Source organism: Leiobunum rupestre, chromosome 6 (assembly GCF_980474605.1).
Source record: "Leiobunum rupestre chromosome 6, qqLeiRupe1.1.hap1, whole genome shotgun sequence".
Taxonomy (NCBI): Eukaryota; Metazoa; Arthropoda; class Arachnida; order Opiliones; family Sclerosomatidae; genus Leiobunum; species Leiobunum rupestre.
Genome location: NC_143389.1, coordinates 8,549,685 through 8,693,863, shown reverse-complemented (window position 1 = coordinate 8,693,863; position 144,179 = coordinate 8,549,685). Strand labels below are relative to the sequence as shown.

Below are 144,179 nucleotides of genomic sequence, written 5' to 3'. Positions count from 1 at the left end.
ATGGAACTTATACATGAGTATTGATTTTAAATCCTAAAAGTTAACTAATTTTACCCAATGACTTAGATGAACACTTATCTCTATTTCAATTAGGAACTTATACATGAGTATTGATTTTAAATCCTAAAAGTTAATTAATTTTACCCAATGACTTAGATGAACACTTCTCTCTATTTCAATTAGGAACTTATACATGAGTATTGATTTTAAATCCTAAAAGTTAATTTATTTTACCCAATGACTTAGATGAACACTTCTCTCTATTTCAATTAGGAACTTATACATGAGTATTGATTTTAAATCCTAAAAGTTAATTAATTTTACCCAATGACTTAGATGAACACTTATCTCTATTTCAATTAGGAACTTATACATGAGTATTGATTTTAAATCCTAAAAATTAACTAATTTTACCCAATGACTTAGATGAACACTTATCTCTATTTCAATTAGGAACTTATACATGAGTATTGATTTTAAATCCTAAAAGTTAATTAATTTTACCCAATGACTTAGATGAACACTTCTCTCTATTTCAATTAGGAACTTATACATGAGTATTGATTTTAAATCCTAAAAGTTAATTAATTTTACCCAATGACTTAGATGAACACTTATCTCTATTTCAATTAGGAACTTATACATGAGTATTGATTTTAAATCCTAAAAATTAATTAATTTTACCCAATGAATTCTTATCTCGTATAATATATTATCCACGTCTGGTATTAAACCTAGGAAGCTCACAACCCTTAATTTATAAAATTAGAAACTCCATAACAATTATTTTTTTAACTTGAGTTGGTAGCTCATTTTATATCACAATCTGGTTACGATTCTGGAATTTAGAATACGTGATTAAATTAAGATCTAGAAAATATCAGTTCCCGTTCTAGCTTCCAACTTTAAAAAATATATTTTTCTTATACGAAGTATATTTAATCACAGTATTTTTGCAAAATTGTTCGAAATAAAATAGTATCAACTTTGGCAGTATGGTATTCAAAAACAAATCACTATGAAAGTCAATTCTTTCACAAAAAATACCTAGCTCTCCGATAACTTGATAATAATAGTTACGCTTGAGAGAAATAATACCAAATTTTTCCATTTTCAAACAGGTATTCAAATCTTTTTTTTTAAGGCTTCAACTACGGTAAATTTTAAATCCTCAGCTTTAGAGAAAGTTTTCACTTCCAACAACCCATACTCATTTTTATCCTCATCATATACGAGACTATTTGGTAAACATCCACTTACTGGGCAACCAGGGTAAATCACAAGGCCTACTTTGAACATGTGTACTTAACCTTTCAATAAAGACTTATATTTCTTTACAGCTTCAGGTTCGTTTCTAAACGCCTCTTGAACGTACTTTAAGTTACTTCTACCTTTGCTACAAATCCCTTTAACAAACTGATCAGTTACTTTTTTTCCCCTTTTAACAATGCACCCAAAGTTTGAGGCTGTAAGTCGAGTCTTCCGTTCTGCCTTCCATAAATCCGACTGATGTTGGTCACGAGTATTTTCTTCGATTAATATTGCGTCTTCCAATGATACTACTAGAGGTTCTGGGTACTCGAGTTGTTCTTCAACTTTAATTAATTTTGCTATTAAATTTAGTCTTTCAAACAGACTAGCTCTGTCTTCTACAATCTTAAGAAATTGGAACGTATTTTAATGGAATAAATTGACTCTCTTCTAAAACTGCTTGCCACATACTTCACTTATTTAGAGCTTTTAACGCATTAGTAAAATCTTTCACTTCACCTGAAACATCTTCTTTAGAATATAAATCTTGAGAAATTGAAGAATACTTTTGAACGCACATCTTCCTTGATTTTCGTGTTGTTATTTTCCCAGGGTTGTGTTTGATGAAATTCAATCAGCAAAATCTTGAAGTTGATAGTTTTCTTGTTTTAGTGTTACATTTTTCCCACTTTTGTGCAACCTCGGTGCAGGTTAAATCATTATCCCCACTTTTGTGCAACCTCGGTGCAGGTTAAATCATTTTCCCCACTTTTGTGCAACCTCGGTGCAGGTTAAATCATTTTCCCCACTTTTGTGCAACCTCGGTGCAGTTTAAATCATTTTCCCCACTTTTGTGCAACCTCGGTGCAGGTTAAATCATTCCGAATAAAGTATAGTCCCTCAAGTTGGCAATCAAGTATAAACCACAATGTTGCAGCAACATGGCAACAAACACCGCCCATTATTGACTTACAATTACAATTTCTTGTCTTTACATTACCACTATCTGACTTAAGAACAATATGTACTGAATACACCTTTCCTAGTTTGTATGAGGCGTTAACTTTTGATTTAAAATGAGTTTCTGATTTTTCCTTTTCAAACGATGTAAATACGTTTCTGACACGTTTAGATTGAAACATACGGTAACCTTTTGTTTTATGTTTTCGGCTATTCTTTGATGAATGATGTTGATTTATTTTTTGTTCACAAAAACCAGACGGAATGAACTTCAACTGTTTTGACCATTTACCTTTAGGTAAATGTATCACATTGGCTAACGTTTCCCTGTAAATAACAATATCAATTAGCTTAATTAAATAGCATTCTTCACCTGTTTTTTTCAATGGCAAAGTTGTAAACAAACTGGGAGAACCGGATAAACCAGAATGCGTTTCGATTTTGGTCGAAAAACGGTCTTTTCGCATACTAAGATTTCAACCAATCACAAGTTCCCTCCCACGCAGGAGGAGTGGTTCCGAGTTTTCTACATGTCTTATAGTGTGAGAACTGTTACATTTTTTATAAAACCCACCCAATATATTGCTGGAGCGAAAATTGCTCGACATTCTGTTATCCTTTACAAAATAACATAATTATTGTGGTTATGTTAAAATGAAAATAAAATATTGTTTCTAAATCTATTGCTTAATTGTCTGACAACATATTTTTGTAAATAAAGTGATTTCTTTCAATAAGCATAAGCTTATACAGGGTCTTTTTTTTTGCTCGGAAAAGTGTTTTTTTTCAAAAACTATTTATAGTACCGATTTCAAATTTGGAAGGTCAATTCTCTATACCGGGGGACATCAGTTTGAGAAATTTGAGCGTTTTCGGTAATGTTTTTCACCAATTTTGAAAAATTATTTTTCGACCACTAGGTGCGAGATAAAAAATTTCTATTATAAAGTTGTAGGCCGTCATCGAAAACCCTTAAAAATTGTTCACTCGACGAAAAACAATTTATTTATCAGTGAAAATTTGAGCTTGAAAAATTTACAAGTTGGTGAAGCCAAATTACGATTGTTTGAAACGATAATTGAAACCGAATTACCTAATCCAGTTGAAACTTTGGTTAAAAAAACGACCGGATTTAAAAAACACGAGGCTATAGGTCAATCCTAAACATGCATTGGGTATTTAAAGGAAAACTTTGGGAGATTATTATCAGTGTTTGATAATATTTCGAACAATGCCTCGTTATTCAGTAGCTGAGCGTACCGAGATAGTTGCCATTTACTATTTAGAAGCAGCGCAAAACCTTAGAAGAGTGACTGAAATCTTCGCAGAAAGACATCCAAATGGAGCACCATCTGTAAATACAGTAAGACGAGCAATTCACGATTTCAATCAATTTGGTCACTTGCAACCTAGGTTTCGCGGATTGGGTCAACCGGATTTAGACTTCGAGAACAATGTACTCGCGTACTTTGTGGCATATCCTCGTCACAGTTGCGCTAACGCCGCTGCTGATTTGGGTTGTTCTGCAAATCGTGTGTGGAAAATTCTTCGTAAGAATCGCTATCACCCATACAGAGCTACGCTCCACCAAGGACTAATTGACGGAGACCATCAAAGACGTTATGAATTTAGAAACTGGTTACTAAATGCTGTCCAAGAAGATAGACAATTTTTGCGCCATGTTTTGTTCTCCGACGAAGCGTCATTTTCTAGAGATGGGCCCTTTAATCATCAAAACAGCCATCTTTGGTCTGACATCAACCCACATTGGGGTTTTGAATATCATCACCAGGTTCAATTTGAACGGGTCAATGTTTGGGTTGGACTTGTTGGAAACCGTTTGATTGGTCCCTTTTTCCTGCCGACGAACCTCAACGGCCAAAGGTATTTACATTTTCTACAGAACGAACTGAGTGACGCAATCGACGACCTTCCATTGGCTGAAAGACGTCAGTTGTGGTTTCAGCAAGATGGCGCCCCTCCGCATTTTTCCCGGCAAGTAACTGAGCACCTCAACAACGAGTTTCCTGAAAGGTGGATAGGGAGAAATGGTCCAGTGCATTGGCCAGCAAGGTCACCTGACCTAACACCGCTGGATTATTTTATCTGGGGATTCGTTAAAGCAAAGGTATACGCCACGCCCATTGAAACTAGGGAGGAACTCATTAGACGAATAATCAGTGCTTGCCGAGACGTCACACCAGAAATGGTAGAGAAAGCGTTTGAGAACTTAATTGTCCGCGCACAAACCTGTGTTGCAGCCAATGGTGATATTATTGAAAATGTTTTGTAAAAATTTATGTGAATAAAATATCTGCATTTAAAAACCAAACGTGTACATTTTTTCAAGTGTGAAACTCTACTACGTTTGTATTAGACTTGTTCCCTTTTCAATTGTCGTTTCAAACAATCGTAATTTGGCTTCACCAACTTGTAAATTTTTCAAGCTCGAATTTTCACTGATAAATAAGTTGTTTTTCGTCGAGTGAACAATTTTTAAGGGTTTTCGATGACGGCCTACAACTTTATAATAGAAATTTTTTATCTCGCACCTAGTGGTCGAAAAATAATTTTTCAAAATTGGTGAAAAACATTACCGAAAACGCTCAAATTTCTCAAACTGATGTCCCCCGGTATAGAGAATTGACCTTCCAAATTTGAAATCGGTACTATAAATAGTTTTTGAAAAAAAACACTTTTCCGAGCAAAAAAAAAGACCCTGTATAAGATTTACGATTGCAGGACAAAAAGTTTGATAAAATTGCTGCAGAAATTTGAATGTCGAAACTTGACTATTCGTTAATATTTAAATGGAAATATTACAATTATCTTTACACAAATTTTTCTACTGCTATGCATTTTCTGATTACCAGAGATTCGGCTATTGAAAGCGAACCGTAAATCAGATGAAATCTCGTATTTTGACAAGAAATTATTGAAGGGGGGGAGTATGGAATAAGACAATTTAGCTTTCAGATATGTCTTAAAGCAAGTGAACACTATAATTTCTTAAAAGGGGAATGATTAGAAAATTTCAACAGCATATTTTCAAGTAAGCCAATACAGATCACCATTAAATTTTGTTCACAGCAGACCAGTTGACCAGGTCCAAAAGTTGATGTCAGAGGCATGTTTATTCGTGGCCTCGGTAGTCCAATGGTAATGGCGTTGGGACATTAATTCCAAAGTCGTAGGTTTTATTCCTCCCCGAGGTGATATTATTTTCTGACTCACTTTGCAAAAGCTCGATTTTTTGGCCAAAATTCTAGAGAGTACCTATCATAAATAGTTCAACATATTTAGTTTATTCAGAATACCTGGATTTGCCAAATGTACAATTTTTTTTCATGCGACCCCTAGCGGCCAAGTTAGCTTCCTATTGCGTTTTTGACAATTTTGACCTTTACATTGGATAGATTAAGCTATTAATATCATGTAGTATTTTTGGATAGCGATGTCTCGTATATAAATAAAGATACGAAACGAAAACCATCTCAAAATGCACAAAATCAGTCATCTTTGACTGGCTCTAACTCCAAACGATGCTAGCCAATTTCGTAGATCTTTTCACTATTGGTAGACAAGAAGTCATATAATGTAATTACGGTGAAAAATCGTTGCGATGTCTGTTAGTTCGGCAACCATTGACGTTTATCTATGTGAAAACAATTTCTTTAATATAGCCCAAAGCTAGCCAAGATTTGGGCGGTTTTTGGGCTGGAAAAATTAAATGTTTTAAAAAAAATCCGAAACTTGAATTTGCTCACAAAATGGGTTTGTTTTGTATTTTAAGAATAGCAACCTATGTAAGAGACAACCTTGGACTTTGTACGCCAACTTTATAAACGTCTTTATTTTGGAATAATATTTTTAGTCTATATTATTGAAATTTTGATTCTGTTTTCACTTTTGCATTGTTTTCAGTTAGGAATAAATTGTAGTTGATGGTCCACTAGGTCAACTCAGACACGGAAACTTACTAATATGTCTGAATGCACTATTGAAAATAAACAGGTGCAGCTGGAATAGATTATCTCCAAGAAGTCCGATTTAGTCGATATATTTAAATCCGAAAAAGATATCAACGTGTTCGCCCAGAAAACACTGCTAGGAGACAAAATAAAAGGTAATTGTTCAACTGATGACTTTGAAATACTTAAAATATCTTTGTGAAAGGAAAAGTGTCGCTTTGATAAGTGGTGGAAAGACGTTTCGAGATGTATGAAAAACGTCAAGATAGCTCACGCTTCTTGGCTGGATTCGAACTATACCATTCCTAAAGAGATACTGAAGGCACCAAGAAATCAACCAATATGTGATGTACCAGGAACCTCTTCGAATGTAGAATCTGCAAATGCTGGGATGCCACAAATAGACTACGCCTCGACGTCGTCTAGAACGAAAAGGCGAAGAGTTAGTGATCTAGCGACAGCGGTAGCGGGAAACTCAACAGAAGAAATTGTAAAATCCACGGAACTCGTTTTAAAATATCAAGGTGAAAACCAGTTGTCCCACGTCTTGAAAGAATTATTAAAAAGTCCAAATAGGTTTAAAAGAATTCGGCAGCTTACTAAAAATCTAAATCAGAGCCCAACAACTTGTACTGCTGAAGAAGCTTTAGCCCTAATTATTGATGGAAATTTATCTGTTTCAACTTATAAAACGTTACGCCAAACAGCCACATCCCACGGATCTATTTTATTTCCTCCTTATTATAAAGTCGTCGAAGCGAAGTCACTTTGTAGACCAAAACCGATCGTGGTGTCAGAAGCTACCGCGTCAGTTTTATTACAAGATCTTTTGGATCACACTACTCTACGAATTCTGAAGCTTCAAAATGAAGTTTTACAAAGCTACGCCGAAACTTTATATATTAAAAACCTAGATCTTACTATGTTCGCGTCGTGGGGTTTCGATGGAAGCACCGCCCAATCTATGTACAAGCAGAAATTCGACAGTTTAGAAGATTTATCAGACGCGGCCTTATTTGTGACAACAGTGATTCCTTTACGAATTTGTTCAAGCGTGGGACATACCATTTGGAATAATCCATCTCCACAGTCTATTAGATATTGCAGGCCTCTGAGAATTCAATTTTTAAAAGAATGCAAAGACTCCATTTTTAGAGAAAAGGTTTGGGTTGAACAACAGATTGAAGATATTCAGTCGCCTAATTCAACAATTTCAAACAATCTAAATGTATCGATCAAATATAGTCTCTATTTGACGGTAATTGAAGGAAAGGTTTTAGGTATCATTTCTGGAGCAAAATCTCAGCAAACCTGTTCGATATGCGGTGCCACCCCAACACAATTTAATCGAATAAGCCTCAAAACAAGACATCATGTAAACGATAGCCAATTTAATTACGGAATTAGTCCACTATACGCCTGGGTTAGATTTTTTGAATTTTTCCTTCATCTGGGCTATCGTAACGTTGAAGGTTTAAAAACATGGCGAATTAAAGGTGGTGTAAACAATCCGGTCTTCATCCAAAGAAAACAAAGAATCCAAACTTTAATGTGGGAAAAACTATCGCTTAGAGTTGATAATCCGAATCCGCCGGGACAAGTAATGATGGGAATACCGCTAGAAGAGCCTTTTCGCCAAGATAATCAGGAAGTTGTCTCGGATATACTCGGAATAGAAAAATGGTTAATTCAAAATTTACACGTCATTCTTTGCGTCATTTCGTCGGCGCTTCCCGTAGACGCAACCAACTTTGGACAATACTGTCGGTGTCTTGCTGAAAGATATGTTGAGGTGTACAAATGGCTCTATATGCCTGTTACTCTTCACAAGCTTCACGTTCATGGAGAAGCTATGATAAAAACATCAGCATTACCGGTAGGAATGTTGAGTGAGCAAGCTGGTGGATCCAGGAACAAGATATACCGTCGCGATAGGGAAATGCACGCTCGAAAGGACAATCTAAGCGATTGTTTGGTCGAGCTATTGATTCCTCAGATCCAATCATGTCAAACTACTCTCTAAGTAAAAGATACGACAGGCGTTATCGTCTAACCTTTCCGAAAGTAGAAATTGATTTACTGTAAGAACCGAAAGTTCCAAATATAAATCGTTCATTTAATTCATCGTGCGGCGATGAGGAATCTGAGGACGAACAGTCATTTACAGAATGGCAAAACGTAAATTTGTGCAATTAATTAACAATGTTAAATGTGTAATTAAATCATATAATTCGCAAAAACGCCGATTTAAATTGTTTCGAATAGGTGTGAACTCAGCCTTTCTTTATCTTGCATAGGTTGCTATTCTTAAAAAACAAAACAAAACCATTTTGTGAGCAAATTTAAGTATCGGATTTTTTTAAAAACATTTAATTTTTCCATCCCAAAAACCGCCCAAATCTTGGGTAGCTTTGGGCTATATTAAAGAAATTGTTTTAACATAGATAAACGTCAATGGTTGCCGAACTAATAGAGATCGCAACGATTTTTCACAGTAATTACATTATATGACTTCTTGTCTACCCATAGGGAAAAGATCTACGAAATTGGCTAGCATTGTTTAGAGTTAGAGCCAGTCAAAGATGACTGATTTTGTGCATTTTGAGATGGTTTTCGTTTCGTATCTTTATTTATATACGAGACATCGCTATCCAAAAAAATCTATATGATATTAATAGCTTAATCTGTCCAATGTAAATTTCAAAATTGTCACAAACGCAATAGGAAGTAGTGCTCCGCAGATCCGGCTCCGACCTCGGATCTGGAGCCGGCTCCGGCTCCGGAACCGAAAGCGGCTCCAAAACCGTCTGGAGCTGGAACCGGATCTAAATTTCGGTTCCTACTATTACCTGGAGCCGGATCTGGATCTGGATCTGAATCCACGGATCCGGATCTGGATCCAAGAGCCGGCTCCGGAGCCGGTTCCGGAACCGGCTCCTCCTTTATCGTAATGTTTATATAGAAAACAATTAAATGTACAATTGGTCGCAAAAAAGTCTAAGGGTGAGTTTGTTTGCCTGCGTCCGTCGGGGGTCCGTTGATACATGGTTTTAGGAAAGTATTATGTATGGACGTTTTCCGCGCGTTTTACTTTTTTCCTATAACCATGTAACTATGTATCGACAGACCACCGACGGACGCAGTCAAGCAAACTAACCCTGGGACTTTTTTTGCGACCAACTATACTAAAACGGAATTAAACAAATTAACAAACGTATTAATTCAGTTATAATGCAAACTTAATTATTAATTACATTAAAACTTAATTAAATGAAAGGTTATTAATTGTATTAAAACTTAATTAAATGAAAGGTTATTAATTACATTAAAACTTAATTAAATGAAAGGTTATTAATTGTATTAAAACTTAATTCAATGAAAGGTTATTAATTGTATTAAAACTTAATTAAATGAAAGGTTATTAAATGTATTAAAACTTAATTAATTGATAGGTTATTAAATGTATTAAAACTTAATTAAATGAAAGGTTATTAATTGTATTAAAACTGAAATAAATTAAAAGGTTATTAATTGTATTAAAAGTGAAATAAATTAAAAGGTTATTAATTGTATTAAAACTTAATTAAAAGTTTATTAATTGTATTAAAACTTAATTAAAAGGTTCTTCATTGTATTAAAACCTAATTAAATTAAAAGGTTATTAATTGTATTAAAACTTAAATAAATAAAAGGTTATTAATTGTATTAAAACTGAAATAAATTAAAAGGTTATTAATTGTATTAAAACTGAAATAAATTAAAAGGTTATTAATTGTATTAAAACTTAATTAAAAGGTTATTAATTGTATTAAAACCGAATTAAATTAAAATGTTATTCATTGTATTAAAACCTAATTAAATTAAAAGGTTATTAATTATATTAAAACATAAATAAATAAAAGGTTATTAATTGTATTTAAACTGAAATAAATTAAAAGGTTATTAATTGTATTAAAACTTAATTAAATGAAAAGGTTATTCATTGTGTTAAAACTTAACTGATGACTTAATTATTAATTAATATAAATTGTAATTATTAAAAAAATTGAAGATGAAAAATAACATAAACGTTAAAAATCGCCGTCTGTTGTATTACATTAACTAAATTTAAGAAAAACCACGGGTTTTAAATTATTGCTACGAATTTAGATTTATTTTAAATCAAAGATTTTACCAAGTGCTTTACTGTCTTCTCAATCTATATCGACCGAGATATTGAAGCAGAATATCAGAAATTCGAGTAAAGTTACGGCAGTCTGCTGATATTTTATCACTATTTAAAGGAAAACGAGTAAAATTAAACGTTTCTAGAGTTAGGGTTTATTGTAATATTTAAATAAAGTAGGTCGGAACCTGTTTAAGATCATATTAAGAGCAACATTCTTTTAAACTTCATGTAGTTCAAAGTAGTCGGCCCAACTACTGTTGTCGGATCGGGTCGTAGGTTAGGTTCACCGACACTACTTTTTCAGTTGGGATCTCCTACCACAAAAGCAGTTGGCCATGCTTCATTTAGCTTTTCATAGAGAAGGGCGGTTTTGTGACGCATTCAGAGAACAACATTTCCCAAGATTAAAGAACGAGCGCTCGAGCGAGGTGGAAAACGACGGTTGGAGGGGGTTTCGAAAGAAGGAGTTTTAGGTTTAAGCCCGGAGAAAGAAGGAGGAGGTTCAACCGCCGAAATCGCCGCAAAGCAGCGTTGCCAGATTCCGAAAGCCCGATTATCGTACAGAGCTACGATATGGATCGTATTTTAAAAATTGGGATCGTACGGCTCCTCAACCCCCCTCTATTAATGAAATGTAACACTATTAATGTTTTGTAGTATTTTTACTGATATTAGTAATTTTAAATCGATAAAAAGTTTAAAACATTAAAAACCCTTGAAAAGTAATTTATGTTTAATTTTTTTATTTTTCCGATTTGCGGAAAATTTTCTGGAAATTTTTCCGCATTTTATTTTTCCGGAAAATTAACAATCCTAGTTTTATTAAACCCAAATTATATTGTACGAGTAAACGTTTTTCTTTAATTACATCTCGTGAAAATGAAATATGGGCATCACTGATAGATTTGATTAAGTTTCAATTGCTTCAATTTTATTGGGTTACGCTTATCATTAAAGGTTAAAGTTACTAAACTAAAGATGGACAATTAATTTTAACAAAATTTAATAGATCATACTGGAAGACGTGTTATTAATTTAAAAATGTATATAAAACAAACCATTAGTTGAACACTGTTAAATCGCAAATATAAAATATAGTGACTTGGTGATTGGCCATCTTTCCCGAAATGGAGATCAATTTGGTAACGTACCTAGAGACGCGTTCACTGTGTGATGATTGTAATTGTTTCAAGCGTCAAAGATACGACATGCGTACACACATGGCGATAGACGGTTTAAGAAAACCAATGTTAGAGAATATGGTTTAAGAAAGGTTAAGTGTATTTAATCTTGAATGTACAGTATTTTAAACATAATTTTGAAATTTAAATGTTGTCATCTGAAGATCTTTACAACAATACGGCTAACTGTACAGATATGCAATTTGTAAAACTTTAAAATTAGTTGAAACGACACAATAATCAAGGTTAGATGTTATAGTATATGTAACAACAAGTTGGCAAGAGTTTTTAATTTTCAGTGTAGCATAACTGCATTCTTGGTTCTGCGGTAGAACGCTCACCTGTCGTTCAAGAGGGCTCGGGTTCGAATCCCGACCGATTAAAAAATTATACTACACCCAATGGCAAAAAGAGGGCGCTTTTGGAAAAACTTTTTCCCTGATTCTAAGAAACTGGGTACGCAGTGATTACGCTTTGCCCCGAAAATGCGAACGCGTTCGCAGACCTGACAGACAGAACCTCAGACAGACAGACAGACCCACAGACAGACACGGTGATTGTAATACCCCTCCAGGGTACAAAGTACCCTCGGAGAGGTAATAAAAGATCTCAAAGCTAAGCTCCCATAGGCGGTTGAAAATGCATAAATGAGAACCACCTGCCGAAGCCTGTCGGTAGATTATTGAAAATTCCCATTGACGAAGGTCTTCTACCAGAAAAACCGGCAAGCGCTTCTAAGGGTATCGAAAAGCCAATTTCTTAGCTAAAACTAAAGTATGCTCTTCTTTTCTATAATTATGACATATTTATTTAGAGGAAATATTTGATATCGTTAAGCGACTTTAGTACGTAATGAAAATTTCGCAAACACAGTTTTCAATGAGATTGAGAGTTTTAAAGGGATAATGAAAGCGCAAATAACCGATTCGTAATCCAAAAATAAGTCCAAAAAATGTACCTAAATTACCAAAAAAATTAAACTCGATTTTTAATTAAATTAAAATTTCGATGCATCCAGATTGTATTCCGCGCTTTTCCCGATACCGCACTGGCAGCCAATATAATCGCGTTTTAGTTCCAATCTCAAGATCCAATAACGGCTCGCATGTCATTATCGATTTCAGAAGTAAGTAAGTAAGTTCTGATTGTATTTAATTTTATATTTTCAAAGTTTAATATTGAGCATGTATTGCTTTCCAATGTTGTAAGATACATATCACTGCTCACGACATTGATCTTGAAAAATCCCGTTTTAGTAATCGGTGATTAGATACTCTCCAAGGGTAGTATTCAAATCACTTGTGTTTGTTGCGAAATGGAGTTTGCGAAAAACGTCGTAGTCATTAAAGGTTAGTTTATTCACTCTTAGCTTATCTATATAAGTAGTAATTCACCCTTTCCCTGCACATGTGGGCCAGCGCATAGGTATACATTGTCTTACAGATTTATTTAATGTATCAAAAACTAACTTTCGGCTATGCTTACAATCTAATATTACAAACATCTAATAAAACATGGTTTCTTGAAATCGAACATGTTTCGTATTAAATATTTGAGCTGAAAGTTGGGAATTTCTTCGCGGAAGGCAAAGTGACGAAGGGTGACCTGATCGGCGACTTTGTCTTTTTTTTTTTAAATTAAGAATTTAAAATTTTCTCTTCAGCTTTCCTAAACACTGTACGTTATAAAACTATTGTCTTTCGTGTTAATAGAATTTCTATGCTATAATGTTAAATATTACAAATAAAACATTGTGACTTTAATAATTACTTCTGATGGACTTTTAGAATCAATTTTCTTATCATACGGTTTTATTCCCGCCAATACTTTAAGGACATTGTACAGTGGCGGCGCTACGGGGTAGGCCAGGTAGGCCACTGCCTACCTTAAGATTTTGATGGGTCCCAAAATCATCCTGTTAGGGGCCCCAAATTAATCTAGAAAAGGTCTCAAAATTGTCCCAAGAGATAAAATTATTTATAAATAACAATTGCCGATAATGTATTTAAAATAAAATTGTATTGAAATTGAAATTGAATTGAAAGTTTTTGAGGTATCTCGTAGTAAATAAAACCATTTCTGTTATATTTGGACTCGTTTTACTGTTGTTAGAACTTTTTTGTTCTTCATGTACATCACTACTTTATTTTATTGAAGCATTTCGTTGAGAAAAGGGTGGTCCCGGGTCGGGGGCCCATATATTTGGTTTGCCTACCCTCGCGAAAATTCCTGGTGCCGCCACTGACATTGTAAATCATTCGCGAACCAGGGTAAAGTATTGCTGTGTGGAACCAAACTTTGAAGGTATTGAACTAACATACCACATGTTAAAAATATTTGAATATATATCTAAAACAGACGTTAGAAATTAGCTACATTGAAAACTGGATCGAATAACGTTTATTCGCGTTTTTAAACTAGGATGGACCAGTTATGCTTATTAGTTTTGGCAGAACGAATTATAGTTCTGTTGACGACAGTCGAATAATGAGCGATAAAAAAAATAGAGAACAGTGCTAAAAAGTATTGGATGATGAACTGTTGGTACTACAACGTAAAAATATACAATTGAAAAAAAAAACAAAAACTATTTTAAATTTTCTCTCACATTTTTCCAGTTTTAACCATTTTGGATCATTTTCACCCATTTTGTACAAATTGATCAACCGTTGATAAAGTTTGATTTTTTTTCGTCAATTTTCTCTATTTTGTCTGTTTTTGGCATTTTTAAAATTTTGAAATTTTGTGAAATTTTCACATGGGGGGGGGCCTAGGAATCGGACAGAATGCCATGTTATTTTCAATGGGAAAGTTTAAATTTTTGTTGTCAAAAGAGTTGCCCATTGAATAAATTCCCTTTAGTATTTTTCAAGTTACATGAAGGTCTACCAATCCCCAGAGTTTGAACCAAATCGGAGGGTTACATTTCCGGATGTCTACTTGTCAGTGATATGCATCTTAAATCATTGGAAAACGATACCTGTTCCATAATGAACTTGAACATCCTAAATCACATGTAATCAAATCTTATCAAAACTAACAAGTAGTGATATGAAATTATCTCATCTCAAGTAGTGATATGAAATTATCTCATCTCAAGTAGTGATATGAAATTATCTCATCTCAAGTAGTGATATGAAATTATCTCATCTCAAGTAGTGATATGAAATTATCTCATCTCAAGTAGTGATATGAAATTATCTCATCTCAAGTAGTGATATGAAATTATCTCATCTCAAGTAGTGATATGAAATTATCTCATCTCAAGTAGTGATATGAAATTATCTCATCTCAAGTAGTGATATGAAATTTTCTCATCTCAAGTAGTGATATGAAATTATCTCATCTCAAGTAGTGATATGAAATTATCTCATCTCAAGTAGTGATATGAAATTATCTCATCTCAAGTAGTGATATGAAATTATCTCATCTCAAGTAGTGATATGAAACTATCTCATATCAAGTAGTGATATGAAATTTTGTCATATCAAGTAGTGATATGAAACTATCTCATCTCAAGTAGTGATATGAAATCATCACCAGTCTTAAAACAAGATGGGCAGGTGCTATCAGATATGTTTAACTTCAACACTCGAACATACCCAATGGAAATGCTGTTCTAGAAGACGCAAACCTATATTCGAAAGTCTACGGGAGAAGTACTGGCTGTTGCCGACCGAGTGTAAGAAGCCCAAGTAGGAGGCTAAAATTGCTCAACCGAGAAGCGGTCTGGAGAATTAACAATTCCACTTGGGCCATTTGAACGATAGAAGTTTAAAAGACATGGCAAGAAAATACCTGGTATTTGGTCTTGGCATTGAAAATACGGAAGCCTTTAGAATCTGTATCAAAGGAAACAGTCAAAAACCCCGTTTCAAGTTTTGGAAGGCAAACGTTCCTCACAAGACCAGGAAATCGTCCAATCCGACCTGTGCGGACCAATTCCGGTGAACTCACTAAGTGGATCACGTTATATCCTGGTTTTCACTGATGATTATTTCCGATGGAGCAAAGTCTGTTTCCCGAGGCACAAGAATGAAGCTTTGGAAGCTTTGAAGGCGTTCAAGAGATGAGTCGAGTTACAAACCAGACGGGAGATTAAAACACATCAGACGAATAAGGGCACTAAGTATCGCAACTGCGATTTCGATCATTTCCTGAGATAAACAATGTGCTTCCGGAAACAGCTTCCTGTGCTATATGAAGGGTGCTCTTAATCATGGCTTAGAATTCAGGAAAACTGGATTTAAAATCGAAGGATTCGTTGACGCAGACTGGGGTGGTTGTATCAAAGATCGAAAATCATATACTGGCCTAGTCGAGAAGCCCGCTCTACGGGCGGTCTCTCAGCTAGTTGTGTGTTTCGAGACGCATTAATAAATCATACAAAGTTATTTGTGGTATCATTCTTCAGAAAAGTAGGTTAATGTTAAAATTAAATAAACTCAATAAGAATTAACCCCAAGATATTACGCGGTAAAAAACTCATCTCTTTCTCTCACAATCAAAATTATTTAAAAAAATATTCCATGGTTTAAAAACTCGTATTTTTCTGGTCCCAAAGACATACAGCCGAAAATTACCAGCAAGCCCAGTAACTAAATTAGATTAACGCCCATGATACATAATTTCATCTTATTGTGATATATTTCGCGTTTCAATCCAGATCTGATTACGCAAGTCTTGGTTTAAAGCGATCGGTATGGCTTTCTGTTGCCTAATAATTCTTAGTAATCAATAATAAGAGCAAGAAACTTTGCATATATAAATAATCAATAATTAGAGTAAAAACTTTAGCAGTTGGCCTGTTTTTCCCCTTGGGTTCATCAGAACTGTGATGAGACAACTTGCAACGTTAACAATAAAATACAATACCTAGTTTGTAGTACATATTTATTTGTAATTAAATCAGAACTACAGCCTAATCATTCGCAATATTCGTAATGATAACTAGCATATTCTTTTCCAAAGTGAAATTCCACTTATGTAAAATTTCAATTTGACTTTTAAATTATAAGCAAAACCTCATTAGGTAAAATTTTATAATTTCAGATTAGGAAGTTTTAACTTGCTTAACGTAGTGCGGTGTGCCTTGGTGTTCGGCATGAGCGTTCACTGCCATCTTCAAAATGGCCAACAAAACCAACTGATTTATTTAATTTCGCTCATTAATTTACAAAACCATTTTTTATTAAGGGTTGGTTTTTTTTTATAATGTTAAGAGCGACAGGTTTAATTACTTGAATGTTGCAAATTTCGAAGTATTCCAAAGGTTTTTTCGAAGATTAAATTTGGCGGTTTTTGATAACCAGCTTTTAAATTTATTTCCAGGAGTTTCATGGATAAGCACAAATGTATATTGTTTTAAGAATAAATAAATAAAAACATTCCCAAAAATTACTCGCGATTTTTTTGTTATTAAGGGGGTTTTCCCACTAGGTTTCCCTTTTTTCTAAAAACTTGTAGATTTTAATAATACTATAAGTGTGGAAGCAGGTATTGTAGCACTGGCAAATTTAACGGCATTTATTAAAAAATTAATTATTTATTTTACAGTTTAACGCAACGTTTTATAAGACACCTTTAGTAAGTTTTTTCGGTGCTTTAGAGTCATAAAACATTACCAAAAACATAAATTTTATACTATCATATGCATTCAAAAGGATTTACTTAGTTTCTTAATAAACATGTTTTACAGCAAAAATTGGACAATTTAAAAATCTTTTAGGCTATGATAACCTAGGCGTCAGACATTCACGCAATTAAGTTGAATACCATACTTTTAAATTATGGGCTAATTTTTTGAATTTAAAGAAAACATACATCTGTAATTATTTTAGGAAACGTATAATTGAAACGTACAGTTTTTTTAAGAAATAGTAAACGATTCATTTTAAAAATGTAAAAGTAATTTTAAAAAACAAACTGTTAAAAATGTTTTAAATGTGAATGCCCTTTAGCTTGATTTGATTAATTGGCATTGACAATTTTAGTCAGACTTTGGTTTTATTGATTAACCAGTCTTTTTAAATAGAAGGTCGAAATAAACAAGGATTTAGACAAGTTTTAACGATGATGAAGCCGAGGAGCTAACCACTTCCTTAAATTATGTACATCGATTACAGCGAGTACAGCCTTTGCTAGTGCTAAATTAGTAATCGATTACGTCATCACTTTAGTACAGTCAAAGCTACGGCCTTGTTCTCCGATTACGGATAGTGGTCAGCTGCTCGACTTAAATATTAAAAAAAGGTATTACTTAATCAGTATCTTTAATTTAACAAACCAGTTTTTATTTATTGCGTATTTAAACCAGCTTTTTGGAATAAAAGTGACTATAAATTCAAAAGATTCTTAATAATAAATAGTAAAACTTGTGAAGATAAAATATTTTGAGGAAATATTTGAATCAATAAATAAAAATGGAATATTTTCCATCTCCACTTCATTAACATTCAAAAATAAACCAATTTTTTAAATTAACTTTCCTGAAAATGTGTATTAAAACTTTTAAAAAACTATGGCGAAACAAACGTTAATATTTAATTTCTTTTACAGGAAAGACTATGTTACACAAAACTTTCAAAAATGTACACTGGATTTAACGGGCATTGAAATTTACGCGTTTCGTGGTAAAAGATTTGTACGGTGGAATTATTGACGTTAATAAAGAAAACAGAATAGATTCTTGATTTTATTTTATAAAACGGAGAAATGAACGACTGGTGGGACATACTTTAACTTCTTTATACCAAATCTTCTATTTAATAAAGTCATAACTTTTCGTTGAAGATTACCAAAAGCGCCTTAAGTCCCAAATCCAATTGATCTTCTTTCTAGTTTTAGGGCCAACTTAGAAGATTGAACTTGATTCATTGAAATCAAATAAATTGTACCCTTACCAAACTAAACTGCTTCAAGAGTTGAATGAAGACGTCAGACGATATTAACCGACGAAACGAATATTGTAAATATGTTTATATTTAACTTAAAAATAATCGTTTTTCACGTTTCTAGCGGAAAATTGTTCTGAGAAAGATAAAAATTACCAGCGCTCAGAAATGAAAGGAAAAATGAAGCGTGAAAATAGCAAGTCGGGTGCTGATCCACAGTTGGTGTTGTTTTAGTATCGGGCTACGCCTCTTCATGGGCTACCCTCCTCGGTGGGAAAGCTAATGGGTCGCTGTCTACGCACCCCAAATACCAAAGATGCGTCGAATCTATTCAACGGCATACTCTCAACGACGGCTTCGAAACAACCAAAGCAATATAAAGAAAGATTTCGACCGATGCGCTTTTAACCATGGCTATTCCCAATAAGCGTTGGGTGATAACGTTCGATACTTTGCTGGTTACCACATGTGGCTTCCAGCAACATTTATCGGATTTGCCAAGGAACCTAACTTTAACTACATACGAACGTCTACAGGCCAAGCACTTCGTCGTACTCGTAAGCATTTGAAGAGTCAGCTCCGTGCCCCTGCACTGCCTTTACCTTCGCCAGTAAGCGCACCGCCACCTTCACATTATCCAGTTTATTATCCGCCCCATGTGACTACTATTCGCGTGCCGCCTTCACATCTAACAGTTCCAACGTACTCACCTTCTTCCGTCCCAGATAGTGCTCACTCAACTTCCCCTCTGCTGGCTCGTGCACCTGTCACAAGCCCATTGGCCGATTGAATGGCACTCCCATCGGCTCAGCCAAATAACGGGCTTCCACCTTCCCCGTCCCCTACTTTGAGCCGCGTTCTCGTCGCCTTATTCCGTCACTGGTCATGGTCATCATCACCTTACTTCGTGACTGGTCGTGGTCTTCTCACGCGACCTCCAGAGCGCTCCCCCAAAATAACACTAATCTCATTTCTTTAATTGTTGTTAAAAAGCAACATTTTGAATATATGTTTTATGTATAATGTAAGAGGGAGCCATGCTCCAGGTTGCTGCGCCACAACCTCGAGTCATCCACCTGCTTGCAACGGCACGCCTCGCGAAGTGGCGGGAAGACGCGGTGGATGAGGCGTTTATATACAAGCTAATCATTTAGTGTATAAACTACTAGAATCTTTATTACCTTCTAAACATTGTCAATATCTACAAGGCCATGAACTTCATTACATACTATTATAGACCGCTAATTTTTGAATTAAAACCTAAGCAGTAGTTATGCCTTTAAGGGCCCGGATAAATATATATTTGAAATAAAAATAAATTGTGATTTTTCCGAGGAGCCTTCTTTATTATTCGATTTCCTTCCCTATGATGTTCGTTATATTTTGAGGAAAATAAGCACTTATTGGAACATTAGTTGAACTAGCGAAATCTCGTGATTAATTTCGGTTACCTAGGAGGATATTTTAATGGTAAAATCTATATTACAAACCTGCAGTTTAAGCTGTTGCATATGCTACCCATTTTTAAAATGAAGAACCACTTTCTTAAATTAATTTGAAGTTAGAGTTAAGATTCCGGTTAATCTGAAATTTAAAGTTAGGATGAAAGTCATGGTTTGGTAAATGATATGGTAAGAATTAGGATTAAAGTTAAGATTGGTGTTACGATTTAGTAAAGAAGACAGTGTTAGGTTTGATTGGCTTAGGTAAGTTTAAGTTCTATTTGGTCAGCTTCAGTTAGGTTACAGTGGGATAAATTACATTCGGTTAGATAAAATTAAGTAAGAATGGGAAGGATTTGGTTAAGTTGAGTTAATAAATGTAACGTTACCTTTTGGCCGCTCTGATATGCTTTATCGCTTTCAAAAAATTTCCACCAAAATATTAAAGAGATTAATAAAAGCGCACTAGAAATTTTAACAACAACTTCGCGAGTACCTCGACGTTCAGGCTCAGGCAAACATTATTTTAAATCTGTGCAACGTGCTATAAACCATGCATTTGCCATTGGGGATCGCATCCTCGTTAAAACAAGAACGCAAAGAAAGCTTACCCCGACATTCGCACCAGATCCACTGTTATATCGAAGACAAACTGTTCCATGATTACTGCTTCTAACAACCTTCGCACTATCACTATAGATATCAAAGTTTCTCCAAGCATTTAACTGGAAACTCCCCCTACGATGGCAATCAAGACGATACTATCGACGATTTTGCACCCCAGCAACTTCCACCAAATCGTATTCCGGTTGGACAGTAAATCCGACCAGCTGACAACCACCCTGGACAAGGAAGAGCAGAAACACCTCCTGGTGAACCAGATCGCCGTTACCCAATACGACCAAACCGGCATCCACCACGTTTTTTTATAGACGAAATGTAACAACGTTCGTCACTAAACGCTCAATATTAATGCTATTTCCTTTAAACGTATATCATGTACCCCCAATTAAATGTATAAGTCTTCATAGTTTTTTTAAACGGGAAAAATGTAATAACCAAATATTAAAATATCGCGCGGTTCCATAAGAATAGAGCGCCAGCTGTATTTTAACATAACATGTCGTCACGTGATCTAGAGCAGGAAGAAGGCTCAAGAAGGAAAGCACCTGCCGGTGTAAGACTGATGCTTTGTACCCTCCATTGTAATAAAATATTTAGTTCTTATTAGGAATCAAATGTCTCTTAATTTAACGCAAGAACATTACAGTTGGGATTTGTCCACCAGAACTAAAGGCCCTTTCTTCGGCAGCAGACGCCGGCAATAATGTATTGTCGCTGACGAAAATCTTCTTTACTGTTCGATATTGATGTTAAATGTTCTCTTCTTTGGTTTTATAAGTACGATAGGTTTTTCATGCAGGCTTGGAAATAATGTTTTTTTTTTTTAAAAACTGGTCCTTGGGACCAGTGAACCCTTACTCCTCAAATTATTCAAGTGGTCCATATGGGACCAGTGACCCCTGCCCCATTTATTTTTCAACTGGTCCAGTAGCATTTTGGCCTCTGTTGTATGGCTGTCTGTCATTCGCCCTCTGATTATAATTTATTTATTATTAATTTATTATAACTAGTTTAATTCTCACCTAAGTTGACCTAACACTATTACCAAGGCTAACAGATTGTTCAGAAACTAATAGAAAAGTTGAAAGACTCTCCTCGATCCTCTTACCTTGTTTAAAGTAGCGTTTAGAGCGAAATTTTGTTTTATCTAGAATTAGTAAGCTAGGAGTGTATAACCAAATGTTAAAGGATCTAAAATTGTTTGAAAGCCTGAATTATTAACCTGGTCCCTCCTCAATTTTTGAAAAAAATTCGGATTAATAAACTAGTCCCAGGGACCAGTGAACCCAAAATTTTTGAATAAATAAACTAGTCCAAGAATTAATAAACTGGTTTTTGACTAGTGGACCACCGTAATTTTCAAGCCTGCTTACATGGTAATCTGTTATTAATTGAATTATTTAAGAAAGAAAAGAATGTATCTACATCAGTATTCAATTGATTTGTAGTGGCTTCGCTCGTGGTAAAAGTATATTGTTCAGTTGCAGTTGGCAAAACGTCGAACAAGGTTAATACATATAGTTTAACCTTTTGTAAAGACACGGTAGATTATATATAAGGTTTACTCTCAAGCTGCTTCAATGTTAGTATGTGTTCAATGATGACTTTGATCCAAGCGGAACATATTCCTACTTTGTTCAGAGTAGCCAAAGATAGTTGAATTTAATACGATGTAGGAAGCTCTAAACCTATGTAACTCTGTCCCTCCCCTTGAAGTAAGTCTGAGGTAGTAGCAACCGGCCGCGGCCGCATGATGGAAAGGTACTCCATATTAAAATCCAAATCACCCGCTTGTAATTGAGGTTGACCAAGAATAGCGGGGAAAAAGTAAATCTAAGCAGTTATCCGAAAACATGCTGTACTTGATTTTGAAACGTTTGGTTTTTAATTTCTTAGAATAAAATTAAGCTATTTACAGAATGTTGATATGAACAAATTTTAAACACTTGGTAACAAAATAAACTCAAATAAATCTTTCTTGACATGACAGGTTTTATTTTGACGTTTCGAACAGAACTGTTTATTGCAGTCTACCCTAAGACCTGATTCTTATTTATTATAGTTCCATCCTTAAATTAGACTTCTATTTTCGTAAGATCTAAGATGTATTTAAAAACTATAATCAAAACATTTAAATTTTATTTGTTTAAAAATCCAGACAAAATTTTATTAAAACACATTTTAGGCTCCAAATTAAAACCTGCTTTAGAAACTTTTCAAAACTTACATCAAAAGGAGATAAGCATCCATATTTTATATGTTACGAGGCGATACGTACATAAACATTTATAAAATTCTGAAAACTTATTATCAAAAACCGCGGTTTTAATCCAAATTGAATAACACCCTATCTATGGTTTTTCACTTTCACGATAAAGAAACTATAACTATTTAGTAGTCTCTCCAGATGGCATCAATAAACCACCAATTATCTGTGTACGAAGTTTGTGTTTTGTGAAACAATGCTGCGACAACGACCATTATTAAGATAACCTAACAAATGGACGTGTATTGCAATAACCTTTTGCTACATTAGTATTGCTGGAGATGGACAGCTGTTCCCTTTTCAAACGTTTTGGAGTCCGCAAACGACTGGGTAAATTTGACAGAAAAAGGCTTAAAAACAATCTTAAAAGCTAGTCATGATCGAGGAGACAAATTATACGAGGAACTTGGTAAACAACCTGATACTAAAAAAGTGCATAAGTTCGCCAAACGTTCATCACCACTCACAACGTCTTTTATCACGTGTTTTTATTGGTTAATATACGTTTATTTTTCGAATTTGTGAGGCACTTATAAAGTTATAGTAGCATTGATTTCACTAATGAATGCGGTGTTAATGTATACCGTATTAATTGCGTGTATTTAGGACTAAAGAGTTATTTTTCGTGTATTTAGCGGGTAATTTTCGTGAATTCAGATATTAAAGAATTTGAAATCTAGTTTTGACGGCCCTTTTAATTTGGCGCTATGGGTATCTTATTTTTTTGCGACGCGACGGCATTGTCATTTATTCAGGCTTAAATGTTTATTTGTAAAACCTTCATATGTGATTAGGTTAAATAAAATTTTTCATTTTAAATTTCGTTTAAAATTTTATACCCACATTACCGAAAGACAACATTTTCAAGGTGGATTTTATGTTAAACTGCTAATTGATGTTAATAATAGTGTTTTTTCAGTGGCGAAGCTTGGGTTAGTAGCGCCCCCACGCCACGTAATATTTTGCGCCCCTTTCTATATATCTATATATATATCTATATATCTATATATATATCTATATATATATATATATATATATATATATATATATATATATATATATATATATATATATATATATATATATATATATATATATATATATATATATATATATATATATATATATATATATATATATATATATATATATATATATATATATATATATATATATATATATATATATATATATATATATATATATATATATATATATATATTAGGGATGCAACGGTTCCATGTTTTCGGACTATCAGGGTTCCGGTTCTGGTTCCTAGCATTTTTCATTGTTCAACAAAAATGATGTAGGGTACGTGACGGTACTTAGACAAAAGTACATCGAATATCCAGTGGCGGCGCCAGGGGTAGGCTATACAGGCTACGCAGGCTACAGCCTACTTTTATTTCGCTTGTAGGGGTCCCAAATCTAGATGAAGGGGCCCCGAACAGCCCCCTAAAATGATTTGCGAAACTAGAAATATCAAAATCCGAATTAAAAGCCAGCTGTTTTAAGTTGCGAACACTGAACAGTGATTTTTAATATTTTTCGAACGCAGCCTTGATTCGTTGTAGCTGCTAAACTAGCTACTTCAAAAAAAGTTGCATCGTTAGACAGATGATAAATTGCGCGGTTTTCCGACTCTCCGAGTCCCAATTTCCAAAATAAAGATAAAATAAAGCGTTGCAACAATTGTAAGTGAAAATAGAGAATGCTTTTTTTTTTCTTGACATCCACACATCGGAGTCGACCCAAGGCCTTAGACACCAGCACACAATAACTGATTAATCAGGGCGAGATATGTGTAACGGCCACGCCAACGGGGGGATACGGGGGGACAGGGGTGGGGACACCCGTGGCGGAAGTATTCCGATCACCCGTTGTGGGATTGGTCGTCGTCCTCACACGGCCATCCACAAACTCTGCCTCCCGGACGCCTGGGATTACAGGAGTGAGCCACTACTCCCGGCAAAATAGAGAATGCTGTTGGAGGATGTTGCCCATATGTGCATTGTTACGCTCATCGACTAAAAAAAAATAACTTCCGAGTACATTTAAACAGTCAGGTACATTTCTTTTGTAAATTATTAAAAATAAACCGGTTTTGTCACAGTTTTGTTTAGTTAGTGTATGTAAAGGGGGGGGGGGGCAAATTAAAGTATTAAGTAGCCTACCCATAGTAATATCCTGGCGCCGCCACTGCGAATATCACATTATATGTTACTTTTAAATTTAAACAACCCGTCTCCTTATTAAGCTCTCCAACGTAGAAATGTAACATAGAGTAAAAACGTGTCCATCGTGTATCCTGCTTTATGAGCTAATTCTAAGCAGTAAAACTTAAAGTAGAGTAGAGTAAATCTCGTAACGCGACTAGATAATCTTAAAAGTCTCCGGCGTGTACCCTGCGTTATGAACTAATTCTTCGAAGAGTAAGTTAAAAAGAAGTAGCGTAAAACTCGTAACGCATTTAAATAAACTACTCGTGTTTAAAGACTGAAATACATCAAATTTAAACCAGTCTTTACCTACTTTTGGCGCCAACTATAAAACTTACTCACTTTATAGTCCTCGAAAAAATTCGCCCCCAAACCTCTTGCGCCCCCACGCAGTTGCGTACCCTGCGTACCCTATATCGTCGCCCCTGTGTTTTTTAAATATTCGTATAAAGTTTCGCAGTTCAAAATTTATGCATTATGAGTTTTTCCCCGAGCTGCTTAATATAATTAATTTAGGTTTTGCATGTTTCCGTGGCCAACTGAGCACAGTGCGATAAACTTACTTAAAATTTAGTGTTAGGTAATGAAATTTCTTTTGGAAAGTAGAGAGGTACCATATTAGGATTTTGTCTTCTGTGATAACTATCGAAGTTTTTCCCCATTATGATAATTACTAAAAAGCCCTGTAAATATTATTCGTTGTGAAAGTTAAAAGCGAAACAAGCTTACCCTAAAGATAAATGTTATTGATATTTGTTGAGGTTAATTGATAATTAAATAGAAATTGTTTTAATATAAAAATGAAAGACATTTTATTGATTAGCACATGGTAACCTTCTACAATCCGACCCGACTTCGGAAGATATTCCTTTTTCTCCGCCCTCCAAACTGGTGATTCATTATGCTGGTCGCGCCATCTAGTGGTGAATGGTGAAGTTATTTATACATGTGTATATTATCATTATTATCATTATCCTAACATTACTTTTCCCTTGTTTTTTGAGAGGGTGAAACAAATCGGGGCGAGTAAAAATTTTGCGGTTAAACATAACTTCAGCTGGAGATTTTTCATTTTTAATAGGAGTACGACGATAATTTAACAGGATTCTAGCAATATTCTGTTGAAGTGTGCCCTCTTTGAATTTCTCAAAACCTACGTTTATCATCTCAGTAGTTGGTGAAGTTTCTCCATTTAATTTTTGTAAGGTTGTCTTCACGGTGCGAACGGATCGTTCAGCTTGTCCATTGCTGGCAGGGTGATAAGGAGGACTTGTCATATACCAGTTTTTCTTATAAATTTCTGAAATTCGTCACTGGAAAAGCATGTATCATTGTCAGTAACAAGTGTTGGCATGATTCCTAACCGTGCCACATGTGTGCGAAGGCAATTTATGACTGTTGACGAAGATGTACATGTAGGTGATGTTATGTCGATTTCCAGCCATTTGGAATATGAGTCCACAGTAATTAATAAATTGTGATTTTCAACAGGCCCTTTAAAATCCATATGGACACGCTTCCAGCGTGAATCTTCTTTTTGCCAGCTAGATAATTGTTTTGGTGGCATAGGGGCATTTTTTTCTGCATATAGCGCATGATTTCGATAGTTGTTTAATTTTTTCATTAATACCTGGCCACCATACCTTCGATCTAGCTAATTCTTTAATAGATCTTGTGCCCTGGTGTGTACTGTGCAATTCTGTTAAAATAGCTTGCCGCAAAGAGTTTTGTACAATCACCTTGTTGGATATAATTAAAATGTCCTCAGCTACTGTTATGTCAGTCAGGTGGTTGTAATATTTTTGAAGTGGAACTGAAAACTTAATGCAATCATGGTAAAGTTGAGAACCTGTGAAAGTAATTCATCATCTTTAGTAGCTTGGGCCATCATTTTAATATTAATTGGACAGTCTGAGGTTGTACTGAGTAAACGTATCAGTTCTGAAGGAGCTGGCGTATTTGTTGGCGCAGTCGTCAAGGGTAAACGGCTTAGTGCATCAGCATTTTCATGTTCAGCACCTTTCTTGTAAACAATATGATACGAATAACCGGACAAAGTCAAAGCCCACCGCTGTAAATGGGATGCAGTGGTTGCTGGTAACGGTTTACTACTTCCAAATATCACAACCAACGGTTTATAGTCGGTGACCAAAGTGAATTTTTTACCCAGAAAATAATACCTAAGTCTAATAACACGAAAAATGATCGATAAGGCTTCTTTTTCAAAGTGAGGGTATTTCTGTTTTGCACTGGACAATGTTCTGGACGCAAAGGCGATAGGGTTTTTAATGCCATCGACTACGTGGGAAATGACGGTGCCTACACCAACAGGAGAGGCATTACAGGCAAGAAGTTCATCTTAGAAGTACGTTAGAACCCTGTATGGCATTCTTGGCTTGCTCAAATTGTTCCTAATGAAATATTGTCCAAGTTAATTTTACATTCTTATGAAGAAGCTGATTAAATGGTGCTAGGAGTGTTGGGTCATTTGGAATGAATCGTGCATAGTAAATGCTTAATCCAATATAAGATCGAATATATTCCACTGATTTAGGAGTGGGTACTTCATGAATTGCTTTAAGTTTAGATTCAAGTGGGTGAATTCCATTTTTATCAACTCTGTATCCCAAAAATTCTATCGAAGTCTTCAAAAATTGACATAGATCACGATTTAGCTTTACATTTTTGACAGTTAACATTTCCAAAAGCCTGTTCAACTTGATTAAATGTCATCATTGTCTTTGCCACCAACAAGGATATCATCCTGAAATGAAATAGAAGTGTCGTGACCTTGAAGTAGTATTTCGATAAATTTCTTAAAAATAGCAGAAGCGGATGCAATTCCAAAGGGTAATGTGTTACTCTCAAAAAGACCTCTTGATGTATTTATTATAACCTGTTTACGGGATTCTTCATCCAGAGTGAGTTGGTTATAAATTTGTTACTTGGTGTAAATGGTATATCCTCACAGCCTCGCTTTACACAACAGCCTAATTCAACCTTTCCTCATCAGGCTTTTGCACGGCCGAGTGGTCAACCTCGTCCACAAGCATACCGCTTTCGGCAGGATCGTTTTTCCTCAACACAACAAACTGCCCAGTCACCCGCAGCAGCTTACCGTCCAGCTAGTTCATGAAGCAATTGCGGTGGAGCCATCCACCCATGCAATGCTTGTCCGGCTCGTAATGCACAGTGCTATAATTGCTCTCGGCCGGGTCATTTCGCTTCGTTTTGCCGCTCAGTCCAGCCAGTACACTCCTTGGTCACATCAGCGACGCATCAATATTTCAGTCCGACTGACCAACCCCTGCAGCAAGAACAGTACTGGACGGTATCAGGTCAGGCTACTCCTTATGCATGGCATGGATGAAACATACGATCTACACCCACGGGATGAGTTGTCCTTATTTGCACATTCACTATTTTGCAACGAAACTAATCAAGCAATTACAGGACCTGGATGAATGGCTCGATAAAATGTTTATGGAAAATTTTCCGATTACGATGAAAATCGACACGGGATCTCAGGTCAACATTATCCATAAGGATATCTATGACATGTTAGTAACAAAACCACAGCTTTGTCCTGCTCCGTACACAGTCAAGGCGTATTCCGGGCATGGGATTTCCATCTTGGGCGTCATTTATATTACTTGCGCTTAAGCAGCTGCAACGTCTCGCCAATGTTTTTATGTCACGCCATCGGTGGAATTGAAACTGGTCTCTCGACATAAATGGCCACTACGAGGGTCTCTAGATTCAGTGTAATCGGTGTACAGAGCTGTACCTTTGACTGTACTAATGGGATAACTCGTAATCTATGAAGTCCCTGCCTTTGGCTGTGCTAATCTAAGCGTAATCCGGCGTAATCGGTGTACAAAATTTAAAGAAGTGGTTAGCCACTCGAGATTCAACCAACAAGTCTAATCGGCAGCATGCACAAACAAATAAAGGAGTGCATTCAATTAACATGGTTTCAGAGAGGCCTCACCCAGTCCCAGCATTGTCACTGGACGATATAAAACAGCTGTCACCGCAAGACATTGTATCACGTTACCAGGATTGTTTCGACTGATTCAGTTGCACACCAATGTGAGCCCATCAATCAATGCTGCCTTACCGGTGCCCAAGACGTTACAGCCCGCAGTTCAAAAGGAGCTTGCATATTTGCAGGTACATGGTATTATTGCACCAATTTCAGAGGATGTTAATAATATTAAAGCCGAATTCATGGATCCTTCTTGATCGTGTTGGATCCTCGAGAGTTGACACTTTTACAGTTTAAGATGCCCAAAGTGCCTTCTGGCAGGTGGAATTGGATGAACCGAGCTCAAAATTATGCACATTCGCCACTCCAAGGGGATGGTTTTGTTTTCTGCGACTTGCGTTGGGAGTATGTACCTCATCGTCAATTTTTCTACGAATAATGCATTAGATTTACCCTCCGGTACAGTTCCCTACCACGCACATATCAACGGACAATTTTATAATTGGTAGAAAAGGTGTACCGGCACATAATCAATTATTGGTCACCATTGTAGACAGATCCCGTCAAAAGGGATTAACCTTCAGCACAAACAAGATGCAGCTGGCACATAAACAAATACATTATCTAGGACATGTTATCAGTCCGGATGCCCTAGAGATCGACCCTGCGAAAGTCAAGTCCATAAGAGTTGCCTCGTCCTTCTGATAGAGCCTAACTGAAACGTTTCCTTTGTATGGCAAATTCTGTGGCCAAATTTTTGCCTCACTATTCGACGTTGTCAGCGCCGTTGCGCGCTTTACTGAAGAAATACGCTACTTTTTCCTGGGATGCCAACCATGGCCAGCTATTCCAGCAAATTAAAGATTTGTTGAGTCGTACACCGGTTCTTACTCTGATTAACCCACAGTTACATTGTACAATTTCAGTTGACAGTAGTCAAAAAGGCGTTGGGGCTGTCCTTCTGCAAGAGGGGCGCCCGATTGAATACGCCTCTACGTCGTTCACGGACACCCAAAAGAACTTTGCACCAATTGAGAGAGAACTGTTGGGAATGGTCTACACGTGCGATCGCTTTCATTACTATATAACAGGCTCCAAGTTCACTGTCGAAACGGACCCTCGTTTAAGTCTCAATTATAAACAAACCAATGTACCTACAATCCTATAGACTCCCACGAATGGTGTTGCGACTGCTGCGATATCGACATATGTACCCGAAGCCAAAATGTATGTGGCAGATACTGTTTCGAGAGCTCCGTTAGAAGACATGGCTATTAGCATGCCGGAACTGGAAGGGCCCAACGTTGCCGTCCCTGCTATCTCAGTGTTGGCAGACCACAAAATTACAGAAATGAAGGAAGCATTAAGTAAAGATCCAGTCAGTCAATTAGCGCTACGTTTCATTAAGGAAGGCTGTCCCAAATCATATTACAGCTGTCACGAAGAGATTAGAATACTCTGAATCGATTATTCAGTAAAACAGAATATACAACCAGAGTATACAATGCATAAGCACATTATTCAAGATAAGAAGGGCAAGCAGGATCAACCACCAATCAGAAATATCATATAAGATTTTCCTCCAGAAACGTACATTGTCAGACAAGAAAGGAAAAGACTGCCTGGTATTGATGAAACTGGATGTCAAGCAAGGCTGCTTATAATTGATGAAACCGGATGTCAAGATCACCATTAAGAAGCCAATGAGAGGAAGGGAAGAGAGTCAAAAGGTACTGAGCCGCAGGAAAAAATGGAGTATCCACTATCTTTGAGGAGAACGGGAGACTTAATTTACCCACCATCACCGCTGCGAGAAAAAATAGCAGTCAAGTCATCACATATCTCCTCGGTACGACATTCTCAGGAAGATCACTGTAGGATGTACGAACGGGTACAGCCTGGGACAAGTTCAACAAAATCTCCTTCAGCACGTTTATCAATGCCAGATGATATCACAAAAGGGAACTCCCCAATGCCTCGACAAGGACCTCGTCAACAAGAGGTACAGTCAGCACGCTTGGGGCACGGACTGAAATCAAGCAGATCCAGAACAAACATTCATCCGCCAAAGCGATTTGGAGAAGATTAAAAAAAAGAAAGAGTATGTTATATATATATATGTTTTAGTTTATTAAATATCTTTTTGATTAGTCTGAAGCACCGATATATAAATTTCGGACCACATGTAAAACAAAGCATTCTAAAAATTCACTTTTACAGCAGAACTCCACCAATAAGTTGGCTGTACTCTTTGCATTTTCCGCCTGTAAGATTTCCCCAAACATTTTACACGGAGCTCAGTTTTAATTTATTTTTGATCCTAATTAAATGAATTATTCTTGCAATACTTATATAAACTCTGTGAAAGTTTTGTTAATTCTTAGATATTTATTAGCTAGTATTTTATGATAAAGAACAATCTTTACCCGAAACAATACTGCGACTGTCAATGAAATATTAAGCCTTAGGTCACAAGGCTATAAAATGTAAGCATTATCAAAACCGTACAAAATTTTTCGTTTTTTTAAATATTTAAATCCTCTTCTCTTATGATTAGTTAAGTAAACTAAATTATTTTATACTTTAAACACTTGCTATAACAAATTAATTAATTTCACTTGGATTAATTTTAATCCGCCGTGTTTTGTAAATACTTACACTCGGTAGCAGACGACATACCGAGCTCAAGAATCGAGCGAGGGTAAAAACAAGGAGTAATATATTTAACGTTGATCTAAATCATCCTTGCGAAAACAGTTTTCCGTCCCCCTCTTACTGAACATTTTATGGAAAGATCTATTCAAATAGGTGAATATGTGAGAAAGGTGAAATATCTTTCCGTTGGGTGGGTTAGAATTCTTTTTGAGTTGAGTTCTAGGTTTTTATTTTATTAGTTGCTTCTCTTTATTAAGAAGACTGTAATGACTGTTAAATAATATTACAGATGTTAGTTAACACCAAAAAATCTCAACAATTCCGAAATACACCAAAAGTCAGTAACGATTTATTTCACAATTAATCGTAGTTATTATACGGAAATCCGGATAACTACTAGGCGTTTACTAACTCTTGTTACTAATTAGCAATAAAAATTATCATTCTACGGGATGCTTTTGGTACATTGCATAAATCTTTAGTTAAATAATAAGCTTTTCTACAAAAGGTTGACCTATTCGAAAGGTCTCTTATTGACGACCCTAAACGTGTATTTGGACTAATGCCTTCCGATGATAAAATACGGAGAATATGAATTTTTCTGATATTTTGTAGGCGTTGAAGTTGTGATATAGCCTAGTCGTCTTGCTTGTTTGAATGTTTTCCAGAATGCAATGTTGGTTCAGAAAACGGAATATTTATTATTTTTCATTTGACTTATTAACAATGGCGATAAATAAAAGGGAAGCTGGAGATGAAAGTGAGCAAAGGCGTAAGAAATGCAGTGGTATGGAAATAGGAGCTCTTGTAGCAGGACTAGAGGCAACGTAACGAAAGCTTGTGAGGAAATTGCGAAGGAAGTTTCAGCAGTCGGAATGGGTGTGATGAGAACAGGCCCTCAACTAAGAACCAAATGGTACGACTTCAAAAGTGTAGTGAAGAGAGAAAGCTCAAGACAATATTAGGTATAAAAAAGCCACTGGAGTGTTAAATTAATTGGCGAAAAGGCAATTAGAGGGATAGCTGGTGGTGATAGCCGCATATAGACACTGCGGCTATTTATTTCCGAATATGTAAAGCAATACACAATTCATATATATATATATATATATATATATAATGTTTTTTTGCAGGTGTAATGTTTTACTTGTTACTGTATATATATATATATATATATATATATATATATATATATATACAATAACAAGTAAAACATTACACGTGCAGAAAAAAAAACATTATCAGTCACTGCCCACAATGTTTCCTACGCTCCACCATCAAAACCGAATACAAGTGCATTTACTAGGACCCCAAATGCCGGAGTTTTTCACATAAGCCCGATGGATACACCACCAAGTGTTGGCAGTGGTGATGCTAGGCATTGCTCGTTGAAAGGCCCCAGTATAATAGGATTAAAAATTGAATACGGATTCCATGAATTATTTGAAATATTTTTTAGCTTCACCAATTCGTAACCCAATAACATCAAAAAGATAACGGCGATCGAGTTAACTGCACAGATGAGTATCAATTTAAATGGTCTATTTTTAGATTAGCAACTGCCTTCCCTTAGATACATTTTCATAATCGAAGAAAGTTTAGTGGAAAATCCATTTTCACATAATAACGTTCCGGAAAAGTCAACTCAACCAGGAGCCCATCTTCTGTCGCCATAGTCTTATCCAAGTAGCGGGACTGAAACTTTAGATAAGGCAGCGCAATCTGTTGTGAACAATCAGGAGAGGATAAACAAAATTTTATCATCAATCCTTAATGAAATGGTCAATCAACGAGAGTAGATGGGTCAAATTTTTACAGAATTCTCAAATAATGTATACAACACTAACCTGATTCTAATTGGTATTCATAATGCGTTAGTGCCTGATGCATCCAAAATAACGTTAAAACCCCATTTTAATCCTCGCTCGTAGACATAGAATTAATAAACCATTCAAAATAACATTAATTACCTTTCTCCCTTGTATTTTTATGTCCCATTTCATTCTACCGATTTTACTAAATTCATTGTTCAAATACTAAGCTTGTCTAGACCTCACTATCGGCAGTTGTACGTTTCTTCTCGATATTTCTGTCAGCTGATGTTTTCTTTCATGAAAAAAACTGTCTCCATCTATTATTTTCCTGAAGTCAATTTCGCGGTAAATTTGAATTCTTATAATACTTTTTATTATATTTTATCCCTTTACAATAATTTTTTAGGAATATTTATTAATTGAGCCAAGGAAATATAGTTTTAAGTGATACATTATATGTATATGTAACATTATCGTTAAAAAATTAGACGGATAATAACAAAATGGCAGTTTAATAGAGTTTAAAAGCGAAGCAAATGCAAAAAGTAAAGGTTTAATACAAGTAATAACCAGATTTTACAATAAGAAAAAATGTATCGTGTGAAAATAACAATTTTTGGCACAAAAAGGTTTGGAAATTGCAGGTAGTTGACTTAAGATCACCAAACGCTAAACCCCTGACTATCCTCGTTATAAAGTGGATGGGGGCAATTTTAAAAATAAGAAAAGCTATGTTCAAGGGAAATCAAGTTAAGTTAAATTTAAGTTTAATAAGAACACTTGCAAAGGCATGCAAATTCCATTTTAATCCAAATGGTCTACTTATTCCTGCGATGTTCTCGGTTTTCGACCAATTTGCGAGGGTAGCCACTGTCTCCAATGAAGCATTTCCCTCTGTATTCATTAGGGAAAGACGGGTCCTGAGATCGAAATTCGCCCATATGCTTGAATCGTGAGTACTCTGAGGCCAGTACGCAATATCTTCACGGGTTGATGGGAAACTGACGCAATGATGCACGCGACTGTTGATAGCCGCTGTCCCACGATGAATGATGCAGCTCCACACTCAAATTGACAGTTCTGCGTCGATAGTCTTTCGCCGTGGCCCTCTAAAATACATCAAAACGAAAATAATACAGTTTGATCGTTCTTCTTTTCGTTTTATATCATATAAATAATTAAATAATAAAAAAAAGATCGAATATTTCCCTCGTTGAGCTTAACTTTTTGTCTCGTAAATTTTTTTTCGTCTCTGGAACAGGCCCTGAAACTACGAAAAATAATCCATATTATAATTATCTACTTATTGGAAAGAACGAGCAAGAGCAGAAGAACAAAAACACAAAAACGGGATACATCGCTATCAATTAAACTTTTTACTAGATCTACCATATTTAACCGTGTATGCAAATTCATTGCGATTGGTCAAGGATTTCAAGTGTTCACAATTACCCCACCCCTCACCCGTATCACACTTGCCCCGCATTTTGGGGGTAAGAGTGATCAGTAACAGAGTTAAATTAAATAATTAATATTTATTCCACTATTTAAATAATATTACATTTGATTCCGTGGTTGTGTAGGATAAAGTGGCCGTATTAATGCTACCAATTCTTAAGAGGGGGCTATTTTTAGTTTAAGAGTAATTTCAATTAAACTACCAAAAACATATTTTGATCACACTTACCTCCATTGTCCCTATGCTTAGTTAGTTTTCAAAACAACACTAATTGTTACTCAACTAACCAGACCGTATTTTATTCACGTTCATCTTAATAGGTATTTACCAAAATTAGCTTAATTTTACTCAATTTAACTTACCTTAATAAACTGGTATACACATTTATTTTAGCTTAATGTAACGGCTATTATTTTTACCTCTCCGAGGGGACAAAGTTTATTCTTTGATCGTATATTTTTATCTTTGGTTTTTTGAGATTAATTTGTTTCCACGAAAACGTCCAGTTTTGGAGGAGACTTTATAGTGTGTAGGTCGTGTTGTTTAGCTTATCCGGTTTCATGATAATAACGTCGAAAATTCCTGTTTGTTAATGGTAAGGTGTCTCACTTACTATTCCGTCTATGGTCATTTATTGATATAGGAGCTGTGGTTTAGTCAAGTGGCTTCCTGTGCTTTGTGATGGTAAGTTTTTCGCTTCTTGTTAATACATTTTTTATTGGTGTGGATACTTGGACATCTACGATTCCTAATGCAGTCATTGATTTCATGGGTGTGCGAGTCATTATATGATATTGGAAATTGGACGGCTTTGGTCTTTTTCATGCGGTATGTGTCACAACGTCAACAGGAAGTCTACGAGTCGTCCACTAGCAGATGTCGAATATATTGCTATTCTACGGTATCTTCATCAAGGGCGAGTGTTGAAATAAAATGAGCTTTAAAGATGCGGCAAGTATTTCGTAAGCGAGAAAAATACAAATATCCTCTGTAGATATTTCTTTGATTAAAATTGGCTTCGTATTATATTTAACTGATAAACTTGTACTGTAAATAGGGTTAAATTCAATTGTGCATTGTTTTAGTGCGTCTAACTCGCTGTTGTTACTACTTAATTTAGATTATTCTGAATAAATTAAACTCTGTTGTTTGGTCTCAATTATTTTAATTAAAATTAAAAAAATTTACCGGGTGGGATCGAACCGGGATTACGTTTTTAGTAAATAACTCTGAATTGCGGAGATATATCTTTAAGGGTCATATCGAGAAATTAATACCACTAGGGACAATTCTTCCGAGGAGAGGAATATTTTGGCTTGCCAACTTGTTTAAATTGTATTCTGCTGTATACACTAGCTATTCATATTTGTAATAACTTAATGGAAAATTGTTTTTTATAGAGGGCTTACAAGTCACCAGCTGACTTAGCCCTCTAATCGCATTGTAGATTTTTATTTGCGCAATAAATTAAATTGATATTTAAATATAAAATAACTTTAAAAACTTATATAAAAAGTTATAATTGTTTAATGACATCTAGTGTAACTAGATAAGAGCGGGACAAGGAGACGGAACACCAGCAGCTGGGCTTATCAAATCGGCCGCCTACAGTGGATAATAATATATTTACAAAATTCTGAAGGATCGAAAACAAATTGATTGATTGCACCATTTGTGTTTTCTTTGGAGTATACGAATGTTTCGCGTCTTGTACAAGGTAAGGGAAGGTCTCGCAAGTTTTGTTCCTTTAATGGATTTCATAAAATATAATAAGAAAAAATGAAAGGCAGTTCATTAGGTTGGGGTCGAGTTGAGAAGTATGTCGGTTTTTTCCCGTTTCCTACTTTGAGTTAAAAGAGCGCCAGAAAGCTTCAAAGCGTAGTAGTTTGCCCATGTCCTACTTACCCCTGGAAGTAGGCTAAAACAAGCGCAAAACCAATCAGCAGCGACTATAAATACTGTTTAAGTTAACCTTTTTACGCTAATTACCTCGATTTGTTTTTTACCTATCACACGAACACAAATCCTCAGTTGCAGCTTACTTCCAGGGGCTAGTAGGCCACACTTTGAAGCTCGCTGGCTCTCTTTAACTCATCTTGGGAAAATGGGGAAAAAACTTTAAAAACTGAAAATTGACCAAAAACGGAACGAGAATACGAAGAAAATTTAACACAGGGAAACCGTCCTGAACGGACAATGGAAACGATGGCGTCAGGAAAACATTAGAGGGTTCAGATCCGCCCTCCACTCCTTGCCTCCCAAAAAAGTGATGACCTTTAAAGTCGGAGTTGTACTACTAATATTAAGGAAAAAATTCCTCGCCACAAGTGGAAAATGGGCTCAGTTAGTGAAGTGTTGTTAGGATGCGATAAGAAAAATTGGGCCTGTATCGTAAAAACCCAAATGATAATCATATAAAAAAGATCTGTGCCACATTTATGTAATTTTGAAATAACGAATATTAATAAAATAAAAATTAACAATTCGAAAATAAACAAAACCTTTTAAATCAAATGTAACTTCTTAGTAATACGTTTTCGGGGAAGTGTTAAGAAACTAATTGTTATCAGTTTTATTTCTTTGTATACATTATTTCAATGAGATAATTTAAATACTGTAAAATTGTTAAAAATGAATCGTATAGTTCTGTAAACTGTGTAAAATTTAAATGAAGTGTATAATTTTGTAAACTGCGTTAATTTAAATGTAAGGTATAATTTTGTAAACTGTGTAAAATTTAAATATAGTCTATAGATTCAAATATCTGTATTTTCTTAGAAAAAAACTGATATGTGTGGGTAGACTGGTAACCCTTCGACAATAGCTCTTTCCTGGGGTCTGCCCCAAAATTTTCGAGTTGCGTTTTTCCCGCCGCTCGGTCAGAAAACGAGCTATGTTTCGTCGATACTCAAGGGGGCCAAAATACCTCAAAATTAATTCGTTCAGTCTTGAAAACAGACGCTTCAAATATTATCGGACTCCAAATATGTAATTTAGATGTTAGATTAAATGTTTTTAAATTATTCTGCAATCACCCCCAACCAAAAATTAGCCTAATTATTTTAGTCCAGTTAGGCAAAATAAAAGCTCTTCCACAACTTACGAACCAGTCCCAGCGAAAAACACCTATTACCTTGGGTTGAACTATAATTATTTGTATAATTGGAATATTCTTTCAATGGGGCGGTGAACAACGATACAATCCACAAGCATGATCTATTTTCAAAGTCCTGTTGAAAAACGTAGATGTTTTATTTCGAAATAAAGAGGTAGTTGACTCGAGATAACATCATCTTTTAAAACCTGCTGATTAAACAAGGCCCTGTTTTTAAATGATCGCTTCTGCGTTTTTTTACTAAACCCGCAGAATCCAAATAGCAAAGGCTAGAAATATAAGAGAATCAGATATTTTTGTACTGTTGTTCAAAATGATAAAGTTTACTGTATTTATGTGTTCTTTTATTTTAACGTACTATGTAAAAGGAAATTCTGATAAGTACACATGCAGCTCTGAATGGGTAAAAGATTACATATGTTCAGATACAAGTACGTACATTACTATTTATGAACAAATGAAGAATATGGCCATTTAATAACAAATCTATTTTCATAAATGATTTGATAAAAATAAGCGGTCGTGTTCTTTGCTTGAAACTAAACTCAAAATGTCTTAAGGCCAACCGTTTTAGAGATTTGGAACTTGAAAACGTGCCGTACTTGTAGAAGAACCGTTTTGAATAATTCCTAATGGATAAAAAATCACCTAATTTTTAAAGAAAAAAAAACAATTCTTTGGGAAATTGAAACATTTTGATTAGGGTTGGGGGTCAGCACTGGCACTTGCTGAAAAGTTTCTTAAATTACTAAAAGGGCTTGAAACACCGAATCCAAAATTATGAATCAGATAATTTTTATAACTCGCTCGGTATTAAATTGAGACATTGTTTAAAATATTTTGAAATTAAGGACATTATCAATGCACGTTGATTGGCAAAAGTTGGAAACTGAGACTCGCTTTTTGTGTAATTTGTTATTTAGTAGTTACCTTTTTGAGAGCCATGCAAATCTTTAAATGTAAATTTTTCTAAGACATTTCGTTATAAAAAGCCAGAATCGAGCTATTTAAAGGAAATAACACAATTTTATTCGTGTTAATTATCCATTTCGAGAAAACATTTCGATCAAAGGATATTGACATACCAACAATTCTATCCAGCTTGAATAACACATTAAATCTGTGATATTTTTGCATTTTTATAAGGTTAATGTTAAATGTTTGTTTATTTTCCAATTTGGCAAACGAAAGAGTTGAGTAACTTTTCGTTGTTAATAAGCCTTGACCTATTTTGAACTGATATCCCCCCTCGTTTACGGGCCGGTATTGGTTGGAAAGCCATTTTTAAATCGACGACCAACTCAAAAAAATGACTTAACATATGTTTCGATAAACATGGCGAATATATTCGAACCTTCGTTTCTCTGACTATTTCAAGCCGGTTTGCTGAACTTTAATTTAAGCATTTCTTGGCTTTTTAAAGACCTTTTATTCTTAAGGCAATAGAATATGCTCGATGACTTGGCCCGAGAGTGATGCCTTGGGTATTAGCTAACCTGATTAAAGTATATATAAGAAATGAACCTAATGTTTTGAACTCAAGGTTTTAATAAGAAAAAAACACCAAAAAGGAAAAAGGATGGTCGGCTAATTCTGTCAATTTAACTTTTTATTTATTTGCCAATAAATATCCGGTATTTTTTCCTCACCTGCAATTACACAGCTCTAAAAATACACATTTCAGTAAAATTATTTTAAAAAATGAGACATTGTTGATACATTTTGCCTGTTATGTACTTTGTTTTCAGGGAAGTCAATGGCTCAGCGGTAAAACATCCGCTAAGCAACACTACGACCCGTGTTCGATTTCTGATCACGATCGTATTTTGCATTTAAATTATTAATAAATTATAAATTTAATATAAATATAATTCATAAATATTTGAAATGTTATAGAATAAATTGTCGATAATAACTTTATAACAGCGTAAAGGACTTTCGCCAAAGCAGTTTGTGAAAAACATCGCAACTATACAAGCGTCGATAGCTCGGTGTTAGAGCACCCGTCTGTCATGCAGGTGACTCGGTTTCGAATCCCGTTCGGCGCCGATAACGAGACATAAACCGTGAACATTTGGTGGAAACCCTGCCACCTGGATGCTAAGACATTTAACGTAACTCTTAGCACTCGGTCCGTCACAAACACTTCAAGTCACGCACAATTACGATACGCAGAAGAGTAAAATAATATACTACACGCAACGACGAAAAAAGGGGTTTTGGAAAAACCTTTTCCCTAATATTAAACAACTGCGGACGCAGTGATTACACTTTGCACTGAAAATGCGAAAGCGTTCGCAGACCAGACAGACACATACACCCACACCCCCACAGACACCCAGACATACACAGTGATTTTAAAATCCCTAGTAGGTTAATTTTAGAAATGATTTATCCATTGATATTTATAAAACGTATAGTGCCATCTCGAAACGTCTGTTAATCATTTCCGAGCGAATTTTAAAAATTTTGCGCGTTCTCAGCTGTTTTGTATGCGCTTCACATTTTGATAAAAAAAATTCAGTTAATTTCGTGAAAAATCAGTATACAATAGTAAACACAGCTAAATATATTGTTAAAGTTAGGGTTCAAATAACTAATTACTTTTGAATTCAAAATAGCTCCTTTAAAAGAAAGTGGGAGCTTTCTAATCTGCTATCGCGGATTAAATACATATTATTATAACTTTTCTGTCCAAGCGTGAAAATGATGTTTACAGCCCAATCGCAAATGTTGTAAAATTTAAAAATTACCTTAAACATTCTGGTTCTTTTGATAAAACAAATCAAAATATTGGGCTTAATTTAAATAATTTCTTATACTAAAATTTTATTATTTTTTAGAGATATTTGAAAATTATCAGCAGAAGTCCTTACTCTTTTATAAAAACTTTACAGAAATCTTACCTGTGTGTTATACCGTAAGTGAAATAGATTTAGTATTACCCTTAATTAAATTTACGGCTAAAACTCAAAATTGAAAACTCTAAACGATGCCTCGAAATTGGTTAATGTTTCAGTTCAATATTTATTGTAAAGAGACTGATTGCTGTCAGATATTGCTGAATTTCATATCATTTTAAATGCACGCTAACTTAATAGGCTATTGATTACCCTCATAGAGTTAAAAATATAACATGGGATTTTACAGGGTGCTAAAAAACTTTTTGAAGAAGAGAGAAATATGAGGAAGAAGATATGTGTAGGTACCAAATTAAAATTTTTTCTAGAAAATAATAATTAACTTTTGTAGAACACAGATACACACATTTATAAGTTATTTTAAATTATCTTAACTGAAAATATAAATTATTATGTGAAAAACAAATTAAGTAGTAATTTTCGTGTCTTAAACCTAAGTCGTTCTTTGTAGTATTAATATCGGATTTATATTAATTTTAAATAAAACGATTCCCAAAGTTTCTTCCTTCGAATAGATCAATAATTATTCCTTGAATAAAAATGATTTTAATTGACTTAACTCTTAACTTGATTCTTTTGCAATCGCTGTTAGTTCAAAGAAGTGGAAGAAGATAAAGTAAGTTTTTTTTTAATTTAAGACATTTATGATCTTAAAAACCAAATTATTTTATTTCCAGATGTGCAATTTTCTAAAACTGGTGAGAAATATTTTGCTTTTTAAATAAGCAGCGATTAAACCTTTTTGTGTTTCTGCAGGAATGGAAAGTCTGGTATGATACGGTAAGTAAAAAACATTCTTATTGCCAAAGCGATATTTTAAAATACATTAAATTTCACCTTAATATAAGTTATTAAAACTGGAGTCAACAGTGATTTTAATGCGAAGGTCGTTGATTGTGACGAAACGTAATGCTGGTCTAGAAAATCTAACTTCCCATGTAATTTTTGTCAAAAAGTCTCTAAAACGAGTAAATGACCAAAAGCTTCAGATAGGCTGCGATAGGCTTTCATATGTGTACAATTTAAAAGGGCATTCAAATATTAAAAAAATGTGTTCTCAAAAACACAAAAAATAAACTTAAAATAATCGAAAAAGTGCCACAAAATTCTGAAATATATTTGAATTTAATTTTAAAGAGTCTTCATAAAGAACAGCATTTTACCTAAATTATTGTTCTTCAAAGACCTAAAAATATCCAAAAATAGGCTGAAAATATTCTAGAACTAGAGTACATATTTCTAAAATTATTTTCATTTGAATGTATTTCTAAGCAACCATTTATTATACTTAAGAAAATGTTCAATTTTCTAGCTCTCGTGCGGGAAAATGGAAACGTGGTACTGTGTAACGTGACAAAATCTAACCTATTAGCTTAAATTTTAAGTTTCTATTATGCACCTTTAAGTCATTTTAATTATTCGTTTGTTACCAAAGAGGAACTAGTCTTGAAATTATTTAAAAATTTTAATTTAAGCTCAATATCGATGTAAAATTTTAATTCTGAAAATTTTCTGCATGATAATTTTGATAACAATAACGAATTTCATAATCTTCCAAACTTCATTTAAATCTTAAAAATATCATTCTTAGTTTCGTAACGCAACCCCAAATAGTTTGCTAGTTTTCTTAAGGATGCCATTCAAAACGGTAAACCAAATAGTCAAATCTAAACAGTTTCACAAAGTTAAGATCTATATATGCGATTTAAATAGAGTTGTTAATTTCTGGTCAAATTAAATGAGGAAAAATATTTCAAAATTTGCCAGAAAAAATTTTTATTGCAGAAAGTTTTCCTTAAGTCGGAAAACTAAAAATTGAAACATTGATTTATTTTTAAGCGTTTTTGTTCTAGACTAGTCTACAGGTTTAGTTTTACTTTACTTTTCGAAAAAAATGGGGATTAATTTAAATTGTTGAACAATATTAGGTTTAAACAATAACGGAATTCAGAATAAATTATTAACATCTTTTCCCAAAACTCTTAGGATCAGACCCTTTAAAAAAATTATACTTAGATATTTAAAACTTTTCTATAGGCGGAACTTATGCAAGACTGCACAAAGGAGGTACTTGTGGAAATTAAAAGTGAAAATTGTACGAGAGAAAACGTTGATGGGAAATGTTACGATATAACAAAGACTCCTGGTGCGTTTTCTAATTTGTATATCTTTGATTTTTACTTGTTGGTAAAATATAGTTAATTTTTTAAGTATTTGAAAAGCTTAAGTTAAATTAGCGAAGGCAGGGCTATTGGTTGATTCTACAACCTTTGACTGTTTTATTAAAGGATGGTGCGAAAATCGTCACCTTTACAAAACCTCGTGTGTAAACAAAAACTCGGGCATGCGCAGTTGCTGTAAAATGGTCTCACCCGCTAGGTTTTTCTCATCCGAACTATAAAATTGGTTTGAATTGAAGCAGAAAATGGAAATCTTAATATGTTTACGCTGTTCATTTTTCAAACCGAATTGGATAAATGTTTTTTTAATGTTATGCTTAACTATTTTTAAGTATCTTGTTAAACATTCTATGCGCATTATGGCAAAAAAAGTGTGGCGAACGCTGAACATTCCGTGTAATCGATTTAAAATCTAGAAGTTTCGACTGTTAAAAAGAGATTTCCCAAGGAAATAGGTATTTAATATTATTGAAGGCTAGCATGTGGTCAGAAATTTATATCCCGGTGCTCCAAGCAATCAAACAGCCTACTTCACCGGTGGTCTCATCAGAACGCCCTACGCCAGCGTCCACAAGCCCGGACAGGTGACAAAACCAGCATGGGTAGAAGAACCCTACTACTGGTGGTCGCACCCTCGACGCAAGCCGCTCATCTTTCCCGAAATTCAAACCCTGGAAGGTTTTAATACTAACCTTTATAAAACCTAATGGTTTATTTTTAAACTCAGGTAATTTTCGAATAGCTAGATGGGAGTTTAATTGGTTTATCAATAAACTATTAATATATCAATATGGAACCATTTGTACGCTGCCAAAGTTTGAAATAATGGTTTGAAGTTAGACCATTTCCACACATTTATATTAAGCTAATAGTACCATATCGTTTTAAAGGTACACAATTAGTTAACGACCATTACTGATCTTTTAAAAATGCATTCTCTGTTTGGAGGTATATTAATAATGCACTGATTGAACAACATTACCGTTCTTTTTAAGTTGCATCAGTGGTTTGATCGTAAACTATTTAGGTATTAATTGAAAACCATAGCTGATTTCCTAAAAATACCATAATGGTTCGATGGTAAACTATTTATGTGCTAATTCGAAATCATTATCGACCTCCTAAAAGTAGCATAATGATTCGATGTAAAAACGATTATCGTTTTAAATGGAAACCGATATTGTTCTCCTAAAAGTAATGTAATGGTTTGATAGAAAAATATTAATATAGAAATTCGACACCATTGTTGGTCTCCTATAAGTAATGGTTGGATGTAAAAACGATTACTGTTCCAAACCCGTATTGTTCTCCTAAAGGTACCACAATGCTTTGAAGAAAACCTATTATTGTAGATATTGAACACCGTTATCGATCTCCTAAAAGTAACATAAGGGTTCGGTGTAAAGACTATTATTGTTCTAACGGGAAACAGTTATTGTTCATCTAAAAGAAGCATAATAGTTTGATAGTAAAATATTCATGTAGAAATGTAACACTATTATTGGTCAGCTACAAGTAGCATAATGGGTCTGTGTAAAAACGATTATTGTTCTCCTAAAAGTACCATAACGGTTTGAAAATAACCTATTAATGTACAAATTGAACACCATTTTTGGTCTCCAAAAAGTAACATAATGGTTTAAAAGTAGTCTTATTATGCTTCTGCAAATAAATATGGTTTTCGTTTAAGCCCTTTGTCTTCCAAAAAGGCAGCTTCTTCAAAAAAGGGTTTGTGATAAAAACCGACAGTGGTTTAATGTTTGCTACATAATGGTTTAGAACGTTTTTTATCAACTATATTAATAAACTTTATTTAGTGCTTGCAATACATTTTTTAGTCAAAGATTTGACTTGAGCAGTGAGTTTCGTGGTGTACAAATTCAAAAAGCACGACTCTATAAAGCTAAAAGTTTTGGCCAAATGACCGGGATAATTTATATCGAAGATCCAGAACGATGAGAAAAATTCACTCAATCGTATTCGCAGTCCGAAAACATCGATTTCCCGGTGTATACTAAAACCGGAGATTTCGCCATTGTTTTAGAATCGTCAGATATCTTGCAAACAAAATGCAAATAATTATCTTTGAAAATCCCGGGGATTAGCATGGCAGTATATGCTTCTTTAGCACCTAAATTTAAATTAAAATAAAAAAGGTTTTGAATCGAAACTATTTTCGGAAGTCTAAAACGATAAAATTTATGTTTTGTGAGAAAGGATAATTAATGCTTAATTAATGATACTTACTAGTCTGAGACTGCATGTCTGGCAATTCAGTGACACAGCTCATCAACTGCGCTCTTAAATTCACCGAATCTTTTTGACTCAGATTCCAAATTATGTGTGCATATTTTCTGAGAGATTCTTGGAGTTTCCCCTCAACATCTATTTTGGTTAACCTTAGAAATTCAAGATTAATCTGCAAAATAATCAAAAACCTAGTTGTACAAGAATGAAGGCTTAATAGGAATAAAATCTACAATAATTGATATTACCTGCCTAATATCTCGTAAAGCGGTATACGTATCCACGACAGCTTCTAGAGACTTTGTCTCTACAATTTTTCTCCTGTGTACGAACGTTCTTTTCATTTTTAGGTCAATCACCAACCAATCTTTTTCCACCCTGAGCATTTGTTGTTGCATATATTGTATATGGTCATCAATTGATTGGTCTTTCGGATCATCCATAGACTTGTTTATAGAATCCGTCTCCGACGACGTGTTGTTCGGTGTAGACTCCAAAGACAACGTGTTTTTCGATGTAGACTCCTCCACCGACGTAGTTATAGACACTGTTTCCGACGGCGTGGTTATCTTGGTAGTCTCCTCCGCCGCCGTGGCTAAGAATCGGCCTCCGACGACGTTTCTTTCGTAAAAGTACACATCGTAATTTTGTATAGTACATGTACCTATATTCGTTTTCAAATGTTTATATAGCGCACGCGCGCGTGAAAGTGAGTTTTTGGTTGCTGTTAAAAAAGGTGTTATTTTGCGCGTGTAAAAATAAATTAACGGCCAGTTCTGTTTTGAAATAAGAGGAAAAAGGTTTACCGGTTTTTATGTCGGAAAAGTTCGCGTCTTTTATTTCGCTGTTCACGACATTTTTTGGTCCGTCGAGCCGGATACATTCGTCAACTTGATTATGTTCCTCAACTAATCATCGAATCGGCTATCTTTCCGTGAGAGACAGTGAAAATTAGCGTGGATTCTCCGTTGGAAACCGTTTAAACCATCGATCATATCCCGATCGTAAACGAATCAACATAAGTCATCATGGATGTTCTGGTGAGAAGAAGAGCAGCTATCAAGGGACAGATCACCAGGATTGAAAATGCGGTGGGTCAAACAGCAACGAATCTATCTGACATCGCCTTGAAGCTGTATGTAGACAAGGTGGAAAAACTATCGAAAGACTTGGATGAGGTTCACGATGCCGTAGTTGCAAATATCGATCCCGACGACGACGACTTCGCGGATCACGAAGATGAATACAACCCTCTAGTCGCTCGACTCGAAGATCTGACAATCCTACTCGTCACTGAATCAAATGAAAGAGCAGCAAACATACCAGTGAGACAAGTCAGACCAGCTAGTAATGTACGTTTACCTAAGCTGGAACTTCCATCATTCAGCGGTGGTTACGTCGATTGGCTTCCATTTCATGATCTCTTCACGGCCACCGTACACAACAACGAATCGCTCACCGGAGCTCAGAAGTTTCAGTATTTGAAGTCATCATTACGAAACGAAGCAGCGCTCCTAGTTCAATCTATTCCGGTAACTGACGCTAATAATCTGGAAGCTTGGGATATCTTAAACAATCGGTTCAACAATACCCGGGAAATCATCGATGCACACGTAAAACGTCTCTTCAGTCAAACTAACGTCATCCAAAAATCTTCATCCGCTTTACGAACGCTCATCGATACCACCGCCGAATGCATAAGGGCGCTCAAGGTTCTCAAAGAACCAGTACAACATTGGGACTCCATACTACTTCATCTTGTAAAGGAAAAACTGGATTCAGAATCTCGCCGACAATGGGAACTTTCCCTGAGGGGGACCGAAAGACCAACTTTCGAGGATCTCGTTACATTTCTTGAACAACGGGCCAGAGCCTTAGCAGCAGCTCCGCCTACAACTACTGCAATCAAGTCGAAACCTCCATTACATCAGAGACCGAGTACAAAGGCTCATCATGGTGCTCTGAGCGAGACGTGTCACTTTTGCAACGAAACACACTCTGTATACAAATGTACCAATTTTCTGAATGCATCTTCGGACGAGCGTTGGAACATGGTCAAGAGGAGTGCCATGTGTTTCAATTGCTTACGAACCGGTCATCAAAGCAATGACTGCAAATCTGGTCATTGTAGGAAATGCAACGCACGACATAACACACTTCTACATCAAGAAAAGGAATTAACGAAGACGAAGGCAACCTCCGGTGTAGTTTCATGCCCATCTCGTGAAATAATTGGATCAACCCAAGTTATCTTGGCAACCGCAATGGTCCAAGTCAAGGGACTTGACGAGCAACTTTATCCAGCCCGAGCTCTTCTGGACTCGGGTTCTCAAGCCAGTTTCATCACGGAACAATTCACGAGGAAACTAAGATTGAAGCGAACACGTTTCAACGTCTCGGTTGACGGAATTGGAGCAACCGGAATGAACACCTCTCAAGGCAGTGTCATGGTGAATATTCAGTCAAATATCATTAACACGTCGGAGGTCATCGTCGAGGCAATCGTCCTGAAAAAGGTCACGGATTATTTACCTAACAGTCCGTTCGATCCTGGAAATTGTCTACACTTGAAAGGCTTAACACTTGCTGATCCAACTTTTCATAGCCCTGGACAAGTGGATATTTTACTAGGTGCTGACGTGTATCTAGAGCTCTTACAAGATGGCATTTGCAAGGGGAAAGAAGGTCTTCCAGGTGCCTTTAATACTCTTTTCGGGTGGGCAGTTTCCGGTCCATTGCTGATGGCCGGAAGAAGTTCGAAAATAAAGGTCCACCATTGTACATTGGAAGCAGATTTGAAACATCTTTGGGAGCTAGAAGACATCCAGCCTCGAAGAATACTATCTCCAACAGAAATTCAATGTGAAAACAACTTTGAAGAATCACATACACGTGACTCTACAGGAAGATTCACTGTACGATTACCAAAGATAAACGATGCACCAAAACTTGGAGATTCTAAACAAATGGCAATCCGTCGATTCTCTCACTTAGAACGACGTCTACGTGTTAACCCGAATCTCTATGAGGAGTACCGCAAGTTCATGGGGGAATACATTGCCCTTGGACATATGGAACTCATTCCCTCGAATGAAATAAAAATCGAAACCAATCCATCTTACTACGTGCCTCATCATGCGGTATTCAAAGAAGACAGTACCACCACGAGAGTTCGTGTGGTGTTCGACGCCTCTGCCAAATCTACAACTGGAGTTTCCCTAAACGATCATCTGCTAGTGGGGCCAAAACTTCAAGATGATTTGGTCAACCTCCTTATTCGCTTTCGTCAACATCGCATTGTAATGAAAGCAGACCTTGCCAAAATGTTTCGTCAAATTAGAGTACATCCAGACGACTCCGATCTTCAAAGAATTGTTTGGCGAAACAACTCACACGAACCCTTGCTCGAATACCGTTTGCTAACGGTTAAATATGGAACCGCATCAGCGCCATACCTAGCAACTAAAGTCTTGAAGCAACTCGGCCATGACGTGAAAGAGACACTTCCGTTGGCATCTTCGGCTTTACAAAATGACTTCTACATGGACGATCTAATGACAGGAGACGAAACGATTGAGAACGTTTTAAGACTTCAGTCAGAAATCATTCAAGCTACATCTCAAGCAGGATTTGAAATAAGGAAATGGGCGTCGAATGAAGCTGCATTATTGGATACACTACCAGCCAACATGAAGGATTTACAAAAGCCACTATGCATCGAGAACGACGAATCAGTCAAGACTCTCGGCCTATATTGGACTCCTTCGGCTGATAATTTCTCGTTTATGGTTACTTCTCCAGCGTCAAGAAGTTCAATCACTAAACGTACGATTCTTTCGGATACAGCAAGGATATTCGATCCTCTGGGACTGTTGGCACCAGTAACCGTTCGAGCGAAACTGATGTTACAGGAAATGTGGCAGCTAAAATTGAATTGGGATGAGCAACTTCCCCAACCACTTGAAGCTAAATGGAGGTCGTTTCGAACCAATTTACCAGAAATTGAAAACATTACGGTTCAACGGCACATTTCGCAAGCTAATGCTACAGACATTAGCCTGCATGGATTTTGTGACGCATCGGAGAAAGCGTACGCAGCTGCCGTATACCTGAAGACGGTGAATAACAACGGACAAATCAAAATACAACTGATCGCTGCGAAAACAAGAGTCGCTCCGCTCAAACAAATCACACTTCCGAGACTGGAATTATCTGGTGCATTACTTTTGGCTTCTCTGATTCAACTGATCAGGGAGTCATTGAGATTGGATATAGCTGATGTTCATTGCTGGTCGGACTCAACAATCGTCCTAGCTTGGTTGAAAGCTCCACCGCAACGTTGGAAAACGTTCGTAGCCTATCGAGTGTCAGAAATCCACGAGAAACTACCGAGAGCGCAATGGCATCACATTTCAGGAGACAGCAACCCTGCAGATTGCGCTTCTCGAGGAATATCCGCTAGCGAACTGGGAAATCATGGTCTCTGGTGGCATGGACCGCAGTGCCTTATTTTCGCCGCAACAACGCAAGAACTACATGAACTCTCAGAGCCAAATGAATGTTTATCCGAGGAAAGACGAATTATTTCGTTAGTAACACATCATCAAATGGATTTCACGCTCCTTTCCAAATTTTCAGCGCGTAAAAAACTCATTCATATCACCGCCTACATTCTACGTTTTGTCTTCAATTCGCGAAATGCGACAGAATTGAGGATTACTGGACCTTTATCGAAGGAAGAGAACGAAAAGGCGCTATCCCATTGGATTCGGGTCGTCCAAAGCAACAGTTTCAACGAAGAGATAGCTTGCCTTAAACAAAACAAGGAATTACCACGGAAAAGTAAAATCCTTTCGATGCGTCCGTACATCGATCAAGATGGGATTCTTAGAGTTGGTGGCAGACTTTGCCACTCCAACTTACCATACGAACAAAGGCATCCGGCACTGTTACCGAGACAGAGCAAATTAACAGAACTTCTAATACAACACGAGCACGAAAAACATTTTCACGGAGGTGCTCAACTACTAACTTCTGTCTTACAGAAACGTTATTGGATCGTCGGTCTTCGTGATGCCATACGTTTCCATATCAGAAGATGTGTTTCATGTGTACGACAGCAGGCAGTCACTGTAAAGCAACTTATGGGCGATTTACCACCAGCGAGAGTAAATCCTGCTCGGCCATTTTTGAAGTGTGGAGTCGACTACGCAGGACCATTTACCCTTAAACTAATGAAGGGACGAAGTCACTTCAGGTTTAAGGGATACATTGCCGTCTTCGCTTGCTTTACCACAAGATCAATTCATCTTGAACTTGTCAGTGACATGACCACCGAAGCATTTCTGGCAGCATTGAAACGCTTTGTTGCTCGACGAGGAAAATGCGCCGACATTTACAGCGACTGTGGAACCAACTTTACAGGAGCCGATCGAGAGATGAAAACATTCATCAAATTCATAGTCTCTACAAACAACAACGATCAAGTATCACGATGGCTCGCAGACGAAGGAATTAATTGGCACTTCAACCCGCCTGCAGCGCCACATTTTGGAGGCCTCTGGGAAGCCGGGGTGAAGTCCGTCAAGTATCATCTGAAACGAGTTCTTGGCACCATGGTTCTAAACTTTGAAGAAATGCAAACGCTTCTTTGCCAAATCGAAGCTTGCTTAAATTCACGTCCTTTAACGGCGTTAAGCTCGGATCCAAACGACTTCAATGCGTTGACACCTGGACATTTCCTAATCGGAGATGCACTCACCGCAATACCCGAACCCGATCTCACTTCTGAAAACGTCAACCGCCTGTCACGTTGGCAATTGGGCCAACAAGTACTGCAGCACTTTTGGAACCGTTGGCGAAATGAATTCCTCTCTCGCCTTCTACAACGTCCAAAGTGGACTACACCAAAACCGAATCTACGAGTCGGCGACTTGGTCTTGCTCAAAGATGAAGATTTACCTCCAACCAAGTGGAGAATGGCAAGAATCACTGAACTTCATCCAGGACAAGACAATCAAGTTCGCGTCGTAACTGTCAGAACCTCTGACAAATCACTGAAAAGACCCGTAGTTAAATTATGCCAGTTACCACTAGACTGATTTTAATTGTATTCAAACTGTTTACTAAGGGTTATTTATGTATGCAAATGTAACTTTTCGGACTTTTACTATCTCATTTGAAATTCGTTATTTCAAGGCGGGCGGAATGTTCGGTTGTACACATCGTAATTTTGTATAGTACATGTACCTATATTCGTTTTCAAATGTTTATATAGCGCACGCGCGCGTGAAAGTGAGTTTTTGGTTGCTGTTAAAAAAGGTGTTATTTTGCGCGTGTAAAAATAAATTAACGGCCAGTTCTGTTTTGAAATAAGAGGAAAAAGGTTTACCGGTTTTTATGTCGGAAAAGTTCGCGTCTTTTATTTCGCTGTTCACGACACTGAGCATTTGTTGTTGCATATATTGTATATGGTCATCAATTGATTGGTCTTTCGGATCATCCAAAGACTTGTTTATAGAATCCGTCTCCGACGACGTGTTGTTCGGTGTAGACTCCAAAGACAACGTGTTTTTCGATGTAGACTCCTCCACCGACGTAGTTATAGACACTGTTTCCGACGGCGTGGTTATCTTGGTAGTCTCCTCCGCCGCCGTGGCTAAGAATCGGCCTCCGACGACGTTTCTTTCGTAAAAGTAGGAGAAACTGAACCAAACGACGTCGTTGCTGAAGCCATCTCTTTCGACGTACTTGTTCGACTTCTAGTTCCTAAATTATTTTTACGGGCAGCTATTCCATATTTTTCTTTTCTCATATCGATGGAAGCATTGCCTTTTAATCCCCATCGGAAGTTTTTAAATTTTGATTGAAGCTTTTTATACCAGTATTCCTAAACAGTATAATATGTTCTTAAATTTAATTAATAAATTGTGAACTACTTGAATAGGTATGCCTTTGCTTCGATAAATTATTCATAACTAGGATAAGCTTCCGTGTCAGGATTGTCAGGACTTTGATCCAAATGAGGGTATTCTATCAACAGTTTTTTTGGCGACACGCGTTTGATAGAAATGAATAAAATCATGTCAATAGAAAAAAAATATTCATTGAGCTCACAGTGAATACGTTTTAACGATGTGATTAAACAAAATACTTGTTGTTTGTTTATTTTGTCAATGTTATCTTTGGGAATTAAATTATAATGCTCAGCCTTTTTAAAAGTATCTGGAATATCTAGAAGAATAAATTTGATGGCAAAATTGGTACGTGACCCAAGACCAATCATTTCTTTTTTGTCTGCTATAATCCTGTAAATAAATATTTTGTGAGTAACTTTTCTTCAAGTTTAAATAACAGCGGTATATTAGAAATACCAAGAATGTGCTGTACTAGGTGAAGCTTCATTTCCAATTTCATTCTGAAACTCGTTTCTCCCCTATATATAGGAACACCTTTTAAAATTGCAGAAGGATTTCATAAAGCTAGACATTAAAGTTAATTTGAGTCTTTCTAGTCTTAAGTGTTATTTAAAAATGCATACATCATTTGATCTCAATTCGATAATAGATTCTGGTTCTTCATTCGACAGACGAGCCTTTTTTTCCTGACAGGTCAATTGAGTCTAGAAAAAACGTATTTATTTTATTTGGTTAAATAGGCTAAGCTTTAAACTTCACCTAATTACTTACTCGTATAACTTTAATTTTCATCTTGTTTGTGATTACTGTTTCATTATCCATATCAACTAATAATTTAAAATCAGGGCCATAAACCTGATCAATTTAAATTTACTGTACCAAAACTTTATGCAATCAATTAACTATAAATTAAAATCATTTTACTCAATATAAAATATAATATAATTATTATATCAAATAGTTGTAACAATTAGTTACGTTTGTAAAAAAAGATCGAATTGGCTGTTATTTACTCCTGCGCCTAAACTTTATATTTATAATTTTGGAACCTATTTGGATGCAGTAGTTTACACGACGACAAAGGGTTTCATTGGAAAACACTACACTGTTAATGTTTGTTAATATTATTTTATTGCTGGCAATTTCGCAATGTTTGGAAAAGGCATCAAATTAATAAAAATAAACTAAATGCATATTACAATATTTCCTGCCACAATATAGGCGCCTTATCCAAAATACTGCTATTCGCATATAGCCTGGTCCAAACACACCCTTAGTCTTCGCGTGTCCTACTATATCCAATAATGCTCTAAAAATGTAAAAATAAAGATTGGGGGCAAATATAAAGAACATCCCTGGAATGTTTAATGTGAATGTTATGCTTTTATTTTATAATACGATCACTGGTATACATATCGTCATTTAAAAAAATATCCAATCGTCGGAAATAATGCATTCCCTCAAAAGTTTTGCTATTTAAATAAATCACATATTGCTCTCTATCTAAAAAATGGTAAAATGTTACTATAGCTGCCCCCTTTAATTTTTTTTAAAACGGACGACATTTTATATTCAGATATTTTTGGGTGACGTAGGGGTTATAACGAAGGAAATAAAATTGAAATGCAAAACCTTATTAACTTTAAAACGGTGAGAATTGGTTTATGCGGGTATTTCCAGGAAGACGAATTCAATTTTATCTCTTTCGGCATCAACCCTACTTGACCCAAAACGTATTAAACTCTCTGAATATAAAGAATCGTCCAAGGTAAAAATCTTTAAATAATCCACATATTACCCCCTAAAAAATATTAAATAAAAATTGTGGGGCCGCTATTCCACACTTTACCCTTCTGAAATACCAAACATTGAATATATTAAAAGACTTACCTGATATATTAAGTTTTCTCCTTGAAAATCTTTCAACGAAACGTCGGATTCAAGTTTTTTAAAGAACGTCGTATAAGATGGGTTCTTCAATGAATTTTTTTTGTTTCTTTCTTCGTAGCTTAATAAAAATATTACGCTCGTTTGATTTTCTTGATCATCACTCATTTTTCATACTAATACTCGCCTACTGCAATCATTTCGTTCGAAATAAATCAAATCTTGGAGGAATAAAACAAGTATACAGGAGTTGCGGAGAGCTGCGAAATCGGTTTCGTCAGTGACTGTGAACTCGCGCGAGACGGAGGGGTTCAAACGCGACTAGCGCCAACTGCATTCGGAATTTTGCAACTATTATCGTTTTATATCATTGTTTTCGCGTCGTCTGGTTTGTTTTGAAACATTTCTAAATTCTTTGCGCCTTTTTCCAAAATGACTCGTACTTGTTTGTATTGGAGTTTTAAATCCAATGTTAATCAGCAGAGCTACCCTACACTAACTAACTAATGAAACTAGTAAGAAATCATAACGTAGTAATTTAAAATGACAAACGTTTATTAAGAATGAATACTTTACAAGATGAACGACATATTAGGAGTGACGATAATAATAAACGCTGTAAGCGAATATATATACACAAAAGGTTAAAAAATAGTAATATAAGATTAGTGATTAAAAATATATCTTATTTACAATAAACATTTTTTAACCTATTAAAAAAACTAAACGAGAAAAGCCGATAACGCTTTTTATCTTCAGCAGTTTGGAGGAATAAAACCAACCAGACGACGTGAAAACAATGCTATAAAATGTGAATAGTTGCAAAATTCCGAATGCAGCTGGCGCTAGTCACGTTTGAACCCCTCCGTCTCGCGCGAGTTCACGGTCACTGACGAAACCGATTTCGCAGCTCTCTGCAACTCCTGTATACTTGTTTTATTCCTCCAAGATCAAATGTGGAGCTTTTAGACTCTTACGTGGTTTTTTTTTTTTTTTGACATCCACACATCGGTGTCGACCCAAGGCCTTAGACACCAGCACACAATAACTGATTAATCAGGGCGAGATATGTGTAACGGCCACGCCAACGGGGGGATACGTGGGGACAGGGGTGGGGACACCCGTGGCGGAAGTATTCCGACCACCCGTTGGGGGATTGGTGGTCGTCCTCACACGGCCATCCACAAACTCTGCCTCCCGGACGCCTGGGATTACAGGAGTGAGCCACTACTCCCGGCGACTCTTACGTGGTAAAGTTTATAACTTTATATCTTAAGCTCAAATGAACTGTTTTCTGACCTGCCCTAAATTTTTTAGAAGTGACCTTGCACCTTGCCCTTGGCGAGAGTTCAATAGAGAAGGAAAAAATAATCCCCCCTTTTAGGAGGTAAGAAGATAACCGGATTTTACGATTTGCGTAATATAATTATAGTACATTTCGATAATTTAACCTTTCGATTCTCTCCGTATTAAAATTTTAATCGCGTAATTTATAGTACAATGTTGCGATTATTTTATTATATTTCCGAAAATTGTGCGATAGTTAATGCAATTTTAGAAATTTCCCTTTCGTTAACTTATGAACGATGTTTCCAGTCTGTTATATTACTCCTAGCATGCTAGGAATGGAAATATTATACTCCTTGGAGTGTTTGGCTTGTACTTTTAAAGCGTGGTGTAGGAACGAAATAGGCGGTGGAAGTGGGTGACACTGGCACAAGGGGGCTCGACCAAAAAGATGTTAGACAACATTTATGTACGAGTTAAAATTGATGACGTCACCCAGATGAACGTCCGTTGATTTTCAATACGATCTCATCTGGGTGACGTCGCGATTTTACACAAAAGCCGTAATATTTTGATAAAAAAACATGCGATCGAAGCAACCTTATAGTTCCCTTTTTTACGAACCTTGACTCTGGCAGCGGCTAAAGTTTGCTCGAGTGTCTGATAGCGAAAATAGATGCGAGTTACGGCCAAGTATGATCAAGTGCTACAACGCTATAGCGAGTAGTCAAAGTTGCCCGTACTTGTGAACTGTAATTTCCTCGCAAGTTTGATTATTTTTAGGCTTCGATACTATAATTTGTACATGTAATGGAACCTGGAAACGCTGGTCTTAATGTCTTTCTATCGTGGGAGTTCGTCTATCTCTTTCGTATTTGCACGTTTCATTTCTTGTGGTACTAGAAACTTTAATTGAAGAGTTTTTAGATTTAGCTTCAGAGATATTTGGGGAAGATGCTTTGACACCAAAATATCATTACTTGGTTCATTACGCTGACGCATTCCAAAATTATGGTCCATAAAAGCCATGTCTTTTTGAAGCTAAGCATAGCTATTTTAAAAAAATCGCTCTCATATCTAATAATTTTAAAAACATTACCAAAACATGAAGGTCCAGACATCAATACTATCAATGCTTTAATACTTTATGTGAAAGACAATATAATGTACAGGAAACTTCAACGGAATCTCTTTTAGAAAAAAAACCAATTGCCCGTTAGTTTGCAATTATTACTTAATGGCTATCCTGACACATGGAGGAATAGTAGAGGAGGGGGGGGGAAAGGAAAGAAGGCGCTAAATCCGACAGCGTTGTGCCAGTTCGAGGCGGGGAAAAAAGGGGGGAAAGTCGAGGTAGACTTTTTAAGGAATTCAAACCCTAACCGGTAGATCGCGCCCTGATCGCGCTGCCTTTGTTGGAATGTATGAATAGATAAAAGTCAACCTCGACATACCCCCGTCGTTTCTACATCCCCCTTCACGCGATTTCTGAAGAGGAATGTCAGTGCTTAGCCCAATCAGAACTATCAATACCACTCCAGGGCTATTCCTCTATGCCTGATAAAATGTATTCGATTATGACAACATGCACTTTTATGTCGGTTGTTATTTTAAACATGAAATTGAAGTCAAAAACATTGTCTTTTATTAAAATTAGGTATATATTTTTCAATAATATGTCTTTATGTTTGGCCGTTGTTGCGTTTAAAGTTAAAAATTTATCACAAAAATTTTGCTTTTGAAATAACAGAGGAAACAGAAAACTGGCTTATTTTAAATACGGATTCTCTAATTTTTCACGAATTATTAGATATGTAACTCGGCACAGCTGGCACCGGAGATCCCGGCGGACTCCAAAAGGCCGGGAAACAGGGCTGCCGTGCCCTCATACGGAGGCTCACCGCCCCACAGCAGGCTTCCCAATCCTTCGAGGCGGCCAGTTTGCCCGGCCCCTCTCCGTTAGCCTGGGCCGAAGCCCAGCATCCAGTACACACCTGACCGAAGTCGGATGTGGAGATAGGACCATTTGGACGGAGCTAACATCTCCCAGTGCGCTACCGCCCTTATGGGTTACAAGAGCCGGACCCCGAATCCCCGGTAAAGCCACCAGTTATTGCACACTCCGACCCCTTGAGGGCCTTAAAGGCTAGCAGTGGAAACGTTTATAAAAGGTTAATTTTACCCCTATTAATTAAAATAATAATAATAATAATCAGCTAGGATAATAACCAAGGCACCACCCAAGGACTAAGTCATCAAGTGATTCTTAAAGCCAATAATTCAGGTGGCTGGATTAATATGCGTAGGAGGGTGGTGGCCAGCCCTTCATGCCACGCGAGCCAAAAGCTCCCTACACTAATTATAGGCGGTAAACGAAATTCCAACGGTTCGCGAGCCTAGGAAGGTTTTTTGAAGTGGGGGTAGAGAGTAGGGGAAAACATCTTTTGAATCGACGGAGCTTCCATCTAGTGACTAAAAAAAGAGGATCACGCTTAATTTTGTTATTCGTTGATTATAATCGTCGGTTTATAGCCTCGAGTTAAAGGCCTAAAAAAAATTGGTACGCGGACTACAAACCATAATATTGAATATAAAGTTTTTTTTAACATACAATGCATTTTAAAGGCGGTGTTGTTTGCTGCGTTAATAAATGTAGCAGTTATTCAAGGCTGCTTCATTGGGATTTAGTTAATAATAAAATAACTTTCCACAAGTTTCCAAAGGACCCATAATATCGGGCAGAATGGATTGCTAGAATTCAGTTAAGTTATGAAGATGTAAATGGACACCAAGCTTCTAAAAAGATGAAATGGGAACCGAAAAAATCTAGCCAAATTTGTGGGCGACATTTCAGTGTATCTGGAAGAAAAACCAAAAAAAATAGTCTACCATTGTTTAATGGAAATCATGTGCTCTCGCCAAATACTTTCTGGGTAAGCAGTGTTAATTAAGATGATGATCATACTGGTTTGTTGAAAATATTGCTTGTGAAATTGAAATTGATTGCAAGAAGAGACGGAAGACATCGCAAATGATATTGTCAGTGAAACAATAATACAAATCCATCTAGACGTATCACCGTCACCAGGTAAAATATTTTCCTTTAAACTTGAGGAACAAATCTAACAAATATATATTTTCAGATCACAATTATTGTTCCATGGCCAAGAACATCATAAAGGCCCTCTTCCAGATGGTGCAGACATTGAAAAGCCACGAAGAAAATTCACGTGCTCAATTAAAAGAAGCTCGTGGGGATATTTCTAGATTAAATTGTGAACATTGTCAATTAAAGCTAGAATATGAAAGTTTGAGGTCTTCAGTTAAGAGTGTGGATCTTGAAGCGCAAAAAAAAAGAAATTTATCCTAGAAAATATATCTCTAAACGAAAAAGCACTAAAATTTTATACTGGCTTTTATTGTATGGAAGATTTTAACCTTTTGTTTCAACTTGTGGAACCGGTACTCTCTGTAGTGTCCTTGTATAATAAAGGATCTGGCTATGAACGAGTTAATGAATGTAGTAACGCATCAGGACGTGGTAGACCAATGTCACAGGATTTCAAAAATCAGTGTTTTTTAGTTTTGTGCAAATTGAGGGCAGGTCTGGCAAGTAAAGATTTAGCTTTCCCTTTTGAAGTGTCGTTAATTACAGTTAATAATTACATCACAACTTGGTTAGATTTTCTCTATGAAAAATTGAGTGTCATTCCAATTTGGCCATCCCGAAAAGTCGTTGACCAGTTCATGCCACCGGAATTTAAAGAAAAATATCCATCCACCAGGGCTGTGATTGACTGCTCAGAATTTTTATACAGACGTCAGCCGATTACAGCACCCAATGTGACACGTATTCCAGTTATAAGAGCCACAACACTGCCAAAGCTTTAGTCTGCATAACACCAAATGGATTTATATCTCATGTTTCTCCATTAGCGCCAGGCTAAGAAACGGATGTTGCAATGACAGAAAAAAATTGGATTTATTAAACTACTACAAGCTGGAGACAGTGTTATGGCTGATAGAGGGTTTCTCATCCAAAACTTGTTGGCGGAAAAGGGATTATCTTTTAATATTCCGCACTTTCTCAATGGAAAGGAACAGCTGTCCATGCGACAAGAGGAATTAAGCAGAGACATTGCTTCTATAAGGATCCATGTCGAAAGGGTTGTCAAAGAGATTAAAAGCTACCGAATTCTGAAGTTCATCTTTCCCACCTCCATGCATGCGAGTTTAGATAAAATATGGCTTATTGTATGTTATTTAGTTTACTTATCCAATGAACCACTGTTAGATAGAAAGAAGAAAGACTATTATTGCATTGTAAATATTATCTTGTACACGAGTATATTTTCGTTATTAACTGAAAGATCTTATACACGAGAATAAATTCATTTTAAAACGTTCAATTAGGAACTTATACATGAGTATTGATTTTAAATCCTAAACATTAATTAATTTTACCCAATGACTTAGATGAACACTTCTCTCGCATAATATATTATTCACGTCTGGTATTAAACCTAGGAAGCTCACAACCCTTAATTTATAAAATTAGGAACTCCATAACAATTACTTTTTTAACTTTAGTTGGTAGCACATTTTATATCACAATCTGGTTACGATTCTGTAATATAAAAATTTAGAATTCGTGATTAAATTTAGATCTAGAAAATATCAGTTCTCGTACTAGCTTCCAACTTTAAAAAAAAATATTTTTCTTATACGAAGTATATTTAATCACAGTCTTTTTTTGCAAAAGTGTTCGAAATAAAATAGTTTCAACTTTGGCAGTATGGTATTACAAAAAATCACTATCAAAGTCAATTCCTTCACAAAAAATGTCCACACCCGTATCAACGAAGAAGTTGCACCAATCAAGGCCAGAAATACCTAGCTGTCCGATTACTCGGTAATAATAGTTACGCGTACGCTTGAGAGAAATAGTTCCAGATTTATTCATTTTAAAACAGGTATTCAAATCTTTTTTATTTATGGCTTCAGCTACGGTTAATTTTAAATCCCCAGCTTTAGAGAAAGTTTTCACTTCCAACAACCCATACTCATTTTTATCCTCATCATAAACGAGACCATCTGGTGAACATCCAATTACTGGGCAACCAGGGTTAATCCAGCCTACTTTGAACGTGTGTACTTTTCCTTTAAATGAAGACTCATATTTCTTTATAGCTTCAGGTTCGTTTCTAATCCCCTCTCGAACGTATTTTAAGTTACCTCTATCTTTGCTACAAATTCCTTTAACAAACTGATCAGTTACTTTTTCTTCTTTTAACATTGCACCCAAAGCTTGAGGCTGTAAGTCGAGTCTTCCATAAATCCGACTGATGTTGGTCACGAGTATTCTCTTCAATTAATATTGCGTCGTCCATTGATACTACTAAAGATTCTGGGTACTCGAGTTGTTCTTCAACTTTAATTAATTTTGCTGGTAATTTTAGTCTTTCAAACAGACTAGCTCTGTCTTCTACAATTGTTACAGGTTGACTGGATTCGTAAGAAATTGGAACGTATTTTAAAGGAATAAATTGTCTCTCTTCTAAAACTGCTTGCCACATACTTCACTTATTTAGATCTTTTAAATCATTAGCAAAATCTTTCACTTCACCTGAAACATCTTCTTTAGAATATAAATCTTGAGAAATTGAAGAATACTTTTGAACGCACATCTTCCTTGATTTTCGTTTTGTTATTTTCCCAGGGTTGTGTTTGATGGAATTCAATCGGCTAAATCTTGAAGTTGATAGTTTTCTTGTTTTAGTGTTACATTTTCCCCACTTTTGTGCAACCTCGGTGCAGGTTAAATCATTCCGAATAAAGGTCAGTCCCTCAAGTTGGCAATCAAGTATAAACCACAATGTTGCAGCAACATGGCAACAAACACCGCCCTTTTCTGACTAACAATTACAGTGTCTTGTCTCTACATTGACACTATCTGACTTAAGGACAATATGTACTGAATACACCTTTCCTAGTTTGTATGAGGCGTGAACTTTTGATTTAATATGGTTTACTAATTTTTCCTTTTCAAACGATATAAATACGTTTCTGACACGTTTAGATTGAAACATACGGTAACCTTTTGTTTTATGTTTTCGGCTATTCTTTGATGAATGATGTTGATTTATTTTTTGTTCACAAAAACCAGACGGAATGAACTTCAACTGTTTTGACCATTTACCTTTAGGTAAATTTATCACATTGGCTAACGATTCCCTGTAAATAACAATATCAATTAGCTTAATTAAATAGCATTCTTCACCTGTTTTTTTCAATGGCTTGCAAATTTGTAAAAAAAACTGGGAGAACCGGAGAAACCAGAATGCGTTTCGATTTTGGTCGAAAAACGGTCCTTGCGCATACTAAGATTTCAACCAATCACGAGTTCTCTCCCTAGCTAGCCTCAGGTTTTAAAGTAGCAGCGACGGTTAAAAATCCCCCCCCCCTTTTATTTTAGCGTCTATTACCGTTAACCTTAACAAGTTTTTATGGAAGGGGAAACCAAAGAGCTCGAGGGAAAAACCCTTAAACCAGCGGGGAGAGAACTAGCAAACTCAACGCAGGAGGAGTGGTTCCGAGTTTTCTACATGTCTTATAGTGTGAGAACTGTTACATTTTTAAGAAAATCCACCCCATATATTGCTGGAGTGAAAATTGCTCGACATTCGGTTATCCTTTACAAAATAACATAATTATGGTGGTTATGTAAAAATTAAAATATAAGATTTTTTTTCTAAATCTATTGCTTAATTGTCTGACATCATAATTTTTTAAATAAATTGAGCAGTAATGTGATTTCATTCAATAAGCTTAAACTTATATAAGATTTACGATTGCAGAAATTTGAATGTCAAAACTTGACTTTCCGTTAATATTTAAAAGGGAAATATTACAATTATCTTTAAACAAATTTTTACTACCATACATTCGGCTATTGTAAGCGAACCGTAAATAAGATTAAATCTCGTATTTTGACTAGAAATCATTGAAGGGGGGGGGGGATATGGAGAAAGACAAATTATCTTTCAGATGTCTTAAAGTAAGTGAACACTATAATTTCTTAAAAGGGGAATGATTAGAAAATTTCAACAGCTTATTTTAAAGGAAGCCAATCCAGATCACCATTAATTTTTGTTCACAGCAGACCAGTTGACCAGGTCCAAAAGTTGATGTCAGAGGCATGTTTATTCGTGGCCTCGGTAGTCCAATGGTAATGGCGTTGGGATATTAATTCCAAAGTCGTAGGTTTTAATCCTCCCCGAGGTGATATTTTTTTCTGACTCATTTGGTGTGTAAACTGGTGCAGAAGTATTCCTTAGTTAAATAAACTTATATTATTGTATTAATTCCTGCGCTATAAATATATATGTAAATAATCTCATTGATATAGATTCAGTTTGGGTAGACCATCTTATCGCAGATCTGCATGTTTGAATATAACAAAATTGGTTTCGGAATAATTAAAATATAATATTTTCTTTTTATATTTTAAAACGTACGGAAAGACATAATAAGGGAAATGATAAATAATGATTTCTTATTTTAATCGTATAATATTTGAAATATGCTTGGATAATCAAGTTATGACTAAAAATATTTATTGTTTTCCTTTTTAGAACAGATAAAACTGTATAGGAAGTTGTTACGTGACGAAGAATTCCAAAAGAAATATGCCTGTCTTCAGGTAATTCTTGGCAAGCGTTTAAGATCATATTCAGAGCAACATTTTTTTTAACTCCATGTGGTTCAAAATAGTCGGCCCAACTACTGTCGTGAAGACAGTTTCGGACCGGGTCGGAGGTTATGTTCACCGTCGCTCCTTTTTGCAGTCGGGATGTCCTACTACAAATGCAGTTAGCCATGCTTCATTAAGCTTTTCGTAGAGAAGACGATAGACCCAAGATTCGAGATCGGTGAAAAGCCCGCGCGCTTTCGTTATAAATTCACTCATTATCTTCCTCAACCTAATTGAACGTCACAATATATTCAAATATATATTTATATTTACAGGGTTTTACGGATAAGAGTACCGAAACTTTCTATATGCATTCTACGGGTCTCTATGTGTAAAAAATGTCAATAAACATGGGTCCTAAAGTGCTTCGTTTCAGAGATATGGGCTCCCAAAAATCTACCCAAAAAACCGGACACAGCCTTAAAGCTGGCAAACAATATTCTTCCTTGAACCAAATTGTTTTCATTAAACTATCAATTGTTTTTTATCCATGAGACGAGAAATTTTAATAACAAGTGGCAAAAGTTCATTTATGTCCTTTTAGAAGTAAAATGAGTTTGAAGACAAAGCCATTTTAATTTAGTGATACGATTTTAATTATGAAATTTAAAGATACAAATGTCATAAAAATCCCAAAGGAATGATTTTAAAATTGTCTAATTCGTTTTGTAGCTTATATGGCACATTGGTCTAGGAATGCTTATTGCACGGACGGGCTCAAGAAAAATGGATTAGAAGCTAAAATATTCAATCAGCAGTAGATTCCTAAAAGACTGGTGTCAAATCGACATAAAGTTTAAACATTGTTTTTGTGATTGGCATGTAACCTGGAGAGAGATACAAATAATATTTCGACTAGTTTTACCAAATAGACGAACGATTGAATCTTTGAGCTTCTAACCCAATAAGCGTTCTTGGACGTGCCAAATTAACCAAAGAATGAATTAGACAAACTTAAAAGAATTCTTTTAGAAATCTTATGACATTTGTATCTTTAATTTTGATAATTAAAATCGTTCGTAACGACAAAATGTTTTTATTTTATTTGGAATCGTGTCAATAAAATTAAAATGGCTTTGTCTTCAAACTCATTTTACTTCTAAAAGGACATTAATGAACTTTTGCCACTTGTTATTAAAGTTTCTCACCTCACGGATAAAAACAATTGATAGTTTAATGAAAACAATTTGGTTCAAGGAAGAACATTGTTTGCCAGATTTAAGGCTGTGTCCGGGTTTTTGGGGTAGTTATTTGGCAGCCCATATCTCTGAAACGATCGAAGCACTTTAGGACCCATGTTTATTCGACTTTTTTTACTCATAGAGACACATAGAATGCATATAGAAAGTTTCGGTACTCATATCCGTAACATCCTGTATATATATATAGGCACATAGCCTTGAAAGCGCCTCGCTAGAGGAGATTGTCTTCTCGTGATGAACTGATGACGTCAATCCTTGACTTGCTCCCAATAAAATATTCCCCAAAATGACAAACCAATTTAAAAAATTTATAGATTTATTGTTTTATTATACGCAAATTAAATTTGACGAGTAAACGTTTTTGTTTTTCTATATATTTAAATTAATTAATTATCGCGAAAGTAAAATATGGGCATAACTGATAAATTTGATTAATTTTAAATGGTTTAAGAAAGGTTAAGTGTATTTAATCTTGAATATACAATATTTAAAACATAATTTTTTTAATTTAAATGTTGTCCTCTGAAAATACATACAACAATACGGCTAACTGTACAGATATGCAATTTGTAAAACTTTAAAATTAGTTGAAAAATACACAATAATCAAGGTAAGAAATTAGAGTATATGTAGAATTAAAAGATCTCAAAGCTAAGCTCCCATCGGCGGTTGAAAATGCATAAATGTGAACCACCTTCCGATGCCTGTTGGTAGATTATTGAAAATTCCCATTGACGAAGGTTGGCTACCCGAAAAACCGCCAAGTGCCTCTAATGGTATAGAAAAGCCAATTTCTAAGCTAAAACTAAAGTATGGTATTCTTTTCTATAATTATGACATATTTATTTCGAGGAAATATTTGATATCGCTAAGCGACTTTAGTACGAAATGAAATTTTCGCAAACACAGTTTTCATTGAGATTGAGAGTTTTAAAGGGATAATGAAAAGCGCAAATAACCTATATTTTATCGATTCCTAATCCAAAAATATAATTAAATTAACAAAAAATTAAACTCGATTTTTAATTAAATTAAATCTTCGAGAAAAACGGGCCTTTGTGATTTCGATGCATCCAGATTGTATTCTGCGCATTTCCCGATACCGCACTGGCAGCCAATAAAATCACGTTTAAGTTCCAATCTCAAGATCCAATAACGGCTCGCGTGTCATTATCGATTTCAGAAGCAGACAGCTACTGTGTTCTATAGTTCACTAAGACCTAATCGTTGTTTTTAGTGTTCACGCTGAATTTGCGGAGATACCTCGGAAATTGCGATGTTAAATCTTATTTATTCTTTAAAATCTGAATGTACCCCTGTAGCACATGAAGTCGTTTTAGGGTCGGGGTATGGTCGAAAAGTCGCTTTATAGTCGTCGACCGAATGCCGACCTAAAAACCTCCGAACGTTTTTCGACACTAAAACCGTAAATCCTTTTTTGGGACTATTTATGGTCGGTATGCCGACCATTATCCGACTTGAAATAGACCTCACATTTAATTATTACCCCTGTGGCACAAAGGGTCGATTTAAGGTCGCACTTTGCCAATTAATCGCTCAAAACTGTGAAACTTTGGCGATTTAATAAAACAAATTGAAATATTTTAAAAATAACTTCCTTTATGTATTATATTTTTTCAAAAAAGATTATATATTCAATCTGAGAATGTTTCCTTATTAAAAATATCTCAGCTCAAGTAGGTTACATTCGTATAGCTAAATATGTTAGGCTACGATATTATTAATGAAGATTTAATCGTTACTTTTACTAAGCCCCAAGAAACTCTAGAATTCTGTACTCTAGATTCAAGAGCTTTCCGATTGACGGAAATAAACTCATTTTTTTCACTCCCGTTCATGGGACTTGACCAACTACATACATGTATATAGCTATATTTACGGTTTTATTAAGTCATTTTCAGTCACTTAAAATATCAAAAAGTAAGTCGTTTCGACGTAATTATACAGTACATTCTAAGTCGGGATGACGCCGTTTCGGAGTCGGTTCTTAGGTCTATTAAAGGGCGGTAAAGAGTCGACGTTTTGTAGGCGGCCGACGGTCGGCCGACCCTTTTACCCCTAGGACATTTGGACCCTAAATCCAAAGGTCGGCCGACCGTTGGCCGACTTTAGCCTTAGTACCTTTGGCCGACGTCGGCCCGACTCTAATTTGCTACAGGGGTATATATTCCATTCTTCAAAACCTGAAGATATTAGAAGCTGATTTACTTATTTGGTAAGATCAATTTTGGTCAATACTGCTACATTCAGATTTTAATCTTCACACGTGTTTCAGATCATATTTAAAAAACCATGTTTACTATAATTATGTCTGCTAATGAATGTGCAGTTTATAAGTGCGTCAAAACCCGCATAAATACCAAAGGAAAAGGAGTTAAATTTCACGTATTTCCTAAAGATGAAGAAATTAGACTGCAATGGATTAGAAAATTGGAAAAACCAGAAGATTGGGTTCCGGTCTCGAATTTAGGAGTGTGTTCTTTTTATTTTTCTGATGACTGCTATAATTACAATTCTAAAGGGAAAGAAATATCCCTTAAACGAGCTGAAGTACCAAATGCGATTGGTCCTACACAATTAAAAAAAAGAATGAAGAGTAGCTGAAGCCAGTGACGAATCAAATGTTGCAGTATTAGAGATGAGTTTTCACGATGCTGAGAGTTCAACGCAGGCTTTATAGTTCCACACCTATGCCTCTAGTGTAAGAGTAAATTTAATTTCTGTTGAGAAAAAAATGCAATTGAATATTTTTGAATATAGAAAATTAGTAGAGAGATGGGTATTCAGACGTTGGGACAGCATGATTTATAAAAGGTGAAATCTGTAGGAACTCTTGTCCGTCCTAATGGTAAAACTTAAATTTTATTGTATCAATCACTTTGTTACCTTTTTGTACACTTAGATTTAGGTTTAAATGAGCCAATCGTTAAACCAAGAATGTTTTCAACTCCTATTGTTATGAGTGAATCAACTACATGTGACACAGAGTCTGAAGATGAAGATCAATCTGAAGAGCCAATTCCTTAAGCAATTACATCATCCCAAGATACTGAATTCAGTGGAAGTGATAAGCCACGAAGCTCTGATATCACATTTAAACCCACTAGCGATAGTGACACTTTAGAGTGTGATCAAGAGAGGGCTTCGAATCTTGCGAGTATTATATTTTACTTATAATCTAGCCAAATTTTATTTATGACTGCTTTATTTAATGTCTTAGAGATATATTTCCATGTAAACGTAATCCACATCTTGATTTAAAGTTCATTATCTTTTCGTCGTGTCTTTTAGCACTTTTCAAGATTTGTCAAATATGCCACAAAAACCCAGTAATAAATATCAATTGATGAGTTCCTGGATCGCTTCTCTGTATTACAACAGAATGTATTGAAGGCCACATTTTCAAATTGCAAAGCCAACCACAATTCAGTACAACAGCTTGGGGAAACTATTTACTCGCTGCATGCATTTACTTTTCCGCAATTTTGCAAACTAAGTGTTTAATGGTCTTTATACATTTCAATCTCCGATGCTTCCGCTCAAGGATGTTTTTTTTTTACTTCCAACGCATGTGTCCCCAAGTTATAGAAAAGGTATTGTTTTTTTGGGGTTATATTTGAAGATATAGATGTTAATTTTTGTACCTCCAATTTATAGTTATGGCATGCTGAACTGGAGGAAATTTTGGAGGAAGCTAAAATATCACCACTGAACCTTTGTGCAGATGGTAGCGCAGATTCGCCTAGTGAGTAATATCAGAAGTAAATAAAATACCCTTTCTGGAGGAAGTATTTAACTTCACTTTTGAAACATCCTGTTACGATATGTTGTATTTTTCTTTTTAATAAGAACTTATTCAATATTTATTCTTTTAGGTTTCTCTGCCAAATATGGATTGTATACCCTCATGATGGGTGAAAACAGAAAAGTTGTCCATTTTGAACTAGTAGAGTCAACCGAAGTGAAGAGTTCCAATCAAATGGAGATGCAAGGCCTAATTAGAGCCTTGAAATACTTCAATGACAAAGGTTTACGAATATCCAGATTAGTATGGTATTACAGCGTACATGCGAAAAAACCATCCATAAATTATTCATGAATTCGACAACTACTACTTTAGTAAATTCTAGATCCAAATTTTAAATGATACGCTTTTTTAGATATAAAGAAAAAACTTAGGGCAGCATCAGGCTGTGAAGATCTGGAAGTTTGGCTACAGTCAATCATCAATCACGTGTATTGTGTTGGCTGCTCTTCTGAAACTAAGACAGAACGTATAGGAAAATGGACCTCCCTTCTTAACCATATGTTTAACATACATCAGAAGCATAGCAAAGACTTTCAAAATTGTCTCCACAATGAGACTCCTGCTGACGAGGAACGTTTTTGGATACGCAGATGATTCAATTATAAATTATATAAAATATCGGAACAGAGTCGTAGGTGTACGAAAAAATTGCACCATTCATCAATGCTCCTAACACTTGGCAGCAATAGCCCAACTGTTCAACAAATTCCAAACGTATTCATTAGAAGTATTCCATTCCGTCCTCAATTATTTTTTTACCAAAAAGAGTGCATTTTCATAAAGATTCAATGCTATCAAGGTACAATATTCCATGTAGTTTTTTGATTTAACTTTAAATTGTATATGACTAATGGTTTTTTAAGGACTTATTTAGCAGCGCTTCACTTTAACGAAAATGGCCAGAAAGCGAAACGAATCAACCAGCAAGGTGAAGTGGAATATTATTTAGCCTATCCTAAAGCCAAAGCAGGCGAGCCAACTGCAAAAAAATTATTTTGGAAGAAGATTCTTACAGTAAGTGAATTAAATTTAATATGATTGATACGATCCCTCGATAATATATATTTTTACTTTTCAGATAACGTTGATAAACTATTACGAATGGTTTACGAAAATGCCTTAGAAAAACAGAAAGGTGTTGATTTAATGGCACCAGCATGTAAAGCAGTAACCCTAGCTTCAAAATACTCGGAAGGAGTAGATAAAAGCCAAAATTGTCGCCAAAAAACGTAGCCGATTTCAATGAAATTTGCAAGTGCGTCATTTTTAATATAACCAAATAGTTCTTTACATAAAAAAATAATTTTCTACAAATATTAAGACGGATATAATAATATAAATGAAATTGAATAGAAAATACAAAAATTACTAAGAACTATGTTAGCTTAAAAATCAAGGAAACGTGGATATTGGAATCCAGTATATTCTTCTGATTCTTCTGGAAATACCTCCCTTATTTTCCGAGCAGCGCAACTTGCAATTGGAGTTCTTCTATTTTTCCCCATTCTACCATAAACCACATATCTTTCCTATAGGAAGAAAACAATATAAAATTTTCTAAAACAGGTTTCCCTTTGTTGAACAATGAACTTACTCGTGTATGTTAAAATCATTTGCATCGTGCATATGGTGAGCGTATCGCATGTAGGAGACTTCATCAATTTTGGTGCAGTTCCGTATAAATTTCCTGAATGTTTGTATACAGGCATGACCAACTGCTTTTTCTTTAATCTTCCGGACCTTCTGACAACAAATGCTTTCAGCGACTGTAGGCATTGCTACACAGTTATTGCACCTGCACCTATTTTTGATACTTAAGAATTCAAGCTTTTTGAAAGAGTTACAGAAATAACAAGTTTACTTACCAAATTGAATTCCCAATTCTTTCATTGTTGACATCCACGTTAACTTCATTTTCCTCCTCATTCTCACTGTCTCCATTTCTATGTTGAGCGGCCCTTGGTTCCATATTAGTCTTACCTTTTAATCACTATTCAAATCCAAACCGCACGAAACGTATTACAAATTTCCAACAATCAACAACGATTAGTCCTTAGCGAACTATAGAACACAGTAGCTGTCTGCTTCCGAAATCGATAATGAAACGGGGGCCGTTATTGGCTCTTGAGTTTGGAACTAAAACGCGATTTTATTGGGTACCACTGCGGAATCGGGAAAAGCGCAGAATACAATCTGGATGCACATCGAAATCACAAAGGCAGGTTTTTCTAAAAGTTTTTATTTAACTAAAAATTGAGTTTAATTTTTTTCGTAATTTAAGTATATTTTTTGGACTTATTTTTGGATTAGGAATCGATAAAATAAAGGTTAATTACGCTTTCCATTATCCCTTTAAAGCACGTTTTAGAGCATGTTGACATATTTATTTCAAAATACGAAAGTGGATATTCATAAACATTTGACTGATTCCTTGAAAACACACAAATTCGTAAATATTTTCTTTTATTTCTCTTTCAAAAATAGACTTTAAAATTTTCTTCTTCACTTCCAAGCCTTTAATTAAATTTTATACGGAAACTTATTTAAATACATTTTAACTTTTTGGATAACTAGTTTAAGATTAGACATAGTCCGAAGAAAATTATAAAACCAACGTGGTAGTTGGAAAAGAACATCAATTAACCACGAACGAGAATAAATCCAAATATTTGAGGGTTACAAAATATAATATTGGCCTGAGAATACAGTTTTTTCAGAAAATATTTTGTTTGACAAAGAAAATTTAAATAATTCGAGCAAAAAAGTTTGTTATAATCTTCGATAAATTTTACATACACGCACGCAATGATGAAAACCGACGACATGGAAGTGCGTGGTGAACCTCTTGGTGGGTCAGTTATTGAAATAGACCTCTGATATACATTCTTTTTTTGAACAGTCTATATCAATTTGAAACTCTTTTAAAATTTTAAAATGAAGTTAAGCAATTTTTTATATTTTAAATGTTATAAATATTGATAAATTTTTCACATTCGGCGTTGTTTTTCCGTGTCAGAGACTAAATGGAATTATCGCTGTCAGGCTAAAATAACATTTAAGTCCAAATCCGATGCGGTAATTTTATTCCAAAACATATTTGATAGATTTTACTCACATTTCTATATTTTTCTAACACGCGTTGCTTCGATTAAGGCTCGGAATAACTTTAATTAAAGGAACGTTCCAAAACTTTTTGTCGACAAAAATTAAAGATATCTTGACTCAAATGAAATATATTTTTTTCAGGATTACATCAATTTTGAATCAGCAAGAAAATACCTTTGCGATCCCTATGACGTAAGTGAAATCATATAGATATCATAAAATACACTAAGGTTTCCAGAGTAACTTACAAGTTCTAAATTTAGTCCATATTTCGTGGGATGAGAAATTAAACCAATTTTCTTTATTTTTGTCTCCCATAAAGTCGAATAGAACTATAGAATTACACCTTATTTTGGTTTACAATAAAAAGAAATTAATTCCAAACTATCCATCGCAACTTCATTTGTTTCGACAGAAAAATCTTGGTAGTTTAAATGGGGAGTATGACGTCAATCCTCCATTTGTAAAGTATACAGGACCTATTCACCCTATTATAAAAAAATGTTCTTTCCCCCTATTTTCTAGTGTTGAATTGAAACATATCCGATATCACGTGGTCATTTGGTTTTAAAACTTACGGTTATTTCATTTCACTACTTAAGATAAGATTAATTTCATATCACCACTTGTAAGTTCTGATTGAATATAATTTTATATTTTCAAAGTTTAATATTGAGCATGTATTGCTTTCCAATGTTGTAAGATACATATCACTGCTCACGACATTGATCTTGAAAAATCCCGTTTTAGTAATCGGTGATTAGATACTCTCCAAGAGTAGTATTCAAATCACTTGTGTTTGTTACGAAATGGAGTTCCCGAAAAACGTCGTAGTCATTAAAGGTTAGTTTATTCACTCTTAGCTTATCTATATAAGTAGTAATTCACCCATTTCTGGCACATGGGGCCGGTGTATACGTATACATTGTCTTACAGATATATTTAATGTATCAAAAACAAAAATTCGGGTATGCTTACAATCTAATATTACCTAACAAACATCTAATGGAACATGTTTCGTATTAAATATTTGGGCTGACAGTTGGGAATTTCTTCGCGGAAGGCATGGTGACGAAGGATGACCTTGGGAGCGAACAGAAGTCAGTTTTCAGACCTGATCAAAAGTAGATAAAGTTAGAGTTTCTTTTTCGTCAATTTTCTCTATTTTGTCTGTTTTTGAAAATTTTGTGAAATTTTTCACATGGGGGGCCCTAAGAATCGGACATAATCCCATGTTATTTTCAATGGGAAAATTTCAATTTCTTTTGTCAAAAGAGTTGCGCATTGAATAAATTCCCTTTAGTATTTTTCAAGTTACATGATTACATGAAGGTCTACCAAATCCCCGAGTTTGAACAAAATCGGTGGGTTAACTTCCGGGTGTCTCCTTGTCAGTGATATGTATCTTACATCATTGGAAAACGATACCTGTTCCATAATAAACTTGAACATCCTAAATTACATGTAATCAAATCTTATCAAAACTAACAAGTAGTGATATGAAATTATCTCATCTCAAGTAGTGATATGAAATTATCTCATCTCAAGTAGTGATATGACATTATCCCATCTCAAGTAGTTATTTGAAATTATCTCATCTCAAGTAGTGATATGAAATTATCTCATCTCAAGTAGTGATATGACATTATCTCATCTCAAGTAGTTATTTGAAATTATCTCATCTCAAGTAGTGATATGAAATTATCTCATCTCAAGTAGTGATATGAAATCATCACCAGTCTTAAAACAAGATGGGCAGGTGCTATCAGATATGTTTAACTTCAACACTCGAAGATACCCAATGGAAATTATGTTCAAGAAGACGCAAACCTATATTCGAAAGTCTACGGGAGAAGTACTGGCTGTTGCCGACCGAGTGTAAGAAGCCCAAGTAGGAGGCTAAAATTGCTCAACCGAGAAGCGGTCTGGAGAATTGGCACTTCCACTTGGGCCATTTGAACGATAGAAGTTTAAAAGACATGGCAAGAAAATTCCTGATAATTGGTCTTGGCATTGAAAATACGGAAGCCTTTAGAATTGCCGCATCTGTATCAAAGGAAACAGTCGAAAACCCCGTTTCAAGTTTTGGAAGGCAAACGTTCCTCACAAGACCAGGAAATCGTTTATTCCGACCTGTGCGGACCAATGCCAGTGAACTCACTAAGTGGAACACGCTATATCCTGGTTTTCACTGATGATTATTTCCGATGGAGCGAAGTCTGTTTCCTGAGGCACAAGAATGAAGCTTTGAAGGCGTTCAAGAGATGAGTCGAGTTACAAACAAGACGGGAGATTAAAACTCATCAGACGAATAACGGCACTAAGTATCGCAACTGCGATTTCGATCATTTCCTTAGAGAAAACGGAATAACTAGATGGCAGAGTAGCGTCTCTAAGCGAAAGAATCGGACCCTGTTGCAGATGGCTCGATGTATGATGATACATTCTTATCTCGCACCATCAATTTGGACAGGAGCTATGTCAACAGCCAACTAAGTCCACAATAGATGTCCGTCCCGAAGAATCGGTGGAGACATACCTTTTACGAAGTGGACTGAGAAGAAGCCTACACTCAAGTACCTGAAAATCTTCGGAGAAAAAGCTCTATTATTGAACGAGTATACCAAAAAGGAGAAGTTTGAAGCCAGATGCCAATAATGTATCTTCATTGGTTATTGAGAGGTCTCAAAGGGCTATGGATTGTGGGTTCCGAACGAGAGGAAGATCATTCGGAGTCAAAATGTAAAGTTCTTGGACAAATTCGGTAGAATCGGTTCATTTGAAAACTTCGTCAGTCCTGAGGTCCACTTCAAATACGATTGCCGTTCCCTCTACACAACTGCAAGTTGAAAAAGACGTTCCAGCAGGTATGATTACTGATGTTCCAGATGCGGCCAAGCTTAAGAAAGGCCCGGGAAGACCGATGCTCATTAAGAATGGCACTCTGGGAAGACCGAAGAAAGCGTACAGTATGGCTCCTGTCACCTACGGGGAACCTAATAAACGGAAGGAAATCGAGTCGGACAAATCGGAAAATTTTCTCGTGAGTTCAGAGCCTGCGTTGATTTAAGGAGCTTCGGCAACACTTTACACAAAGTATTGGAAGATGGCAGCAACGGAAGAATTCCTGTCGTTCGTCAAGTGAGAAACTTGGGACATTGGTGAAGGTACTAGCAACCAGAAAGTCCTTGGAAACCAGCTTATAGAATGGAGCTCGTTCAACGTCCAGTAATTGATTACGAAGATACATACGCTCCTGTGGATCGATCTAGTTCAATAAGACTGGTAATGGCCTTGGCAGTAGAACACTGACTACAAGTTCACCAAATGGACGTCGTTAAGGCCAATATCCACAGTTAAATCAAGGAAGAACATTTCATGGACATTCCTGATGGGCTGGAAGAATCTCTTGGGGAAATTATCCGTAGCTAATGGGCTGTCATCACTTCTTCAAAGAAACAGGTAAAAAAAACTAATGAACGAAGGACCGAAGCTCTGTCGCATAAGGAAATCCCTTTACGGCCTTAAACAGTCCGGTCGATTGTGGTATAAAAAACCACATCAAAGACAGGAGGATTTTGGAATGAAACCATTGAAGAGCGACGCGTGCATATTCGATTCAACAAAAAACGACGATATCCTGACCATAGCTGTTTACGTTGATGACACTCGTTTGTAATAAACTGAGCGTGATAAATGTGGTTTAAGGCGAATTGGGAAGATGCTTTGAGATGAAGGACCTGGGCAGGATCCATAACTCTCTGAGAATGGAATTCCATCGAGGTCGCGAAAAGAATGCGTGTCGAGTCACTCGGACAAAATACGGCGAATAAAATTGGATTCGATGGATGGTAACAACAAGCTAGAGAATCCCAAGAACCTGTCTCCTGAGGATATGAAGCGTTGTCCGTATCAATCATTGGTTGGGTCCCTGATTTATTTGGCAGTTTCAACACGTCCAGATCATTATGTCAGAGTCCTGAGTCAATTTAATACAAGCTATGACCATAAACATTGTGCTTCCGGAAACAGCTTCCTGTGCTATATGAAGGGTGCTCTTAATCAAGGCTTAGAATTCAGGAAAACTGAATTTAAAATCGAAGGATTCGTTGACGCAGACTGGGGTGGTTGTATCAAAGATCGAAAATCATATACTGTACTAATCGAGAAGCCCGCTCTACGGGCGGTCTCTCAGCTAGTTGTGTGTTTCGAGACGCATTAATAAATCATACAAAGTTATTTGTGGTATCATTCTTTAGAAAAGTAGGTTAATGTTAAAATTAAATAAACTCAATAAGGTATGGTATCACTTAAAATTGTTAATCTGACATAGATGATCCAACACTTCTACAATGAAATGTTTGTAATTTTTCGGACGCAATGTAATAAAACCGATAATTTTTAAGGAAAATTGCAAAAATAGTGAAAATAGCTCACTCCGGACAACAGGGCACTCCACCAGGAAAGGGAAAACTACCTCACTTTAATTTTTAAATAAGAATAAATGATTTATGAATGGCCTATTGATTACTTTAATCCCTGGATTATAGTCTAATGTAGAAACCTACAACAAATTTAATTAAGCAAAGTAATTCAAATTACTTTGAGATAAATATTTTAAAATTTTCATTTTATACCTGTTTTTATATCATTTTAGAGAGACGATGACCTAAAAAAGGTAAAAAGCTTGATTTTATTCGGAAGCGACTAATCATAGTAATTTAGACCAATAGAGAACAAAGTCTTAGCACCATTTCATTAAATGAAATATTAAGGCTCGATTTCTTTATCAGCGGAACAAAACACTTGGATAAAAATTCAAGGATAGTAAGGTTATGTTAGGTTATGGTAATAATTATTAATATTCTAATTAGTTAGTTGCTTGACTATTGAAATTTATTTGCAATAGGATTTTTTACAATTTAAAATTGGAAACCATAGCAACGTTTAGTCGCTCTTTTTCGAATACACAAATGAATAAACTCATATGTTGTTCTTATTTTCATTTTTTTAGGCTTGCTCAAAGTGGAAGCAGGTATTGTAGCACTTGCAAATTTAACGGCATTTATTAAAATATTAATATTTTATTTTACAGTTTAACGCAACGTTTTATAAGACACCTATAGTAAGTTTCTTCAGTGCTTTAGAGTCATAAAACATTATCTAAAACATACATTTTATACTATCATATGCATTCAAAATGATTTACTTAGTTTCTTAATAAACATGTTTTACAGTAAAAATTGGACAATTTAAAAATCCTTTTAGGCTATGATAATCTAGGCGTCAGACATCCAGGCAATTAAGTTGAATACCATAGATTTTAATTTTGTGCGAATTTTTTGGATTTAAAGAAAACACTCATCTGTAAAGGTTTTAGGAAACGTATAATTGAAAACGAAGCGATAACGTACAGTTTTTTTAAGGAATATTAAACAATTCATTTTAAAAATTGAAACGTAATTTTCAAAACAAAATTGTTAAAAATGTTTTAAATGTGAATGCCCTTTAGCTTGATTTGATTAATTGGCATTGACAGTTTTAGTCAGACTTTGGTTTTATTGATTAACCAGTCTTTTTAAATAGAAGGTCGAAATAAACAAGGATTTAGACAAGTTTTAACCACTTCCTTAAATTATGTACATCGATTACAGCGAGTACAGCCTTTGCTAGTGCTAAATTAGTAATCGATTACGTCATCACTTTAGTACAGTCAAAGCTACGGCCTTGTTCTCCGATTACGGATAGTGGTCAGCTGCTCGACTTAAATATTAAAAAAAGGTATTACTTAATCAGTATCTTTAATTTAACAAACCAGTTTTTATTTATTGCGTATTTAAACCAGCTTTTTGGAATAAAAGTGACTATAAATTCAAAAGATTCTTAATAATAAATAGTAAAACTTGTGAAGATAAAATATTTTGAGGAAATATTTGAATCAATAAATAAAAATGGAATATTTTCCATCTCCACTTCATTAACATTCAAAAATAAACCAATTTTTTAAATTAACTTCCCTAAAAATGTGTTTTAAAACTTTTAAAAAACTATGGCGAAACAAACGTTAATATTTAATTTCTTTTACAGGAAAGACTATGTTACACAAAACTTTCAAAAATGTACACTGGATTTAACGGGCATTGAAATTTACGCGTTTAGTGGTAAAAGATTTGTACGGTGGAATTATTGACGTTATTAAAGCAAACAGAATAGCTTCTTTATTTTATTTTATAAAACGGAGAAATGAACGACTGGTGGGACATACTTTAACTTCTTTATACCAAATCTTCTATTTAATAAAGTCATAACTTTTCGTTGAAGATTACCAAAAGCGCCTTAAGTCATGCTCCAGGTTGCTGCGCCACTTCCTCGAGTCATCCACCTGCTAGCAACGGCACGCCTCGCGAAGTGGCGGGAAGACGCGGTGGATGAGGCGTTTATATACAAGCTAATCATTTAGTGTATAAACTATTAGAATCTTTATTACCTTCTAAACATTGTCAATATCTACAAGGCCATGAACTTCATTACATACTATTATAGACCGCTAATTTTTGAATTAAAACCTAAGCAGTAGTTATGCCTTTAAGGGCCCGGATAAATATATATTTTAAATAAAAATAAATTGTGATTTTTCCGAGGAGCCTTCTTTATTATTCGATTTCCTTCCCTATGATGTTCGTTATATTTTGAGGAAAATAAGCACTTATTGGAACATTAGTTGAACTAGCGAAGTCTCGTGATTAATTTCGGTTACCCAGGAGGATATTTTAATGGTAAAATCTATATTACAAACCTGTAGTTTAAGCTGTTGCATATGCTACCCATTTTTCAAATGAAGAACCACTTTCTTAAATTAATTTGAAGATAGAGTTTAAGATTCCGGTTAATCTGAAATTTAAAGTTAGGATGAAAGTCATGGTTTGGTAAATGATATGGTACGAATTAGGATTAAAGTTAAGATTGGTGTGACGATTTAGTAAAGAAGACAGTGTTAGGTTTGATTGGCTTAGGTAAGTTTAAGTTCTATTTGGTCAGCTTCAGTTAGGTTACAGTGGGATAAATTACATTCGGTTAGATAAAATTAAGTAAGAATGGGAAGGATTTGGTTCAGTCGAGTTAATAAATGTAACGTTACCTTTTGGCCGCTCTGATAGGCTTTATCGCTTTTAAAAACTTTCCACCAAAATATTAAAGAGGTTAATAAAAGCCCTCTAGAAATTTTAACAACAACGTCGCGAGTACCTCGACGTTCAGGCTCAGGCAAACATTATTTTAAATCTGTGCAACGTGCTATAAACCATGCATTTGCCATTGGGGATCGCATCCTCGTTCAAACAAGAACGCAAAGAAAGCTTACCCCGACATTCGCACCAGATCCACTGTTATATCGAAGACAAACTGTTCCATGATTTCTGCTTCTAACAACCTTCGCACTATCACTATAGATATCAAAGTTTCTCCAAGCATTTAACTGGAAACTCCCCCTACGATGACAATCAAGACGATACTATCGACGATTTTGCACCCCAGCAACTTCCACCAAATCGTATTCCGGTTGGACAGTAAATCCGACCAGCTGACAACCACCCTGGACAAGGAAGAGCAGAAACACCTCCTGGTGAACCAGATCGCCGTTACCCAATACGACCAAACCGGCATCCACCACGTTTTTTTATAGACGAAATGTAACAACGTTCGTCACTAAACGCTCAATATTAATGCTCTTTCCTTTAAACGTATATCATGTACCCAACAATTAAATGTATAAGTCTACACAGTTTTTTTTAAACGCGGAAAATGTAATAACCAAATATTCAAATATCGCGCGGTTCCATAAGAATAGGGCGACAGTTGTATTTTAACATAACATGTCGTCACGTGATCTAGAGCAGGAAGAAGGCTCAAGAAGGAAAGCACCTGCCGGTGTAAGACTGATGCTTGTACCCACCATTGTAATAAAATATTTAGTTCATATTAGGAATCAAATGTCTCTTAATTTAACGCAAGAACATTACAGTTGGGATTTGTCCACCAGAGCTAAAGGCCCTTTCTTTGGCAGCAGACGCCGGCAATATGGTATTGTCGCTGACGAAAATCTTCTTTACTGTTGGATATTGATGTTAAATGTTCTGTTCTTGGGTTTTATAAGTACGAGAGGACTTTCATGCAGGCTTGGAAATAAGGTTTTTTTTTAACCTGGTCCTTGGGACCAGTGAACCCTTACTCCTCAAAATATTCAAGTGGTCCATATGGGACCAGTGACCCATGCCCCATTTATTTTTCTACTGGTCCAATAGCATTTTGGCCTCTGTTGTATGGCTGTCTGTCATTCGCCCTCTGATTATAATTTATTTATTATTAATTTATTTTAACTAGTTTAATTATCACCATAAGTTAATTAATTACTAGCTCCCTATAAGTTAGACAGACACATAGACCTAATACATTTGGCGATTTCTTCCACGGCTGTCTCTTAACCCTTTGTGGCGCCATCTGGTGCCGAAAATTTTTACGGTTTCCTTTTTTTACTTCTATTTTACGCCGAAGCTGAGTGGCCTATATAGGGAGTCAATTTCGTACGCCGCGGCTCAAAGTTCAACGGGTATCTGAAAGTTTGGCGGGATAACTATTTTGTCTTATATTCAAACATTGTAGTTAATATGGCAGGTTTTGTGTCAGTTTTATGCAGAAAGCACGCGCAAACTCAATGTAATATGTTTTTACTACAACCTACTATTAAAAGTAAACATAAAAGCACTTCTTGTGATATTAGTGGGCTTGGAAAACTAAGCCTTGATGACCCACCAGTTAAAGTTGTCCGTTTAAAAAAAAAACAAACAGTTCCAGCTTCGGATGGTCGATTAATAATCATCAAAAACAATTATACCTCAACATCTTCACAAACAAGTTTTCATCCCAGTGTTAAATCAGTATCCTCTCAGTGTTGCCTTTTTCCACTTACCAAAGATCAACCAAAAGTAATCGAAGTTCCAGAACCAATTACAAGAATATCAAATGTATCTGTAGCGACTCAGTGCTCTCTTGGAGTTACCAATACTATTTTTGTTGCTCCAATTAATGAATTACTCAAGACCAAAAATGTAAGCGTAGAAGCAGATTTGCCCCATGACCTTCAAATACCAGTGTCAAGCCACATTTTATCAACAATTGAAAAACTAATTTTAGAAGATACAAAATACAACTTAGAATATGAGGTTAGTTAATTTTTTAAATACGATCACTAGCGTGTAAGGTTTATTGTGTAGCGAGGTTTTTAATATACTCTTTTTTTTAAACTAAGGTTCATAATGATTACAAGGGGGAAATTTTTATTCTGATTAAAAGGCCGAATTCAAAAGGACTTCTCGGATTGAGGTTGGATCCGATTTCTTTATCGATTAACGATAGTGGAGATTGTTATTTGTCAGTGCTTTTTAAGAAAGTTGAAGAAATCAAAGTCACAAATATTGAAGGCGTGTTGGATATTGAAAAACTGTATAGCTTATTTGACTTAATTTCACCCTTAGGTAGTTACAAATTTTGCTCAGGAATAAGTTTAACAATTTTAAATGATTGTAAAATGCATGAATCTATGGTGCAGTTTGACTTTCCAATTCATAGATATCAATCAAAAAAATGCGAGATTTATTTTAAAAGTGATAAACAGTCACAACTAAAAGTTAAACAGTGTAGAAATTGCAAGTACGCTACAAATTGTTTAACCAAAGCCAAAAAGAGAAAACAAGAAGAAACACCAACACGCAAATACAAACGGCAAAGAATTACTAGCAATTTCAGTTTGGCAAAATTGTCCCCTTCAAGTAAAAATTTGCGGCTCAGGCGACTAAAACAAGCGAAAAATCTTCTGAATAAAAAAGTGGAGAAACTTGAAGCTAAACTTAAATTAAAAGAGGTCAACCTTAATTGTGGACAATCCGATGAAATGGAAACTATAATAAGCTTGATTAATGGAAATTGTAGCGGTGAACTGAATGAAGTTCTTACTGACTCCAAATTAAGCCGAAAGAAAAAGGAGTTGCTGAGAAGGGCGTGGGAGAAAGATTCTTTGCAAAAACAACTCAAAGACAAAGCAGATTTTTTGAAAGACCAAGAGAAAACCAAGATCAGTTCAAGAACAAATAGATGGAGTGCTGTAAGTTTGAGAATAGCTCTAGCTGTTTATTGTCGCAGTCCAGCTGCTTATAATGCATTAAGGGGATTCGAAATTTTACAACTTCCGTGTGAGAAAACCCTAAAAAGAAGATCCCAAAAATTTAATATGAAACCAGGAATCCATCAAGTTCATATGGCCAGAGAAGAAACTAAATATAAAGCTTTTCAAAGCGAAAAAGAAAAAAAGGGGGAAAAAAAACCCATGGGTCAAGGAGTTCTCATTTTTGACGAAACAAGAGTTATTGAGAAGGTAATATGGAACTCTAAATCTAATGAATTTAAAGGTTTTGCTATGTCACGGGAATCATATAATGATTTAAATGATATATTTGAGCCAAGAAAGAAAAATTCGCCATCTCCAACCCAATACGTATTGCAATTTGTATGGAGAGACTTAACTTCCGATTATCATTTCATTGGACCGTACTTCACAGCCTCATCCACTTTCCAACAACACTTTGTTGCAGATGCTTTGTTTAAAACTATAGAAGCTCTCAACGCTTATTCCTTTGGAACCATGTGCCTCGTATGTGATGGTGCTAGTGAAAATCTGGCTCTTATAAAGTGTACTCTAGGCCATCAAGGAGCGTTTCTAACAAATACCGAAGATTTCAATATTCACCCTAGCTTTGAAAATCCATTTGTAGAAGGAAGAAAAATACACTGGGTTATTTGCCCAACACACCAGCTAAAAAACATAGTTCAAGCTTTGTTTTCTTCCAGACCAAATGGAACCAAGAACTTTTGCAGAAATAGTGTTGAACATGGTTGGTTTGACCTGCAAGGTGTTAAGCGTAGGGAGGATTTCAGGGCAAAACATAAACAAACTAGGTTTGTACCTGGGCTCTTGGTAAGTTACTTGATAAGAGACTCTTGGACAAGGCTTAACGTCACTCCCAGTAAAATCATGCAACAAGAACCAATTTTGTCAGAGTTAACACATTTCATTGATAGTAAAGGAGGAAATGCCGAAGCAAAGAAGAGTGCGCAGTGTACCTACAATTATTTAAGAGCATGTAATCAAATATTTGAAATGGGAATGTTATCAAAAAGCGCAATGATTAGTATAAGTGATTCAAGTTGCATTGATTCTATCAAATTAGGTGTAGGTTTTTTCTGCACATGGATCAAAGAAGTATTAAATGAAAATCAAAATATAAATTTAAATTCACCCCTTCAAAATAAGTTTTTAAGCTGGCAAACTTGGGATCTACTTCGAGTCTGTGTTTACGGTATGATAGATTTGTGTGAAGATTTCCTCGTTTTATACCCTGACTATTTTATATCGCCAATACGGATAAATGGAAGCTCAGTTGAAAGTTTATTTTCTCAAGTAAAATATGCTACTGGCAGTAAAGTTGATGGAATTAACTATGAAACAGGACTTAAAGCAGTTACTATTAAAGGCAATGTGCACGGTCATAATTCAAGTAATAAAAACATTAGGGACACCCATTTATATATACGAGAATCAGAATTCTAAAATTCCAGTACTATCCTGGAAATTAAAAATGCCATTGAGAATTTGTGGTTTAAGATTAACGCTAAACATGTAGGTTTTTAAAATGAATGAATAAAATTTCATTTAGTGGTTTTAGCTTTTAATACAATTCTCTGTAATTAGCCACCATTTGCCAATTCTCGACTATTTGTACTATGATAAACTGCTTTAAAATTACCCGATAAAAAGAAAACTTGCTTGACTTTTTTAACGTCTCCATTTAAAAATTTTATTAAAATGAAATTTCAAATTATATAAATCTACTTTTAAATAATTTAGTAACTAACTTTTTACTTTAAAAATGGTTTAAACTTTAATTCAAAATTGTTTAAATTTTAATTAAAATTTCCAAATTGATAGCTTTTTATTTTAAAAATTGTTTAAACTTTAATTTCCATATTGCTAACTTTTTATTCTTAAAATTGTTTGAACTAAATTGACTAGTATACATTCTAGATATCAAATAGTTTTTCTAGGTTTATTTTTCTAATTTTACTATTAAATTGACTAGTTTTCAAATAGTTTTAATTTTCTAACTCTACCACTAAATTGACTAAAATTTGAGCTAAAGTGGCTAGAAGAAGAATGAATTTGACTAGTTGAATTATCTAGACAGGAAATTGAGCTATTTCTACTAGATTTTCTCATAGGAGTTAAATTTATCTTAAGACTACAGTTTCTGGTAGGACTTGAAGTTCTCATACCATGGTTAGGACCACTTCCAATAGACTGAGTAGAATAACTTCTGGTAGCATAGCTAGTAGAATAACTTCTGGTAGCATAGTTAGTAGAATTACTTCTGGTAGCATAGTTAGTAGAATCACTTTTGGTAGAATGACTAGAATCACTTGTGGTAGCCTGAGTAGCACCTCTTCTCCTGTACTGAGAAGAAAATCTTCCAGAGACTACCGTGCCCCTTCTGGTAGCATTCGAGCCCCTTCTAGTAGCATTCGAGCCCCTTCTGATAGCATTCGAGCCCCTTCTGGTAGCATTCGAGCCCCTTCTGGTAGCATTCGAGCCCCTTCTGGTAGCATTTGAGCCCCTTCTGGTAGAATTTGAGCCCCTTCTGGAGACAGCAGAGCCCTCAGGTTTTTTACTTGGGGTAGTTTCCATATCTGTAGCACAACTAATACTTCCTTTTGTTACCAACGTTTTGTTAAGAGCCACTGCAGCGTATAGTTTATCTCGTAAGGTTTGACCACCCTTTCCAAGTTGTAGTTTTTGATTTGAAAGATCATCTAAATATCCGTCCATAAACTCTTGAACTCTAGAATTTACCATTTTTCTAACCCAAATATCAAAAAAATCTTTAACTCCTTCATCCGTTGGTAAACAATCTGTAGGAAGTCCACGACAATACAAAATCCAAATAGTTCCCAAATACTGAGATATAGTTTCTTTACATATCTGTTTAATATAAAAAAATATAAGATACATATTAAAAAAAATTGTTTTAAAATTAAAATTACCTTTATCATGTTGGTTTTGTACTTTTCTAAGCCTTCTAGGGATGCGAATTTTCTCGTTATGTTGATAACAAGTTGAATGAATGGCAGGAATTCTTTTTTTGGAAACATTAGGCCCCCTTTTTTCCCATAATCCCTAATTTGCAAGCATTTTGGCAGTGTAGATTTTTCATTTTTATTTTGGCATACTTTTTTCACCATATTGTAAATGTTTCGTTGTTTGATTTTTTGCTTTAAAGTGTAACTATATTTTTCTTTTAGGCGCTTTGACACATTTTTAATTTGGCCTATCGAGCCTCCTGCTAACCTGTATAATGCTTGGTCTTCTTCAAGGCACATAATTTCTCTGGATAATGATAAATTTTGGTCAATTTGAACTAATTGTTTATCTAATTTATCCTTAGAATGCAATTCCATAGCTTGAAATTCTAGTTGGTCTAATACGTTATGATCAAATTCAAAATCGTCATCCAACATCAAGTCATCTTCGTTACTTGCTTCAGCTTCAGCTTCCATACCAAAATCAATGTTGGGCAAATCATGACATCTAAGTTTCTCAAACCCGTAATCATAGGTGGAGCGTGATAAGAAATTAAAAATCTTTTCCAAATCATCCATATTTAAATTTTCATCTAATGTCAGTTTTTTCATATCTTTATAAAAGCTCTGCTTTAATAGATTTGCTTGCCTTAAATAATTTATACGAAACATAACAATAGTTCCAAATGGAATTAGTGGTTTGGGTTTTTTCTTCCTCTTTGGTGGCTCAGATTCAATGGTCTCATTTGGTTTAGTCAAAGACTTTGATGTACACCTTTCAGGAGGGTCATTGTCATTCATAAAAGGATTTTCCCTGGTTTTCATTTTTCTTTTCAAAAGATCTGTCTCCAATTTAAAAATGTTATTTAACTTACATACTATCTCATCATACATATTATTTTGCAATATTCTTTCAAACAGCAAACTTCTGTCAGAATGTATATTTCCTTCAGTATTATTTAAATGGCACTCAGTTTTTAAAGATTCCTTTAAAAAGTCACGAAAATTCATAGTGAACCACTGTCTTGAAATAAAATAATAAATAATTTACTAACTAAATATCACAAAACTGACTATTTAACACCAAGCCAAAAATCACGCTTCTGTGTTGTTAGAATCCCGGATACAGCTGTTTTAAGCACTGACCACCTCCATTATGTTGTAGAAATATCGATAAAACATAAGTTGGCCGTAAAAAATTCCTTTGGCTCACTCGAAGCCGCTGATTGGCTTATAGGGTTGGATCTGCTTCCGGAATATCATGCATTGCGGTTTGCGAGCGAAAGTAAATCTTTTTAAAATTTCAAACCGTAGTTTTGGCGCCATCCACTAGGTTGCGCATATACGTTATTTTTTTTTTAGTGGAAGAAATCGCCAAATGTATTAGGTCTATGTGTCTGTCTAACTTATAGGGAGCTAGTAATTAATTAACTTATGTTATCACCTAAGTTGACCTAACACTATTACCAAGGCTAATAGATTGTTCAGAAACTAATAGAAAAGTTGAAAGACTCTCCTCGATCATCTTACCTTGTTTAAAGTAGCGTTTAGAGCAAAATTTTGTTTTATCTAGAATTAGTAAGCTAGGAGTGTATAACCAAATGTTAAAGGACCTAAAATTGTTTGAAAGCCTGAATTATTAACCTGGTCCCTCCTCAATTTTTGAAAAAAAATTCGGATTAATAAACTAGTCCCAGGGACCAGTGAACCCCCAATTTTTGAATAAATAAACTAGTCCAAGAATTAATAAACTGGTTTTTGACTAGTGGACAACCGTAATTTTCAAGCCTGCTTCCATGGTAATCTGTTATTAATTGAATTATTTAAGAAAGAAAAGAATGTATCTACATCAGTATTCAATTGATTTGTAGTGGCTTCGCTCGTGGTAAAAGTATATTGTTCAGTTGCAGTTGGCAAAACGTCGAACAAGGTTAATACATATAGTTTAACCTTCTGTAAAGACACGGTATAAGGTTTACTCTCAAGCTGCTTCAATGTTAGTATGTCTTCAATGATGACTTTGATCCAAGCGGAACATATTCCTACTTTGTTCAGAGTAGCCAAGGATAGTTGAATTTGATACGATGTAGGAAGCACTCGACCTATGTAACTCTGTTCCTCCCCTTGAAGTTAGTCTGAGGTAGTAGCAAACGGCCGCGGCCGCATGATGGAAAGGTACTCCATATTAAAATCCAAATCACCCGCTTGTAATTGAGGTTGACCAAGAATATCAGCAATAGCGGGGAAAACGTAAATCTAAGCAGTTATCCAAAAGCATGCTGTAATTGATTTTGAAACGTTTGATATTTAATTTCTTTGAATAAAATTAAGCTATTTACAGAATGTTGATATGAACAAATTTTAAACACTTGGTAACAAAATAAACTCAAATAAATCTTTCTTAACATGATATGTTTTATTTTTTATTGCAGTCTACTCTAAGACCTGATTCTTATTTATTATAGTTCCATCCTAAAATTAGACTTCTATTTTCGTAAGATCTAAGATGTATTTAAAAACTATAATCAAAACCAAGAACTAATTCACGCTAGGAAGAACTTGGGAACTTAGCATTGAGCTACGCTTTTATGCTGTTATACCGATGCCCCACCCCATTTCAAGCTCCATCTTGCTTTTAAGTCTACACCGCCATTCCTTGTGCGAAATACGAAACATTTTTAATAAAAAAATGCCCGGGAAAGTAGATGAACCAACGTTTATTTATAAACGGTGAAAATTCGGGAAGCTATGCTATTGTAATAACTAGGAAAGAACATTATTTCTTTCCGAAAATTACTCAGGATCCAAGGCTAAGTGTAACACTAGCAAGCAGAAACCAATCCTTAAACAAATGTATCCTTACTAAGCATAAATTTGATGAAACATAAAGTATTTTCTAACATTGATTCGGTTTTCTTTTTATAGGTATACAGAATTTTGTATTATTACTATTTCATAAATCCAGGATTTTCCCATCTTGAAAACACTGAATTAAATGTAGTTATGTCACCATGCCGCATAGTAATTTCTGGATCCACTTTAAGAGCAAGTTTACAAGTTTTCGGACAAGAAAAAGCATTTGTATAAATGTCCATTTATTGGGAATCAAGCATTATTTCATGGCAAGTTTCAAAGGACATTTTTCTCTTGTAGATAATATTTCTGCACGTTTTGAATATCAAACATGCGAAGGTATTGACTATGAATCCCTAAGTGTGATTGAAAGATCAATTAAGACCTACACTCTTGTAAAAAGAATATTCCTTTCTTACGTTATGAGTCCCCAAAGTGTTCTTTTATCAAGCCAGGCCAATATGAAACTATTACCCACTGCCAAGAATGCCTAAAATGGCTAAGTAACCTTAGAGGTTATTGTAAGAGAAAAGCCACAAGTGAAATTATTGCAACACAATCAAATCCAAACAAGATATCGAAAATTGATGTTTCTTCTAGAGTTAATTTGTCAACATTAACACCTCACAGTTTAAAAAAAAGAGTTTTTAATATACGAAAAGATACAAAATCATTAATTACGCGAAATGAAGATTTGGAGAAGAAACTTGAGAAGCTAAGCATTAAATAAAAAAAAATCAAAAAAAATCAAAAATCAAAAATTGTTTTATTGACATAGTTAAATTTATATACATTCTTTTGTATGTTGGGCTAAGTCAGCTATGTGACTTGTAAGCCCGGGGTTTATATTAATTAACATTTTTCTGAGTTTAAATTTTCATAATTGGATTAATATAGTGAAAAAAAAATAAAAATACACATTTATAAAAAAAAATTCTCTTTTTCTTATCGCGAAATTTTTTATATGATCAGAGAAAGAAAAATATTAGATATCACACATACCAAATCTTTAAAAATAAAAGAGAAAAAACTTAATTAACGATTTAAATTGTATGACTTAAAATTAGGGATTTTAATTTATTCTTAAATAAATATTCTTTGATCGAAATGTCAACATATTTGAGAGTGGTATTTAATAATTGAATGCCCTTATACCATAGAGAATTAAATTTTTTGTTTTTTTTACAATGTGGGATGTTAAACATATTATTTGATCTAGTATTGACATTTTTTTATTTACCTCTACAATTTGTTTAAGACCATGATAGTCTTTATATAAAAAATGTATAGTATCAAATTTGTATTGTTGATATATATTAAGAATTTGGTTTTTTAAAAAAAGATGTTTTGTATGGGCTAAATAGGGAGCATTGTTAATCGTTCTTATTATTCGTTTTTGTAGGAAACTTAATCTATTCAAGTTTTTGGTTGAAGTATTTCCCCATATACTTAGACCGTAACTGATCTTGGAGGCAAATAACGCGTGGTAGATTTCCAGTAGGGTTTTCGATTGTAATATGTTTTTGCATCTGTAAATAGTGCCACAGGTTTTGCGGAGTGACTTACAAAGGTTGTCTACGTGGGAATTCCAATTTAGACGTTCATCGAATATAATACCTAAATATTTGTAGTTTCTAACTCTTTTCAGAATGTGGTTTTCGATATGGATATCCGCGATGCAATTTGTATTTTTACCTATATTGCTAAATATAATATACTCTGATTTATCGAAATTCAGATTTAGGTTATTGTTTTTTAACCATTCTTTTATTAAGTTTAACAATCGATTAGTTTCCTTAACCACTAGATCAAGGCATTTACCGCCATATAATAGTAGTGTATCGTCAGCATATAAAAATAGTCCTTTCTTAATAATATCTGATAAGTCATCAATATAAAGGTTAAAAAGCATTGGCGATAATATCGATCCCTGCGGGACGCCATTTTGAAGGATGTTAGGTTCAGATAGATAAGTGTTTATTTTTGTGTAACAGGCTCTATTGGATAAATAGCTCTCGATCCAGTCCCCGGCCACGCCCCTCACACCGAAATTACGGAGTTTATTAATAAGATTTTTGTGGGGAATTGAATCGAAGGCCTTTCTTAGGTCTAAAAATACTCCGATGCAATAATGGCCATCGTCTAGGAAATTAACTATCTGACCATAGGCTCCACATATTGCATTGATCGTGCCGCGGCCGGCTCTAAAGCCAAATTGAGAGCTAGATAAAAGAGAGTGTTTAGAGCAAAATGATGTTAGCCGGTTATTGAATGCCTTGTCAAATAGTTTGGCGAAGAATGGCAGTAAAGATATGGGTCTGTAGTTTTGACAGTTCGTAGGATCACCTTTTTTATGTATGGGGACAATTATAGTTCTTTTTAATTTTTCGGGGTAACGACCGGTGTAAAAGGATAAATTGATAATAAAAACCAGGGGAATTAGTATGTATGGAAGAATAAATTTAATTGGTTTGGCTTGTAGGCCATCTATACCTGCTGCTGAGTTATTTGGAATAGAGTCAGCTAATTTTAAGAGTTCGGGGCCCGAGACCGGGAAAAGAGCCATTGAATTTAAATTTCTGTGGTTCATTTCATTATTAAGAGCGGAGTGATTTGGTATTTCAGCCGTAAAAAATTTATTCAGTTTATTGGAGTCGATCGGGATGGTTTTCTGGGTCTTTTTTGATCTATTTAATAGGTAGTTTATTGTTTGCCATTTATCTTTTTGTGATCTGCTGTTTTTTATTTTAGATGAAAAATATGAGTTCCGAATATCGCGAATTTTGTTATTAACGAGATTTCTAAAGGCGGTATAGTTTTTAATATTTACAGTGGATGGGTGGCGTTTAGCTATTTTTTGTAACTTATGTTTTTCGCGAAGTAGCTTTTTAATTTCATTTGAGACCCAGGAATCTGGTTTATTTTTAACAGTTTTTAGTTCGAGGCATGAGCTATACTCATTTTTAATTTTTAATTCAAATATATCGTACGCATCGTTAACATTATTTGTCTCGTAAAGATCCGACCAGTTTAATCTTGAAATAGCCGCAGCGAATTTGATTAAGTTCTTTTTACTAAAGTTCCTAATTTGCATAGTATTATTCACTGGGGAAGCTGGGTCACCAGTTAGATATATTGGGAAATGGTCCGTAATGTCCAAGTCAAATATCCTAGCTCGAGCGTCAAAATTTATAAATATGTTATCGATACATTTATTAGAAATTCTTGTAGGTTGAAAGTAGAGAGTAACTAAATATGAACGCTTTTTTCCAAGATGGCCGCCAAGATGGCCGCCAAAACACCCCCCAAAATATTTTCCAAAAACAAATATTTTTGTCCTTGGAAAATATACTCAAAAGTTTTTAATTTAAATCTCAAATTTCACCTTGAAGATGATCTTTGACCTCGACGCCTGACACCTGTACACAACCACTAAGCCTCGGTCTATCAAATCAACAAGTTTGGTCACGATCGGACAAGGTCGAACCGAGATATGTTTGGTAATATGTGACCCCACCAAATACTTATGTTAAATTACTTTTGATATCGTTTTTTTCGTTTTTTCGTTTTTTCGCCGTTTAAAATGCTAATTAGTTATTTGCGAGATGGGGAAACGTATTCGCGACCTTCGTTTTATACCCTTGGCAACTTTTGGCCCCACCCAAAATACTTTAATCAGCTAATAAACGTGTCTAAACTTGCAATAATAACTAAAGGTTAAAAAAATGAAGTTATTTATGGGGAAACCAGAAATTAAATGCAAATCGCCTAACGAGAATCCTTGTTATTATAATGAGCCATGTCGCAAACACGCTTTTAATTTCTTTGATAATTTAAACTTTAGTGTTAAATGCTGGATTTGTCAAGAACAATGTCTTGACAAGACAATTTTTAAGCAACACTTAATGGATCACTTATCGAGTAGTTATAAAAATCAAATTCGTATTGATGTTTGCGATTGTCTTCATTCAAAGAAACCAGAATATACAACCAAAGAAGAAATATTAGACGATCAAATTATTGATTATTTGAACGAGTTTAACGTAAAACATCAAGAATGGTTAAACGAGTTTGTTAATGGTACTGGAACTCCAAAGAAAATTCATCGTAAAAAAAAGACAACTGGTATTAAGAATGAAGAAACTTTAAATTCAACAATGAAATCAAATGTTGTATTTCCACCGGACTTTGTCATGCCATCTGATGAGCAGATGGAAGCTATTATTTTTTTCAAGAATATTGTAAAAATAATCAAATTTTAACTCTTAATCAAGTTGAAACACCCATCGAGGTTTTGGAAAATCTTGAACAAACTTGTCAAATGATTGAAAATATGTGAATAAAGCTGATTTTCTAATATATTGTGATTATTTTTCCTACGTAAAATAGATATTTTAACTCTTTCATGTTAAGGTTTAGCGTGGTAGATCGGTAGCGTTGCAGGACGCTATTCAAACAGTCTCAAGTTCAAATCCCAATCCTTTCGATCTATCACGCTAAATCTTTTATTAGTATAAAACGAGATGTCGCCCAACTGAAACTGTCATTATAAAGATGTCAAGTTTTGTAGTATTTCTACCTTCGAACGCATCACCCGATATTTACCCGGAAAATACGCCTTCTAACTTTAAAGTACAGTTATCAAAACCTTTAAATTTTAACAATGAAAAATGGTCTTGTGCATTAGCAGAAATAATTCTTCCTGAAACTTATTCGAATATAACAAATGAGTATTCGCATTTCCAAGTAGGGCACGTGTCAGATGTTATTTCACCCGAAGAAAATCAATGGGATTATATTAAAATTGAAATTCCACCCAAACGTTACGAGGGTGATCTAGATCGAAATAAGAATAATATTCCAACATCTCTTCAAAATAATATACTCAACGAGTTTGCTAAAACTATTGAGGCCAATCAAACACTTAAAGGAAAAATACATATGAATACGGTAAAAGTTGATGAAAACGAAGACAGTTCAAAATTAAAAATACAGTTACAAAAAGATGTGCAAGTAAGAATACCTCAAGCATCGCCCCTAGCGTCTGTTCTGGAATTTCGAGAAAATGATTTTGTCGACAGTGATTATCTTTCTAATTATCCTCTCTCGAATCACGCCAAAACTATTTCTTTAACTTACGCAACAAATTTTATCGAAGTACGAATTAAAAAAGCGTTAGTTGTGAATAAATATCAACAAAAATATTTACCACGACAAATTCCCGTGGAAGAAATACAATCACAACCCAGGAGAAAAAAAACAGAAAATTAACAAGAAACCGAAACTAAAACCAGAAGTGAAACAAGAGGGAAAACCAAAACTTGAACCAAAAACAAATTTAGAAGAAAAGCCAAATTTGAAACCAGAAGAAAATCTAAACAACATTTTACCAACAGAACCTTTAATTCTAAATATTAATGAAGACGTCAACCAACCAAAAGTTTTAAATCCTTCCGAAGAAAATAATCTACCAAGTTCTCTCCCAATACCCATTAATCCACCATCTCAGCCTGTTATTAAACAAATACAATGGAATAATTACGCGATTGTTTTTGAAGCGGGCATATACGAGGGAGAAAGACAATATAATAATGAAATTCAACCGTTCACATTACACTTAATTATACGTGATTTATTAGAACGATGTAAACCAAGACAGTTTGATGGATTAAAAACCGCAATATCTTCCGATGATGAAGATAATTTATATTTTAATTTAGAAATACCGGTAGGAATGGAAATTAAATTTCAAAATCCATTAGCAGATCTTTTTAAAATTCCACCAGACACTTATTTTACGGGTATTCAAAAATTTGGACCGTTAAATAATTTAAATAATATTACTTTTAATTCGCGTAACAATTTTATAGACATACGTATTGAGACTACAAAAATACCGCAATTTGAGCAGGAAGATTGGGCTTTCTATTCCGTATCAATCATCCAACCTTTTTTATTTGAAGGTCAGAGAGATGATTTTGGAAATATTATCCCATTATCTTTGCATAGGCAATTAAAAACGAGATTCAACAGGCGACTAACTTCCCCCCTTTGAATCGGTACGAAATTAGTTACGCAATAGAAGAAATAAATCGAGGTCATTACTTAAGAATTTCATTCCCTAAAGATCTACAAATTGCCTTCACTGGGAGATTAGCAAATATTTTTAATATAAACGCGCCAGAATTTCAAAATGGTGTAATTAGCAGTCAAAATCCTTTAAAAGTTTATGAGGAAAAATTTATGTCAGATGAGGAATCTGTTATAGATTTTAGGTACAATAAAAATATTCCAATCGAACACCCTAACTGGGAAAATGACAGTTATACGTTTGAACGAAACTATTACGAGTCTGATAAAGATTTAAGCGGGAATTTTAAACCGTTATCTGTTCATTTAAAAATTTTGAATGAACTTCAAAAATATTTTGATTCGCATATCTCACTTAAGGCTGGATTTTTTATTTTCAAAGAAAATGGAAATTATTATTTTCAAATTGAGTTAATGAGTGGGTTGGAAATTAAAATATTCGGTCCTCTAGCAGACCTCTTACAAATTTAGTACAAAGTAGATTATATATCCTCAGTTTATAAAAGCAAACCATTAGACCCTCTTCAAATTAGATTAGAATTAGATAATACGGCTAATTTTATAATTTTTCGAAACGATTTAAACAGAGTTGAGAATAGTCGACGACAAAAACGTGATATTGATTTACACAATTACGAACATGGTAAAAATAATAAACTAAATATTGTAGACAAATTCCATTGTCGAATTCCAACTGGTGTGTACCACACTATTGATGATATTTTATTAGCAATGAAACAATCATTGCCACATCAGAGTTGGGCTAAATTCGAGTTTAATTTTAATTCAGATTCGACAGTTTCAGTTAAAGGTTTGGGTGGAAACAGTTTTTTAACCTTTCCAATAGATAACCCCAAACTCGGGCGAATGTTAGGTTTTTCAAACAATCAAATTGAAAGGCCTCTTTTTAACGAAATAGGTATGTACTACGCAGATCTCAACCACGGAATATCCGGAATTTATGTCTATACAAATATTATACAACCTATAATAACAGGACACACTAATACCCCCCTGCTGAGAATTATCAAATTAAACGAAAATAAAAATCGAGCACAGGTTGAAAGATTTCATTTTTTAGACCATTTTCCAGTTCTCTACGATCAAATACAGACTATAGAAATTTCTTTAAGGTCGGATTACGGTGAACTCCTACCATATAAAACAGGCAAGACTATTATTAAATTAATATTTAAAAGACTGGATGCTTAGTCTAAAGTACACTTAAAACAAGCTCATCATGGAAAGATATTATCATCATTATGTTCAAACAGGACGCGGATATAACGTCTTTCGAGGAAGCCAATATCAGACGGGACGTGGATTTGGGTCAATTTTTAAAAGTTTAGCAAGATTCGTAACACCTCTTTTTCGACCCGTAGCTAAATCACTCGGTATTCAAGGGTTGGTTATGGGGAAAAGGATAATGGACGATGTTGTTGCGGGTCAAAATTTTAAGGAGTCGTTAAAAAAAATAGTAAAATTGCTGGAACAAATCTTTTAAATAGTCTCGGTGATACCATATTAAATACACAGAAAGGCTCTGGAGCTCGAAGAGTAAAGAATCGCAAATCAAAATTACGCAATAAGCAAAGAAAACGCAAGAGAACAAAAACCGATTTTCTTGACTAAAGCATTATGCCTCAATTTGAATCTATGTGTTCAGAGTTAGAGCTTTTTAACGAACCCCTGATTAATGGTAATATTGAGGGGAATAAATTTGTAGACTATTTCCCTATAGCTCCCTTATCTAATGCTACACAGATTGATTTTTCTATCCCCGGGGGAGATTATTATATTGACATGTCAAACTTGATGCTTAAAATTCGAATTCGTTTTAAAAAAGAACAAAACGGTGTTTTAATAGATATTCCAACAGCCGAAAAAAAAGTATCAATATGTAATCTTCCATTGCATTCTATTTTTAGCCAAATAGACGTGTTTATGAATGAGACTTTAGTACAATCTAGCAACAACTGCTACCCATATTTAGCATATTTAGCAACAGTTTTAAATTTTGATAAAGGCGCCAAACAATCTTACAAAACCGCCGAGGGCTATTACGAAGACGGGTTTTGCGACCCAGCGCTAGCGTTTAACGATGTTCATAAAGATAAAAAAAACAATGGAATTTTAAAAAGAAGTAAAGATATTGCGGGATCGAAACTTTGTGAATATATGGGAAGACTTCATGTAGACTCTTGTAAAATAGACAAATTTCTTTTAAACAAAGTGAATTTAAGAATTCGACTCTTGAAAAATTCCTAGGAATTTATAATTATTTCACAAGAAGATGTTAATATCAAATATAGATTGATTATCGAAGAAGCGGTTCTTACTGCTAAACATATTCTCGTAAATCCAGATCTCCAGCTGGCACATAATGCGATATTGTACAAACAGAGGGCTTTGTACGGTCTAACACAAACTGTTGTTAAAACTCTGACAATTTCAGCAGGCGCGAGCGATTTCGTGAAGTCAAATATTTTTTTAGGTAAAATTCCAAATCGTGTAATAATCGGAATGGTAAACAATTCAGCTTACAATGGATCTAGTAGAGAAAATCCCTTTCAATTTTACCATAATAATCTCTCGTTCTTACAACTTTCATTAGACGACCAGAATATACCAGAAACTGCTCTAACTCCAGATTTTAATAAAAACCTCTATACTAGGTCGTATTATTCACTATTCTCGGCAATGGATTTAATCGGAAATAACTCTGGTAATTGTATTGATTACGAAAATTATAAAAACGGTAATACATTATTCGCGTTTGATTTAACTTACGATTCCTCGGCAAACTCTAACAACCTCTCAATTCAACGAAATGGTAGTTTACGGATGGTAATGAAGTTTTCTTCCCCCTTAACTAATATTCAAAACATAATTATTATTGGAGAATACGAAAACCGATTTGTCATTAACCAAGAGCGTCAAGTTACGTATATTACGGAATAAAATCAATCAACGAGGGCAAAGATTGGTTAGTTGTTTCGCGAAATCGTAGTGGTAAAGATGTCTCGAACTCACAGTCTCTCACCTCAACAAGAAGTAACGGTGCTAGGTTATGTAAATCCATCCATCAAAATTTACCGACTAGACACTTGCGCCGAATTTGAACTGAATTTGGAAGCCTGGCAATCTCTATTCACATTCGAAAAGGAAATAACTGATTTTTTTGAAGACCAAGTTGCTAGTTTTCACACCTGGCTTCCTCTTGAAGGTTCAAAGATAAAAATCGACTGTTTCAAGGGACAAAAGGAAAAACTCGTGGATGTACGAGCTTGTGCCAGAGGAAAAAACCATTTGTATCATCTTTTTTATTCAACAAATTATGGTTTTAATCTCAACCAAGCAGGGTGGAAAAGATTAAAACATTGTAAACATACAATCGATCAGGAAATTAATTTAATTTTGTCGGCAAAAAATATTATGCGTGACATAATTGTACATGAGCTCACGGATAAAATGTTTGAAATTACCGAAAATTGTGAGAATCCGCATTGTAAATCTTCGATTGCTCACGATGTCTCTTGTAAACTAGGATTTAGCACAAATTTTGAAGACCGAGTGGAAAATATGATATTAATAGCTATCCCCCAATTAAACTACGATCATATTGTTGTAAGATTCCAAAAGGAATTTGGTCTTGATCCCTTAATAGTAGAAAGTCAATTATATTTTGATATTGTACAAAATGTTTCAAACTTAAAATGTGATTTAATTTATTAAAATAAAAACTTTTACTATAATCTGTTTTTATTATTTCTATTCACACATTTAGAGATGGTGTTGTCAAAAACAGACAAACAATTAAGTAAAGTTTATTACGATGTTGAAAACCCATACAGTTATTCTGACAGTGTTACTTTAAGAAAAAAATTTCCCAAAATTTCGGAAAAAGAAATTAAAAATTTTCTCAGTAAACAACCAACCTACACACAACACAAAGCTAGGAGGTTAAATTTTAAACGTAACAAATTATATGTAACAACTATTGACGAGACATTTATGGCCGATTTATTAGACCTCCCTATTTTACAAACTTTTAATAAAAATTACCGCTATACGTTATTAGTTCAGGATATATTAAGCAAATTCGCTTTTATTCTACCAATTAAAAATAAAACCTTGAGCGAGATTGTGAAGGCCTTTAGAGAGATTTTCAAAAAACGGGTACCCCTTAATTTATGTACCGACGCAGGGACAGAATTTCGAAACGCCCCATTTCGCGCTCTCTTAAAGCGTTATAACATCCACCATTACCTCACGTACTCCGAGAAAAAGGCTTCTATGGTTGAGAGATTTGTTCGCACGGTAAAATCTAAAATTTTTAAAATAATTACCAAGACCGGCGATTTACACTATCTTAATAAACTACCATTAATTGCTAAATCTTATAACGCTCGAAAACATTCAACAACGGGAATCGCCCCTAAAGATGTCAATAAAAACAATGAATCGGCAATTTGGGAAAAAAACTATGGCAATCTTAGTATGATTGGAAAGGCAAGTTTAAAAATTGGGGATAAAGTTCGATTAGCCGTTGCAAAAACAACATTTGATAAAGCATACAAGGGAACGTTTACAGCCGAAATATTTGAAATTCATAGAGTAATTACGAGAGATCCCTGTATGTATATTGTGAAAGATTTGACCGGCAATATAATTAAAGGAGCTTTTTACGCTCAAGAAATAGTTAAAATTCAAGTGTAGAGCGCTACAGTCTTTATTCAACATTTTGTTATCCATGGGTAAAGTACACATTCTCCTGGGTCTCGCGATTGTAATATTTGGCGTGAGCGCAACAATAGTTTCATCCGCGATGAAATTTAAAAAAAGAAGTCCCGAATACAGCTTAGATATTGGAATTTGCGACAAAGCCTTCGATTTAGGAAGAGACACGTACCTTGTAAAATGTAACGAAACTTTTGACGTGCGACATTTTAAAAAAGAAGACGGTAGTTTAAAACCATCTATCAGAGGAATCAACTTAACAAAAGATCAATATGAGAAATTATGCATTTTGACAGTGACGTGAAAGATGAACACTAATCAAATCCAAGCTATACTTAAGTGTGACCCCCGCTCGAGAGATAAATTTATCGGAGTGTTTCCCGCTAATAGATTACCAAAAGTTCCAATTAAAAAAAAATCATATTCTTTCGTAATCAACACCGATCCTGATACGCTTCCAGGGTCTCATTGGACGGCTGTTTACAAATCGGGCGACACTCTGGACTTTTTTTGTTCTCTAGGAAGATCACATCGTGACTATGGATTTTTGCTAGAGCGATATAGCAAGCGTATTCGACACAATACTCATAAATTTCAATCAAATAAAAGCCAAAACTGCGGACCTCATGTAATTTATTTTATAACCTCGAGATGTGTGGGGATTTCTTACAGTAAAATAATTAACGAATTGTATAATTTCGATTTAAAAAGAAATGATAGTTTAGCGTTGTTGAATATATGTATTCATTTGATGAAAGAGTGGAAACGAAATAAATCAATTTGTTTAAAATAAAATAAAATGTTTATTTATTTCACACATAATTATTTTTACACATTTTTATTATTCTTGCCAACGAGAAGGAGGGCGGGTCTGTCTTTTAGGCCTTGGCGATTTTTTGGGGGATGGTAATTTTAATTTTCTTTGCGGCGATATTGAAACACCACCGACAGCACCCTCCTCCAAAGACAGCTCTCGATCCCAATCATCTTCCTGGCTTAATTGACTTCCAATATCGGTATTTTCTAAGTATTCTTCAAATATTTCATTTTCTCGATTTAATCGTTTATGCATTCTATTATCGGTAATTGTCTTTTGTTGCTTAACAATCGGCGTAGATGCTTTCCTCTTCCAAGATTCTACATTTTTTAAGAGACTCGGGAATTTTCTACTCTGCTCGTTTTCTCTCTCGCTGAGATATTCTTTCATTTTGCGTGTCATAGTATTTAAACGCACCTCCGCAGCGTCGCCAGCGTTAACTCCCTCGGGCGTTTTGAAAGGTGAATAAATTTGCGAGGTGAACGGGGAATTTAATGGAGCAACAGGTCCGGGGGCTTGAAAGTTTGTAATTTCAACTTTAGGTACCGGTATCGCTTTTCTCATTTCCCGAGCCTCGCTCAGTATTTTTAGAAATTCTCGCAATTTAGAGCGGCTGTTTAAATTAGAAGTTAATATATTTTGCAACTCATTATCTAATAAGTTATAATACGTTTCCTGGGGAGAAACAAGCTGTTTATTTTCTTGAGATATTTGTCCGACACTCGAGGCGGGAACTAAAATCATTTTTTTCATTTTATCTTTTATTGAATAAATTGGCAATTAAAGGAACAATAGAGCCTAATAAAGCCGGTATGAAGAATCCCGTACCTTTCTGAATTATTAGAGCACGCTTCTTTTTTTGCGAAATTTTCGGACTGGCTAAGAACCGTATTGTTTTTTTATATTTAGAAAGTTGTTTTTTTTGGCTTTAGATAATATAATTCCACCCCCTTTCAAGTTTTTGCAAACGGTTTGTAAGGCTTTTAATTGCTTTGGAGAACTGTTAGCTAATAAATTTTTACGTATCCCTCCTTTAGATTTATACAATAAATTTAAATATGGATAGTGTGTTTTAAACCTGTCAGAGGGATTTGCAATAGGAGTAGTTTTTTTACGTACTGTCTTTTTTGGTGTCATTTTCTTTAATGAACTTGAAAATAATATAGTAAATTATTTATTATTGGAAAAAACTACCATTTGTGGTCCGATTTGATTAAATGTGTACGATCTTAATCGTAAGATATCTGGAGTGGTTACAGATGTATCTATAAATAGTGAATTGTAAGGTTCTCTAGTAGCCATATCGTAGGCCATTTTAATTATTTTTGTATTATTTGGAGATATTTGATTGGCCAGATATTGGATTTGACTTAGATCTCGAGGAGATTTAAACAGATTTAGATATGACATATTAAGAGAGATTAAACGAGATTGTTTGCCTCGAGGAAATAGGGTTTGTGAGATTAATACGACTGAAATTTCATAATGATGACTGTCTACGGTAACTAATTTAGCAATTTGATCATTTTTGTAAAGCTCTTCTGCTAAGTCGTCAATAATAAGTAAAGAATTTCTATTTGATTCCCAGAACTCGCTGTCCATTGGAGGAAGTCCTTGAATAAACTCTATATCGGTTAAAAACTGAGATAAATCATGGTAACCCGATTGCCAAACCGAATAACAATAAATAATTTTAATAGGAGGTTTATCAATTAATTCATTCCTCCATCTAATTAGTGAGTTCGTCCATGCTGACTTGCCCGACATAGTAGGGCCTGACACCATCATTCGAAACGGTGAAAGAAATTTTATATAAGACATTACTGTTTAAACAAAGACAACATACTACGTATTTTGTTAGTACATTGCCTGTTTTATAGAATATATGAAAAAATAAACAAACACATTTTTAAATTTAAAAAATTATTTTATTAAAGTTTAATGTTTCTTATCAAAACCATCCCTTCACCAGTTATATAAAGTTTCAAAATAACATACAAAAATAACATTTTGTATAAAAAATAAATCATAATATCTCCTTCACCAAAAAATAATTAATTCCCGTTTTTTAGTAAAAATTCAATTTTGGAAGTTAAAAGTTTAAATCTTAGGTTATTTAAAAATAAAGTATTTACTCGATTTTCGGAAGAGATTTCATTTAGGATAACTATGTTGTTAAATGACACCTGTTTTGCAAGTTTTTTGTTACATGTTTTTTAGATTTATAATTAAAAGACAACTTTATTTTACAATTCATCATTTTCACATTCTAAATAACCATAGGGGACACTGGAAATATTATCTTGTAGCACACGTTTACAAAAAGTCTTTTTGAAAGTTTTACTTAAGTTGCCAACACGTAAAAGCATTTTGTACTTATCTTTTATTACGTTAAAGGGAATTTTAACCTTAAACTCGGTATTTGGCACAAAAATCATTTGTTTGAAGGCGTCGAAATGTATGATTTCTGAATTCTCCCTGGTAAGAGTTATTCCTTCAAGTTTTATAATTGTCCGATTATTTTCAAGTTTATAGCTGTAGCTTTTTGGTCCAGTTGATACGAATTTTGTGATATATGAATTCGGAGTCTCGCACGTAAGTTCACCTAAATTACCACCGAGGGGGGGTAACCACTCGTGTGGTTTATGTGTAAATTTTATTCCGTCAGTGTCATAATAAATTACACGCTTTCCCAGCTTATTAATTAACTTATGCAGATGAATACGACCGTAACTGGTGACAAAGGAAGCCACAATAACATTACCTTTGCGAAATGTTGGGGCTAGCTCACTTTTTTTATAGCTTACCATGGCAACATCGTTGTTGATTAAATGAAAGTCTGTTAATTTATTCGATGTGTCTGCTATAATCTCAGTTAATTGGGAGTATCTATGTATAATTTTAGTTGATGATTTATCCATTCTTAACGCCATTCTGCCATATAACGAATTTTGCGCCAATTTCGCGGAAGTTCTTAAGGATGGGTTATCAACAATTTCCTCAGGCTCTAACCTTACTCCATCAGCTTCGTATATCGCGTCTAAATACTCTTTTTGCTCTTGATATGTTTTAATATTGGGTGGAAATCCTGAATTTTTAACTTTTGCTCTAAAAAAAATGTCAATATATGTTTTGAAAAAATTGGTTGTAATATTATAGTGGTATACTTCGAAAATTTCTAACAGTTTGTAGTTACATTCTTTTATTGAGTAGTAGATTTCCACCGAGGGTAAAACTACCGTTATAGCGCGTTCGTCAATACTGTGGGTACATTTGTAATCATTATTTATTACACAACTTCTGCATAAAGGATAATAAAGTTTTTTATTAAATCGGTATGGAAGAACGGGTAAGTAGAGGTCTCTGGGGGGGAGGATTCGACAACTAATTATTCCAAAATACGCGTCTGGGGCATAATCAAAATTGTGTGTGATAACTTTAACATTTTTACAACCGTATTCCATTTTTTGTAAACAATAGGCGTACAGACTACAAAAGTCAAAATATCGGATTTGTTCTCCAAGTAAGGGTTCAATTTCATGGTACAGCTTAATTGTTTCTACACGGCCACCCACTAGCGAATCTCTAGGGTTAATTTTAGGAATAATTTTAATTGTATTAAAAAATACTTTCGCCTCGGCATTTTTTCTCAACAGTTCTAATATTTCACATTCAAAAATTTGAATATATGTGTGGTTTGGTAAATTTGGTTCAATAAATTCTTTTCGATCTAATTATCTTTCTCTAATTTCTTTGAATGATTTTCCGACAATTGAATTAAAGCTCGAGCCAGAAAAATGTTTTGGACAACCGTGCCAGAAATCACCCATTACATCAATTACTATGGGTGGATTTTCACAATAGCCATCTACAAAACACGGACCTACAGCCTGTTCCCCAGCCGCGGATCTGACAGTTTGCAAAATTAAATTATTTTCCTTCTCGTACCAAGATAAATATTTTAATGCAATCTCGCTTTGATTCTGTCTACTTGCCAAACCGATAGCAGGTATAGTACATAGTGTATATGGTTCTAAAAACTTGTGGATAAATACATTATTAAGTGCCCCAGAAAGAGAAATACCCCCATAATTACTGATATCAATTTCAATTAGTTCTTTATATAAGATGCGAAATTTCTGCATAGCTAAGCGTAATAAATTACAATCTAAAAGACAATACGCTCTGGATTCTGATTTAATACAATAGACCGGTTCGAGCTGTTTGTGTGAATACCAATTTTTAAATTCTCGGTATTCAAATTCTTTCATTTTATTGGGTTCAAAGTATTTTTCGTCCGGAATTTTACCTGAATAGTTCAAAGTGTCTTTCGTCCAAAAAATATAGGGAAAATATCCTTTAGATTGAGGCAAAGAAAACATTTTAGGAAAATGTCTTAAAGGAGCACTAACATAGTTCAAAGAATCTACAAAACGAATGTCTACCCCTTTAATATAAATAGTGAGTATCTTGGCTCCATCGTAAATAACCTCGGGAATGACATGATTAATTAATTTAGAAATAATAAACATTCCGTCGAAAGATCTTAGATTATGGGCCATTACGATGATGTTGGTAAATTTTGGCCTAATAGTTTTTCTCTTTCGTTTCCCATCAGTAAGTAAAATAGTTTCATGTTGAAACAAAAAATTGAGAAAGTTATTTACACAATATTGTCCTTCAAAAACCGTGGTTTCCACAGGCTGATTTAAAATTTCACTTTGGGCCACTAAGAGCATGGGTTTATGCACATTATTCTCGATTATAGTTTCAATATCGAAATATACATAGGATCGTGGTTCTTTTTTAAATGTCGACTGTTTAACATAATGCTGGTTTGGAGGATGATCGATTTTACAAGATTCGCAAGCTGTTTCACATTTGTGAGTTTTTGAAGTTTCAAATTGAACACAGCATTTTTCGCATCTGTGGAAAAGCTTGCAAGTTTCATTTTTAAGGTGAAAACTATAACATTCCCCTTGTTTTAAATATCTATTACAAAGTTTACAACGAATTAAAGGAATTTCTAAAATTTCGTGAAATTCTCGACCTAAACACCTTTTACATTTAATATTTCTAGTGTCAAAACAGTGGTGTTTGTTTCTATGTGTGGTAGAATAAAAAAAATTTTCACAATCTAAACACGAAGCTACACCGCCCCAAATGGAATGTAGATTTTTAGCTAAATGAACGTGCGTGCCAATTTTTAAAAGTAGAATTTTGTGTTCGGCAGGGGGAAAACCCTTGAAATAAATTTGAAAATTTTCCGTGGCGTTAAATATTATTATCTGATACTTTGGGGCTAAATATGATTGAAATTTAGCTATATCGCTAATTTCTACAGCGCCTCGAGCAATTCCTACATCATCGTGCAATTTCTTAGCGGCTTTAGTTTGTAATTTACTACGAAAGTATGTTAAGGCTCTATATTCTTTAAGAACGGTTGTTAACGAAAGTTTTTTCTTTTTGTACTCGGCAATTTCACAGAGCTTTATTCCTACTGTAAGGGCTCTTGCTACGCATAAATTATCGATATTGTTGATATAGTAAAAATTGGTTTTAGTTTTCAAAAAAGCATCAAGATCGATAATATCTCTATTTTTTAGAGATAAAAATTTTTTTCCCATTTTCTGTGGGGATTTCAAAAGAATTATACTAAATTTAATTTCTCCATCTAGTAAGAAATCTTTTTTCGATTGAGCAACGCGAGCTATATGGTTAAATATTCGAGAAACAGTTATCTGATCAATTTTAATAAATTTAATGTTAATTGGATGTTCTAAATTTTCCGATTGAATTGCAAATCTGAGGAAATCGAAACAGGGTGCTTCTTGTCTTACGTATTTGATAATTTTAAACAGAATCTTTTCAAATACTGTAAAAAATAAATGTGTGGGGATTTCGTTTAAGTCTATAAGTTCTAGGGCAATATCCAGTTGTTTACATTTCCATTTTTTTGAATTTCTAGGGCTTAATTTTTTAATTTTATAAAACTTTTTATAATTAAAACTGTTTAACGATGAAAAGTCTAATTGAGAGTCCGAATCGTAATCACTCGAGTCTTCCATGTTCTAATTTCGTTTCCAGGTCTAAAATATTATTCTAATTACTATTACGAATAATTAATTAATGAGTTTAACTTGCCTTCGTGGGTGGAACAACAATTTTTCCTTCCGTCTGCTCAATTAATTTTTTCAGCCTGTTTGTTGAGTTTATGATTCGAATAACATCCATGGATAGGGTGTTAGCTAAGAATTTCACCCTCTTATAATCACCCTTCCAGAGTTCATCTTGGGGAAGATGTTTGATGTTTTTATATGAATATATCTGGATATCTAGATATAACCCCTTGTCGCTCGCTTTTTTTCTCGGAGTTTTAGTTTCGTAAGACACTCCACCTTTCTTGACTTTCACTGATTGTTCGATACCGATTTCTTCGATGTTTGACATGCGACGAACCTCTTGAATATAGTCCCCATCCGATTCGTCCGACTCTAATAACATCTCCTGTTCGGACCTATCAAAAACTGAAACTACCTGACTCGCGGAGATTTGACTATTACTTGTGGAAGCCATTTTAACCTGTTATGATTCAATAGTAAAATTTTGCCCTTTTATACCAAATGTATTTTTCATTAATTTTTTTCAAAATATAAAACCTTGAATATTAAAGTGATTAATACTACAAGGATAGAACCCAGTTATAATTTATCAGTATGTAAACGGTATTTAAAATTGTTTGTGAATAACTATTTAAATATGTAGACATGTATAAAAATATAAAATTATTAATTATTTTTTTGAAGGACTTTATATTTAATTTCGTGACAAAAAAAGACAACGCCCTAAGAGTTTTAATATTTTTGCTTTAAAAATCGATTATAGATGTAAGAATTTTGGTAATTACAGGGTTAGATGTTTTAAAATTCTATGGGAAGAAATATATTTCTGCGAGGTATAAAATTTAAACGAAGGGATAAAATTATATTTCTGCAGGGTGTATTTGCTAAAAAATTGTCTTTTGACTTGATTTTAAAACAGGTTAAAATCAGGATGTAAAAATTAAATATTCTGAAATCTTTCTTATAAAAGCGTGATTTTCAACGTATTCCTTTTATAAACCATGGGCTCTCGCGAAGTTTTGACTGTTTCTGGTAAGATTTCTCATCCTCTCGCTATTAACCCTTTTTCACTAAAATATTTAGCTTTACGTAAAGTTAGGAATTATAACCTTTTTAAAATTAACGATATTTCAATTAGAGTTGAAAATTACTGTATGAGAACTGTCTTTCTTGAGTGTAAAGCATTAATAGAACCCTTTAAAAAAATTGTTTTTGCCTGTCCCTTTATAAAAAATTCTTTCAAATTATCGCCAGCTGTTTTCGCTTCGGTTTTTTCTAGAAGAATCAATAACAATTCTTGTCTATTTGACGTTCATTCTGTTAATTTTGTCTGTCCCCACGAGGCTTTTGAGTTTGACGGCTTATTGTTCCACACTCAATCCTCTCTTGAAGGCTGGTTTTCTTACGAAATTTTACGCCTAATTGGAAAACATTTGCGCGTTTATCAAAATTTAAATAAGATCCCATGGTTCCATCAACACAAAAATCGTAGGAGCCTTCAACGTGATCTTTTGATACTCTTTCAATTACAACAAGTTTCCTTTTTTCGAAAAAAACATTTATCTATTACAACTGACTTTCGCCTAACACGATATAACATCCGTTTAGAATTAGGCATGATCGTTCTATTTTTTATTAATGATTTGGATCGACAAGAAGTTAAAATAGTTACAACTTTAGAGTAAGGAATACTAATTTTAAAAAAATAATTACAATAATTAAAATAAATATTTTTATTTAGTTGCAAATTATCTCGACCGAATCAAAATTTAAACGATCGTCGGCAACTTTTCCAACTGCGATTCAAGGTATTTACAATAATTTATTCATTTTTTTAAAAAACTAAAACTATTTATTTTTTGAAATAGGACTCAAACCTTATAAAATTTTAATTTTTTTATTTAAAGACTTTTTTGTGTTTTTATTTTTTAATTTGTTTATTTTGGCGAAAGATTTTAATTTTTAAAATGTTTTATATTTTTTATTTTAAATGTTTTTATTTTAGAAAGTTTAAGTGTTTTTTAAATATGTTTTCCAAATCAACTAGCTTTATTAATTTAATTCAGGCGGTGGAGGTTGTTTTTAATATTTCATAATCTACTTTTTCTTTTTTAACTAGCTTTATTAATTTAATTTATAGTATTAGATTTTATTAACTGAAATTTGATTAGTACGCTTTGTACTAGATTTGATGTTTTTCTATTATTATTATTATTATCTTTTTTGTTTTTTCATCTCTTGCGCTATCTTTTTTGTTTTTCATCTCTTGCGCTATCTTTTTTGTTTTTCATCTCTTGCGCTATATACCCTTGAGCCTAACCGCCTATATCAAACGACCCATTAATTATTTATTATTCTTTCTGGTTTTTTTTCATGTATTCTATGTACTTTTTTATACTAATATCGGTTAAACTTTAATGTTTTATGTTTGTTTTTGTAATTGATTAGTATATTAACTGAAAAAATGTATAAGTACATTTTGTACTAGGTTGTTTTTAAAAATTGAATATAATTGTTTTTATTAATTTATAAAAACAGGTTTAAGAAGGATAGTGATAATTAGTTAACCTTAGTTGTATTAAAAATTTATAATTATTCCCAAAGACAATATTTTTAAATTTTTAAAATAAAAGTCGGGCTTAAACTATAAAATCTCAATGTAAAGGATTTTACCAGGAGAAATATAGACTCAAGATGTCTGGTGAATTACATGTAAAGCCTGTACTTTCTTTGCCGCGATCTTTAAAATTTTTCTCTTCGAGTAGTAAGAATGTTTATTCTTTGTAATACTCGTCAAATTTCGCGATGGAATCACAAGAATTTAAAGTCTGAACTTCATATGTTAGATCAAATTCATCATGTTGGCATTGAACAACATTCGATCTGTTTTAATTCAGACATTCTCGAACTGTATACTTCCGAAGCGATTAAGACCAAAACCAGTGTTTTATTCGTGCGATGGTAGAGCAACAAAAAGAATTCTTGTGGTAAATATTTTTTAGATATATTCATTTATAATAGGTTAATTTATTTATATTTATAAATTCTAGCCTGAATTTTCAACCCGACATCTCGTTTTGTACCGAAGAAGAAAAATACCTTCTACGAATTGATGTAATTATAATTATTTTTTATTATACACTTAAAATATTTTTAACATTGTGTTTTTATATTTTTTCAGCCTTTAAATTATTTATATATCCTTCTTTAATTCTTTATTATTTATTAATTTAATTTGTTAGATTTTAGTTTTATTTGTAGTGTTTCATATGTTGTTAAGTGTTTAAAAAAATATATTGAAAATATTAGTTATTAAATATTATAATAACTAATTATGTTTTTTTGATTACTTAAACTAGCATTGTTTTAAAATAATAAAATATTTGCGAAAAATTAAAAAACTTATTTATATTAGTTTAGTTGATTAAAGTATTTTGGGTGGTGCCAAAACCGCCAAGGGTATAAAGCGAAGGTCGCGAATTCGTTTCCCCATCTCGCAAATAACTAATTAGCATTTTAAACGGCGAAAAAACGAAAAAAACGAAAAAACGATATCAAAAGTAAATAAGTGGAAGTTTTTGGTGGGGTTACATATTACCGCCGATATCTCGGTTCGACCTTGTCCGATCGTGACCAAACTTGTTGGGAGTATAGACCGAGGCTTAGTGGTTGTGGACAGTGTTCGAGCGTCGAGGTCAAAGATCATCTTCAAGGTGAAATTTGAGATTGAAAATTAAAATTGTTTTTTTTATTTTTTCCAAGGACAAAAATTTTTGTTTTTGGAAAATATTTTGGGGGGGGTGGAGGGTTGTTTTGGCGGCCATCTTGGCGGCCATCTTGGAAAAAAGCGTTCATATTTAGTTACTCTCTACTGTTGAATAATGGAACGAATTAGGTTATAGCTTGAAAAAAGATCTAGAACAGTGGATGCATTTGGCGTAGATATATTAAAATCTATATTAAAGTCGCCTGCAACAATAACTCTTTTTTATATTAGAACCTAGGGCGGTAGAAATAAGTTGCTCACATGAGCTTATGAAAGCATTAAAATTCGATGAATGTGGTCTGTATAATACAATATAAATCGTGTTAGATTTAGCATGTTTTATGCCGTAGCTCTCAATATTTGGATTAAATAAATTCATTTCAGGTAAGATTGTTATAGCTAGGTCAGTTTTGAAGTAGAACCCTACACCTCCACCTTTTCTATCACCAATTCCTGAGAAGGTGTAGTTAGAGAGATAAAAAGAGCTGTCGTCTCGAAACCAAGTTTCGGTTAGAGCGAAAATCTCTGGTTGAATATTTAAAGTAGTTAGGTTGGCATATAGAATAGGTAAATTATGGTGCGCGCTTCTGATATTTGCGTATACGACATTCATTAAAAAAGAAAATATTTAGAAAAACAGGTTTATATATATGATTTTCAGTATTATTGTCTACATTGAACCTCATTGGTTGAGTCATTAAAGGAAAAATGTTGGTTGTCAATTTGTATTATGAAATTAGATATAAATTTGCCTTTTCCCTTCCCATTTTCTTTCAAGTATTGTCTCAGATAATAACGTGCTTTTTCCTGGTTGGGGGTAAAGTCAGGGGAGATGAAAATTTTTGAGCCTGCTAATTTATAAGCTTGTTTTAGGATATCTATTTTTACTTGTTGGTCATTAAGTTTAATTACAATGCGCCGGGGTTGATTTTCCTTTGATAAGCCTCTCCTATAAATTTGGAAAGGTTTAATTTCCATGTGGATTCCAATGACGTCATTGAGGATATCAGACACCGATTTTGCAAGTACTATTCGGTCCTCGCTAGGTGATTCTGGCAGACCCGCAATGACCAAGTTCCCTTCCTATTTTCTGTTTCGAGATATTCTATTCTATTTTTTAGTTCAAAATTTTGCTTATTAGTTTCTGTACGGGTGTCATTATATTTTTCCGAGAAGTTATCCAATTCAAATCTAAGCGAATCTAGTTCATCGAATTTCGATTCCATTTTAGTAATTCTTTTATCATGGTCTTTGATAGATATAACAAGGTTATCCATTTTATGATTAGAACTTAAGACGGATTTTTGTAAGCTATCAACTTTTTCGGAGAGGGCTTTGTTAGACGTATCGAAACTTTTTTGTAAGTCTGCTTTGGTTTTACGAAGTTCGTTGAGAATTTTTTGCAAATCAGATTGTTCGCCCATGTTGGCTTAAGATTAGAGATAAGTTCTTTCAAAGTTATAGAGATCTTTAGAGCACCAGCTTACATTAAGTAGTCTTATTCTTTATAGAAGCAAAAAAATGAGTAATTTACCTGGAATAAACAGAAGCTATTAGTTTGGTCGAGATTTTCTGGTGCTCTGAAAGTTGCCGCCGTTGAGTTAATCCTTATATAGATTCCGCAGTGTTGGATGACGTATCGACGAGTCGGTTTTACGCGCACTTTTGCTAAAAAAGTTCCCAAGATCGTAGGAAATAGCGATGAATCAGGTGGTGTTGAAAAATTTTTTTATATGATTTTTCCTTTTATTTAGTAGTAGAGGTCACTTGCACTAATCAAGCGTTGATGATGTAAATTCTTTGGCCAAGAGCTAGATAACAGTCTTTTTTGGATGCACGCCAATTCTGGAATAAACAGAAGCTATTAGTTTTGGTCGAGATTTGCTTATAGAAGTCCCAGAATGAAGAGTTATCTGAATTAGTGGAGTTAATAAGCACTGAACATCAGGATAAACTGGATGATGTTATAAATGAGAGTAATAATGTTGAAGTGTCAAAAAGAATGAGTGAGATCTGAAAGTCTGATCACCTGAAAATTCATCAAAAACAGAAATCGATTTTTTTCAATATCAAATTAAAAACTAATTTTTTTTCTGATATTTACAATATTTTAAAACTTTACTTAGATTTCATTTCATATAATTATAGAAACAGGCAAAGCAGGAAACAGCTGGTCCATGGTTACCTACCGAATGGCTTTAGCTATATACATTCGAAGTCCTTCAGCATTTAAAGCAATAAAAAGTTTCAATATATTGCAATTACCAAGTGAGAGTTCACTCAAGGACTTTACTAGAGCCAGATTACAGACGGCGGGTATCAATTATGTTTATCTCGAAGAACAAAGAAACCTGTACGATAAAATAAAACAGGAACAAGTGCAAAAAGGGTTGTTGGAGCCTCTTGGAGAAGGTATTCTTCTTTTCGATGAAGTTCACGTCATCAGTAAAGTTATCTGGAATTCAAAAAATAATGAACTTAGTGGCTTAGCACTAGATCCTGAAGATTATAAATCTTTGGTTGATGTTTACAAATTGATGGAAAATAACAGACCAGTACCCATAGACTTTGTGCTTCAATTTCTCTGGAGAGATGTATCATATAAATTTGACGTGATTGGACCTTACATAACATCAAATGGACCTATAAATCACACAGTGTTGTATGGAATTGTTTTGGACGTTCTCGATGCATTTCACAACCATGGTTTTAGGACAAGGGCTCTTATTTTTGATGGCGCTTCTTCAAATCTGGCTTTAATTAAACATACGCTTAAACAAGAAGGACATTTCGGATTTGTCATAAATGAAAATGGTGTGAGAGATCACAGCATTTTGCTCTTGTTCAAACATCCCGGCTGGCTTTTTCACACTTTAATATGGATTATTTGTCCCCCTCATCAGCTCAAAAGTTTGATTCAAGCGTTATTTTCATCTAAATAAGAACGAGGAACAAAATTTTTGGAATTTTTGGGAATAGTGTTCGGGTGGGCTGGCCCAACACAGGTTTACGATGGAGACATCATTAGATCTCAGCACAATTACCCAAAAAAAGTCCGAAAACTTTACAAGAACTATATAAAACGTGATAACTGGACACGGTTGAATGTGAAACCAAGTAAAATAATGCAACAAGGGGAGATAATAGAAGCTTTATATCAATTTGCAAATCCAGTTCCCGGTGATCTTATTCCAACCAAAGACGGTGGTCTAACTCATCTTGTACCCTTTAAAAATGGTGATGTTGTGCCACATAAAGACGAACTAATGATGACAAGGGAATATTTATTAAGTTATAATCGTATCTTTGAAGAAGGAATTTTAAAGCGTGTTAGACTAGACAGCCATGATTATCCAGTATTAAGTTCAATTGATGAAGGGTACTCTTTTTTTGAAGCTTTTATAAATTATGTCTTAGATTCCTATGAAGACATTAACTTAAGATCTCCTTATCAGAAGCAGTTCTTATCGTATCAAACTTGGGATTTACTCCGGATAATGATATTTGGATTTATGCAATTTGTGGTACAATATTTGACCGAACATCCTGGGTACTGTATTATCCCTGGCAGGATAAACGGTAGTGCTCTTTATTCGTCCAATTTCGTGACTCCACATCGTGAAAACTTTCAGGTTCGAACTATTGTCAAGCGCAAATGGATAATCTAGTGAAGAGTGATCTGCATGGAAAGAGGATAACTCACGATGATTATAGGGGTTGCCACATTTCAGTTGCAGAAACTGAACTGAAAATAATTAAGAGGGGAAAAAAAGTTAACTTATGAAATAAGTATTACTATTAAAATTTTTAACATCGGTATTAATTTTGCACAATAACAAAATCAATTTAAAACTGATTATAATTTCGGACAGTTGGTTTTTAACTGATTTTATTATTGTGCAAAATAATTATTGATGTTTTTAAAACTTTGGTCGTTGCTACTTGTGCATTATTTACGATGAATCATAATTAAAATAACTCTTCAACTGTAAATTAAAGGAACATTTTTAGTTTTATTCATAGATATCACTATTCATAAATAAGTTATACACATTTCCTTAGAAGTATCTTAGCATTTATAATAAATTATGGTCACTGTATTTATACATTTTAAGAACAATTTTTTCACTTAAGTTATATCACTAAATTATTACCTCGGTATTTTTAAATTTTAGAAGCTGCTTCCAAATATCACTGTATTTATACATTTTAAGAAATTTTTCTTGTAATAACTTTAATTCGTTAGGCAACGGTATACTAGCCAATTCAAAAAAACAACCGAAAAGAACTTCAATAATGAATTTCAAGGTAAAGGCCTACCACTAGATATTAAGTTACTTATGCTACCATGGTAAGCCGGGTTGGATTTCTCGCAATACGCCCAAAGGCCTATACATTCGTAAACATGGCCATATCTTGAATCGTCGAAAAAGGGCATGGAAGTAATATTAACTCGGTATGGCGCGGTTGGATTTTTCCTAAAACGTCCGAAAGGGACGTAAACACCGGGTTGGCCATTTCTTCAAACGTCAAAAAACAACTTAACAAGTTTTTTAAGTTAATAACTGGGTGTAGCTCGGTTGGCTTTTTCCTAAAACGTTCGAAAGAGACATAAACACCGGGTTGGCCATTTCTTCAAACGTCAAAAAACAACTTAACAAGTTTTTGAAGTTAATAACTGGGTATAGCGCGGTTGGCTTTTTCCTAAAACGTTCGAAAGAGACATAAACACCGGGTTGGCCATTTCTTCAAACGTCAAAAAACAACTTAACAAGTTTTTGAAGTTAATAACTGGGTATAGCGTGGTTGGCTTTTTCCTAAAACGTTCGAAAGAGACATAAACACCGGGTTGGCCATTTCTTCAAACGTCAAAAAACAACTTAACAAGTTTTTTAAGTTAATAACTGGGTATAGCGCGGTTGGCTTTTTCCTAAAACGTTCGAAAGAGACATAAACACCGGGTTGGCCATTTCTTCAAACGTCAAAAAACAACTTAACAAGTTTTTTAAGTTAATAACTGGGTATAGCGCGGTTGGCTTTTTCCTAAAACGTTCGAAAGAGACATAAACACCGGGTTGGCCATTTCTTCAAACGTCAAAAAACAACTTAAAAAGTTTTTAAAGTTAATAACTGGGTATGGCGCGGTTGGCTTTTTCCTTAAACGTCCGAAAGGGACGTAAACACCGGGTTGGCCATTTCTTCAAACGTCAAAAAACAACTTAACAAGTTTTTGAAGTTAATAACTGGGTATAGCGTGGTTGGCTTTTTCCTAAAACGTTCGAAAGAGACATAAACACCGGGTTGGCCATTTCTTCAAACGTCAAAAAACAACGTAACAAGTTTTTTAAGTTAATAACTGGGTGTAGCGCGGTTGGCTTTTTCCTAAAACGTTCGAAAGAGACATAAACACCGGGTTGGCCATTTCTTCAAACGTCAAAAAACAACTTAACAAGTTTTTTAAGTTAATAACTGGGTATAGCGCGGTTGGCTTTTTCCTAAAAAGTTCGAAAGAGACATAAACACCGGGTTGGCTATTTCTTCAAACGTCAAAAAACAACTTAATAAGTTTTTGAAGTTAATAACTGGGTATAGCGCATTTGGCTTTTTCCTAAAACGTTCGAAAGAGACATAAACACCGGGTTGGCCATTTCTTCAAACGTCAAAAAACAACTTAACAAGTTTTTTAAGTTAATAACTGGGTGTAGCGTGGTTGTCTTTTTCCTAAAACGTTCGAAAGAGACATAAACACCGGGTTGGCCATTTCTTCAAACGTCAAAAAACAACTTAACAAGTTTTTGAAGTTAATAACTGGGTATAGCGCGGTTGGCTTTTTCCTAAAACGTTCAAAAGAGACATAAACACCGGGTTGGCCATTTCTTCAAACGTCAAAAAACAACTTAAAAAGTTTTTAAAGTTAATAACTGGGTATGGCGCGGTTGGCTTTTTCCTAAAACGTCCGAAAAGGACGTAAACACCGGGTTGGCCATTTCTTCAAACGTCAAAAAACAACTTAACAAGTTGTTGAAGTTAATAACTGGGTATAGCGTGGTTGGTTTTTTCCTAAAACGTTCGAAAGAGACATAAACACCGGGTTGGCCATTTCTTCAAACGTCAAAAAACAACTTAACAAGTTTTTTAAGTTAATAACTGGGTGTAGCGCGGTTGGCTTTTTCCTAAAACGTTCGAAAGAGACATAAACACCGGGTTGGCCATTTCTTCAAACGTCAAAAAACAACTTAACAAGTTTTTGAAGTTAATAACTGGGTGTAGCGCGGTTGGCTTTTTCCTAAAACGTTCGAAAGAGACATAAACACCGGGTTGGCCATTTCTTCAAACGTCAAAAAACAACTTAACAAGTTTTTGAAGTTAATAACTGGGTATAGCGCGGTTGGCTTTTTCCTAAAACGTTCGAAAGAGACATAAACACCGGGTTGGCCATTTCTTCAAACGTCAAAAAACAACTTAACAAGTTTTTTAAGTTAATAACTGGGTGTAGCGCGGTTGGCTTTTTCCTAAAACGTTCGAAAGAGACATAAACACCGGGTTGGCCATTTCTTCAAACGTCAAAAAACAACTTAACAAGTTTTTTAAGTTAATAACTGGGTATAGCGCGGTTGGCTTTTTCCTAAAAAGTTCGAAAGAGACATAAACACCGGGTTGGCTATTTCTTCAAACGTCAAAAAACAACTTAATAAGTTTTTTAAGTTAATAACTGGGTATAGCGCATTTGGCTTTTTCCTAAAACGTTCGAAAGAGACATAAACACCGGGTTGGCCATTTCTTCAAACGTCAAAAAACAACTTAACAATTTGTGAAGTTAATAACTGGGTATAGCGCGGTTGGCTTTTTCCTAAAACGTCCGAAAGGGACGTAAACAACGGGTTGGCCATTTCTTCAAACGTCCAAAAATGACTTAAGACGTTTTTGAAATAATATTAACTCGGTGTAGCGCGGTTGGCTTTTTCCCAAAACGTCCGAAAGAGACGTAAGCACCGGGTTGGCCATTTCTTGAAACGTCCAAAACCAACTTAAGACGTGTTTCAAGTAATATTAACTCGGTATTGCGTAGTTGGCTTTTTCCTAAAACGTCCGAAAGGGACGTAAACAACGGGTTGATCATTTGTTCAAACGTCCAAAAATGACTTAAGACGTTTTTGAAAGAATATTAACTCGGTGTAGCGCGGTTGGCTTTTTCCCAAAACGTCCGAAAGAGACGTAAGCACCGGGTCGGCCATTTGTTCAAACGTTCAAAAATGACTTAAGACGTGTTTCAAGTAATATTAACTCGGTATGGCGTAGTAGGCTTTTTCCTAAAACGTCCGAAAGAGACGTAAACAACGGATTGGCCATTTGTTCAAACGTCCAAAAATGACTTAAGACGTGTTTCAAGTAATATTAACTCGGTATGGCGTAATTGGCGTTTTCCTAAAACGTCCGAAAGGGACGTAAACAGCGGGCTGGCCATTTCTTGAAACATCCAAAACCAACTTAAGACGTGTTTCAAGTAATATTAACTCGGTATGGCGTAGTTGGCTTTTTCCTAAAACGTCCGAAAGGGACGTAAACAACGGGTTGGCCATTTGTTCAAACGTCCAAAAATGACTTAAGACGTTTTTGAAAGAATATTAACTCGGTGTAGCGCGGTTGGCTTTTTCCCAAAACGTCCGAAAGAGACGTAAGCACCGGGTTGGCCATTTCTTCAAACGTCAAAAAACAACTTAACAAGTTTTTTAAGTTAATAACTGGGTATAGCGCGGTTGGCTTTTTCCTAAAACGTTCGAAAGAGACATAAACACCGGGTTGGCCATTTCTTCAAACGTCAAAAAACAACTTAACAAGTTTTTTAAGTTAATAACTGGGTATAGCGCGGTTGGCTTTTTCCTAAAACGTTCGAAAGAGACAAACACCGGGTTGGCCATTTCTTCAAACGTCAAAAAACAACTTAACAAGTTTTTGAAGTTAATAACTGGGTATAGCGCGGTTGGCTTTTTCCTAAAACGTTCGAAAGAGACATAAACACCGGGTTGGCCATTTCTTCAAACGTCAAAAAACAACTTAACAAGTTTTTGAAGTTAATAACTGGGTATAGCGTGGTTGGCTTTTTCCTAAAACGTTCGAAAGAGACATAAACACCGGGTTGGCCATTTCTTCAAACGTCAAAAAACAACTTAACAAGTTTTTTAAGATAATAACTGGGTATAGCACGGTTGGCTTTTTCCTAAAACGTTCGAAAGAGACATAAACACCGGGTTGGCTATTTCTTCAAACGTCAAAAAACAACTTAATAAGTTTTTGAAGTTAATAACTGGGTATAGCGCGGTTGGCTTTTTCCTAAAAAGTTCGAAAGAGACATAAACACCGGGTTGGCTATTTCTTCAAACGTCAAAAAAAAACTTAATAAGTTTTTGAAGTTAATAACTGGGTATAGCGCATTTGGCTTTTTCCTAAAACGTTCGAAAGAGACATAAACACCGGGTTGGCCATTTCTTCAAACGTCAAAAAACAACTTAACAAGTTGTTGAAGTTAATAACTGGGTATAGCGTGGTTGGCTTTTTCCTAAAACGTTCAAAAGAGACATAAACACCGGGTTGGCCACTTCTTCAAACGTCAAAAAACAACTTAACAAGTTTTTTAAGTTAATAACTGGGTGTAGCGCGGTTGGCTTTTTCCTAAAACGTTCGAAAGAGACATAAACACCGGGTTGGCCATTTCTTCAAACGTCAAAAAACAACTTAACAAGTTTTTGAAGTTAATAACTGGGTATAGCGCGGTTGGCTTTTTCCTAAAACGTTGGAAAGAGACATAAACACCGGGTTGGCCATTTCTTCAAACGTCAAAAAACAACTTAACAAGTTTTTGAAGTTAATAACTGGGTATAGCGTGGTTGGCTTTTTCCTAAAACGTTCGAAAGAGACATAAACACCGGGTTGGCCATTTCTTCAAACGTAAAAAACCACTTAACAAGTTTTTTAAGATAATAACTGGGTATAGCACGGTTGGCTTTTTCCTAAAACGTTCGAAAGAGACATAAACACCGGGTTGGCCATTTCTTCAAACGTCAAAAAACAACTTAACAAGTTTTTTAAGTTAATAACTGGGTATAGCGCGGTTGGATTTTTCCTAAAACGTTCGAAAGAGACATAAACACCGGGTTGGCCATTTCTTCAAACGTCAAAAAACAACTTAAAAAGTTTTTAAAGTTAATAACTGGGTATGGCGCGGTTGGCTTTTTCCTTAAACGTCCGAAAGGGACGTAAACACCGGGTTGGCCATTTCTTCAAACGTCAAAAAACAACTTAACAAGTTTTTGAAGTTAATAACTGGGTATAGCGTGGTAGGCTTTTTCCTAAAACGTTCGAAAGAGACATAAACACCGGGTTGGCCATTTCTTCAAACGTCAAAAAACAACTTAACAAGTTTTTTAAGTTAATAACTGGGTGTAGCGCGGTTGGCTTTTTCCTAAAACGTTCGAAAGAGACATAAACACCGGGTTGGCCATTTCTTCAAACGTCAAAAAACAACTTAACAAGTTTTTTAAGTTAATAACTGGGTATAGCGCGGTTGGCTTTTTCCTAAAAAGTTCGAAAGAGACATAAACACCGGGTTGGCTATTTCTTCAAACGTCAAAAAACAACTTAATAAGTTTTTGAAGTTAATAACTGGGTATAGCGCATTTGGCTTTTTCCTAAAACGTTCGAAAGAGACATAAACACCGGGTTGGCCATTTCTTCAATCATCAAAAAACAACTTAACAAGTTTTTGAAGTTAATAACTGGGTATAGCGCGGTTGGCTTTTTCGTATAACGTTCGAAAGAGACATAAACACCGGGTTGGCCATTTCTTCAAACGTCACAAAACAACTTAACAATTTTTGAAGTTAATAACTGGGTATAGCGCGGTTGGCTTTTTCCTAAAACGTTCGAAAGAGACATAAACACCGGGTTGGCCATTTCTTCAAACGTCAAAAAACAACTTAACAAGTTTTTTAAGTTAATAACTGGGTATAGCGCGGTTGGATTTTTCCTAAAACGTTCGAAAGAGACATAAACACCGGGTTGGCCATTTCTTCAAACGTCAAAAAACAACTTAAAAAGTTTTTAAAGTTAATAACTGGGTATGGCGCGGTTGGCTTTTTCCTTAAACGTCCGAAAGGGACGTAAACACCGGGTTGGCCATTTCTTCAAACGTCAAAAAACAACTTAACAAGTTTTTGAAGTTAATAACTGGGTATAGCGCGGTTGGCTTTTTCCTAAAACGTTCGAAAGAGACATAAACACCGGGTTGGCCATTTTTTCAAACGTCAAAAAACAACTTAACAAGTTTTTGAAGTTAATAACTGGGTATAGCGCGGTTGGCTTTTTCCTAAAACGTTCGAAAGAGACATACACCGGGTTGGCCATTTCTTCAAACGTCAAAAAACAACTTAACAATTTGTGAAGTTAATAACTGGGTATAGCGCGGTTGGCTTTTTCCTAAAACGTCCGAAAGGGACGTAAACAACGGGTTGGCCATTTCTTCAAACGTCCAAAAATGACTTAAGACGTTTTTGAAATAATATTAACTCGGTGTAGCGCGGTTGGCTTTTTCCCAAAACGTCCGAAAGAGACGTAAGCACCGGGTTGGCCATTTGTTCAAACGTTCAAAAATGACTTAAGACGTGTTTCAAGTAATATTAACTCGGTATGGCGTAGTAGGCTTTTTCCTAAAACGTCCGAAAGAGACGTAAACAACGGGTTGGCCATTTCTTCAAACGTCAAAAAACAACTTAACAAGTTTTTGAAGTTAATAACTGGGTATAGCGTGGTTGGCTTTTTCCTAAAACGTTCGAAAGAGACATAAACACCGGGTTGGCCATTTCTTCAAACGTCAAAAAACAACTTAACAAGTTTTTTAAGTTAATAACTGGGTGTAGCGCGGTTGGCTTTTTCCTAAAACGTTCGAAAGAGACATAAACACCGGGTTGGCCATTTCTTCAAACGTCAAAAAACAACTTAACAAGTTTTTTAAGTTAATAACTGGGTATAGCGCGGTTGGCTTTTTCCTAAAAAGTTCGAAAGAGACATAAACACCGGGTTGGCTATTTCTTCAAACGTCAAAAAACAACTTAATAAGTTTTTGAAGTTAATAACTGGGTATAGCGCATTTGGCTTTTTCCTAAAACGTTCGAAAGAGACATAAACACCGGGTTGGCCATTTTTTCAATCATCAAAAAACAACTTAACAAGTTTTTGAAGTTAATAACTGGGTATAGCGCGGTTGGCTTTTTCGTATAACGTTCGAAAGAGACATAAACACCGGGTTGGCCATTTCTTCAAACGTCACAAAACAACTTAACAATTTTTGAAGTTAATAACTGGGTATAGCGCGGTTGGCTTTTTCCTAAAACGTTCGAAAGAGACATAAACACCGGGTTGGCCATTTCTTCAAACGTCAAAAAACAACTTAACAAGTTTTTTAAGTTAATAACTGGGTATAGCGCGGTTGGATTTTTCCTAAAACGTTCGAAAGAGACATAAACACCGGGTTGGCCATTTCTTCAAACGTCAAAAAACAACTTAAAAAGTGTTTAAAGTTAATAACTGGGTATGGCGCGGTTGGCTTTTTCCTTAAACGTCCGAAAGGGACGTAAACACCGGGTTGGCCATTTCTTCAAACGTCAAAAAACAACTTAACAAGTTTTTGAAGTTAATAACTGGGTATAGCGCGGTTGGCTTTTTCCTAAAACGTTCGAAAGAGACATAAACACCGGGTTGGCCATTTTTTCAAACGTCAAAAAACAACTTAACAAGTTTTTGAAGTTAATAACTGGGTATAGCGCGGTTGGCTTTTTCCTAAAACGTTCGAAAGAGACATACACCGGGTTGGCCATTTCTTCAAACGTCAAAAAACAACTTAACAATTTGTGAAGTTAATAACTGGGTATAGCGCGGTTGGCTTTTTCCTAAAACGTCCGAAAGGGACGTAAACAACGGGTTGGCCATTTCTTCAAACGTCCAAAAATGACTTAAGACGTTTTTGAAATAATATTAACTCGGTGTAGCGCGGTTGGCTTTTTCCCAAAACGTCCGAAAGAGACGTAAGCACCGGGTTGGCCATTTGTTCAAACGTTCAAAAATGACTTAAGACGTGTTTCAAGTAATATTAACTCGGTATGGCGTAGTAGGCTTTTTCCTAAAACGTCCGAAAGAGACGTAAACAACGGGTTGGCCATTTGTTCAAACGTCCAAAAATGACTTAAGACGTGTTTCAAGTAATATTAACTCGGTATTGCGTAGTTGGATTTTTCCTAAAACGTCCGAAAGGGACGTAAACAACGGGTTGATCATTTGTTCAAACGTCCAAAAATGACTTAAGACGTTTTTGAAAGAATATTAACTCGGTGTAGCGCGGTTGGCTTTTTCCCAAAACGTCCGAAAGAGACGTAAGCACCGGGTTGGCCATTTGTTCAAACGTTCAAAAATGACTTAAGACGTGTTTCAAGTAATATTAACTCGGTATGGCGTAGTAGGCTTTTTCCTAAAACGTCCGAAAGAGACGTAAACAACGGGTTGGCCATTTGTTCAAACGTCCAAAAATGACTTAAGACGTGTTTCAAGTAATATTAACTCGGTATGGCGTAATTGGCTTTTTCCTAAAACGTCCGAAAGGGACGTAAACAGCGGGCTGGCCATTTCTTGAAACATCCAAAACCAACTTAAGACGTGTTTCAAGTAATATTTACTCGGTATGGCGTAGTTGACTTTTTCCTAAAACGTCCGAAAGGGACGTAAACAACGGGTTGGCCATTTGTTCAAACGTCCAAAAATGACTTAAGACGTTTTTGAAAGAATATTAACTCGGTGTAGCGCGGTTGGCTTTTTCCCAAAACGTCCGAAAGAGACGTAAGCACCGGGTTGGCCATTTCTTCAAACGTCAAAAAACAACTTAACAAGTTTTTTAAGTTAATAACTGGGTATAGCGCGGTTGGCTTTTTCCTAAAACGTTCGAAAGAGACATAAACACCGGGTTGGCCATTTCTTCAAACGTCAAAAAACAACTTAACAAGTTTTTTAAGTTAATAACTGGGTATAGCGCGGTTGGCTTTTTCCTAAAACGTTCGAAAGAGACAAACACCGGGTTGGCCATTTCTTCAAACGTCAAAAAACAACTTAACAAGTTTTTGAAGTTAATAACTGCGTATAGCGCGGTTGGCTTTTTCCTAAAACGTTCGAAAGAGACATAAACACCGGGTTGGCCATTTCTTCAAACGTCAAAAACCAACTTAAGACGTGTTTCAAGTAATATTAACTCGGTATTGCGTAGTTGGCTTTTTCCTAAAACGTCCGAAAGGGACGTAAACAACGGGTTGGCCATTTGTTCAAACGTCCAAAACCAACTTAAGACGTGTTTCAAGTAATATTAATTCGGTATGGCGTAGTTGGCTTTTTCCTAAAACGTCCGAAAGAGACGTTAACGCCGGGTTGGCCATTTCTTGAAACGTCCAAAAAGGAGTAAAAACGTATCTGACTGGCGTGAAATATAATAAGTAAGAAAAAATTACTTTAATTTCTCGTGATATTAACTCGGTATGGCGCGGTTGGCTTTTTCCTAAAACGTCCGAAAGAGACGTTAACGCCGGGTTGGCCATTTGTTGAAACGTCCAAAAAGGAGTAAAAACGTATCTGACTGGCGTGAAATATAATAAGTAAGAAAAAATTACTTTAATTTCGCGATATTAACTCGGTATGGCGCGGTTGGCTTTTTCCTAAAACGTCCGAAAGAGACGTTAACGCCGGGTTGGCCATTTCTCGAAATGTCAAAACGCGGTTGGCTAAAACAATATTCATCAATAACATTTCTTATATAAAATTCAATGTGAATCAACAATATTTATAATATTAATTATAATTTAAACGTATAATTTTACTAAAACATTGTGCTAAATACGTTTTTATTGCAATTTATAACTATATAATATGGGTTCGTTATGTCCAACACTTTAAACTTATTTCCTCCGTCGCGAGTTCTACCGGATCTCAGAGATGTTTCTGTTGTTAACCATTTCGGCGAATGGACGTCGTTGGCTTTTTCCTTATACGTCGGAAAGGGACGTTAACGCCGGGTTGGCCATTTCTTGAAACGTCCAAAAGGGAGTAAAAACGTATCTGACTGGCGTGAAATATAATAAGTAATAAAAAATTACCTTAATTTCGTGATATTAACTCGGTATTGCGCGGTTGGCTTTTTCCTATAACGTCCGAAAGAGACGTAAACCTCGGGTGGGTCATTTCTCTACTAAAAGGCCAACTGGAAGGTAATCTTTTCCCCAAGAGGTACAAAAATGTTTTGGAAATATGGATAATTTAAATGAAATTATAGTAAAATTTAATTTATAATGAAAAACATTTAAATGTCGCGTGAAAATCATGTAGAAACAAAGTTTCCTAAGTTGGCCAAGTTCCCACATACCTTAGCTATTTAGTGGGCCAAGTTGGCCAAGTTGGCTAGTTGGCCTTTTAGTAGCTCCCATTTCATTAGGGGTAATATTAAGACTGAACACACTCGGATAAAATGGACTTCTACGGTCAACCTCACGGTTATTGCTACGTTAGTAGCCGTCGGACTGATGAAGCAAAATTCGTATTTTATTTTTATTTTATTAAAAGCAAGATGGAACTGACGCTTCTTTTTTTGTAGACTTGGTCATCCAGGACTTTGATTTAGATCTTAAAAGATAAGATTCGCCCGGTTGGATTAGCCTATCGAAATCGCACGTTCTAGAATTTTCGAAATGAAAGTGAAAATAAAACCTATCACCTCTAACCTTTTACTTTCCCAGAGACAAACAGAATGAGGAAGGGTATTTTTCTAGGGTGGGCCCTGCCCCCCCCCCCCCCCCCTAGCTACGCCTATGTATGGCCACCATTTTGAGGGAGGATGTTTTATAAAGGAAAAAGCATGGGTGTTGTCTTGCAACCTCACAGTGCCTTGTCCCTATATAAATTAAACTTCAAACTAGGCGTGAAGAAACAATAGTAGTCAATGAAACGTGGGCTAATATTTGGGGGTTAATAACCTTAAATCTGCTTTGACTCAGTCCTTTGATATTGGACTTAGCTATTTAAAATGTTATCAAATTTTGTTTTACATTTAACTGAAATGTTTTTTTTTAGAGTTGTGCAGAAAAGAAAGAGATCAACTGGAACTGGTTCCACAACAAACTTTTTAATAGAGTACTCTCTACCAGAGTTACCAGAAGAATTTAGAAATAGTTGATTTTATAAAATGTCTTTCGCTTGCCCAACTTGTTGAAATGTTGCCCTGGAATAGTTCAGCCAATGCCTAAGAATGAGTTCATAAACTCTTTAGTGGGAGAGAAAACGGATCCACAGCTGAAGCGGGGAGGCAACATTTCAACAATATGGCCAAGGTTATTTTATAAAAAGAACTATTCAGAAGAATACGCCAAAATTCCAACCAAAAAGAAGGCATCTAAAAACTATGAACTAGTGTCTATTTTGTTCAATGATATTTTAAAAAGATTTTCAATGTAAGTTTATTTATATGAATTTGGAAATGTTTTTCTACTAAATTTTTATTACAGATATCCTAATTCACACATCATTGTTGCACAGAGACTAATACAGGAGTATCCACATTTGCGTCAGAGTCCAGGATTAGGCTATGTAAGAATTATCCGTAGTGTAAATTAAATCACCTCACAGAAGGCGTAGGTAATGGCGTTTTTCATTGAGCTGCACAAAAATGGGAAACAAATGCTATTTTTTGAGTTCTTTGGGAGCAGAAAGAGGAGTCCTATGAAAAATCGTGTAACTTAGTCCGGTAACATAATCATTTAAGCGAGCAACAATCAGTCTTATAATCAGTGGCGTATCATAAGTTCCTTTCTGATCTTGAGGACACATTTTTGATATTGCAATCTCTGTGAGACTGTTTTGCTTATAATTATAAGCATTCGCTCCTGTAAAAATTTATGGTTAACATTTTTAACATATTAACCAAGTCAAAATATACAAGGGCGTATACAAGATTTGGGATTTACTCTCCAAAATGAATTGTTTACAAGGAAAGGAACTGGGGTAATTACGTTATTACAGTTATGAAATCCCCTGAAATAAAATCATGGCTACGCCTTGTTTACTTGTAACTTCATTAATACCATAATAAACAAATGTATGACATTGAAAGATGTTGGTTAATGATAGTATGTTGCAGGGTGATTGCGTAATCGGAGTATTCTAAACCGGATATTCGTTGAAAATCATACCTTTACAGCATTATATACAAACCAAAAATGCATTTGGGTCTCGAATTCGAACAGAACTACCTTCAGAAACAAAATAAAATTTTAAGTGTGTACCGATTCAGCTCGCGGAGAATTGTCGGTCCTTGGATGTAATGACTTATTGTCATTGCCAAGACAGACTATCATTAAGAAATTTATCATTGAGAGAATAGGAGGTGTCATATTTATAGTTATGTTACTTATGTTAATACGTTAATGTCTATAATATATGTAACCCTTTAAGGAGAAATGGTATATGCAACTTAAAGGGAAATTTAAAAATTTCCGCCAAACCATTGATGAAGACGATAATGCTGAAGACTTTGAAGAGGTGAAAGAAGCGAAAATCAAATTTGGGGGAAAAAGAGAAACCACTGAAGTTCATTCAGAACAAGAAAATGACAGCACTTTAGGCAACATTCACAGGTTGGAGGTAAACTTCTGATTTCTATTTTAGCAAATAAGGTCATGAATATGACAGGCTGAGGTAATTTATAAGGCTTCTAAGAGATTTATGTGGTGATAATTTTTTAAGGTTCCCGAATTTGAGGACTTTGAAGATAATTTAAGCATTGAAGCTCATCAGAAAGCCATGAAAAATGAAATGGAGAAATCGGAACCTAATGTTTTGTGGATTGACTCCAAAATGGATAAGACATTCAATGACCGTTTAAAATTAACAAGAAGTCTAAGCATTAGCGAAGTATTAAAAATTTATCCCGCATTAGTTTATGCTAGACAAGTAAGTTGTCTTTAGTTTTATGGTTCTGTTTATTAACAGTTTAGTCTTATAAGAATTCAATTTTTGTGTTTTAATTTCAGATCAAAATGGAATTCTTTAGAATTACACAAATTAAATTAAGTGAGAAAATTGAAGCTTCCTTACGTAGCTGCGGGGATAAAATTTGGAATTTATCAAATAAATCAACAACAGAGCTTCGTAAAGAAATAATGGCTCACATTATGGCTACTTGTGATAGTGAGAGACAAAATTGAAAATATGGATGATTAAGAATTATATTTTGTGAAAAATAAAGAAATTAAGAAATATAGATAGTGGAAATATTTTTGCCTAAAAAGATAATATTTACACAACAAGGGTATATTTTTAGAAAAAAGAGGGAAAATTTTTTATAGAACAAGGGAATACTAATCGACCCAAGAGGGATTGCTATTTGAACCAAGAGGGATTGTTATTTGAACCAAGAGGGATTGCTTTTTGAACCAAGAGGGATTGATATTTGAACCAAGAGGGATTACTATTTGAACCAAGAGGGATTGCTATTTGAACCAAGGGGGATTACTATTTGAACCAAGAGGGATTACTATTTGAACCAAGAGGGATTACTATTTGAACCAAGAGGGATTCCTATTTTAACCAAGAGGGATTAATATTTATACACTAAGGGAATCTATTTAGACCAAAGAGGTGATATTATATAATCATTAAAGGAGTATTATTTATACACCAAGGGAATACTATTCAACCAAGGAGGAAATATTATTTATTCACTAAGGGAATAGTTTTCGACCAAAGTGGGAATATTATTTTTACACTAAGGGAGTATTATTTATACACCAAGAGAATGTTTTTCGACCAAAGTGGGAATATTATTTTTACACTAAGGGAGTATTATTTATACACCAAGAGAATGTTTTTCGACCAAAGTGGGAGTAATACATGTACAATAAAGGAATACTATTAGACCAAAGAGAGAATACTATATGTACGGTAAGGGGATATTATAAAACCAAAGAGGGAATACTATATGTACAGTAAAGGAATACTATAAGGCCAAAAAGATAATACTATATGTACAGTAAGGGAATTTTATAAAACCAAAGAGGGAATACTATATATACAGTAAGAGACTATTATTTATACTCTAAGGGGATATCATTTATACACTAAAGGAATATCATTTATACAACACGGGAATACTATTTGTTCCTTAAGGAAATACCAGTCGACCAAAGAAGTGATGCTATTCGACCATTGAGGGAATATTATTTATACACTAAGGGAATACTATTTATTCAATAAGTGAATACTATTTATTCAATAAGTGAATACTATTTATTCAATAAGGGAATAATATTCGACCAAAGAGGGAATATCATAACACGAGAATACTATTTGTTCCTTAAGGGAATACCAGTCGACCAAAGAAGTGATGCTATTCGACCATTGAGGGAATATTATTTATACACTAAGGTTATACTATTTATTCAATAAGGGAATACTATTTATTCAATAAGGGAATAATATTCGACCAAAGAAAGAATATTATAACACGGGAATACTCTTTGTTCCTTAAGGGAATACCAGTCGACCAAAGAAGTGATGCTATTCGACCATTGAGGGAATATTATTTATACACTAAGGGAATACTATTTATTCAATAAGGGAATACTATTTATTCAATAAGGGAATAATATTCGACCAAAGAGGGAATATTATAACACGGGAATACTATTTGTTCCTTAAGGGAATACCAGTCGACCAAAGAAGTGATGCTATTCGACCATTGAGGGAATATTATTTATACACCAAGGGAATACTATTTATTCAATAAGGGAATAAGATTCGACCAAAGAGGGAATATTCGTTAGCCTTAGTGGTTTACTTTCAGTACCTTATCTTTTTTGAAGGGTCTAATTTTTACACCTTAAGGTATTAATGACAATTCATTTGGCACAGAAGGAGTATAAAAGTACACCTAAAAGGTTTTAAAAATACACTTATGGGGTTTCGTTTTTGGAGAAATTTTGAATTTACCCTAAAGGAATAAATATATTCCCTTATTTCTCAGAGTGTACTCCATAATAAAATCAAAATGTAATTGAGGTTGACCAAGAATATCAGCAATAGCGGGGAAAACGTAAATCTAAGCAGTTATCCAAAAACATGCTGTACTTGATTTTGAAACGTTTGGTTTTTAATTTCTTAGAATAAAATTAAGCTATTAACAGAATGTTGATATGAATAAATTTTAAACACTTGGTAACAAAATAGACTCAAATAAATCTTTCTTAACATGATATGTTTTATTTTGACGTTTCGAACTCTAAGACCTGATTCTTATTTATTATAGTTCCATCCTAAAATTAGACTTCTATTTTCGTAAGATCTAAGATGTATTTGAAAACTATAATCAAAACATTCAAGTTTTATTTGTTTAAAAATACAGACAAAATTTTATTAAAACACATTTTAGGCTTCAAATTTAAACCTGCTTTAGAAACTTTTCAAATCTTACATCAAAAGGAGATTAGCATCCATGTTATATCTTTATTTAATTCAATTTCAAAATTTATTAAGGATTTAAAATAACGCGAAATGTTTTGTAGAAATAAAAGCGTTTATAAGGTATCAAAAAGACTTCTGTGATTCATACATTTAATCTGCAAACATTATACACGCGTTAGGTTTGTTTCACTCTTAAATGTATTATATTTGAATTTTTTTTAAATATCAGTTTTATCTAAGACTTGACCCTCAATTATCCTTGTTCCATTCTCATGTATACGTGGTTCTGTGGTAGAACGCTCTCCTGGCATGCAGCAGAGCACGGGTCTGGTATTTCGAATTGCCTCACATGCATCGATAATACGCTGGCGCAAGTCGTCGACATCTCGGACCTCTGTTTTATAAACTACGTCTTCCCAAAGATAGAAGTCACAAGCGTTCAAATCGGGAGATCGTGCTGGCCATGGAATAGTTCCTCCTCGTCCTATCCACCTTAAAGGAAATGTCGCAAGGAGGTGGTCTCTCACGGCACGGCTGAAATGTGGTGGCGCCCCATCGTGCAAGAACCACATCCGCTGTCTAGTTGCTAACGGAACATCTTCCAGAAGCTCTGGTAGGGCTCGTTGCAGAAATTCCAGGTACGACTCTCCATTCAATCTTGGCGGAAGGAAATAGGGTCCCACTAACAGTAAGTGGTCTCCAACAATGCCACACCAGACGTTTAGGCTAAATCTTTCTTGGTGAGCTGCGACCACAGTTCCGTGAGGGTGGTTTTGGCTCCACTGATGGGTATTGTGTAAGTTGAGAATACCATCTCGCGAGAAATTGGCCTCCTCGCATGCTAAGATGACAATTGAAAACTGCGGATCTTCTTGCACTCTGTCCACAATCCACTGAGAGAAGTTTCGGCGGTGTGGATAGTCGGCTTCGCTTAAGCTTGAACTTTCTGTAAGTGGTAAGGGTGATAACGATGACCATGAAGAATTATCCAGACCATCACGTGATTTACACCCAGCTGTCGTCCAGCTTGACGGGTACTTGTGCTGGGGTCATCATCGAAAATTGTCAGTACCTGAAACATTCCAGATGGTTTTTTCAATGAAAACACTGTTATAAACTACATCGCGCAAACAGAGATTTCAAATAATTACCTGTTCTTCTACGTGGAACGTCTCGCACTCCTTCTCGAGAGGGTTGAAGTTGACCAGTTTCTCGTAAACGCTGGTCCACACTTTCGAAGGTTCGTCTATTCGGTAGTCTTCTGTTAGGGAAGGTTTCTTGGTACAATCGTCGGGCTTCATCTCCTCTTCCTTCGGCTCGTCCGTACATCAAGCCCATGTCGGCGTATTCCGCGTTGGTAAAATGCGCCATCATTATCGAAAGTCCGGTGTCAAAGTAAGTAATTTTCCAAATTAACACGTCGTTTTATACCGAAAATTGCAAGAGCAAAAAATTCGCAGTTCCTGAAGCCAGAAATAACTCGGAAGGGTTATCAGTGGGATGGAAGGGGCGGGGTGGAAAATTCGTACAGTCAAAGCTACGCCAAGAAAGAGGGTTTTGTGAATACATCTACAAATTATTTTTTAATCAACACGTTTAATCGTAATAGATGCTCTAGTGATTTTGCAATTTTCGGTATAAAACGACGTGTTAATTTGAAAATGTACTTACTTCGACGCCGGACTAGACAGCGGATGTGGTTCTTGCACGATGGGGCGCCACCACATTTCAGCCGTGCCGTGAGAGACCACCTCGATGCGACATTTCCTTTAAGGTGGATAGGACGAGGAGGAACTATTCCATGGCCAGCTCGATCTCCCAATTTGAACGCTTGTGACTTCTATCTTTGGGGACATCTGAAAGACGTAGTTTATAAAACAGAGGTCCGAGATGTCGATGACTTGCATGTGAGACAATTCGAAACACACCAAACATCTGGGAAAACGTTCGTCAATCATTTGTACGACGTTGTGCATTAAAGTTCAAGGTGGGCATTTCGAACAACTCTTGTAAATAATGGGAACGGTGCGTGTAACAATGTCAATAATTGTTCTGTTTTGATAAATAAAAACATACCATTAATTATGTGCTGCTGGTTTTTGTACTATCAAACACGACTAGGTTACAGTAAACGTCGAAAATTATTACAAGTCTTGTTTTTAAAGCTTCTTCGTAAATTCACAATCTGAAGGTGCATACTTCCTGACGTAATTGTAATGATCTTTTGATATTCGGCGATCCTTTTATCATTTTATCTCTAAAAAAAACCGATCATTTTAAGACAACAATTGTGATCAAGGCATAATAAGGATTTCACATTTGCGTGAATTTCGGGGTTTTTTAGGTCACATTTTGAAAGCTTGTATCTCCTAAACGGTACATTTTAGGACCATGGTTCATAAGACATTTTCAACTCATATTCACCCATAGAGCACATTATAAAAGTATCGGTACTCTTATCCGTAACACCCTGTATAGTACTATTTTTAGACTACTTATACTCTATTTAGTGGACTTTAACCTAAATTGTATATCCCATGTAAAATTTTGTTTAAAATTACCTTAATTTATGTTATTGACCAATTTACAAATGATTTAATCAACGCGAGGAGTACCTTCAAGTCAAAATATAAATAACTATCTTGTTCTTATTACGACGATAGCGACAGCTGTTGAAAAAAGAGCTACTTGACATCAAGTCGACACTTGATTTTAATTTATTTTAAAAAGAACTATACATACTAGTACTCATAAGTTGCATCAATTATTTAAACATATATAGGCAAAACGTAAAAGTTCCGAAGAATTGAATAAAGTTGAAAATAGTTTAGTTTAAACTAAACTTAAACAGCACCTTCATCTAAATTATCATTGGTTCCAAGAACTGTGTACAATACTGTTAGAAGCCGCACACTAAGTTCCAATCTAGTTCTTAATCAGTCTCTAACTCGTTAATTTATTTTTCCGAAAACTAACTCGGAGGTACTTTTAGACCAACTCGCGGAATCCCCGGTTGGTCGATTTGAAATTTGCTGGTTTAGAACTGGGTTCGTAGCTTTTGTGCAGTGGCGCAGTCCGGATTTTCGTTCGAAGGAGGTACCAATTGATTAACAAAAATATTTCAATTCACCATACATTTCGGGGGGGGGGGGACATGCCACCCGTTCTTCCAAGTATACGCTACTGGATTGGCAAGTGATTAAGTTTATTGTATTTGAACCGTATCGTCTGTCGGCGCCCATACTTGACTTCGCATTTATCTACGACGTACAGCCCGCGCAATGTAAGATGCTAGCTAAGAAGCACGAAATTTCACCGCGACAACATCAATCATAGACAGTATATATCCCTAAGGGGACGAGAAATCGCCTACCTTCCACTGCATTAACGTCGCTGTTTCTCTCACTGACGCTCTGTTATTGAAAAAGGGGGGGGAAACACGTAAGCTCTAAGCGCTTCAAATGACCTTGAAAGTTCCCGTTTTTAAAGTACGGCCGTCTTTATTCAGTTGGGGCCCTAGCATCGACATGAACTCTTGCAGCTGGCCGCAAAGCGACTGTGATGGGGTTTAAAAATCAGAGCGTATTCTCGTCCCCTTAGGGATATATACTGTCTATGCATCAATAGACGGTAAAATAAATGGGGGTGGAATTTTAAACCGTCATTGCCACTTAAAAACTGGACACTAGCCAGGGAGGGAACACCGGATTGGTTGGTATTGGAGCATGCGCAGAGACCAAATGGTCTTCCGTATGGCCTATCCAATTTACATGAATATGTCGCATCTTTTATGTTCTTAGGTATTTAGTCATATTATGCACCGGAAGTGCGTAATTTGAGCCGGAAGCTAAGACCAATTTCACAAATTTGGTAATTATCGACGTTATAAGCATAATATAACGTTATAAAATTAAGCATGTCTTAGGTAGAATTTTTATTCTTGAAACACTGACATAGTTTCCTCCATTTTATATAATGGCGGGAAAAATAAATGTAACATCAACTTTGGTTTTATTAATTTAAGAAATATTTTTGGAACAATTTACTTTCATATTGTCTAGCAAAGATTCTGGAAAACGTTATAAAATAAAACCTACATATCAAGCACAAACTATTTTTTAATAGATATTATGAAAAATATCTTTTCATCGGCATCCTCGTCTAAAAGTTCCGTATCGAAATCTCACCGTTCATTGGTACAAGATATTCCCTCGCATCGCTTACAAATTGAGGAACAGATTAGACCAATCTTTCGGCATTCACATTTCAAATCGCAGACGTCTTTGCATTTACAAGATATCATCTGAAGAATCTCGGCCGGTGCTGGTTCAAGAGTGGTTATGATGGGACAAAGTTCACTACCCACCTGTTTCCAACCCCAATCTGTTGCGTTGAGGCTGTTGCGTTGGCTAGGTAACAGCCTGTTACCTAGCCAAGTTTGAACTTGATGAAAGACACACACGGTATGAGTGTTGTTTCGCAGCTGCGCTATTTGGTGGTAGTGATGCTAGCTCAAAATTTGAGCTTATAGAAGACCCAGCGGTTGCTTTTGTAAATGCGTTGAACCGTTGTCCGTCCAATGTATCCGTTTTATTTGCTCCATAAAGTCTCAACAAAAACCTTTCACCGACTCTAGATACTTCGTCATGGGTTGGGCTAGGCAAGCAAAATATTTTTACGGCTTGTCGAAGTTCTTAGTTCTTCTTTAAAATATTAAATGCCATTTCTTTCCTTGTCGATAAAGTGCTGATGTTGTGTCGCAGCCAGCCATAGCGTGAATGAACGGTAAAATCTGAGTCATATCACCTAATGTCTCTTGAACGTCTTTTATATTAATAATTTTATCGGATTTATTTTCGTGTTTTGGCTTTACGAAATAAATATAACTTTTGAACGTGGAACGCGAAAGCGCAATTAGCAAAACCAGTAAGTCAGTGTCTTCTCCGACCAGCGCTATATTTTCGTGAATTTTTTCAAGCGCTAATTCAACTGTAGTGTTAACAATAAGGGTATCGGCATCTTCTTTCACTTGCTTTACTGTGAATCCGTGTTCCTGGAACTTGATTAACAAGTTCTCAATAAAAGACTGCTTGTTTCGAGGATTTTTCAGGAATGTTTCTTGAGATGTCGTCACTTCAATATTTTCCTCTATTTTCATGTCAGTAGCCATAATTTTAGAATATCTCCTACGTTGCTCCTCACCTTTTGTCGTTAGTGTTTCGTTCTATCCACCAAAAACTATATTGGCATTAGCACCATAATGTGTTTTAACAAATTCTAAATACAGGGAAAGAACTTCAACGTAAGTGCATGGACGAGCCACACTACTCGGTGAAGTAGAAACCCACCATCTACGACTAAATGATTGAAATCCAAGTTCGATTGGTTTGATGAACTATTTTCTTCTAGTATGTTGGCTAGAGTATCTTTGTTGGTTTTCCTAAACGAAATTTCGTCAAAGAGTGACGGGGCGATTGGTGACAGCTCAAATTGAAGATATGTCTCTAAATTTGCTCCACGTTGTAAGGCACTGGCAATTCTAACAAAAAGTTGCTGTGGGTTTACAATTACCTCGTCTGCATCAAATCGAACGTAATTTTTCGTCGCTGCTAATGGTTTTACTTTGTCAGTTCTTCATAGCTTCACTTCAAAAAACGTCCTTCCTAACATGCGCTTTATGGATTCACTATCTACTTCTAAAGCTGAATCACTATTTATCGTAGTATCTGCGATTAAACCTGAAGCAAGAGAAACCAGGGAAGACTCTATCTTAAATGGCGAGTGGTCTCTTAACCATCCATAAAGTTTTGACGAGTCTTTGACGTCACGTGCTTGTCTAGAGTCTCTAACTTCGACGTGTTGTTCAGATGTAGCTGCAGTGACGTAACAATAATCTTCTAGGGCTTTACTTATACGGGCACATACTGGAGTTGTTAGCACCAATCTAGCAATTGCACTTTCAGTTAAACCACGTCCGCTTGTTAGCCCACCCACCACTATCATAGATCGCATCAGAACTTGGTCGATAGTCATGTCAGACCAGATTCCGGACCAATATTTATTTGAGCGTCTAACGGTAAAATACCCATTTTTAGTCAAATTGTTAAACTCTTCCAACGGCATTGAGTTTTCGAGCTCAGAAATTTGGTGTAGGTATAGGTGAGCTGATTTGGCGTAAGCCTAAGGTCCCGAAGCGTGTAAATAAGGCAACATTTTTTGAACACAGTACTGCCGTGATTTGCACAAAGGCATTAACGACCATTTTTGACATTTTAATGTTTTAGTTTTATCTGGGTAAGTTGGTGGTGCTGATTCTGAATCTGAAATTAGTTTGTTTCTAGCCCTCTTAGGTTTTAAGATATACGCTTGTCACAAAAGCATTATTTCGGTACTTTCACGGAACTACTTCGCAAATAGGCATTAAGCGCCATCCTTTACTTAGCACAAAAGCATTTTATGGGTTTATCCAATCAGCATTAAATGCTTTTGTGCGAATAATTTAAGTAATATGAGATTACCTTTAAATAATTTGCGCAAAAGCATTATTGCCTTTGTGAACATTTAAAACTCAAAAAATACCATGCACATCGGAATTTAACTTAAAAAGCGGGATAAAGGAACCGCTAGTTTCAATCAGGATATTTTCCAGAAAATTCTGAGGGAAAGTTTTTCATTGATAAAAAAAAGCAACAAAACTGAGTTTTTCTTAAAATGACGTTTTGGTCGTTAATGCCTTTGTGCAAATCACGGCAGAGTATAAGTGTAAAGACCAATGTCCACTCCACTCGGCTCTAACAGACAAGCGCATGACTTCAACAAGCTCAAAATATAATACCCATAATTTAGCTGTTCAACTTGTCTTGCTTATGTTTTCTTTCAGAGTCTCAAAAATTGAAGATATTTTTCGTACTTCATAACACTCCTACATCTCCTCAGTAGTTATTACATTAAACATTTACTCCGTGTGTTTACGCTTGATATTTTCCTTTAGACTTTCATCTATTGTGGGAATAGTATCGAGTATAAGCTTTCCAATCTATGCTGCTATCCAATCGTAATTTCACTGCTCTTAACCATTCATCACTTCGAATTGCTGTACGATTTTCTAGAGTTGTTTTTATTTGAAAAGTTTAAACCAAATGTTCTTTTCCTTTATTTCCTAATGGTTTTCGAACTGATCTAGATACATCTTCACCACATAACAAACAATATTGTTTAAAGTCAAAAGTTGACGTCTTCGATCTTAAATGTGTTTCCTCATTTTTAGTAGACGTACTGGCCTCGTCTAATTTTTTAGTATTATCGTCACGAGTATATTCCCTTCTGCAGTTGTCATTTAACCGTCTTTCCTTCTTAAACTTGCACTAACGAGGGTTGGTAATCCGCTCGTAACTAATGTAGTTTTTCTACTATTTAATAACTCTTCACAGATAATACAATTATTATCCATTTTAAATGAAGAAAAATACGAAATATTTTAGAGTTTTAACATCTTTTTCTGCTAAAACTCAATCGCGACTGACCCCATGCTTAGGTAAAAATGAACTCAATTATTTTTGTTTTCTTTATGGTACGAGGTCCAATTTCAGTGTTTCGATGCCTTCTCACCTCCAAGGTCGTTTCGGCGAACACCCGTACGAAGATCGAAAAAAAAGCCGTAGGTCGTTCGTAACAGCTCGGAGGTAGGTCGTCGTGTCCATATTTGTCAAAAGGGTTTTTTTTTAACAGCTGCGAATTTCAAGTATTTCCCCCTTGCGTAGGGTCACACGAAGTAATTACACAACCGGAAATAAAATTATGCCAAACTATTAAAAAGATAGTTTTCAATCAAATACCCTAATAATTAAAGCAATTAACAGTGGTCCTAATCGAAAATAGACTACACGTGACGTGTGACCAATGCACAAAATTATACCCTAGCATTATATGTAAATAATTCCATACTGCCGGGATTGTGCCGAAAAAGAATAAGTGCAATTTGATAGTTTACGTAACTTCCAAAAGTAATAAATCACTATTCTTTCCAAGTGGCCTAACATATCAAGCATAATTACGCACTTCCGGTGCATAATATGGCTAAATACCTTGAACATTTTAAGTATTTTTTCATGTAAATCGGATAAGCCATACGATATATATTGAATTTTTACTGAATTTTGGCCGCCATTTTCTAAGATGGCGGAAATAACACCAATGGGAGAACACCGGAGACCACACCACGTGAAAGAGCGCCCCAAAATCTATATAAAGTAGGAAACTTTCAGCTTTGTGTTAATTTGTTACGGGTCAAAACCTAGTTTTCCTGTACTATATGTTTCAAATTCGAAAATAACTACCTTCTGAAATTAAACGAATGTTTAGTTATTTGTTATATTACGATTCAATTCGCGACCGAAAACTACGGGTACGACCTCTTTAACGGCAGAAGAAAACAGTAAGAGGTAATTGCTTTATTATTACAATTCAAAACAGAACAGCATTGAGTGCCAGCTTTGCACATTTTTGATTCTAGCAGACGCTACACACTCAAGAAGTGGCGTGAAAATTCAGCGAATAATGCATCATTACAGTTTTAAAATCGTTTAAATTTTCATTGAGCTTTGGCTGAATCAAACCGCGATTTCGTTACTTGGCAGTTTCCAAACACAAGGAACAATTCGCAGAAGCTTGTTAGTCCTTACAATGTTTGTCACATAATGATTTACGTTGCATTGGCGAAACCGACTATCATTTAATAATTTAGAACTGAATGAATCGGAAGTGTCATACTTATTTTACAATGTTACTTATGCTATATCTCGATCGCACTCACTAGCTTGAGATCTGCTGATGCTCGCAGATTTTTTAGCGCCTAAATCGTTGATCCTAACATTTCACTCTTTTTGGATCGCTTAAATTGGCGCTCTTCTCATTTTCGATTTGTGATATTTTAAATGCTAAACACCGCTCAAAATTAAAGGAGCGCCCATACAATTCTTCAATGTACGTGTTCCATAAAAGCAATACGAATAGTCTGGGCCATGCAGACGAGTCGCAAGAGGAGGGGGGAGGTTGAAATTTAAAAATTTATTATAAAAAAACACTTAAAAGGTTGGAAGTAGGGGTGCAAATCAACCACATTTCTAATCCGCTCCAAGGCTTCGAAAAGGGGAGGGAATCGACAACATTTCTAATCCGCTTCTAGGGATCGAAGGGGGAGGGGGCGGCAAATTGGAAAATCTATAACAATGATTTAGAGTTTCGAGGGAGTCGTGTAATTGAAAAGAACCAGCGACTATTGCTCCAACACTTGGGAGAAAGGCTTTTCGCCGCCCCTGTTTAAACCTGACAGTCTCGGAAACCAGGTTTAAAGCCAGTGAAGTTCTAAACTTAATGTACTAAATATAGACCTCAGTATCTTTCCTGAATTTTTTTAGAAATGTAAAACGTCTTTCTGTAGTTTTTCATACACTCTAATTTACTAAAAAACACACATTGAAGGGTTGAAATGTCAGCATAGGCATACTGTGCATTCTCTAGTACTAGGCCTATATGTGGGTAAATTATGACCACTCGAAAAACCGAAACTCGACCCTAAGTTGTAACTTTTTCCGTGTGGAATTTGTATATTTCATTTCAGTAAGTAAATTATCAAATAATACTAATAATATAATTCAATTTAATGAAATATAAATTATATAAAACATTATGCTTTGTTATAATACATTCTAAATAAGTTAGATCAAACAATTAAACTTTTCCGTTAATTTTCTTAATCATATATAAATTATCTTCCGTCTTAATCATATATAAATTATCTTCCGTCGCGTACCCTACTTCGTCGTAAAATGTATTTTTTCACCCTACAGAATTTTGACAGATTGAAAATTGAAACTGGTAAACCTAGGCTTAGTACAACGGGGTCTCGATCGAGTTTCTGTTTTGAGAAGAATTTGCAAAGGCGATTAACGTCGTCTGCTCAAGCGTTTGTGACGTCACTGAGTGGAGATTATTTAACTAGAAAACAGCGGGAATATACTGTTGAGTAGAAACATCAAGTTTTCTATGAAAAATAATTATTTTTTATAGAATTTTTAAAGGCTATATTATTTAGAGGGTGTAAATTAAAATAAGTAAAATGAAAAATAAATATAGCCATTAAAAAATAACTTTTATTTCAATACTAAAATCAGGTACCATTAATAAATCAACAATGTATAGTACCTTAGCCAGAAAAATAATACATTTTTGTTTTGCAATGCAGGAACTTTTTATGTAACAAACTTTTTAGTTTTTTTGGTTGCGGTTCGTTTTTGATCAGGCTCTAAATTTAATTGGTTTAAGAATTTAATTCTTATAAAAATTCGCATTTTAACAAATGTAGTGACTATTGGTTTAGGATACAAAGGAAACACGTTGGCTATTTTATTAGAAATGTTTTTTACATTTGATAAACATGGTTTCAGATCGTGAGAATAGTGATGTTTTAAAAAAATACTCTCAAACTGTTTTACATCATTAACAAATTTCGGAGAAGGTACACTCTGTTAAATAAGTTTTAGCATGTCGAAATTTTGGCACTTATTTTGAAATTGCTCAAAACGCGAAAAAGATACAAATATGAAACCAATTATGACTATAATTAATTTTTGTCGCTCTGTCAAATGGACTGGGTCACTATCTCGAAATGGTGTTACGCCCCTGAAACTTGCATTTTCGGATTCAGAATTATCGATTCATATTGGAGAAGTGTCATTGTCACGTCGCTACGACCAACGGTTGAAGAGATATAGCATCTGAAAGATTTCCCTCAACTTCGGGTTTTCGTGGAACGCTTATCTAGCGGATATAATACAATCTCTTGTCTTCCACAGTGTTCCGACAACTGAAATTAATTAGACTGGGGAGACGTGCTTCGCGTGATTAGAAATAATAACAAATAGAAATTAATAAAACAGTTCAGTTCACATTTAAATAATAACTCCAAAAAAATAATTATTAACTTCTATTATTTATGGACGTGTTTTGCAGTTTATTTTTTCGATAAGTATTCGAATAAAGTTTGGTCACAAATGGGCCTCGCACATTTGTCAAAAGATATATACGGTCGAAATTCCTACATTTTAAAGAAATATCTATAACTTGTATAAACTTCTACCTAATGTTAAAAGTTCTTACCAGGTTAGAAATACAACCGTGTAAGCGTGGACATGGTCGATTTTCTTCAAAATGTAAAAAAAAAAAAAAAATCCCCTTTACCCGACTTTTATCTCTGGGTCCATTTTAACGACTTGTTACAACACAAGATTGAAGTCCCCAACATGGCCGAAATCGAAATATTATTGGACACCGTGAAACTATTCGTAACACGCCCGAAGTTTTAGAACTGGTTCAAGGATAAATTATATTGATGACCTTGGACAGGTGAAAGTTAATGTAAAAATTCATTTAATGAAAAAAAAACGAAATTAAATTTTAATACGTTTTTATAATCGGCACAGTCATTTAGAAACACTTGGTTGTTAAAACGTATTTTTTACACGTAACTAACAATTCAATAACGCATTTTTGATACTAGTTTTGTTTTATCGAAAATGAAACGAAAACATTTTGTTTCTTAATGGAAACTGCACATCTACGCTTTTCGACGTTTTGAAGTCCGATACTTGACAGCGACTTACTCGGAAACGGTTCGATTTAGGACTCGGTTACTTCTTACTTGTATTCACTCCTTAATTTAACCCGAAGAACACGCCTGTAAATTTGTGCCAGGCTATTTGAAACACCCTGAATTGAAATCAACACAACGAGATGTTTATAGAGAATTATATTTAATATTAATTGACCCAACAATGTTACAATAAAACATTCGGGGAAAACATTGAAAAAGCTTAAAAGGGAATAACGTCGCCTCTTCTTTGTACGCATTCGCGTAGTCGACGACGAAAACAGTTTGTTAACGCGCTAATATATCGCGGCGGCACACGATTAAAAGCGTCCAAGACCATATTTCGCAGATTTTCCACGCTCTCCGGAATACGTTTTTCCATCAGCGAGGTAATAAGGCTCCAGAGATTTTCGATCGGAATAAGGTCAGGCGACAGTGCTGGCCATTCGAGCGTCTCGACGCCTTCTTCAACCAAGAATCGCAGAACGATTCTGGCGGTATGCGCGGGACAGTTATCTTGCATGAAATAAACACTAAGGGAGAGATCAGACACAAATATTATTCAAGATCCATTGGATTAGTTTTTCAATTACTTACCGTCCACCGTTCTCTAGTCCATAAATCGCGGCTAGCGAAAGCAACATGGAATCACCCAGGATTTCAATATATGAACGTGCATTTAAGCGGCCTACAACCACTCTCAAGATCCCCGCTTGACCATCGCCTATGCAACCCCAGACGTTTACGGAAAAGCGACCACTTATTTTCAAGCGGATCATGAACCTCGAGTGGTTCCGCTGCCTCCTACGTCTTGTGATCCAGACCGTCGGTGAACTAGGGGAACTTTGAAACGTCTAATACAAATAACAATTAGTCAGAAATACCGTGCCTTAGATACTTAAAAATTTAAAACAAACCTTTTCATCCGAAAATAATATAAAACGCCTTAAAACATCTCTAGGCCATTGCAGTAATTGGCGGCAAAATTGAAGACGTTGCAATTTATGTCGCGCCGTCAGATAAGGCTTGCAGAGTGAACGTCGTCGTCGCAAGCCAGCCTTTTTCAGCTTCGCCCAAACAGTTGGAGCAGTTACTAGTGTTCCAGCTCCAGCCCAACGATCCCTTAGTTTTCTAATCGATAACCATTTATTTCGAACGGCGTCCCTCGTCAGCGCCTGGTCTTGACGTGGGGTAGTTTTCTTGGGACGACCACGTTTCGGAAGATTCTAAAAGATTTTAGATAACTACGAAAAGTATTGAACTTAATTGATATTTAAATAAATAATACCGTAATCGTGCCATGTTGATGGAACTGCCGGTAACGATATCTAGCGCCTGTTATCGAACAGTTAACCGTGTCCGCAATGACCTTCCATGACGTTCCTTGTTGGCGCAAATTTATGATTTGTATTCTTTGCTGTTCGCTGATTACAGGCATCTTGCCCTTTGCTGTTCGCTGGCGAATTCTGTGATTAAGCTTCGTTACTCCAGATTTATCTACTACTTTGGTAAACATTTCTAGAAATTTCGACTTTTAAAAATATTGGTTGAAGTAGTTTAACCAATATTTTTTAAAAGTCGAAATTTCTAGAAATGCTTACAAAAAATATTGGTTAAAGTAGTTTAACCAATATTTTTAAAAGTCGAAATTTCTAGAAATGTTTACAAAAAATATTGGTTAAAGTAGTTTAACCAATATTTTTTAAAAGTCGAAATTTCTAGAAATGCTTACAAAAAATATTGGTTAAAGTAGTTTAACCAATATTTTTAAAAGTCGAAATTTCTAGAAATGTTTACCAAAGTAGTATATAAATCTGGAGTAACGAAGCTTAATCACAGAATTCGCCAGCGAACAGCAAAGGGCAAGATGCCTGTAATCAGCGAACAGCAAAGGGCAAGATGCCTGTAATCAGCGAACAGCAAAGGGCAAGATGCCTGTAATCAGCGAACAGCAAAGGGCAAGATGCCTGTAATCAGCGAACAGCAAAGGGCAAGATGCCTGTAATCAGCGAACAGCAAAGGGCAAGATGCCTGTAATCAGCGAACAGCAAAGGGCAAGATGCCTGTAATCAGCGAACAGCAAAGGGCAAGATGCCTGTAATCAGCGAACAGCAAAGGGCAAGATGCCTGTAATTAGCGAACAGCAAAGAATACAAATCATAAATTTGCGCCAACAAGGAACGTCATGGAAGGTCATTGCGGACACGGTTAACTGTTCGATAACAGGCGCTAGATATCGTTACCGGCAGTTCCATCAGCATGGCACGATTACGGTATTATTTATTTAAATATCAATTAAGTTCAATACTTTTCGTAGTTATCTAAAATCCTTTAGAATCTTCCGAAACGTGGTCGTCCCAAGAAAACTACCCCACGTCAAGACCAGGCGCTGACGAGGGATGCCGTTCGAAATAAATGGTTATTGATTAGAAAACTAAGGGATCGTTGGGCTGGAGCTGGAACACTAGTAACTGCTCCAACTGTTTGGGCGAAGCTGAAAAAGGCTGGCTTGCGACGACGACGTTCACTCTGCAAGCCTTATCTGACGGCGCGACATAAATTGCAACGTCTTCAATTTTGCCGCCAATTACTGCAATGGCCTAGAGATGTTTTAAGGCGTTTTATATTATTTTCGGATGAAAAGGTTTGTTTTAAATTTTTAAGTATCTAAGGCACGGTATTTCTGACTAATTGTTATTTGTATTAGACGTTTCAAAGTTCCCCAAGTTCACCGACGGTCTGGATCACAAGACGTAGGAGGCAGCGGAACCACTCGAGGTTCATGACCCGCTTGAAAAGAAGTGGTCGCTTTTCCGTAAACGTCTGGGGTTGCATAGGCGACGGTCAAGCGGGGATCTTGAGAGTGGTTGTAGGCCGCTTAAATGCACGTTCATATATTGAAATCCTGGGTGATTCCATGTTGCTTTCGCTAGCCGCGATTTATGGACTAGAGAACGGTGGACGGTAAGTAATTGAAAAAATAATCCAATGGATCTTGAATAATATTTGTGTCTGATCTCTCCCTTAGTGTTTATTTCATGCAAGATAACTGTCCCGCGCATACCGCCAGATCGTTCTGCGATTCTTGGTTGAAGAAGGCGTCGAGACGCTCGAATGGCCAGCACTGTCGCCTGACCTTAATCCGATCGAAAATCTCTGGAGCCTTATTACCTCGCTGATGGAAAAACGTATTCCGGAGAGCGTGGAAAATCTGCGAAATATGGTCTTGGACGCTTTTAATCGTGTGCCGCCGCGATATATTAGCGCGTTAACAAACTGTTTTCGTCGTCGACTACGCGAATGCGTACAAAGAAGAGGCGACGTTATTCCCTTTTAAGCTTTTTCAATGTTTTCCCCGAATGTTTTATTGTAACATTGTTGGGTCAATTAATATTAAATATAATTCTCTATAAACATCTCGTTGTGTTGATTTCAATTCAGGGTGTTTCAAATAGCCTGGCACAAATTTACAGGCGTGTTCTTCGGGTTAAATTAAGGAGTGAATACAAGTAAGAAGTAACCGAGTCCTAAATCGAACCGTTTCCGAGTAAGTCGCTGTCAAGTATCGGATTTCAAAACGTCGAAAAGCGTAAATGTGCAGTTTCCATTAAGAAACAAAATGTTTTCGTTTCATTTTCGATAAACAAAACTAGTATCAAAAATGCGTTATTGAATTGTTAGTTACGTGTAAAAAATACGTTTTAACAACCAAGTGTTTCTAAATGACTGTGCCGATTATAAAAAACGTATTAAAATTTAATTTCGTTTTTTTTTCATTAAATGAATTTTTACATTAACTTTCACCTGTCCAAGGTCATCAATATAATTTATCCTTGAACCAGTTCTAAAACTTCGGGCGTGTTACGAATAGTTTCACGATGTCCAATAATATTTCGATTTTGGCCATGTTGGGGACTTCAATCTTGTGTTGTAACAAGTCGTTAAAATGGACCCAGAGATAAAAGTCGGGTAAAGGGGATTTGTTTTTTTTTTTTACATTTTGAAGAAAATCGACCATGTCCACGCTTACACGGTTGTATTTCTAACCTGGTAAGAACTTTTAACATTAGGTAGAAGTTTATACAAGTTATA

The 144,179-nt window shown here is 35.1% G+C and overlaps 1 protein-coding gene across 1 annotated transcript; it reads left to right on the top strand.

Moving 5' to 3' along the window:
- The first annotated feature begins 66,728 nt into the window (after positions 1-66,728).
- Positions 66,729-67,448, top strand: LOC149939223 (uncharacterized). The gene is made up of 2 exons (XM_090179064.1): positions 66,729-67,017; positions 67,324-67,448. The coding sequence occupies exons 1-2, from the start codon at positions 66,729-66,731 to the stop codon at positions 67,446-67,448; spliced, it is 414 nt and encodes a 137-aa protein (XP_090035190.1).
- Positions 67,449-144,179: the final 76,731 nt, after the last annotated feature.

Coding starts and splice junctions, on each gene's coding strand:
- LOC149939223 (XM_090179064.1), top strand. CDS start 66,729: ATGTCTGCTAATGAATGTGCAGTTTATAAGTGCGTCAAAACCCGCATA. Junction 67,018..67,323: donor ATTAAAAAAAAGAATGAAGA/GTAGCTGAAGCC, acceptor TTGTACACTTAG/ATTTAGGTTTAAATGAGCCA.